General features: G+C 48.0%; 2 protein-coding genes across 2 annotated transcripts; one reads left to right on the top strand and one right to left on the bottom strand.

Moving 5' to 3' along the window:
• Window positions 1–43,398: 43,398 nt before the first annotated feature.
• LOC132388811 (uncharacterized) lies at window positions 43,399–106,406 on the top strand. The gene is made up of 9 exons (XM_059961233.1): window positions 43,399–43,444; window positions 45,436–45,615; window positions 48,605–48,673; window positions 52,470–52,589; window positions 57,944–58,063; window positions 93,888–94,007; window positions 99,951–100,067; window positions 101,366–101,615; window positions 106,220–106,406. The coding sequence occupies exons 1-9, from the start codon at window positions 43,399–43,401 to the stop codon at window positions 106,404–106,406; spliced, it is 1,209 nt and encodes a 402-aa protein (XP_059817216.1).
• A 12,651-nt stretch (window positions 106,407–119,057) lies between these two features.
• On the bottom strand, window positions 119,058–119,972 carry LOC132388814 (epidermal differentiation-specific protein-like). Its single transcript, XM_059961235.1, has one exon. It carries the CDS (start codon window positions 119,653–119,655, stop codon window positions 119,122–119,124), a length of 534 nt encoding a protein of 177 aa, XP_059817218.1. The 5' UTR covers window positions 119,656–119,972; the 3' UTR covers window positions 119,058–119,121.
• Window positions 119,973–144,179: the final 24,207 nt, after the last annotated feature.

Raw genomic sequence — 144,179 nt, 5'->3', positions numbered from 1 at the left:
CTCTCCATTCTCACCAATCACCAGCACTTCATCGTTCTTGTACTCTCCAACAGTGTGACTGCCTCAGAGAAAATAAGTGTGTGTGAGTCCAGAGGCAGAACTGAGGAGGGAGTGGAAGGAGAGAGAGGGCTGTGGAGGGGTGTTCAGTTTGCAGTCAGGGGAGGACGAGGTAATAAACCACACGACGGGCCTTTGCTCACAGAGACGTAGAGAAGCTGACAACCAGGAGATCGATATCCGGTGCAAATGAGAAGAAATAACACCAAAGGTGAGCAGGGAGATTCACCATGTGTCTGACCCCGGGAGTGTGTGACGTGACGGTGTGTAGGGAGATTCATTCTGTGTCTGACCACGGGACTGTGTGACGAGACTGTGTGGAGGGAGATTCACTCTGTGTCTGACCCCCGGAGTGTGAGATGGGATCGTGTGGATGGAGATTCACTCTCTTCTGACCCCGGGAGTGTGTGATGGGGACAGTGTGGAGGGCGCTTCACTCTGTGACTAACCCCGGTAGTGAGTGATGGGACGGTGTGGAGGGAGATTCACTCTGTGACTGATGCCGGGAGTGAGTGATGTGTCGGGTTGGAGGGAGATTCACTCTGTGTCTCAGCCCAACAGAATGTGATAGGACGGTGTGGACGTAGCTTCTGCATGTCTCTGACCCCCGATATCTGAAATGGGATGGAGTGCAGGGTGCATCACTCTGGTGTGGATGTATCATACATCACTCTTGCTCTTTTGAATTTATTTCAAGAAGCTTTGAAACAGAGTTAGAAAATTGTTGTTTCGCCCCGTCCTTTCACACCGGTCCATCTCAAATTCATGGCACTATTGTAAAGGGAAGATCCCTCCGCAGCGTCTGATCACACAGACTCGGCGGATTAGAGACAGAGTGAAGCTCCATCTTCACTCTCCCATCAAATAGTCCTGTTGGCAGACATTCAGAGAACTCCAACACATTCTCCCGAAAACACTTTCCCGGGATCAGACACAGAGTCAATATATCAAAGTACATTCCCAGCTCATACTGATTTGGCTGGACTCTCTCTCTCTCTCTCTCTCTCTCTCTCTCTCTCTCTCTCTCTCTCTCTCTCTCTCTCTCTCTCTCTCTCTCTCTCTCTCTCTCTCGCCCAGACACAGATACAGCCGCGACTGCACATCTCCTCCATCACAACCACCCCTTTATCCACCAGAGTCACCCCCATTTCCAAGTGAATGGGAAGAGAGAAGGTGGGGTAGAGCGGGTGGGGGACAGAAAAAGGATTAGTGAGGAGGGCAGTGAGTTAGAAAAACCAGAGAGCGAGTACAGTAAAAAGGAGAGAGCATGTGAGAGGAACGAAATTGAAGCAGGTTAGAGGCACTCATAGGTTTCAAATAGGGAGATAGTGAGGGGAAAGTGAGGGATGCAGAGAGAAAAATTGATAGACAAAAGGTGAAGGAGGGATTGTGAGGGTGCTCCTGAACTCCGTTTGTTGAACGCCGTTTATTTTTTCCTGTCTGTATGCCGGTCCAGTCAGTGTAGCCGCACGCTTTCAATATTTCTCGGAAATACTGCAAAGCCCCCAGCTTATGTTCCAATAGGCGAAGAGAGTCTAACTTCAAACACCGCGCAGCGTGTGTTGGTTTCCTGTAAATTTCAATATCTAAATATATGCATTCTTTGGTAAGTTCTACACGGTTTGAAAAGGACAATCTGTTGCTCGTCTCTGTAGCTCGGTTACTTCGGTGGGTGTTTCTGGTTTGTCCCGGGGCCGTGGTTTCTAGAGCACCGAGGGCCTGAATAAACAGGATGTTGCGGTGGGGGAATGGGGTGTTGGTTGTAAACCACTCGGACAGTAAATGTAACATATCCGCCCGAGAGAGAGAATAGAAGAAAAAAAGAGAGAGCTCGAGAGAGAAGCCAAATTGATTCCCAACAACAATCCACCCTCTCCATTTCTACCCCTCTCTCTACATTCTCTTACAATTCTTGCACTGCCCTTCTTTCAGTGATACCCCTTTCTGACCCCTGTCACTCATGATTCTCTCTCCGCCAAACCCTAACATTCCACTCACTCTTCCTCCCACTGATTCTCCCCACTCTAACTACTTCCCCCCGCCTCTCTTAAACCTCCAGACGACCCTCCTCTCACACCCCCAATCTCCCTCTCCCTTAGCAATTCATCCCCCGGCTCGCGGCTCCTCTCTTTTACAGCTGTTTGATAGAACGGTGTGGAGTGATTTTCACACTGTGTCTGTTCCCGGGAGTGTGGGATGGAACGGTGTGGAGTGATTTTCACACTGTGTCTGTTCCCGGGAGTGTGGGATGGAACGGTGTGGAGTGATTTTCACACTGTGTCTGTTCCCGGGAGTGTGGGATGGAACGGTATGGAGTGATTTTCACACTGTGTCTGTTCCCGGGAGTGTGGGATGGGACGGTGTGGAGTCATTTTCACACTGTGTCTGTTCCCGGGAGTGTGGGATGGACGGTGTGGAGGGAGATTTACACTGAGTCTGACACCGGGAGTATGAGATGGGACAGTTCGGAAGGTGATTCACTGTGTGTCTGAACCACTGAGTGTGTGATGGGACTGTTTGGACTGCGATTCACTCTGTGCCTGACCACGTGAGCGTTTGATGGGATGGTGTGGAGGGAGATTCAATCTGTGTCTGACCCCGGGGTTTGTGATGGAACTGTGCGGAGGGTGATTCACTGTGTGTCTGAATGAGTCAGTGTGTGATGGGACGGTGTGGAGGGAGATTCACTCTGTGTCTGACCCCCGGAGTGTGTGATGGGACGGTGTGGAGGGAGATTCACTCTGTGTCTGACTCCGGGAGTGTGTGATGGGACGGTGTGGAGGGAGATTCACTCTGTGTCTGACCCCGGGAGTGTGTGATGGGACGGCGTGGAGGGAGATTCACTCTGTGTCTGACCCCGGGAGTGTGTGATGGGACAGTGTGGAGGGAGATTCAATCTGTGTCTGACACCGGGAGTGTGTGATGGGACGGTGTGGAGGGAGATTCACTCTGTGTCTGACCCCGGGACTGTGTGAAGGGACGTTGTGGATGGACATTCACTCTGTGTCTGAACCCGGAATTATGGAATGGTATGGGGTGTATGCTTCTTCTGTTTGGCTGTCACATACCTCTTCTCTTTCGAATGTATTTCAAGACGCTTGGAAACAGAGTTGCAACAGGGATGCCTCGTCGAATTGTCTTTTCTGGAAAAGAGATGCAATTTACAGTGAACCTCTCTCCAAACCCACCATTACATTCGCCGTTAGTCAGACAGATAATGGATATCCTTTCACAATGGGCCATCACATATTCCCGGCGTCATCTATAAAGAGATGACCCCACCGATCCACCCAATCGCAAAGACTCGCAGGTTTAGAGACAGAGTGATGCTCCCTCTGCACTCCCATCCAATCGTCCTGTTGACATGCATAAAGAGAACTTCCCGAAACACTCTCCTAAAACACATTGCCGGGATCAGACAGGGAGACAAGTTCGCAAAGCACAGTCCCAGCACATACAAACAGCGCTGGGCACAGAGTTGTTTCCTCACCGTCCGATCTCAAAATCCCGCGGTCAGACTCCGAGTGTAGCTCCTTCTACACCGCCACATCACATAATCCCCGGTCCGAGCCCGGAGGGAAGCTCTCTCCGCACAGTCCCATCACACACTCCCGGGAACAGACACAGAGTGAATCTCCTTCCACACCGTCCCATCACTCCCTCCCAGGGTCAGACACAAACAGAATCTGCCGGCTCACAGTCCGCTAACACCGTTCCTTATTCAGAAAGAGAGAGAATCCCCCCCGCACCTCGCTCTCTCTCCTCACCAATCACCAGCACTTCAGAGTTCCTGTAGACTCCAACACTGTGTCTGTCTCAGAGATAATAAGTGTGTGTGAGACCAGAGGTCGAACTCAGGGGGAGGAGAGAAAGACTGCGCACAGGACGGGCCTTTGCTCACAGAGACGTAGAGAAGCTGACAACTGAGAGATCGATATCCGGTGCAAATGAGAAGAAATAACACCAAAGGTGTGGAAGGAGATTCACCATGTGTCTCACCCCGGAGGTGTGGGAAATTGGGACTATGATAGGGAGCGTGTAATGGAACGGTGTGGAGGGAAACTCATTCTTGGTCTGATCCCGGGAGTTTGTGATTTGACGTGGAGGAGGGGGCTTCACCATGTGACTGAATCTGGGAGTCCTTGATGGGGCATTTTAAAGGGTGCATCACTCTGTTTCTGTCCAAGGGAGTTTGTTGTGTGACGGTGTGGAGGAAGATTCATTCTGCGTCTCATCCCGCGAGTGTGTGATGGGACGTTGTGGAGGGAGACTCGCTCTGGGTTTGACCCCGGGAGTGTGTAATGGGATAGTATGGAGGGAGATTCACTCTGTGTCCGACCCCGGGATTGTGAGATGGGACAGTGTGGATGGAAATTCACTCTGTGTCTGAACCCCGGGAGTGTGCGTTTGGACGATATGGAGGGAAATTCACTCTGTGCCTGACCCCGGGAGTGTGTGATGGGACGGTGTGGAGGGCGATTCACTCTGTGTCTGACCCCGGGAGTGTAAGATTGGATGGTGTGGATCGAGACTCTCTCTGTTTCTGACCCCGGGAGTGTGAGATGGTATGGTGCGGATGGAGATTCACTCTGTGTCTGACCACGGGAGTGTGTGATGGAGATGGTGTGGATGGAGATTCACTCTCTGTCTGACCCCGGGAGTGAGTGATGGGACGGTGTGGAGGGAGATTCACTCTGTGTCTGACCCCGGGATTGTGTGATGGGACGGTGTGGAGGGAGATTCACTCTGTGTCTGACCCCGGGAGTGTGTGATGGGACGGTGTGGAGGGAGATTCACTCTGTGTCTGACCCCGGGAGTGAGTGATGGGACGGTGTGGATGGAGATTCACTCTGTGTCTGACCCCGGGAGTGTGTGATGGGAAGGGTTGGAGGGAACTTCGGTCTGGAGTGTCTGTTTCATCATTGTGGCTCACACATACCTCTTACTCTTTTGAATGTATTTAATGACGCATGGAAGGAGAGTTAGAACAGTGATGACTTGTCATATCCTCTTTTTTGGAAAATAGGGCCAATTTACAGTGAATCTCTTTCCAAACCGTACATTACATTAGCCGATAGTCAAACACAGAAATGGCGATCCTTGCAGACCGGCCCATCACCATTCCAGGCGTCAGCTGTAAAGAGAAGATCCCTCCGAACAGCCGGATCACAGAGACTGAGTTTAGAGACAGAGTGATGCTCCCTCTGCACTCCCCATCAAATCATCCTGTTGACATACTTAAAGAGAAATTCCCGAAACACTCTCCTAAACCACATTCCCGGGATCAGACATGGAGTCAAGTTCGCAAAGCACAGTCCCAGCGCCCACAAACAGCGTTAGGCACAGAGTAAAGTTGCGTCCTCACCTTCAGAACTCAGTGTGCAGCTCCCTGTATCCCGTCCCATCACACAATCCCGGTGTCAGACACAGAGTGAATCTCCCTCCACACCGTCCCATCAGACACTCCCGGGGTCAGACACAGAGTGATTCTCCCTCCACACCGTCCCATCACACAATCCCGGGGTCAGACACTGAGTGAATCTCCCTCCACACCGTCCCATCACACACTCCCGGAGTCAGACACAGAGTGAATCTCCCTCCTCACCGTCCCATCACACAATCCCGGGGTCAGACACAGAGTGATTATTCCTCTACACGTCTCCATCAAACACTCCCGGGGTCAGACACAGAGTGAATCTCCCTCCACACCGTCCCATCACACACTCCCGGTCTCAGACACAGAGTGAATCTCCCTCCACACCGTCCCATCACACAATCCCGGTGTCAGACACAGAGTAAATCTCCCTCCGCTCCGTCCAATCACACACACCCGGGGTCAGACACAGAGTGTATCTCCCTCCACACCGTCCCATCACACAATCCCGGGGCCAGACACAGAGTGAATCTCCCTCCACACCGTCCCATCACACACTCCCGGGGTTAGACACAGAGAGAATCTCCCTCCACACTGTCCCATCACACACTCCCTGGGTCAGACCCAGAGTGCAGATACCTCCACACCGTCCCATCACACATTCCCTGGGTCAGGCACAGAGTGAATCTCCCTCCACACCGTCCCATCACACAATCCCGGGGCCAGACACAGAGTGAATCTCCTTCCACACCGTCCCATCACACACTCCCGGGGTCAGAAACAGAGTGAATCTCCCTCCACCCCGTCCCATCACACACTCCCGGGGTCAGCCACAGAGTGAATCTCCCTCCACACCGTCCCATCACACACCCCCGGGGTCAGACACAGAGTGAATCACCCACCACACCGTCCCATCACACACTCCCGGGGTCAGACACAGAGTGAATCTCCCTCCGCCCCGTCCCATCACACACTCCCGGGGTCAGACACAGAGTGAATCTCCCTCCACACTGTCCCATCACACACTCCCGGGGTCAGACCCAGAGTGAATCTCCCTCCACACCGTCCCATCACACACTCCCGGGGTCAGACCCAGAGTGCAGATACCTCCACACCGTCCCATCACACATTCCCTGGGTCAGGCACAGAGTGAATCTCCCTCCACACCGTCCCATCACACAATCCCGGGGCCAGACACAGAGTGAATCTCCCTCCACACCGTCCCATCACACACTCCCGGGGTCAGAAACAGAGTGAATCTCCCTCCACCCCGTCCCATCACACACCCCCGGGGTCAGACACAGAGTGAATCTCCCTCCACACCGTTCCATCACACACTCCCGGGGTCAGACAAAGAGTGAATCTCCCTCCGCACCGTCCCATCACACACTCCCGGGGTCAGACACAGAGTGAATCTCCCTCCACACCGTCCCATCGCACACTCCCTTGGTCAGACACAGAGTGAATCTCCCTCCACACCGTCCCATCACACACTCCCTTGGTCAGACACAGAGTGAATCTCCCTCCACACTGTCCCATCACACACCCCCGGGGTCAGACCCAGAGTGAATCTCCCTCCACACCGTCCCATCACACACTCCCGGGGTCAGACCCAGAGTGCAGATACCTCCACACCGTCCCATCACATATTCCCTGGGTCAGGCACAGAGTGAATCTCCCTCCACACCGTCCCATCACACAATCCCGGGGCCAGTCACAGAGTGAATCTCCCTCCACACCGTCCCATCACACTCCCGGGGTCAGAAACAGAGTGAATCTCCCTCCACCCCGTCCCATCACACACTCCCGGGGTCAGGCACAGAGTGAATCTCCCTCCACACCGTCCCATCACACACCCCCGGGGTCAGACACAGAGTGAATCTCCCTCCACACCGTCCCATCACACACTCCCGGGGTCAGACACAGAGTGAATCTCCCTCCGCACCGTCCCATCACACACTCCCGGGGTCAGACACAGAGTGAATCTCCTTCCACACCGTCCCATCACACACTCCCTTGGTCAGACACAGAGTGAATCTCCCTCCACACTGTCCCATCACACACCCCTGGGGTCAGACACAGAGTGAATCTCCCTCCACACCGTCCCATCAAACACTCCCGGGGTCAGGCACAGAGTGAATCTCCCTCCACCCCGTCCCATCACACACTCCCGGGGTCAGGCACGGAGTGAATCTCCCTCCACTCCGTCCCATCACTCCCTCCCAGGGTCAGACACAAACAGAATCTGCCGGCTCACAGTCCGCTAACACCGTTACTTATTCAGAAAGAGAGAGAATCCCCCCCCCCCCCCCACTCTCTCCTCACCAATCACCAGCACTTCAGAGTTCCTGTAGACTCCAACACTGTGTCTGTCTCAGAGATAATAAGTGTGTGTGAGACCAGAGGTCGAACTCAGGGGGAGGAGAGAAAGACTGCGCACAGGACGGGCCTTTGCTCACAGAGACGTAGAGAAGCTGACAACTCAGAGATCGATATCCGGTGCAAATGAGAAGAAATAACACCAAAGGTGTGGAAGGAGATTGACCATGTGTCTCACCCCGGAGGTGTGGGAAATTGGGACTATGATAGGGAGCGTGTAATGGAACGGTGTGGAGGGAAACTCATTCTTTGTCTGATCCCGGGAGTTTGTGATTTGACGAGGAGGAGGGGGCTTCACCATGTGACTGAATCTGGGAGTGTGACCCCGGGAGTGTGTAATGGGATAGTATGGAGGGAGATTCACTCTGTGTCCGACCCCGGGATTGTGAGATGGGACGATGTGGAGGGAGATTCACTCTGTGTCTGACCCCGGGAGTGTGAGATTGGATGGTGTGGATGGAGACTCTCTCTGTTTCTGACCCAGGGAGTGTGAGATGGTATGGTGTGGATGGAGATTCACTCTGTGTCTGACCACGGGAGTGTGTGATGGGACGGTGTGGAGGGAGATACACTCTGTGTCAGACCCCGGGAGTGTGTGAAGTGGACGGAGTGGAGGGAGATTCACTCTGTGTCTGACTACGGGAGTGAGTGATGGGACGGTGTGGAGGGAGATTCACTCTGTGTCTGACCCCGGGAGTGCGAGTGATGGGACGGAGTGGAGGGAGATTCACTCTGTGTCTGACCCCGGGAGTGTGTGATGGGACGGTGTGGAGGGAGATTCACTCTGTGTCTGACCCCGGGAGTGTGTGATGGGACCGTGCAGAGGAATAATCACTCTGTGTCTGACCCCGGGAGTGTGTGATGGGACGGTGTGGAGGGAGATTCACTCTGTGTCTGACCCCGGGAGTCTGTGATGGGACGGTGTGGAGGGAGATTCACTCTGTGTCTGACCCCGGGAGTGTGTGATGGGACGGTGTGGAGGGAGATTCACTCTGTGTCTGACCCCGGGAGTGTGTGATGGGACGGTGTGGAGGGAGTTTCACTCTGTGTCTGACCCCGGGAGTGTGTGATGGGACGGTGTGGAGGGAGATTCACTCTGTGTCTGACCCCGGGAGTGTGTGATGGGACCGTGTAGAGGAATAATCACTCTGTGTCTGACCCCGGGAGTGTGTGATGGGAAGGGTTGGAGGGAACTTCGGTCTGGAGTGTCTGTTTCATCATTGTGGCTCACACATACCTCTTACTCTTTTGAATGTATTTAATGACGCATGGAAGGAGAGTTAGAACAGTGATGACTTGTCATATCCTCTTTTTTGGAAAATAGGGCCAATTTACAGTGAATCTCTTTCCAAACCGTACATTACATTAGCCGATAGTCAAACACAGAAATGGCGATCCTTGCAGACCGGCCCATCACCATTCCAGGCGTCAGCTGTAAAGAGAAGATCCCTCCGAACAGCCGGATCACAGAGACTCAGTTTAGAGACAGAGTGATGCTCCCTCTGCACTCCCCATCAAATCGTCCTGTTGACATACTTAAAGAGAAATTCCCGAAACACTCTCCTAAACCACATTCCCGGGATCAGACATGGAGTCAAGTTCGCAAAGCACAGTCCCAGCGCCCACAAACAGCGTTAGGCACAGAGTAAAGTTGCGTCCTCACCTTCAGAACTCAGTGTGCAGCTCCCTGTATCCCGTCCCATCACACAATCCCGGTGTCAGACACAGAGTGAATCTCCCTCCACACCGTCCCATCACACAATCCCGGTGTCAGACACAGAGTGAATCTCCCTCCACACCGTCACATCTCACTCTCTCGGGACAGACACAGAGTGAATCTCCATCCAAACCGTCCCATCACACAGTCCCGTGGCCAGACTCATGTTGAAGCATTCTCCTCACCGTAACTTCACGCACTATCAGAGCCAGATACGCATGGAGTCAAGATCGCCAAGCACAGTCTCAGCACATACAAAGAGCGTTAGGCACAGAGTCAAGTTGCTTCCTCACTGTTCGATCGCAAAATCCCGATGTCAAACGTCAGTCTCAGAGTGTAGCTCCCTCTATACCGTCCCATCACAGAATCCCCGGTCGGTGCTAGGATTGAAGCTCTCTCCGCACAGTCCCATCACACACCCCCGGAATCAGACACAGAGAAGCGTCCTACACACCGGCCCGTCACTCACTCCCGAGGTCAGACACATTGTGAGCTCCCTGCACACTGCTCGATCACACACTTGCGAAGTCAGTAACGACGTGAAGCTCCCCTGCGCATATCCTACATATGAATGCTGTTTTTCTATGTTATATATATTATGGGTGCTTTGTGCCGTGTGAGACAGTTGCATATTGTGTTTTGCAGCTTCGTCCTGGCTGTATTCATGGGTATTGATGTGTGAAGAAATTATAATTAAACCTAAAGTGAATTGAATTGAAATGATAGGAAACCGTCTGGTCTGTAGAAGTCGCACCTTCTGAGGAAGAGAGCCCAGTGATTCACATAACTGAAAATCTTGTCCCAACCCTAAGATTTTAGTCACATATTAAACTGAATGTTCCTTCTAATTTTTGCCACACCTGCACAAAGATAAGTTTGGTGAACCGGCTCCCTTTTCATACCTGTATACTGGCGACGCTAAGGACCGCATACCATCGAGGAATCTCGTACTCAGTAGCTATTTGACGACCCCCTAACAAAGACAACCCTATCGATAAAGCTCGCTCCATTTCACCCTTTTCCCTTCTGAGCCACAGAACCATACTCACTTCCAGAGACCTGACCGGTGAGACTTTCCCCTGCTTGGTCATTCTCACCTCTCTCTTCCCATCCAGAAATATCCAAAGTGGTCTACCTGTTATTGAGCGGTTTGGCCACAAGGGGTCTCTGCACTGGTTCCGGCCGTTTTGACCCTATAAACTTCCTGTCTGTCACCCAGTTTCCTGTATCCTGCACCTGTAAGTATAGAGATATGCCCTCCCTATCTCCTCCTCAGCTTCCCGACTAATCCCGAGTTCATCCATTTCCAGGTACAACTCCGTAACGCAGAGTGTTAGAAGTTGCAGCTGGATGTCCCTCTTACAGGTGCAGTTGTCAGGAATTCTTGAGGTCTCCCCGCCTTTCCACGTCCTGCAAGAGGAGCATTCAACTCTCATTCCAGACATTGCTACAGCTTTGTGTGATTATAAACAAAGAAACAATAACTAAACTGAAAATAAATCAACCAACAGTTTTGTGTTTCTCTCTGACCCGAGACTCTCCTCTTTGAAGATTAAAAAATGCTCTAAATGTACCCTCTGCCTTCCACTGAAGTCCACTGAAATTCCTGCGAATCTTTCCCTCTACTCTGGCTTATCTCTCTCTCACACACACACACACACACACACACACACACACACACACACACACACACACACACACACACACACACACACACACACACACACACACACACTCACACACACACACACTCTCTCTCTCTCTCACACACACACACACACTCACAAACACACAAACAAACACAAACACACTCACACATACATTCAAACACAAGTCTCTCCACAACGTCCCATCCAACCCACCTGTTTATAGACTCAGAGACTCCCATGTTCTGAAGATCTTCTCCCTCACCATTCCCCAGAACTCCGCCGTTCCTGAAGTCTTGGTTTGTGAGTCCGGCTCGGAGAACGTGTGTGTTTCTGTTCAGAGGGTGTGTAAGGAACAAGAGAGAATTTGAAGAGTGGGTGATTTTGGTGGGAACACGGTGAGATATCAGTCACTGGGATGAAGTGTTGTCGAACCAAACGATCGGCCTGTTTACACAGAACAGTGCAGAGGCTCAGATCCGAGAGACCGACATCCGGTGGAAGGGGGCTGGGTGGGTTAACAACAGAAGTCACCTCTCCCCCTTTCTACCCATAATTCTATATAAACACAGAGAGAGGGAGACGTGCAGAGGGGGGAGTGGGTTATTGGAACCGTGGAAGATCTGTAGGGGATGGAGCAGGTCAGGGAGACGGAGAGATGAGCTGGGGAACGAGCAGATAACGGAGACGGCGCGGAGTGTAGGGGACGGAGGGGTGATGGAGGCGTGGTGTGTGGAAGAAGATGGTGGCGGCGGAAACGGGGAGGGCTGTAGGGAAATCGTGCATGATGGAGACGAGGATGGTCGTCTGGGAAGGAGGGTTGACGACGAACAGGAGACTGAAAACTCAATGAACCAGGAACACCTTCTTCCCCTCCGCCAGCATATTCTTGAACACAACAGCACCACCTCCACTTTTTGCGGCATTTATTAGCTTTATGCATTTGACATTAATTTTACACATTTGCGCCCTACTGATTCTTCAGTCGAACAAATCTCAGGCCGTCTAAGTCACAGATAATAAAACAGACCATGAATCCGGTAGAAAAGATGCGATACAGGTGGACAGGACATTTGACACGCTGGCCTTCATCCGTCAGGACACTGAGTCCGGGAGTCGGAGGTCACGTTGCAGTTGCAGATGACGTCGGCCAGGCCGCACTTGGAGTATGGAGTTCAGTTCTGCTTGCCTTGCTCTAAGAGAAATCTCAACGAACTGGAATGATTGCACTGGGAGATTTCCGAGGATGCTACCGGGAGAGGAGGGACTGAGATATGGAGCGAGGTTGGGAATTCTGTGACTTTTTTCGGTGACCTTACAGAGGTGTACAAAGTCACGGGGGACACAGATACGGCGAATGCGCGCTCTCTATTTCCCTCGCACTGGGGTATCGAGAACATTAACGCACATGATTGAGGCGAGAGTAGCTAAAGATAGAAGCGTGGAGCGAGTTTGGGTAGACAAAAGAGACACAATGGGAATGGGGAGATGGGTACAGACGGAGGAGAGAATCTAGGGAGAGACCGGGAACGGAAGCGGGAATTGGGGGAGAGGGAGGCAAGAAACCAGGGTGAAGAAAACGGGGATGAAACAGAGGAAGCGGGAGTGGAGAAGGCTGAGGGGGAGTCTTTAGACGGACGAGGATACAGAGAGGGTAAGATGGTGACTAAGATTGTGATAGAAGGAAAGAGCAGGATATGGTAAGTGTGAGGGGCAGCGGCGCGGAAAGGGTAGTGAGAGTGGTTAAGAGAAATGGAGGAGAAAGAGGGTTTTATCATTATATTTAATTCGGTCCCACTGGTTGGTGACAGAGACCCTGGATCTTTTCAGAAATATCCGGGCACAAAGGTGCAGACTTCTCACAGATGAAGCGGGTACGAACCTGATCGCAAGGTTTATTCTCACTGTACGGTGTACATTTACCGTATTCAAAATCTCCACCGTTAATCCGGCCCAAGGCATTCGAAGCCACTTCTCTGTCAAAGAGGGGTAAACAATTTCAACGCACCTCCAGCAGTCAGTCCCCAAAACCACAGATACCCTCCCTCGCCTTTGACCTGTAGCACCACAACATCTCCCACAACCCCACTTTCCAAACACAGCCCTGTGTCAGTCTGCAGAATACTCCCACTGACCCACTCTCTCCCTGCACCCCTGTGTCAGTCACCAAAGTAATCCCTTGCCCCACTCTCTACCTATAGATCGGTGTCAGAGACCAGAATAATAAGAGTACCAAACCTGCTTCTCACATGCCCGTGTCAATCCACAAAATATTCCCACAGCGCCAGTCCCCCCAAGGCCCCATGTCAGTCCTCGAAATGCTTTCACTGCTTTACTATCTCCCCATAGGCCTATCTTTTGAGCCTAAGTACTCCCATCCCACAGATCAGTGTCAGTCCAAACTATACTCACAGCCTGACTCTCTCCCAACTCTCCCGTGCCTGTCCCCGAAATAATCCCACTCCTCAACCCTCTTCTTAGAGACCTGTGTCAGTCAACAAAACATCTCCTGCTTCCCATGCTCTCCGGACGGACGTCTCTCTGTACCCATAGTGCTCCCACGGAAACATTTTCTCCCCGCAGATCTGTGTCTGTTCCCAAAGTACACCCATCCCTCAATCTCTCCCCACAGACATGTGCCAGGCCCCAAAGTGCTTCCATTACCTCTCTCTCTCCGACAACCTGGGTCAGATCCCAAAAGAGCTCCATAGCTGTTCCCTCACCTCAAGGCCCCGTGCGAGTCCCCACAATATTCCCAATGCCTAGCCTTCTCCCTAAAGATATGTGCCAACCACCTAAAGACTCGCACTTCTCACTCTCGTCCCTCAGACCATGTCAGATTCCACATTTGGAGATGGAATTCTGAGTATCAGAGCGGGTGTGCGGCGGGAGCCATTTTGATTTTTTCTGCTTCTGATCGCGGTTAAGAGAGGCAGGATTGCTCAGACGTGTGACGTTGGGCATTGAAGCGACCGATATTTAAATAGAAAACAGCCTTATGCAGCGGGCAGCGTCGTTTTGCTGGCAGCGGAGTGAGCCGGGAGCAGAGTGAAAGCGAAAGGGCTTTGGCTCAAAGGGCTCAGGTGGATTCTGGCGAGGGAAGGTAGAATTAGCTTTTAATTGTTACTGTTATTTGAGGAAAAGGTTGATTCCGAGTGTGAGGGCAGATTATTGTTCTCGGTGTCGGATGTGCGAGGTCTTGGAGACTCCTTGTCTCCGGGACGTGTACATCTGCTCCAGGTGCGCAGAGCAGCAGATCCTAAGCGACTGTGATAGGGAACTGGATCTGTAGATTCATGACCTTCGTCTGGTCAGTGAGAGGGAGGAGATGATAGAGATGTGTTACAGGCAGGTGGTCACACCAGGGCCACGGGAGGCAGACAGGTGGGTCACGGTTTGGAGAGGCAAGGGGAGGAGTCAAGTACTAGAGAGTACACCAGTGGCTGTACCCCTTGACAATAAGTATTCCTGATTTAGTACTGTTGGGGGGGGGTCAACCTACCTGGGGGTAACGACAGTGGCCGTGCCACCGGCACAGAGTCCGGCCCTGTAGCTCAGAAGCCTAGGGAAAGGAAGAGGAAGGCAGCAGTAATCGGGGACTCGATAGTTAAGTGGACAGATGGGCGATTCTGTGGACGCAGTCAGGAGACCCGGATGGTAGTTTGCCTCCCTGATGCCAGGGTCGGGGATGTTTCGGATCGCGTCCATGATATCCAGATTTGGGAGTGTGAGGAGCCAGAGTTCGTGGTACATATAGGTAACAATGACATAGATAGGACAAGGGAAGAGTTCCTGCACGGAGAATATAGGGAGCTAGGAAGGGAGTGCCTGTGCCACGTGACAGTGAGAGAAGGAATGGAATGAGGTGGAGAATAAATTCCTGGTTGAAGGATTGGAGCAGTGGTCAAGAGTTCAACTTTCTGAATCACTGGGACCGCTTTTAGGGCAGGTGCGACCTGTACAAAAAGGATGGGTTACATTTGAATCCAGGGGGACAAATATCCTGGCCGGGAGATTTGCTAAGGCTACTGGGGAGATTTTAAACTAGAATGGTTGGAGGGTGGGAATCAATTTGCAGAGACTAGGAGAGAGGAGATTAGGTCACAAATAAAGAAAGCTTGTAGACACTGTGTGAGGGAGGATAGGTAGGTGACAGAGAAGGGGAGCACTCAGACCGAAGATGTAGGGGAGAAGGAAGAAAATGATAACACAGTTGTTTGAGACGTTAAGGATAAACAGAGAGGAAGAGGTTTTTTAAAAGGAGAGTTTTTTAAATGCATCTATTTTAATGCTCGGAGCATTGTATGAAAGGTGGATGAGCTTAGAGCATGGATGGATACCTGGAAATATGATGTTGTAGCAATTAGTGAAACATTGTTTCAGGAGGGGTGTGATTGGCAACTAAATATTCGTGGATTTCGCTGCTTCAGGTGTGATTGAATCGGAGGTGTTGCATTGCTTGTCAGAGAAAATATTACAGCTGTGGTTAAGCAGGATAGATTAGAGGCCTCGTCTAGGGAGGCTATCTGGGTGGATTTGAGGAATGGGAAAGGTGTAGTAACAATTCTATACCACCTAACGGGGACCGAGAATTGGAGGAGCAAATTGGTTAGGAGATAGCAGATACTTGTAGTAAGCACCCAGGATGTGATTGTGGGAGATTTTAATTTTCCACACATAGAAAGGGAAACACATTCTGAAAAAGGGCTGGATGGTTTGGAGTTGTATAATGTGTGCAGTATAGCTTTTTTTGCAGTAATACATAGAGGTACCAACCAGAGAAGGGGCAGTGTCGGATCTGCTGTTCGGGAATGAGATATATCAGGTGACGGAGGTATGATTTGGAGATCACTTCGGGTCCAAAAGTCACAATACCATTATTTTAAATTTAGTTATGGAGAAGGATAGGACTGGACCCAGAGCTGAGATTTTTGATTGGAGATAGGCTAACTTTGAGGAGATGCGAAAGGATTTAGGAGTGGATTGGGACAATAACAGGGCCTCTGACGGTAATATTTGAAATGTCATTAGGAACGGGGATGCTGCCAGAGGATTGGTGTATTACTCATGTGGTTCCGCTGTTTAAAACGAGTTATAAGAGGAAACCTGGCTAGTATTGGCCTGTCGGTTTGACGTCAGTGGTGGGTAAAATAATGGAAAGTATTCTTGGACATGGTATATATAATTATCTGGATAGACGGTGTCTGATTAGGTGCAGTCAACATGGATTCGTGCGTGGAACGTCATGTTTACTATTTGTTGTTGAGTTTTCTAGGAAGCTGACGATGGTAAAGCAGTTGATTTTGTCTATATGGACTTCAGTAAGGCCTTTGACAAGGTTCCGCACGGAAGGATAGTTAGGAAGGTTAAATAGTTAAGTATTTATATTGAAATAGTAAAATGGATTCAATAGTGGTTGGTTGGGAGATGCCAGAGAGCAGCGGTGGATAACTGTTTGTCAGGTTGGAGGCCGGTGACTAGTGGTGTCCCTCAGGGACCTGTGCTGGATCCAATGCTGTTCTTCATATCTATTAACGATCCGGATGGTGGGGTAGTAAATTGGATTAGTAAATATGCAGATGTTGCTAAGATAGGTGTGGTTATGGATAATGAAGTATGTTTTCAAAGCTTTCAGAGTGATTTAGGCCAGCTGGAAGATGGCAAATGGAGTTTAATGCTGATAAGCGTGAGGTGCTACTTTTCGATAGGACTCATCAAAATAGGACATACATGGTAAATGGTAGGGCACTCAAGAATGCTGTAGAACCGAGTGATCTAGGAATAATGGTGCACAGTTCCCTGAAGGTGGAATCTCATGTGGATAGGATAGTGAAGAAAACTTTTGGTATGCTGGCCTTTATAAATCATGCAATGGGTATCAGAGTTGGGATGTAATGTTAAAATTGTACAAGGCATTGGTGAGGGCAAATTTGGAGTTCTGTGTACTGCTCTGTCAGAGAATTATGGGAAAGATGTCAAAAAATAAATAGAGTACCGACGAGATTTCTGGAACGTAACCAATGTTTCAGCACGTATTTTACCGGGAAAGGTTGAACAAGTTAGCTCTTTATTCTTTGGAGAGTAGAAGGTTGAGGGGGGAATTGACAGAGGGATTTAAGATTACAAGGGGAATAGGTATATTTAACGCAGATAGGCTTTTACTACTGAGAGTAAGGGAGATTCAAACAAAACGACATGAGTTGAGAGTTAATAGGCAAAAGTTTAGGGGCAACACAAGGGGGAAGTTCTTTACTCAGAGAGTGGTAGCTGTGTGGAACAAGTTTCCAGTAGATTGCAGAGGCAGGTTTGATTTTGTCTTAAAAAAAAATAAAATGCCCCGATTCCCCATTTTCTCCCCACAGACCTTGTCAGTCTCCAAACTCATGCCAATGCACATTCCCTTTAGCCAACCATGTCTGACCACAAACTAATCCCACTGCACACAAAATTCCCGCAGCCTGTGCCAGTCCCCAAAATAAATCCACTGCCCACTCGCCTCTCGCAACCTGTATCAATCCGACGGCCCACTTTCTTCTCAGAAACTTGCAAGATCCCATATCTCACCCGTCTTTGCATTTTCCAATCCAATATGAAATGCCTTGGTCGTGGACAGCTTTGCTAATAAAAATCTGTGAAATTAAATTGCTATCATTAATGATTGAATTCGAGCAAAATTTAAGGAGAGTACCTTTATGTCCGACTCCAGGAGAGTGTGAAGAGATGGTGTTAAAGGAGCTTAATTCTGTGTCTCACAACAGGAGAAAATCATGGCACGGTGTGGAGGGAGCCTCACTCTGTGTCTGACGCCCGGGAGTGTGTGATGAGACGGTATGGAGGGAGCGCTCTGTGTCCTACCACGGGAGTGTGTAATGTGACGGTGTGGAGGGAGCTTCATTCTGTGTCTGATCCCGGAAATGTGTGATAGGATAGTGTGGAGGAGATTCTCTCCATTTCTGGCACTGGAAGTGTGTGCTGGGACTAGAAGGGGGGAGCTTCACCTTGTGCCTGACCCTGGAAGTGTGTGATCAAACGGTGTGGAGGGAGCTTCACTCTGGTGTGGATAAATCTTCCGTCGATCATGACACGTACCTCTTCTTCCGCTGAATTTATTTCAAGAAGTTTAGAATCAGTGCTCAAACAATACTCTTTCGCCTCTTTGTAGTAATATTTAAACGTGGATATAAAATAACACCCGTCTTCATTTCTGATCCATTCCTGGGAAAACGTTTGCTCTGAAAGTTAGGAACAAGGAGCAGTGAATCTCCCTGCATACTGTCCATTACATCCGCTGCGTGTCAGACACAGAAAGAGGATCCCTCCTCACCGGCCCATCACACACAACTGGTCAAATACAGAATGAAATACCATCCTCAAAAGTCCCTTGAAAATTCCGAACAAGTAAAAGTCAATCGCCTACATCCACCGGAAGACAGACATAGAATACAATCTCTGCACACCGTCCCGTCACACTCTCGGGGTCAGGTACAAAGTGAAACTTCCTCCACATCGTCCCATCACACAATCCTGGGCTTGGACACAGTGTTAATCTCCCACCAGACTTTCTCAACACACAATCCAGTTATCAGAAACAGAGTGAATCTCCCTCCAAACCATCCAATCACACACTTCCGGAGTTAGACACAGAGTGAATCTCCCTCCACGTCATCCAATCACACACTCCCAGGATCAGACAGAGACAATCTCCCTTCACACCGTCCCATCCAAAACTTCTGGGATCATACTCGCAATGAAAGTACACAAATTTTTGTTCCGCACAGAATGTCCCGTCACACACTCTCGGGGACAGACGAAGAATGAAGCTCTTGTCTCATGGTCTTATACTCTCCCGGTGTCAGACACAGCGATGCTTCTTCCCAACTGTTCCAACACACACGACCGGGGTCAGACACAGAATGAAGCTTTCTCTCCACCACACTATCACGCACTCCTTGGGTCAAACATGGAGTGAAGCTCCCTGCACCCTGTCCCATCACACAATGCTGCGGAAAAAACACAGAGTTAGCCTCCATCAACACTTCCCCAACACACCTCTCGTGATCAAATTCGAAATGAAACACTCTCTGCACCATCCCGCCGCATACTCCATTGGTCAGACACAGTAACACAGATGCTCCTTCTGCACGGTAGCATCAAATCGGACAGGGGTCAGAAAACGAGAAAAGACACCCCCCACACCGTCCAATCACACAGTCCCGGGGTCAGACACAGTGACGCTGGATCCATACTGTCCCATCAGACATTCCCGGAGTGAGACATCGAGTGAAGCTGTAATGTTACGTCTCACAATCTCGTGTTCAGACACAGAGTAAATCCACCTCCACAACGTCCCATCACACTCTCCTGGATTCAGTGACAGTGTGAAACTTCCTCCACGCAGCCCCATCACACACTTACGGGGTCAAACACAGAGTGAATCACCCACCAATCCATCACCATACACTCCCGATGTCAAGCACAGAGTGACGCCTCCTCTCTCCATGCCTGCCCTGTGATGAGGAGCGGGTGAAATTTTGCTGGTCAAAAATTCACAGATTTGAGCTTTGGTCTCATTGACAGATCTGTACTTCGTTTCCATCTCAGTGAACTGGTTACGGAGAGTGGACCGATTACAGTTGAGTGCGGAGAGCATGGATTGAAGGGTTGATTTTAACTCATGGTAGTCTCGGTCAGAAGTGACCTTAGATTGATGAATCTGTGACACTGAGAGAGATGGTGAGGGATGTTTAGTGTTTACTGTGATACGTGACTCAGCGTCACGGTACCATATAACCATATAACTATATAACAATCACAGCACGGAAACAGGCCATCTCGGCCCTCCTAGTCCGTGCCGAACTATTAATCTCACCACTACTACTACTACCGCCTCTACTACTTCTACAAGAAGCTCATTCCGCACAGCTATCACTCTCTGAGTAAATAAATATCCCCTCGTGTTTCCCTTAAACTTCTGCCCCCTAACTCTCAAATCATGTCCTCTCGTTTTAATCTCCCCTACTCTCAGTGGAAACAGCCTATTCATGTCAACTCCATCTATCCCTCTCAAAATTTTAAATACATCAATCAAATCCCCCCTCAACCTTCTGCGCTCCAATTAATAGAGGCCTAACTTGTTCAACCTTTCTCTGTAACTTAAGTGCTGAAACACAGGTAACATCCTAGTAAATCGTCTCTGCGCTCTCTCTAATTTATTGATATCTTTCCTATAATTCGGTGACCATAACTGCACACAATAATCTAAATTTGGCCTTACCAAAGCCTTGTACAATTTTAACATTACATCCCAACGTCTGTACTCAATGCTCTGATCTATAAAGGCCAGCGTTCCAAAAGCCTTCTTCACCACCCTATCTACATGAGACTCCACCTTCAGGGAACTATGCACTGTTATTCCTAGATCTCTCTGTTCCACTGCATTCCTCAATGCCCTACCATTTACCCTGTATGTTCTATTTGGATTATTCCTGCCAAAATGTAGAACCTCACACTTCTCAGCATTGAAATCCATCTGCCAACGTTCAGCCCATTCTTCCAACCGGCATAAATCTCCCTGCAAGCTTTGAAAACCAACTTCATTATCCACAACACCTCCTACCTTAGTATCATCGGCATATTTACTAAACCAATTTACTACCCCATCATCCAGATCATTTATGTATATTACAAACATCATTGGGCCCAAAACGGATCCCTGAGGCACCCCGTTAGTCACCGGCCTCCATCCCGATAAACACTTATCCACCACTATCTCTGGCATCTCCCATCTAGCCACTGTTGAATCCATTTTATTACTCCAGCATTAATACCTAAAGACTGAACCATCTTAACTAACCATCCATGTGGAACTTTGTCAAAGGCTTTGCTGAAGTCCATACATACTACACCCACTGCCTTACCCTCGTCAACCTTCCACGTAACTTCTTCAAAAAATTCAATAAGATTTGTCAAACATGACCTTCCACGCACAAATCCATGCTGGCTACTCCTAATCAGATCCTTTCTATCCATATAATTATTAATACTATCTCTAAGAATACTTGCCATTAATTTACCCACCACTGATGTCAAACTGACAGGTCTATAATTGCGAGACTTACTTCTAGAACCCTTTTTAAACAATGGAACCACATGAGCAATACACCAATCCTCCGGCACAATCCCCGTTTCTAATGACATCTTAAAGATCTCCGTCAGAGCTCCTGCTATTTCTACACAAACTTCCCTCAAGGTCCTGGGGAATATCCTGTAAGGACCCGGAGATGTATCCACTTTTAAATTTCTTAAATGCGCCAGTATTCCACCTCTTTAATTGTCATAGGATCTATAACTTCATTACTTGTTTCCCACACCTTACACAATTCAATATCCTTCTCCTGAGTGAAAACCGAAGAGAAGAAATCGTTCCAAATCTCTCCCATCTCCCTCGGCTCCACACATAGCTGACCAATTTGATTCTCTAAGGGGCCAATTTTATCCCTCACTATCCTCTTGCTTTTTAATATAACTGCAGAATCCTTTCGGATTTACTTTCAGCTTATTTGCCAAACCAACCTCGTATCTTTTTTTAGCTTTTCTAATCTCTTTCTTAAGATTCCTTTTACATTCTTTATATTCCTCGAGCAATTCCTTTACTCCATGCTGCCTATATCTATTGTAGACATCCCTCTTTTTCCGAACCAAATTTCTAATATCCCTTGAAAGCCATGGTGCTTACAAACCTTTAGCCTTTCCTTTCAACCTAAAAGGAACATAAAGATTCTGTACCCTCATAATTTCACCCTTAAATGATCTCCATTTCTCCATTGCACCCTTCCCAAAAAACAACTTGACCCAATCCACTCTCTCTAAATCTCTTCGCATCTCCTCAAAGTTAGCCTTTCTCCAATCAAAAATCTCAACTCTAGGTCCTGTCGTGTCCTTCTCCATAATTATATTGAAGCTAATGCTATTCTGATCACTGGACCCGAATTGCTCCCCAACACATACATCTGTCAGCTTACCTATCGCAATCCCTAACAGGAGATCCAACACTGGCCCATCTCTAGTCGGTACTTATATGCATTGTTGCAAAAAAACTATCCTGCACACATTTCACTAACTCAAAACCATCCAGGCCTTTTACAGAATGAGCTTCCCAGTCTACGTGTGGAAAATTAAAATCTCCCTCAATCACCAACTTGTGTTTGGTACAAATATCTGCTATCTCCTTACGCATTTGCTCTTCCAACTCATGCTCCCCATTAGGTGGCCTATAATACACTCCTATCAGTGCTACTACACCCAATTCCTCAATTCTTCCCAAATAGCCTCGCTAGAGGAGCTCTCTAATCTATCCTTCCAAAGCACCGCCATAAGATTTTCTCGGACAAGCAAAGTAACACCTCCTCATCTGGCCCCTCCTACTCTATCACACCTGAAGCAACTAAATCCAGGAATATTTAGTTGCCAATCACACCCTTCCTGCAACCATGTTTCACTAATAGCTACAACATCATAATTCCAGGTATCAATCCACGCATTAAACTCATCCACCTTTCTTACAATGCTCCTAGCATTAAAATAGATACATTTAAGCCACTCTCCACCCTCTCCTCTCTTTTCATCCCTAACAATGCATTCAAATTTATTATCCATTTCTTTCTTCTCCCCTACAGCTTCGGGCTGAGCGCATCCCTTCTCGATCGCCTGCCTTTCCTCCCTCACACAATGTCTATTTACTTGCTCTACTGGTGAACTAATCTCCTCTCTCATGGTTTCCTCAAATTGATTCCCGCCCCCCCCCATCTGCCCTGTAGCCCTGGCAACCTCCCCGCTAGGATATTGGTCCCCCCAGGATTCAAGTGTAATCCGTACTTCTTGAACAGATCATGCCTGCCCCAGAAGAGGTCCCAATGAACCAGAAACTTGAGTCCTTGCCCCCTGCTCCAATCCCACAGCCACGCATTCATCCTCCACCTAATTCTATTCCCACTCTCACTGTCGCGTGGCACAGGCAGTATTCCCGAGATTACTACCTTTGCGGACCATTTTCTTAACGGCCTTCCTAACTCCCTATACTCTCGTTCCAGGATCTCTTCCCCTTTCCTACCTATGTCATTGGTACCTACATGTACCACGACCTCTGGCTCCTCACCCTCCCACTTCAGGATATCTTGGACGCGATCAGAAACGTCCCGAACCCTGGCACCAGGTAGGCAAATTACCATCCGGGACTCCCGTTCACCTCCACAGAACCGCCTGTCTGAACCCCTGACTATCGAGTCCCCTATTACTATGGTCCACTTTCTTCTATCACTACCCTTCTGAGCTACAGGGCCGTCCTCTGTGCCGGAGACCCGGCCGCTGTCATTTCCAACAGGAAGGCTGCCCCCCCCCCCCCAACAGAACTCAAACATGAGTCCTTATTGTCAAGGGGTACAGCCACTGGGGTACTCTCTAGTACCTGCCTCTTCCCCTTCCTGACCGTGACCCACCTATCTGCCTCCCGTGGCCCCGGACTGACCACTTGCCTGTAACTCCTCTCAATCACCTCCTCACTCTCCCTGACCAGGCGATGTCATCGAGCTGCAGCTCCAGTTCCCTAACTCGGCCCTTCAGGAGCTGCAGTTCGGTGTAACTGGCGCAGATGTGGACGTCCGGGCGGCTCGGAGACTCCAGGACCTCGATATCCGACACCGAGAACAACAAGCTGCCCTCACACTCATACTTCCCAAATAACTGAAAAATAACAAGAACTAAAAGATAAGCCTACTCTGCCCTCATCAGCCTATGCCCCCTGAGCCCAAGCCCTACACTCTGCTCCCGGCACACTCCGCTGCCAGCAAACGAAGCTGCCCGCTTCTTAAGGCTGCGTTCTTTTTATATCTTCCCTCCTTCCCATGCCTCCTCACGCGCCTGCGCAGTCCCGCCTCTCAGAACTCCGATCGCAGACGCAGTTGGACAATTTGAAAATGGCCGCCGCCGCATTTCCTCTCAAAGCCTCGCTGTCCTCTTCCAAAAGAGAACTACCTCACTAAGTCTCTCCTTTTTTATATCTTCCCTCTTTCCCAGGCCTCCTCACGCGCCTGCGCAGTCCCGCCTCTCAGAACTCCTATCTGAGACGCTATTGGACAATTTAAAAATGGCCGCCGCCGCACTGCCTCTCAAAGCCTCGTTGTCCTCTTCCAAAAGATTACCATTTAATACCGAACGGTTAACAGAGAGTGTTGCGTCACTGTCACGGTGAAGGGTGTCACAGTGATGGATGTGCTTGTGGCACAGTGAGAGGCGTTGGCGCCACCTTGTGGGGCGAGTCTGAGTCACGCTGAGGGGTATATCAATGCCCCGCTAAAGGTTTTGTTGTTGTTACTATCGGGGTCTGCGTTACTATCGAGCGGGGCATGTCCGAGTTGCTCTGAGTGGCGTGTCGATGTCGCTGTGATAGGAGTTTCTGTGACCCGGCGGGAGGTGACCAGGTCACAGTGAAGTGTATCTCGATGTCAAGGCGAAGTAAATGTCAGCATGAGGGACCTTGTGGTGTCACGGTGGGTGAAGTATCTGTGTGGGGCGCGCTGTGCTCTCAGAGCGGTGTATGTCTGCGTCACCGTGAGAGACATGTCATGACCACGGTGTGTGTGAGAGGGTCACGCTGAGGTGTGTGTCGCTGTCACCGACCGTACTAAGTCAGTATCATTCTTTGCCTGTGTTCGGGTGAGGTGAGGGTAATTGCCTCAGTGAGCGGTGCATCGGTGTTATGTTAAGGGGTGATACTGTCTCGGTAAGGGGTATTACAGTGACGTGTGAGTCTTTGTCACGATGCGGTGCAGAGCGGATCACGCTGAAGAGCGTGAAGGTGTCTCGGTGTACGGTACCTCAGTGTCACGGTAAAGAGCGTGTCGGTGTCATGTGAGGTGTGTTTCGGTGTCGTCTTGAGGAGTTTATCAGTGACACGGGCAGGGGCTTGCCGATATTACAGTGAGGGGTGCGTTGCTGTCAGTGTGACAGCCACGTGTGTCTCACAGCGATGGTTGTGTCAGTGTCGCGGTCAGGACTGTATCTCTGTCTCGTTGAAGGTCGTGACCGTGCTACGGCAACAACATTGTTGATGTTATGGTGAATGTTATGGTGGTCAGGACGAGTCTTGATTATGTTACGGTAAAGGCCGTGTTTTTATTACGGTTCGAGTGTGTCCATGTTTTGGTGATGGGTTTTAAACTGTGTTACAGTGAGGGGCGTGTGGATGTCAATATTTAGGGTCTGACTCCACCGGGAGACCGTTCCACTCACCATGGATCGAGAGACCAGTCACTCTCACGATGTGATAGTCTCGCTGTGACTAGGCAGAGTAGGCAGATCAGACGGTGCGGTCTATTTCCGATCTTCATTTTCGACTGTTGTTCATGCGCAGCTGTAGAGAGAGAAGACGACCATACAACCATAAGATATAGTGGCAGAAGTAGGCCATTCGGGCCATCGAATCTGGTCCGCCATTCAATCGTGGCCTGATCTAATACTAGTCATCCCCACTCCTCTGCCTTCTTCCTATACCCTTTGAAACGCCGCCTCGTCAAGAACCTACCTCTCTCTGCCTTAAATGCACCCAGTGACTTGGCTTCCGCAGCTGCTCGTGGTAACAAATTCCACAGATTTACCTCCCTCTGACTAAAGTAATTTCTCTGCCTCTCATTTTTAAACGTACGACCTTCAATCCTGAAGTTGTGTCCTCTTGTCCTGGAATCCCTTACCACAGAAAGTAACAGTTCCATATCTAGTGTGTGCAGGAATTTTAACATTTAGGATTTTATATGAGATCCTCGCTCATTCTCCTGAACTCCAGGGAACACAGCACAAGAGCTGCCAGACATTCTTCATGCGGTAACCCTTTCGTTCCTGGAATTATTCTCGTTAATCTTCTCTGAACCCTCGCTAATGGAAATAAGGAGAAATCATGCTTGAATAATCTTCGGCTATTTTTTGAGGATGTAATTATGAAAATGGTCAAGTGAGAGCCGGTGGATGTAGTGTACCTGCACTTTCAGAAAGCCTTTGATAAGGCCCCACATAGGAGATTAGGGGGCAAAATTAGAGCGCATGGTATTGGGGGTAGGGTACTAACATGGATATAACATTGGTTGGCAGACAGGAAACGAAGAGTACTGATAAACGAGTGCTTTTGAGAATGGCAGGTAGTGACTCAAGGGGTACCGAAAGGCTCGGTGCTTGGAGAGCAACTTTTTACAATATGCATTAATGATTTAGATGAAGGGATTAAACGTACCATCAGCGAATTAGCAGACACAAAGCTGGTGGCGGTGTGAAAGATGGGGAGGATGATAGGAGATTGCAGAGTGACTTGGTCAGGTTGGCTGAGCGGGCAGACGCATGGCAAATACAGTTTCATGTGCATAAATGTGAGGTTATCCACTTTGGTGGCAAGAATAGGAAGGGAGATTAATATCTGAATGGTGTCAAGTTAGGAAAAGGGGAAGTACAACGAGATTTGGGTGTTTTTGTACATAAATCACTGAAAGTAAACATGCAGGTACACCAGGCAGTGAAGGAAGCTTATGGCACGTTAACCTTCATATCAAGGAGAGTAGAGTATCGGAGCAAAGAGATCCTTCTGCAGTTATACAGGGCCCTGGTGAGTCCACAGCTGGAGCATTGTGTTCAGTTTTGGTCTCCAAATTTGAGGAAGGACATTTTTGATATTCAGGGAGTGCAGCGTACGTTCATGAAGTAAATACCCGGGGTGGCGGGACTGTCATATGTTGAAAGATTGGAGCGACAGGGCTTGTATACACTGGAATTTAGAAGAATGAGAGGGGATATGATTGAGGCTTATAAGATTATTAAGGGATTGGACAGGTTAGAGGCAGGAAACATGTTCCCGATCTTTGGGGAGCCCAGAACCTGAGGCCACAGTTTAAGAATAAGGGGTAAACCATTTTGAACGGAGTTGAGGAAAAACACTTTCACCCAGCGAGCTGAGGATATATGGAATGCTCTCCCTCGGAAGCAGTGGAGGCCAATCCTCTGGATCCATTCAAGAAAGAGTTAGATAGAGCTCTTAAAGATAGCGGAGTCAAGGGATTTGGGGAGAAAGCAGGAGCGGGGTACTGATTGCGAATGATCAAACATGATCACATTGAATGGTGGTTCTGGCTCCAGTGGCCGAATGACCTACTCCTGCATCTATTGGCTATTGACTGTAATATCAGTATAAATATGGAGATTAAAACGGCAAAAAAAATCTATGTGTGGTCTAATGAGTGCATTATGGTGCCTCATAAACACATCCCTGCTCTTATATTCTGTACATCTAGAACTGAATGTCAACATTTCATTCGCTTTCTTCACCACCAACCGAACCTGGAGATTAACCTTCAGGGTACCTTGCACAAATTCTCCCAAGTACCTTTGCATCTCTGCATTTAGAATTTTCTCTACATCTAAATAATAGTCCATTGAATTATTTCATCCACCAAAGTGCATGATCATACACTTTCTAAGATTGTATTTCATTCGCCACTTCTTTGTCCATTTTACTGAACTACCGAAGTCTCTCTATTTCCTCAACACTACTCGCTCCTCCACATATCTGTGTATCATCGGCTGCAGAAAAGGTGGACGCTATGGTGGGATTGTCTAATGAGTCTCTGTTTGTGGAGGTTAGGAAATGGAAGGGGTCAATAAATTTACAGTTTTATTTTATAGGCCGCCCAAGTGTAACAGGGATATTGAGGAGCAGATATGGAAACAGATCCTGGAAATGTTTCATAACAAAATTGACGCGATGGGAGATTTTACTTTCCTAAGTATCGATTGGCATCTCCCTACAACAAGGGGTTTAGATGAGGTGGAGTTTGTTAGCACTGTTCAGGAAGATAGATAAATCTACAAGAGAAGAGGCTGTACTTGATTTGGCATTGGGGAATCAACGTGGCCATGTGTCAGAAATCTCAGTTGGAGAGCATATTTCAGAGAGTGATCATAATTCTATCACCTATACAACGGCACTGAAGAGAGATAGGAGCAGACAAGTTAGAAAAACGTTTAATTGGAGTAGGGGAGTTATGAGGCTATCAGGCAGGAAATTGGAAGCTTAAATAAGAAACAGATGATATCAGTAAAAAGTACGGATGAAATCTGCAAATGATTAGAGGATATTTGTGTGGAGTTCTGCATAGGTACATTCCAATGAGACTGAGAAGATATGGTAAGTTACAGGAACAGTGGTGTACAAAGGCTGTAATAAATCTAGTCAAGAAGAAAAGAAACAGCTTGCAAAAGGGTCCGAGAGCCAGACAATGTTAGAGATCTAGAGGATTGTACGTCTAACAAGAAAGAACTTAAAAGGGAATTTCGGAGAGCCAGAAGGGACCATGTAAAACCTTGGCGGGTAAGATTAAGGAGCTCCCCAAGGGATTGTACAAGTATGAAAAGAGTAAGAGGATAAGCCGTGAAAGAATAGGACCTATCAAATAAGATAGTGGGGAAACTGTGGGTGGAAGCGGAGGTAATAGCGAAGGTACTTCTTGACCACTTCGCTTCAGTATTCACTATGGAAAATAATCTTCTTGACAGTAGCAGCAGACTGAAAAGCTTGAGCACTTAGATATTAAGAATCCGGATGTGCTGGTGATTTTGGAAAGGATCAAGTTGAATAAGTCGCCGGGACCGGATGGCATGTACCTCAAATTACTGTGGAAGGCGATGGAGGAGATTGCTGAGCCTCTGCTGATGATCTTTGTATGATCAATGGGGACGGGAGAGGTTCCGGAGGATTGGAGGGTTGAGGATGTTGTTAAATTATACTCAAGTGAGTCGTACCGCAGTAGTTGTTAAGTTGATGGAGAGAATCCCGAGAGGCAGGACTTTTGAACATTTGGAGAGCTATAACATGATTAGGAGTAGTCAGCATGGCTTTGTCAAGAGGGGGTTGTGCGATACCAGCCTGATTTAATTTTATGAGGATGTGTCTAAACATATTGATGAAGGAAAAGCAGTAGATGTACTGTGTATGGTTTCCAGCAAGGCACTTGATAAGGTACCCCATGCAAGGCCTGTTGAGAAAGTAAAGAAGCTTGGGATCCAATGGGACGTTGCTTTGTGGATCGAGAACCGGCTTGCGCACAGAAGGCGAAGTGTGGATGTAGACGAGTCATATTTTGCATGGAGGCCGGTCACCAGTGTTGTGACTCAGGAATCTGTTCTGGGATCCTTACTCATCGTGATTTTTATAAATGACCTGGATGAGGAAGTGGAGAAATTGGTTAGTATATTTGCAGATTACACAAAGGTTGAAGGTTTGGTGGATAGTTCGGAGGGCTGTCAGTGGTTACAGTGGGACATTGATGCGATGCACATCTGGGCTGAGAAGTGGCAGATGGAGTTCAACCGAGATAGGTTTGCGGTGGTTCATTTTACTAGGTCAAATATGTTGGCAGAATATAATATTCATTGTAAGACACTTGGCAGTGTGGAAGATTAGAGGGATCTTGGGGTCCGAGTCCCTAGGACGCTCAAAGCATCTGCACAGGTTGTCTCTGCGGTTAAGATGGCCTTCATCAATCGTGGAAGTTAATTTAGGAACCAAGATGTAATGTTGCAGCTCTACAGGACATTGCTAAGTCCCATCTGGAGTTCTATGCTCAGCTCTGGTGGCCTTACTATAGAAAGGATGGGAAAACCGTAGAAACGGTGCAGAGGAAAGTTATAAGGATTTTGCCTGGTTTTCTCCTTGGAGCGAAGGAGTATGAGTTAGAGCTGACAGAAGTATAAAAGATGATGAGAGGCATTGATCGTTTGGATAGTAAGAGGCTTTCCCCCAGGGCTGAAATGGTTCCTAAAGAGGACACAGTTTTAAGGTGCTGGGGAGTAGTTGCAGAGGAGATGTCAGTGGTAAGTTTTTTTACTCAGAGAGTGGAGGGTGCGTGGAGTGGACTGCTGGCAACGGTGGTGGTGGTGAATACGATAGGGTGTTTTAAGAGGCTTTTAGAGTGATACATGGAGCATAGTAAAATAGAAGGCTTTAGGTAGGGCTAGTAATTTCTAAGGTGGGTACATATTCGGCATAACCTAGTGTGCCAAAGGGCCTGTATAGTGCAGTAGATTTTCTATGTTTCTTCGTTTACCCAGATGGTATACCATCTATGGAACGAGCTGCCAGAGGAAGTGGTCTATTCGGGTACATTAGGAACGTGGAGACTTGGGGGCATGACTTGTGAGACTCTCCAGAATGACGTCAATACAGCGACCACTGACCTATCTGTGCAGTGATTGGCTGCTCGCCGGGCCGCGAGGCGTTGCGGTGATCCTCAGACTCAGCAATGAGGGTATCGTCTTTCGAAAAGTTCAGCTCTGCGTAGGTGGAGGTCAGACCGTCTGGGGAGGAGAGACGGAGAATATGAGTGTGTGTGTGTGTGAGTGTGTGTGTGTGAGTGTGTGTGTGTGTGTGTGTGTGTGTGTGAGAGAGAGCGAGAGAGAGAGAGTGAAGTAATGGATGGCAGACGATGAGTGAAGGAACATTGACAGGGGTGAGAGAGAGAGAAAAAGTGGGGAGAGGTAGAAAAGAGGACAAGGTGGACGGGTGAAGAGACAAAGAGTGCGAGAGGGAGAGTGAGAGAGGGGAAAACAGAAGGATAAGAGAAACCGAAGAGAGCGCGAAGCAGAAAGAGGGGAGTGGTGGATAGAGAAAAATAACGTGTGTGGAGTGGGAATGAGTGGAAAATTGGGGAGGGAGCGAGAGGGGATGGACCTGGAGATAGATTGAGAGAAATAACAGGGAGCGAGAGGATGCGGGAAGAGGAAGAGCGGGAGAGGGCGGTGTGATAGAGGGGCGGTAGAGCGTTTGAAAAGTGAGAGAGAATGAAGTGGCGAGTCGGTAGAAAGAGTGAGATGAGGGAAAGGGTGGGGAGAGTAGGGGTTGAAAGATGGTGAAAGGCAGAAGGGCGTAAGGTGAAAGTCGAGACAGAAGGGGAATAGAGGAAGAGAGGTGTGAGAAATCGTGGAGAGAGAGGATGAACGAGGTACGGGCGATAACGGGGGAAAAGAGGGAGAGGGTTAGTGAGGTAGTAGGAGAAAGAGGGCAGGGAGGAGATGGAGAGAGGGAATAGAGACTGGGGTAAGAAAGAGTAGAGTGAGGTTTTAATTTTATATAGCGCCCCTCCCACTGTCCTCTATCCTCATCAGTCCTCCCTCGGTGCTTCCTGCTCTTTGCCATCCCCACAGTTCTCCTTTCTTAATGTCTCCTGCTCAGCACCCCTCCCGCTGTACAACCACCATACCGCACTTCCGATGACATTCGCTCTTTACTGACCCCTCCCACAACACTCTCTCTTCATCCTATTCCATAGGGCTCCCTCTATACTGCCCCTCCCCAGTTCTGTCTTCAATCCCCTACCCCGAGTGCAGGCTCTGCGCCAATCCTCCAACAGATCACCCTCCTCATCGCCTATCCCACCTTTCAGCTGGGGACAGAACAGTGAGCGTGATGGGTTCGTGGGTTCCCTCTGATTAATCGTTAGGGTCAATTGTGCGCCTTCCCTGAGATCTCCCGACAGGAATGAACACATCACCTCAATACAGTCAAACTGACAGAGATGAAACTGACCTCCACCTGTCCGGAACCGGGGAACAGAGATGGTCCTGAGATTAAGTTCCACGTACGATACCTCAGGTTCAGCTGGGGACAGAACAGTGAGAGTCAGTGAGGCTCCCTCCACCCGTCAGATCACACACACCCGGAATCAAACACAGAATTGAGGTCTCTCTACCCCCGTTTTTATCTGACCCACTCACCGTTGGAAGGAGACTGTGCATCCGTTTCTCCGAACTTCACATTTACGTAGGTCTTGCCCTCGTCCATCTTGTACAGGACTCTCTGCGTCTCTGAGCTGAAAACGACCGTTGTCGGAGGAAACCCGTGATGAGAAGGCGGTCAAACCGACACCAGCAAACAGCAGGTGGACAGCTGATAAAGAGAGGAAACGAGAGCAGGGAGAGGAATTGCGGAGAGGACAGAGAATGCGGAAATGGGAGTGCGTTGCTGAGACAGATTAGAGTGGCGGGTGCTGGGAGAATATCGAGAGTGGGGAGAAAGAGAGCAAGGGGTCAGAGGGGAAGATGAGAGATCAGCGGAGAAGCGGTGAGCGGGAGTGTACAGAAAGTCGAGGGGGTGAGAGAAGGGGGAGAGTGTGGAGAGTGATGGAAGCTAAGCGTGACGGAAGTGGGGAAACAGGGGTACGGAGGAGGGATGCAGAGAATAAAGGATAAAGAGATTCGGATAAAGATTGGGAAAGAGGGAGAAAAGAGGCGGTGAAACGGGAGAAAGAGAGGGAGAGCCAGAAAGACAGGAGGCAGAGTGGAGGAGAGAGAAGGGCAGAGAGAGCGCTTCAGTGAGTGAAAAGAGAACCGTGGGGAGGGATGGAGGAGAGGAATATAGGCAAAGGACGAAGAGAGGAAGATAAATAGGAGGAGAAAGAGAATGTCGGAATGATTTCTGTCACTCATACAGAGCCTGTATTTCCCGGGAGATATGCATCCACCGGTGGTTCCTGGTTTGGGCGTTGGTCTGTTCCTGCTCATCGCCGGGGCTCCAGGCCTTCAGTCCGCGAGAAGCCACGACCCCAGGTCAAAGCCCGAACACACACCGGAGTAAGCCCACACCGCCCTCCGAGTGAAGTAAACTTCTCCCCTCGAAATAGTGGAGCACTCTCTCTCTCTCTCTCTCTCTCTCTCTCTCTCTCTCTCTCTCTCTCTCTCTCTCTCTCTCTCTCTCTCTCTCTCTCTCTCTCTCTCTCTCTCTCTCTCTCTCTCTCTCTCTCTCTCTCTCTCTCTCTCTCTCTCTCTCTCTCTCTCTCTCTCTATCTATCTCGTTCTCCATATTTTCAGCACTCCTCTTTTCCCACCATTCCTCTCTCTCCCTTTCTTTTCTACCTTCCTCCCTTTCTCAACCCTCGCATTAAGAAAAACTTGAGGCATCGTCCATTCGTTCTCGTTTCAGCTCCCAGAAGAACAGCTTCCCTGCTTCTATCTTATCTCTTTTTTAGCTGTTTCTCTAAGATCTCCTCCCTTTCTTTGGATTCCAGTGAGTAGAGCGCCAGGCGACTCAATATTTCTTCATATTCTCCCACTCGCCATCCCCGAAGTGAACCTACTGAGCCTCTTCTGCACCTCCTCCAAGTCCAGTATATCCTTCCTCAAGTAAGGAGACCAGAACTGCCCGCAGCATTCCAGTTGTGGCAACACCAGGACCCTGTACAGTTCCACCATAACCTCCCTGCGCTTTAGCTCAGCCCCTCTCGTAATGAAGGACAACATTTCATTTGCCTTCCTGACAGCCTGCTGCACCTGCAAACCAAACCTTTGTGATTCATGTACAGGTGCTTGTCCGTCCCTCCGCACAGCAGCATGCTGCAATATTTTACCACTTAAGTAATGATCTGCTCTTCTGTATTTTTTCCTGCCAAAGTGGATGACATCCCGTTTCCCAACATTGTATTCCGTCTGCCAGTTCCTCGGCCACACAAACTATCTATATCTCTATGTAGACTCTCAGTATCTTCTGCACAATTTGCTTTTCCAGTCAATTTAATATCATCAGCAAACTTAGGTACACGACACTCTATCCTCTCTTCCAGACCGTTAATGAATATCGTGAACAGTTGTGTAACTTCAGCCATTTTCGGGACACTATACTCGGACCTCTCTTGCAGATCGTAAATATATATCGTGAGCAGTTGTGGGACCAGAACCGACGCCTGCGGCACACCACTCACCACTGATTGCCAAACAGAGTCACGCCCATGTATCCCAGCACTCTGCTTTCTTCCAGTGAGCCACTCCTCCGTTCATGCGAATCTCTCCCGCAACCATCATTCAGTGAGCCACTCCTCCACCCATGCGAAACTCTCCCGCATACATCATTCAGTGAACAACTCCTCCACCAATGCGAATCTCTCCCGCATCAATCATTCAGTGATGCCTGCAAAATCACACCTGCCAATCTGCATCTGCGCTGCGAGTTCATCTTCTTATTCCGTGTACCGTGTGCATTCAAATATAACACCTCCAGTCCTGCATCCATCCTCCCCGATTCTGTTCTTCTACATTGCAACTCATCCCACTGACTACAAATTTGCCCTGTCAATAGCCTCTTCTCTCTACACATTTCCTCTGTTTGTAAACTAAACTCATCTTCAATACAATTATCCGCCTTCCCTCCGACCCTTCATTCATTGAAATATATGGGTGTTAGATTATCTAAATTGGGCCCAACGCTGGAATTGCTTCACATTGTCTCTCTCCGGAATAGGAGCACGGCGGTTGAAATCTCACTTGCTCTACTCTGGAACTTGGACCATCTGGACAAAAGCAATATTTACGCCAGGCTACGGTTTATTGACAACAGCTAAGTGTTCAGTTCTAATCAACAAGCTCCAAACCCAGAGGGAGGTATCTTCCTCTGCAACGGAGTGTTTAACGTCCTCTTCGGGAAACCCCAGTCAGTGTAGATCGTTGATAGCATTTCAGATCTACAGGTGGTTTTGAAGACAGATACGGGAACTGGACAAAGCAGTTGCTGATGGATTACAGTGAGGTGAAGTGTATTGTCATGTACAAGAAATAAAAGCATTGACGATTCTCTAAATTGGGAGAAATATTAAATAGCGGCGGCGCAAAAGGATTTGGGAACCTCGTGCGCTATTCCCTGATGGTTAATTTACAGGTGGAGTGGTGGTGATGGAGGGAAATAGAAGGTTAGGATTCATTTCCAGAGGATGAAAGTATAAGTTCGCATGAACGAGAGCAGATATTTTTAAGGTGTTTGGATGTAGGTACAGAGTCGATGACGGGTAAGTCGTTTTATGCAGTAGTGGTGAGAGCGTGGAGTGGGCTACAAGCCACGGGGGTGGAGGCAGAATCGATTAGGGACTTTTCCGAGACTCCTGGAAAGGTACATAAACCTTGGAAAAATAGGCTATGGGTAACAATGGGTAATTTCTAAGGTATGTACATGTTCGGCACAACTTAGTGGGGCAAAGACCATTATCGTGCATTTGGTTCTCTATGTTTTATTTTTCTTTCCTTCTTTTTGAATCATTTTATTAAATTTCAAATAGGTAAACATTACAATCATAAGAATGATATCAAGAGATCGGGATTGCATTAATAACGGTCAACATGTACAACAACTGTTTCAAAGTAACAATGTAGTTTAGACTCCCAATCTCTTAGTAACTAATCATGAAATAGATATTTTATAAAGAAAGAAAAAAAGAACCCTAAACTATATAAAAAAAATCTAAAAGGAAACAAAGTAAAAATGTTTGGGCTGCCTTATTTCATCGCCTAAAATTATGATTTTTCGTTAACTCCGCTCCACGAGACCTGAGAAAGAAATTACTAAAAAAGGATTCAAGAAGTGTCAACGTATATCATAAGAAAATATTCAATAAGTGGCATCTAAGTCTCTTCAAATTTAACGGAAGGTTCGATAGTAACACTCCTATTTTTTTTTCCAAGATTTAACTGGCGATCGTTTGGGAAAGCCATTGAAATGTGGTAGGAGTATTGGAATCTTTCCATTTAAGTAAAATGGATCTACTGCCTAATAATGTAACAAATGCAATTGAACGACAAGAGCTGATGAGGATAAATGACTGGAGTCTATTACTGGTAGTACAAGATTTTGCTGTAGTAGGATGAGATTGTAAAGCAACACTCAGAACTGCTGAAATGATATCAACAATATATTTCCAACATTTTACAATGATAGAGCAAGACCGGAACATATGTGACAGTGGAGCTACTTCAGAATTACAGCTATCACAAACAAGATTTATATGGAAGATAAAACGAGCTAACTTATCCTTGGATATATGAGCCCAAGGAAATGCATTAAATTGTATCAATACTTCTGGCACAAATTGAAGAAGTATTAACTCGTTGAATTGTCTCCCATTTATTTGTAGATAAAGATATTTGGAATTCTCTTTATCACACAATCTATATTTTATCGGAAGTACCTAAGGGTATTTTTATAATTAAAACATAAATAAATGCTATTAATCCCTTCTGATATGGATTTAAACTTTTTTGTTTTCTTCTGTAATTTCAATTTGATGCCATATGGGAAAGGTAACTAAAGTAGCGTTCAGAAAGTTTCTAATCTGTAAATATCTCAAAGTGCTACCAAGGCAACATATTTGTTAGTCAACTTTTCAAAGAACATAAAACAATCATCCATGAATAAATCAAGGAAACATAAGGAAACATTCTTTGCTTTCTATAAAAGGACAAAAGCTTGATCAATTCTTAATGGTTGAAAGAAAACAATGGATATAATATAACTTGACAGGATAAATTTACTCAATCCAAAAAGTTTCTAAATTGAAATCATATTAGTACTGTGTTTTTATTTATTCGATTTATCATTGTCTGCTCCTGTGTCCAAAACGTTACATATCGAATATTTGTTGCACAATTGTAAACTCCAAGTTTCGGCAAAGCCAAACCGCCTTCCTTTTTTGATTTCTGTAAATACTATTTCTATTCTGTCATATATACGTAGAAATGTTCGAATCAGTAATATCAAAAAACACAGATTTAGGAAAGAAATGTGATACCGCCTGAAACATATGCAGATATTTAGGTAAAAAAATCATCTTAATAGAATTAATTCGACCAATCAAAGATAAGTACAATTGGGACCATTGAATAAACCGCTGTTGGACATGGTTAATTAAATGTAAAATAATTAAATTTATTTGGTCTTTATGCTTCTTAGTATTTTACCACCCAAATAAATAAAGTAATCAGCAAGTAATGTAAAAGGTGATTGTCTATAAATTTTAACTTGCATATTTAATGGAAAAGCACACTCTGATTAAAATTCAATTTATAAACAGAAAAAAAACTACTAGACTAATGAAGTAGAGTTATTACTGCTGTAATGGAGTTCACTGGGTTATAGGTATATAGCAACAGGTCACCTGCATACAGTGATAATTCATGCGTCCAATTCCCATGAATAACACCAAATATATTGGGTGAATCATGAAGAGCGTAACCAGGGCAAATCAAGTAGTAAAGGGCTTAAAGAACAGCCCTGTCTAGTACCTCGAAAAAGCCTAAATAAATGTATCTTTCATAATAGGTAAATACAGCAGCCAAAGGTGTATGATATATCAATTGAATCCAAGATATAAATTTGGGGCTAAAATTAAATTATTCAAGTATATAAATAAATATTCCCATTCCAGTCTGTCAAAAGCCTTCGGGCGTCAGGCGAAATAACACATGCTGGTGTAATAGATGAAGTAGCGATTACAATTTTCATTAACCTCTAATATTAAAATGTGAATAACGATTTTTAATAAATCCTATCTGTTCCTAGAGACAATTTGTCTTGTACTGTTGCTTGTAACTTTATCTTTCGATTTCATCACTGTTGCCCTGTTTATTTCAAGTTTGAGTCGGAGTGTGTTCGAGAATTTAGTCGCCGCTTGTTTTCATCACCATCTATGGCTCTCTAGTAACAGAAGGAATTACAACGTTAGGGGTTTGAGTCGATGATGAATCTCATTTATAAACCATAGAAACATAGAACATTACTGCACAGAAACAGGCCTTTTCGCCCTTCTTGGCTGTGCCGAACCATTTTCTGCCTAGTCCCACCGACCGACACCTGGAACATATTCTTCCATGCAACTTTCATCAATGTACCTGTCGAAGATCTTTCTTTAATGTTAAATGTGAGCCTACATTTGTCACGTCATCTGGCAGCTCATTCCACACTTGCACCCCTCTCTGTGTGAAAAAGCCCCACTAAAGTTCCCTTTAAACTTTTCACCCTTCACCCTTAACTCATGACCTCTGATTTTTTGTCCCCTCGCCTCAGGGGAAAAAGCCTGCTTGCATTCATTCTATCTTTACCCATCATAATTTTATTCACCTCTATCATGACTCCCCTCATTCTTCTACGTTCCGGTGAGTAAAGTCCAAAACTATTCAACCTTTCTCTGTAACTCAGTTTCTCAAGTCCCGGCAACATCTTTGTAAACCTTCTCTGCACTCTTTCAACCTTATTAATATCCGTTTTGCAATTTGGTGACTAAAACTGCACACAATACTCCAAATATTCCAAGCCTTAGAAATGTCAATGTACCAAAAGCTCTCTTTACTACCGGATCTATCTGTGAAGCTACTTTTATGGAATTATATATCTGTATTCTAAGATCTCTATTTTCCACTGCAGACCTCGTTGCCTTACCATTAGCTTTGTATGTTCTACCTTTTTCTTCTCCTTCCAAAGTGCAATACCTAACACAGTAGTCCATCTGCCATTACTTTGCCATCTCTAAGTCCATCTGTAGCCTGTCTACTTCCTCAAAACTGCCTGCCACTACACTTATCCTCATATGGTCTGCAAAATGTGTAGCCACGTTCAGGGATCTATGAACAAGGCCCCTCTGCTCATCGAAACAATTTTGTCTTTAATAGCGTGCTATATGTTAGTATTTGTCCGTGATGAACTCCACTGTCAATTCTCCAACCATATCTGCAAGGGATGTCAGCAGAGCGGCAATGGCTTGAATTTCTGGGTGAAAAAAATGAGGAAGGTGCAGGACATGTTTTTTCCTAAAAATGGAGGAGTACTCAATTTTGAAGAAGTATTCAATTGCTACCGAAAAGGGAATTCAAGGCTGTTGTAAAAGCTAAAGGATGTACAGATACTTATTTATCCCGGTATCAAAGAAAAATAAAGGCACAGGCATCGGTGCACGGTTAACCCTTGAATTCGTGATCACGTTGCCTTACGACTCCGCCAAAGTCAGGTTATTTCTTAAATTTATACAGTGAATTTTGGGCGATAGCCAACAACCAAATATACACACTGAGCGATTTCAGGAAGCACTTGTTGGATATTAGCCAATCTACAAAGGGTTTCGTGCGGTGCACAAAATTAGAACTGCACATCTGCTGTCAGTTCCTCCATTACCAATGCAGTTTCGCAGAAACGTTAACATTAGCTCATTCTTCGTATAAAATGTGGTTAGCTTTTGTCAGCTGGCACAAGCATCTGGCAGCGTCTGCATCTTATCCCGTGGCCTCAGTCTTCCACTAGTCAAGCTCAGCAACAACATTTCGTTTTTGCACAATAAAACAAAGTAACTTATCATGTGAACGTAGGATTTAGAATCAGAATTAGTCTATTTGTCTCATTTAGTCTGCTGCACCATTTCATAGTGTCTGATGCGATTTACTACTCACCCTCAATCCCCTCCCTTCTTCCAGTATTCCTTCAAGCCCTGGCCAATCAAGAACCTCTGCTATAAACATAAAAAAGTACGTTTTGGCCTCCACGGCCGCCTGTGCCAAATACATCCACAGCTTCACCACTCTCTGGCTAAATAAATTTCTCTTCGTCTCTGTTCTAAAAGGTGGCGCCATTCTTCCAAGTCTTTGTCCACTGGTCTTCGACTCCCCAACCACAGAATCTATCCTCTCCACGACCACTCGGTCAAGGAATTTAAATAAAGAGATTTCAATGTGGTCAGATTCTTCCTTCGAAATTCAAGTGAGTACAAGCCTAGAGATATCAAGTACTTCTCATATGAGACCCTTCAAACTTGTAAGCATTTTTGTGAACCTCGTTTGAACCCTCTCCACTTTGAGCAACATATTTCTAAGATAAGAGGCCCAAAACTGTTCACAATACTCCACGTGAGGCCTCACCAGTGCTTTATAAAGTCTCAGCATCACACCTTTCCTTTTATATTCGAGTTGAAATGCTGATATGCATTTGCCCTGATCAAAAACAGACTCAAGCTGAGAAAGTTACATCATCGGCACAACATTGTGGGCTGAGGGGCCGAGAATGTGCTGTAAATTTCTGTTCAACCTGCAAAATAACCTTTAGGGATTCTCCACAAGGACTTTAGTCCCCTTGAATCAATGATTTTTGTGTTTTCTCTCCATTTAGAAAAGTCAACCCTTTCATTTTCTCCCAAAGTGCATGACAAATACATGTTTCAACACAGCAGTACATCTGCCATTACTTTGCCCTGTCTAAGCTCTTCTGCAACCTGTCTACATCCTCAAAACTACCTTCCCCTCTACTTATCCTCACATCGTCTGCAAACTGCGGAGCCACGTTTATGGAGCTGCATACACGGACCGTAAGATCCATCTGCTCATCGAACCTGTCTTATCTTTAATAGTGTGCTATATCTTTCTATTTGTCCGGGCTGAACCCATCTGCCATTTCTCCAACCATTTCTGGAAGGGATTTTTGCAGAGCAGCATTTGCTTTCCTTTCCAGGAAAAAAATGAGGAAGGTGCAGGACATGTGTATTCCAAAAATGAAGAAGTTCTCAGTACTCAAGAAGTATTCGATTTAGGCCGAAAAGGGAACTCAAGGTTCTTGTAAAAGCTAAAGTAAGGGCTTACAAGAAAATAAAAAAATGAGGGGAATGCAATCATCGGTGAGACTCGCGGCTTCATCCGGGTGATGGTAGTCCCCGGCCCGATAAACTTACGAATTCTCCTTTAGGTGGATGTTGTACGATGTTTAAAAACAGTACACAATATGAGGGCAAACGACTGAGCTTTAAATTTGCATTTTGACTATATGGTTAGTAAAGCAACATAACAAATATGAAAGGGGAACATTGTCCTGAAACAGTCTAATATTCCAACGGCGGAGCTCACAGTGTCGTCCATTTGTTCCCGTCGACCTCTCCCGATCGTAGGTGGCCCTCGGATCCACTCTCCTCAGACCGCTCCGTCCAGCGGTCATAGAAATATAGAAACACAGAATGCATAGATCACAATAGAGATCCTTCGGCCGACAAACTGTGCGAACATGTCCTTACCTCCGAATCATCCAGACTTTTTACAGAATGGAGTTCCAAATTACCTGGGTTTACCAATAGCTCTCTATTCTCCTGAGCTACATGTACCTGTCCAGGAGACTGTTAAAAGTGGCTGTCCTGTCGGGCTCCACTACCATGTCCGGCAGCGCATTGCGCGCTCTCACCTCTCTCTCCGTTCAAAACAAAAATACCCTGACATCCCCTCTGTACCTACTTCTAAGCAGCTTAAAACTGTTCCCTCTAGTGCTATCCATTTCACTCCTGGGGGGGGGGGCAGGCCTCTGACTATCCAAACGATCAATGCCTTTCAGCATCTTAGACACCTTATCAGGTCGTCTGTCATTCTCCGTCGCTACAAGGAAATATAGCCGAGTTGACAACCTATTCTCATAAGGCAGGCTCTCCAATCCAGGCAACGTCCCTGTAAATCTCCTCTTCATCCTTTCTATCGTTTCCACATCCTTCCTCTAGTGAGGCGACTAGAACTGAGCACAGTATTCCAAGTGGGATCTGATCATTTGTATTATTACCTCTCTGCTCCTAAACTCAGCTCCTAAAATAAACTAAACTCCTAAAATAGAAGACCAATGCAACGGATGCTTTCTTAAGGACGGAGACAACCTGGGCAGCAGTGTTGAGGGTCCTGTGGACTCGAACTCCCAGATGTCTCCAAGCCACCAAACTGCCAAGAATCGTTCCAACATATTGGACGTACAAAAGAGGACTACCTCTCACTTATCCTGGTTGAACACCATCTGCCTCTTCTCAGCCCAGTTTTGCATCCTAGGACTGTCCCGCTGTAAGCTCATTATTGGGGGCATTTCAACAACCCCAAACATGTATAGTCCGCAAATCTACGAAGCCACACCTCCACATCTTCATCCAGGTAATTTATAAAATCACGAAGAGTAAGGGTCCCAGAACAGATCCCTGAGGAACTCCACTGTTCACCGGCCTCCCTGCAGAATATGACCCATTTAAATCCTTGTGGGCAAGCCAGTTCTGCATCCAGAAAGCAAAGTCCCCTTCTGTCCCATCCACCCTTACTTTCCCAATAAAACTTCCATGGGTACGTTATCAAATTATCGTTGAAATCACTCGTTGAAACCTAGATATACTGCGCTACCTACATCGATATGTTCAGTCACACCATCAAAAAAAATCAGTCCGGCTATTAATGCACGACCTACCTTTGAATATCCATGCTGACTATTATTAATTATATCACGCCTCTCCGAATGTTCACTAATCCTGCCTCTCAGGATCTTCTCCTTCAACGTAGCAACCACTGAAGTAAGACTCATTGATCTATAATTTCCTGGGCTAGCTCTACTCCCTTTCGTGAATAAAGGAACAACATCCGCGACCCTCTAATCCCCCGGAACCTTACCCATCCCTATTGATGATACAATCATCATCGCTACTAGTTCAACAATCTGCTCGCTCGGCTCGCACAGTAGCCTGATCCTCCATTCCCTGTGACTTTTGCAACTTTTGCAACTCCTGCATTTTGCCTTTATTAATGTGTAATTACTCAAGGTTTTCAGTCCGCTCTAAGTCACCCGTACAAACGCCAGAATCCTTTGCCCTGGTGAATTCTGAAGCAAAGTATTCATTATATTCCTCTGCTGTCTCCTCCGGTTCCATCCACCCTTTTCCACTGTCATACTTGATTCGTCCCAATCCCTCACGTCTTATCCACTTGTTCTTCACATACTTATCGAGTGCGCTGCAGTGCAGCTGAATCCTAACCTCCAAAGGCTTCTTATGGCCACTTCTGGCTCCTAATTTCTTTCTGAAGCTCCTTCCGGCTAGCATTATAATCTTCCAGATCTCCGTCATCTGCTTAACTTTTAAACTTTTCATAAGGCCTTCTTTTATTATTGACATAATTTCCAACAGCCTTTGTTGACCACGGTTTCTGTACCGTACCATAATTTCCCCTTCTCATTGGAACATGCCTATGCATAACTCCAACCAAATATCCCGTAAACATGTATCATAACTCTTTCTTACAGTTCTGAGAACACCTGATCCCAATTTATGCTTCCCAATTCCTGCCTGTTAGCCCCGGATTTTGGCTTAATTCAATTAAACGCTTTGCTAACTGATCTGAACCTATCCCTCTCCAATGTTATGATAAAGGAAGGGGAGTGTGATCACTGTCTCCTTTGAATTCTGATCTGGTGGCCATTACAGATACTTCGATGCCTCAGGGACAGGAATGGTTACTTTCGGGGTCGAGTTTTGAAGTTACAGAAAGACATGGAGGGAGGCAAAAGAGGTGGGGTAGTGGCACTGTTGAACAGAGATAGTGACACAGCTGCAGAAAAGGTGTACGCCATGCCGGAATTCTCTACGGAGTCTCTGAGGACGAAGATTAGTAACAGTAAGGGTTCAATAACTTTAATGGGTGTTTTTATAGGCCGCCCAATAATAGCAGAGATATCGAGTAGCAGACAGGAAACCTGAGCCTGGAAAGACGCGATAATGACAGAGTAGTCGCGATGGCAGAGTTTAATTTCTCAAATTTTGATTGCTATCTCCCTAGAGCAAGGGGTTTAGATGGAGTGGAGTCTGTTACGTGGTTTGCAGTAATGTTTCGTGACACAACATGTAGATAAGCCTACAAGAGGAGAGGTTGTACTTGATTTGGTACTGGGAAATCAAACTGGTCAGGTTTCATATCTCTCAGTGGAAAAGCATTCTGGAGATAGTGTTCATAATTACATTTCCATTAAAGCTGCATTGGAGAGATAGACAGAGACAATTAGAAAAACACTTAATTGGAGTAAGGCCATTTATGAAGTTATCAGGCAGGAAAATGGAAGCTTAATTTGAAAACATATGTTCTCATGGAAAAGTACGGAAGACATTTGGCAAATGTTCAGGGGATGATTCACAGTGAGCGATTTCAAGAAGCACTTGTTAGATATCAGCCAGTCAACGAATGCTTCCGAGCGGTGCGCAAATTTAGAACTGCACGTCTGCAGTCAGTTCCTCCATTACCACGACAGTGTCGGAGAAAAGTTAACATTACCTCATTCTTGGAATGAATCTTTGCAAACTTTTGTTAGCTCGCACAATCAGAGCAGCTTCTGCATCTTATCCTGTGTTCTTCGGGGCCTCGGTCCTCAGCTAGTCAAGCTCAGCAACAGCATTTAATTTTTCCACAATAAAACAAAAGAAACATATCATAGCAACGTAAGATGCAGGAGCCAAAAGGCCCTTCTTGACTGTGCTGAACCATTTATCTTCCTAGTCCCACCGTCCTGCACCTGGCCCGTATCCCTCCATAAACCTCTCTTCCATATACCTGTCCAAGTTTTCAATGTTAAAAGTGAGCCCGCATTTACCACATCATCTGTCCACTCTTCCCACATTTTCACCACTCTCTGCGTGAAGAAGCCCCCTCACAATGTCCCCTTTAAACTTTTCCACTTTCACCCTTAGCACATGGCCTCAGTTTTTTTTTCCTCTCCTGGCCTCAGTGGAAAAAGGCTGCTTGCATTCACTCTCTCGATATCCATCATAATTTTATACAACTCTATCAAATCAACCCTCATTCACCTACGCTCCAGGGAATAATGCCATAACCTGTTCAACCTTACACTGTAACTTAGTTTCTCAAGTCCCGGTCACATCCTTTTAAACCTTCTCTGCACTCTTTCAAACTTATTAATATCCTTCCTGTAATTAGGTGACCAAAACTGCACACATTACTGCAAATTCGATCTGTCCAATACCTTATGCAAACTCATCATAACATTCCAGCTCTTAAACTCAATACTTTGATTTAAAAAGGCCAATCTGTATCCCCAGATCCCTCTATTCTACAGCACTCCTCAGTGCCCTACCTTTACCTTGTATGTTCCACCTTGATTTTGCCATCCAAAATGCAGCACCTCACACTCGTCTGTATTAAACTCCATCTGCCATTTTCCACTCCGCTTCGCCTGCTGGTCCAAATCCCTCTGCAAGCTTAGAAAACCTACCTCACTGTCCACTACACCTCCAATCTTTGTATCATCAGCAAATTTGCTGATCCAATTTACCTCATTATCATCCACAACAATGATATAGATGACAAATAACAATGGTCCCAGCACTGATCCCAGTGGCACACCATTAGTCATAGGCCTCCACTCAGGGAAGAAATCATCCACTACCACTCTCTGGTTTCTCCCATTGAGCAAATGTCAAATCCAGTTTACTACTTTATCATCGATACCTCGCAACTGAATCTTCTTAACTAACCTCCTATGTGGGACCTTGTCAAAGGCTTTACTGAAGTCCATCTCTGCGGCCATTCTCTCGCACTCTCATTCCCTCTCCACGGTTCCTCTCCCACCCCCAGCTCTCGGTTCCTCTCTTTTTCAGCTGTTCAGCTTGTATTTCTTGGTGTCGGTCTGACTCACTTGTCAAAACGGGCTTACTCTGACAACTGTTACTTCTCCTTCCTGATCTCAGATACGCAGAGGATCCTCGACAGGATGGACGACAGCGAGACTTACATGAATATGAAACGCACATATACTGGCTCAGGGGCACCTTCCCGAGGTGAGTGGGGTTGAAAGACGGAGGGAGGGCGTTTCAATTTGAGTCTGGCTCCGAGGTCGTGTGTTGGAGAGTGTGGATGGAAACCCCCGCTGCTTTTGTCCCTGGGGTTTGGTGACGGCACAGTGGGGAGCGAGCGTCACTCTGTGTCTAAGCCCAGGACTTGTGAGAAGCTGCACAGGGAGATTCAGGGAACCTCAGCCAATTTCTGAAACTGATTTACCATAGGTGGAGACGAAAGCCTAAACCCTCTCTGTGCCCCAGGTCCGTAGAATTGGAAGCCAGCTTCATCGTTGTTGCCTTGACTGTGTTCATGTAATTTGCCCATTCCTGTCGAGAAACCTCAGGGCAAACTGACAGCGGACCCTAATGATTCGCTGTTTGAGAATATGTCAGAGGGAACGCGCAGGACAGGCGACTAGGAGGGAGCAATGTGAGGGGGTGGGGGCGTCAGTGACGCTGGTGTGCTTTGTGAAGGGTGGTGTGGAGCGACTAGCATCTGAGGATATTATCGAGGCAGCATTGTGGAGTGGGGTGTAGAGAGTGTGATGTGTGAGGACGGAATGTCATGGGGACAGTGTTGTGTAGTGGGGTGTAGAGAGTGTGATGTGGGAGGACGGAATGTCATGGGGGCAGTGTAGTGGAAGTCTCGTGTTCGGGGCGGTGGGGTGGGAGGGTGACTGAGGGGGGAGCGCTTAGACGGCGGAGGGAGGGAGCGTTGTGGGATGGCAGGTGAATCAGCAGCACCGTGGGAAGAGTGGTGTTTAGAGAGGGCAATGAGAGATGCAGTGATGAGGGAGACCTCGAAAATATAATTTTAATCCACTCTCGTATTTTCCATCTACCCCCCCCCCTCACTCTGCACAAACCTTACCTCTCTCTCACACTCATTCTTCTGTTTCCCTTCTCTTCTCCCCTCTGTCCCCCTTTTCCCATCTCGTCCACTCTCCCCTCTCTGGGCCTCACTCTGCCCCTTGTCCCTCATCACCCCCTGTCTTTACGGTCTAACTATTCTCCCCTTGCTGCTCTCTCTCACTCGCTCCTCTCTAACGCCCCCTCCCCTCTCTATCCCTCCTTAAACCTCTCTCTCTTCCGTACTCACTCTCTCCCTGACCTCTTTCACGCTATCTGTCCCACTATTCCCTCTCTCACATATTCTCCCTTTCCATATAACCATATAACAATCACAGCACGGAAACAGGCCATCTCGGCCCTTCTAGCCCGTGCCGAATTCTTAATCTCACCCAGTCCCACCTCTCCGCACTCAGCCCATAACCCTCCACTGCTTTCGTCCATATACCTATTCAATTTTACCTTTAAATGCCACAACTGAACTGGCCTCTACTACTTCTACAGGAAGCTAATTCTACACAGCTATCACTCTCTGAGTAAAGAAATACCCCCTCGTGTTTCCCTTAAACTTTTCCCCTTTAACTCACAAATCATGTCCTCTCGTTTGAATCTCCCCTACTCTCAATGGAAACAGCCTATTCACGTCAACTCTATCTGTCCCTCTCAAAATTTTAAATACCTTGATCAAATCCCCCCTCAACCTTCTACGCTCCAATGAATAGAGACCTAACTTGTTCAACCTTTCTCTGCAACTTAAGTGCTGAAACCCAGGTAACATCCTAGTAAATCGTCTCTGCACTCTCTCTAATTTATTGACATCTTTCCTATAATTCGGTGACCAGAACTGCACACAATATTCCAAATTTGGCCTTACCAATGTCTTGTACAATTTTAACATTACATCCCAAATTCTGTACTCAATGGCTCTGATTTATAAAGGCCAGCGTTCCAAAAGCCTTCTTCACCACCCTATCTACATGAGACTCCACCTTCAGGAAACTATGCACTGTTATTCTTAGATCTCTCTGTTCCACTGCATTACTCAATGCCCTACCATTTACCCTGTATGTTCTATTTGGATTATTCCTGCCAAAATGTAGAACCTCACACTTCTCAGCATTAAACTACATCTGCCAACGTTCAGCCCATTCTTCTAACCGGCATAAATCTCCCTGCAAGCTTTGAAAACCCACCTCATTATCCACAACACCTCCTACCTTAGTATCATTGGCATACTTACTAAACCAATTTACTACCCCATCATCCAGATGATATATGTATATTACAAACAACATTGGACCCAAAACAGATCCCTGAGGCACCCCGCTAGTCACCGGCCTCCATCCCGATAAACAATTATCCTCCACTACTCTCTGGCATCTCCCATCTAGACTGTGTTGAATCCACTGTATTACTCCAGCATTAATACCTAACGACTGAACCTTCTTAACTAACCTTCCATGTGGAACATTGTCAAAGGCCTTGCTGAAGTCCATATAGACTGCATCCACTGCCTCCCCCCCCTCTTTCTCTCCACTTTTGTCTCCGTCTCGCGTGATTATTCTGTCCGCTCTCTAACTATCTCCCAGCATCTCTCTACCCGTTTATATCCATTAACTCTCCCCTCTCACATTGCTCACTAACTTAATCTTCTCCCCTCTGTCACCGTGCCCCGGACTTCAACTTTGGATCTGTTTCTGCAATCTTTCCCCCTCTCACTCTCTCCTTTTGACTCTTCCATCCTCTCTTCCACACATTTCACTACCCTTCACTTTACACTCTCTCAACAGTCTGCCTCGCCTCTTAATCCTACACTCCGCACTGACTACCTCTCTCCCCTCACCTCACTTTACCCTCTCTCTCTCCTATTGCTCCTCGTTCTCTTTCCCCAATTCTGCTCCATTTTCCCACCCATCGCCACTCTTCAGTCACCCCCTCTCAACAACTCAATTAATCCTTTTCACTCGCTCTGTCGTTGTACTCCCTGTCTCGCTTCTCTCTGTTGCCTCTCCCTTCATTCCTTTCGCTGTCCCCAACCATCTCCCCCCATCGTGTCTGTACTCTCTTCCCTTCCCTCTGCACCTCACTGTCCCCGATTCTCTATCGCGCTATCTCACACTTGTCTATCACTCTCTCGCAGACGATCTGACCTGCACCGACACCGATCTGAACATTCGGAAAGTCGAACGCCTCACCAATAGACAAGCAGGTCAGTGATGCAACAACGACGTCATTCTGGAGGGTTCACATGTCACTGCCAAATGGCCAAGTGTGTAATGTATTCTTCTCCACCAATTCCCTGGCAGCTCGTTCCACAGACTGGCCACCATCTGGGTAACAAACGGTAATCAATCGGCTCACCAGCTGAATCTATTTCCCCTGTCTCCTTATACCTGTGCGCTCCTGTCCTCCATTTTCGAAATCTAGGGGTAATAATTGCGCTCATTCACTCTGTCTGTGTTCCTCGTGGCTTCATATACCCCTCAAAGGTCATCCCTGCTCTACAACGAATAAAGTCGCAATCAACCCAACCTCTTTCCCTAACTCTGTCCCTGGAGTCCCGGTAACGTCGTCATAAATCTCCCCGAGCACTCATTCCAGCTCTGTGGCATCTTTCCGAGAACATGCTGAACAACACTGAATACCGTACTCCAAGCGCGGCCTCATCGAAGTCCTGTACAAATGCAACATGACCGCCTTACTCCTGTACGCAATAGACAATAGACAATAAATACAGGAGTAGGCAATTCAGCCCATCGAGCCAGCATCGCCATTCATTGTGATCATGGCTGATTATCCACAAACAGTGCTCAGTTCCTTCCTATTTCCCATAACCCTTGACTCCGCTATCTTTAAAACTCTATCCAACTCTTTCTTGAAAGCATCCAGAGAAATGGCCTCCACTGCCTTCTGAGGCAGAGCATTCCATAGATCCACAACTCTATGGGTGAAGAAGCTTTTCCTCAAGTCAGTTCTAAATCACCTACCCCTTAGTCTTAAAATATGACCTCTGGTTCTGGACTCCACCAACATCGGGAGCATGTTTACTGCCTCCAGCGTGTCCAATCCCTTAACAATCTTATATGTCTCAATCAGATCCCCTCTCATCCTTCTAAATTCCAGTGTACACAAGCCCAGTTGCTCCAATCTTTCAACATATGACAGTCCCGCCATCCCCCGAATTAACCTCGTGAACCTACGCTGCACTCCCTCAATAGCAAGAATTTCCTTCCTCCAATTTGGAGACCAAAACTGAACACCATACTCCAGGTGTGGTCTCACCAGGACCTCTTTGTTCCTATACTCAACTCCCCTTGTTATGAAGGCAAACATGCCATTAGCTTTCTGCACTGTCTGCTGTACGTGCATGCGTGCGCTCAGTGACTGATGTACAAGAACACCTAGATTTCGTTGTATTTCCGCTTTTCCTAATTTTACACCATTCAGTTAGTAATCTGCCTTCCTGCACTTGCCACAAAGTGGATATTCTCACATTTATCCACATTAAACTGCATCTGCCATGTATCTGCCCACTCACCCAACCTGTCTAAGTCAGCCTGCATTCTCTTAACATCCTCCTCATATTTCACGCTGCCACCCTGCTTTCTGTCATCTGCAAATTTGCTAATACTACTTTTAATCCCTTCATCTAAATTATTAATGTATATAGTAAATAGGTGCGATACTAGCACCGAGCCTTGCGGTACCCTTCTAGTCACTGCCTGCCATTCTGAAAAGGACCCGTTAATCCCTACTCTTTGTTTCCTGTCTGCCAACCAATTTTATATCCATGTTAGTCCCCTACTCCCAATACTATGTGCTTTAATTTTGCCCACTATTCACCTATGTGGGACCTCATGAAAGACTTTCTGAAAGCACAGATGCACAACATCTGTTGGCTCTCCATTGTCCATTTTCATAGTTACATCCTCAACAAATTCCAGAAATTCGTCAAGCATGCTTCCCCCTTCGTAAATCCATGATGAATCGACCGATCCTGTTACTGCTATCCACATGTGCCGCTATTTCATCTTTTATAGTTGACTCCAGCACTTCCCCACCACTGATGTCAGGCTAATTTCTTGTATTCTCTCTCCCTCCTTTCTTAAAATGTGGGATAACATTAGCTATCCTCCAATCCTCAGGATCTGATCCTGAATCAATAGAACATTGGAAAATTGTTACGAATGTGTCCACGATTTCTAGACCCACCACTTTAAGTACTCTGGCATGCAGACCATCTGGCCCTCGGGATTTATCAGCCTTCAGTCCCATCAGTCTAACCAACAACATTTTCTGACTAATGTGGATTTCCGTTAGTTACTCCGTTGCCCTAGGTCCTCTGACCGCATCTGGGAAATTGTCTGTGTTTTCCCTAGTGAAGACAGTTCCAAAGTATCTGTTCAACTCGTCTGCCATTTCCTTGTTCCCTATAATAAATTCACCCGTTTCTGCCTTCAGGGGCCCAACTTTGGCCTTAAATGTTTTTTTTTCCTCTTCACAAACAAAGAAGCTTTTACTATTCTCTTCGGTATTCTTGGCTAGCTTACCTTCGTCCCTCATATTTTCTCCTCCTATTGTATTTTTTGTTATCTTCTGTTGCTCCTTAAATGTTTCCCAATCATCTGGCTTGCCGGTCATCGTTGCTATGTTATACTTCTCTTTTATTTTTATACTGTCCTTGACTTCCCTTATTAGCCACGGACGCCCCCTAATCCCCTTAGAGTCCTTCTTCCTGTTCCAGTGTCACCCCTGCTAGGGTATCTTTTCAGTCAACTTTGTCTAGGTCCTTCCTCATGGCTCCATAGTTCCCTTTTTTCAACTGTAAAACTGACACATCCCATTTTCCCTACTCCCTCTCAAATTGTAGATTAAAACATCATATTCTGGTCACTATCTCCTAATGGCTCCTTTACCTCGAGTTCCCTTCTCAAATCCGTCCATTACACAACACTAGATCCACAATTGCCTTCTGCCTTCTAGGCTCCAGTACAATCTGCTCTAAGGATCCATCTCGGACGCACTACACAAACTCCATTTCTTGGGGTACTGTCTCAAACTGAATTTCCCAGTCTACCTGCATGTTGCATTACCTTTGCGACATGCTAATTTTAACTCTTGATTCAACTTGCACCCTATATCCCGGCTACTATAGGGGGCCTGTTGACAACTCACATTAGAGCATTTTTGCCCTTCCAATTTCTCAGTTCTATCCATACTGACTCTACATCTCCTGATTATATGTCTCCCCTCGCAAGGGACTGAATTTTATTCCTCACCAGTAGAGTCTCCCCAGCCCCTCTGTCCACCTGCTGTCCTTTCGATTGGACGTAGACGCTTGAATATTCATGTCCCAGCCCTGGTCCTCTTGCAGCCATGTCTATGTTATTCCTATAGCATCCTATAATTTCCATCTGAGCGTCAAGCTCATCCACTTTATTTCTTATACTTCGTGCATTCATATATAATACTTTTCATTCATCACTCCCCTCGCTTCTCACACGGACTGCTTTTGCACTTGGCCATACTCTCTGATCCCTTCCTGAGCTTTCTACCCCTTTAATTCTGTTGTCATGGTTAAGTTTTCTGTTTCACTCTTTCCCTTTAACTGTGTCCTTATATTTCGAGTTCGTACTCACCTGTCCCCCCACTTACTAGTTTAAACGCACCGTGTTGCAGTGGCAAACTGCCTGACAGAACGCAGGTCCCCCGCTTGTTAAGGTGCAAACCGTCCCTTTCCTTCTTCTCCGTCCACACTGCCTGTTGAATTCCTCTCCTCGTTCTGTCTCCCCATTCTCTCCAATTTTCCCGTCCATCGGCTTTATCTCTCAAACGATTTCCCTTCTCTGTCCATCCATCTGCTGCTCAGTCTCCACTTCTTTCTCTGCTCACTTCCTCATCTTCCTCAAATTTTCTTCCGGTCTCCCACTCCGCCTCACCATTCTCTACCCGTCTCTTGCCCTTCTATTTGTCTCTCTCTCAGATTCTCTTCCATTCTGTTCCAGATGATCTGGACCCCACCTACTCTCAGCTGAACTTTCACCAAAATGAAATTCCCATCGCTAAGGAAGAAAATCCTCCTATGGCGCCGAGACCAGGAGAAATGCCAACGACTGCTCAGGCAGGTCAGAGTTCACGTTTTGAAGGGGTCACGTGCTATACGTTATATATAGTGATAATTCATCTGCATCGACCAATGCCCTGGCAGCTGGTTCCACAGACTGACCACCATCTGAGTAACAAATGGTTGTCAATCGTCTCACCAGTTGAATCTTTTTTCCCCTTTCTCCTTATACCTGTGCGCTCTGGTCCTCGACTGTCCAGATCCAGGGGAAATAATTGCGCCCATTCACTCTGTCTGTCCTCCTTGTGGTTTTATAAACCCCTGAACGGTCACGCCTGCCCTACAAGGAATAAAGTTAAAATCAACCCAACCTCTTTCCCGAACTCAGTCCCTGGAGTCCCGGCAACGTCGCCCAAAATCTCCCCGAGCACTCATTTCCAGTTCTATGGCATGTCTCTGGGAACCGGACGTCCAACACTGAGCACCGTACTCCACGTGCGACCTCACCGACTTTCGGTACAACTGCAACGTGGTCGCCCGACTCCTGTACTCAGTGACATTCTGATGAAGGCCTGCGTTCAGACGCATTCTTCACCGTCCTGTCTACCTGTCACTTCACTTTCTGGGAACCGTGTCCCTGTACCGCGGGTCCTTCTGTTCTCTAACACTCCTCAGTGTTCTTCCGAATCGTTGTGAAAATCCAACACTGGGCTGTCTTACTGAAACACGATTACTCACACATATCCGATTTAAATAGCATTTCCTTCAGCTCGTGACGGGCGCCTCGTCTGAGAAAAGAACTGCAACATTAAACCTTTGCTCCGGACACAGAGCCATTTCTATATCCAGTCAGCCATCCGGCCCTGCGTCGCGCCCATATTCCAGAGCATATACCATCTGGGACCCTGTTAAAATATGGGTACAGTACGTCTTCCACCCCGACTTGACCAGTCCACCGCAATCCAGTTAATCAGATATATCTCCTCGATTCCACATCATCCTCCAGATAACCATCTGAACAATTGTTAATAGCCATGTTAAGTACGATACATACACTACTAGTGCTTGACCTGTCACTCCCGGTTAAATCAGCCCGACCATTCACCTCGGGTCTCATATAATCTAGCATCGCCCTCTCTCTTCTATCTTCCACCGTCCCAAGCTTCCCTTCTACCTCCCTCTGTCACTGCTCCTTTCCTTCTCCGTCTCTGCCTTCCATCTTCCTGAGCAATCTACCAACTGGGACCTCGTGTTTGGACTTGTTAAATTCAGCGTCCATTATGCCTACAAATCCGCACAAACCAGTCGGTCAAATCTCTCTGGGTCCCACACCAATCTACAGATTAGCCAACGTGGAAACATTAAACGCCTTATTGAGTCCCCTACACATCACGTCTACCACCCTGCTGTCATGAACCGTCCGGGTTCCTGAATCCTCATATAGAATCTGCTCCGCCCGTGAGCGAAAGAAACTGCAGAACACTGTGGACACAGCTGAACACATCTCAGGAACCAGAGACTGCAGAACACTGTGGACACAGCTGAACACTCCTCGGCAAAATGCCTCCCCTCCAGGAACTCTGCCTATACTGCCTGCTGTCATCGTGATCAAAGAACCAAACCCACTACCCGGTCATGCTGTCTTCTGCCCCCACCCCATGGGAAAAGATGTCTCACTAGAACATAGAAGTCTACAGCACATTTAGGCCCACAATGTAATGCCAGTCATGTAAACTATTCTATAAACTGCCTGGAATTTCTATGGCGCAGAGCCCTCTACTTTTCTAAGCTCCATGTGCCTATTTAAGAGGCTCTTTATTGACCCTATTGCACTCTCCTCCACCACCGTCGGCGGCCGTGCTTTCCACGCACTCACCACTTTCTGTGTGAAAGTCTTACCCCGTCACACCCTCGGCACCTATTTCCAAGCACTATAAAGCTCTGTTCCCTGGTGTTAGCCATTACACCTCTGGGAAACAGCGTCTGGCTATCTACGTGATCAATGCCTCTTATGATCTTAAACTCTCTCAGGCCAATTATTATCCGCCGTCTCTCTGAGGAGAAAGTTCCAAGGTCACTCAGCTTATTCTCATAAGGTACGCTACCCAATCCAGGCAACAACCTTGTAAATCTACTCTGTACTGTCTCTATAGCATTCCCACAGTGAACACAGTGCTCCAAATAGGATCTATCCATGGTTTTATATAGCTGTAACTAGGCGCAAGGACAGATTCTATTCAACTGCTATCAGAATATTGAACGGTCCCGTATTGGGATATCAGGTACGCCTAACCTCACAATCGTCACCTCGTGGCCCTTCAACATTATTGTGTGCCTCCGTGCACTTCCTCTGTAACTGTGACGTTTTACTCTGTCACTTCCTGTGACTGGTGTACCGCGTTATATTCCAGCGAAGTTAGCTGAATCTATGGATGTTGCTGAGACCTGTCCTGTTGCTGATGAAAATAAATGATGTCGTTGAAAATGTAGATGGAGGGTTGGTAAGTCTGCAGGAAATACGAAGTTGAGTGGTGTTACTGACCGTGTAGAAGATCTGCAATGAATGCAGTAGGATATGGATCAGTTTCAGATATGGGTTGGAGAAATGGCAGATTGAGCTTAACACAGAAAAACGCACAATTTACACTTTGCTAGGTAAAATGTTAACCGGTAACAAACTATTAAAGACAAGAACCAAAATGGTGTTGATTATCAGAGGGATCTTGTGGTGCAATGTCATTGCTCGTGGCCATGCTTACTGACAGGGATTGATGAAGCCATATAGGATACTTGTCTTTATTAGGCTGCATCAGGCATATTATATGAGGATTGGGAAGCTTTTAAAAACTTGCAGAAGGAAACTAAGAAGGTCATTAGGAAGGTAAAGATGAATTATGAAAGGAAGCTGGTGACTAATATCAAAGAAAATACTAATTTTTTTGTTTCTGTACATAAAAGGTGAAAGAGAGTCAAGGGTAGTTATTGGACCAATAGAAAAGGATGCTGGGGTTATGGTAATGAGAGACGCAGAGATGGCAGAGGAACTGAATGTAAATGTTGCGTCCGACTTCAGAGTTGAAGAAGTCTGCAGTATGCGGATATTCAAAAACGTTTGTGCAATGAAAATTATGAATGAGAAAGTGCTCAGAATGCTTAATGGTCTGAGAGTGGAAAATCTACTGGGCCCGATGTAATGCACCCTCGGGTTCTGAAGAAAATAGCTGGCGAGATTGCGAAGGCACTTACAATGATCTTTCAAGAAACGATAGATTCTGGCATTGTACTAGATGACTGGAAAATTCAAGATGCTACTCTGCTATTTAGGAAGGGTGGGATGCAGCAGAAAGGAATCTACAGATGAGTTTACGGAATACCTGCAGGCATATGATAAGGTAGGCCGAAACCGGCATATTTTCCTGGAAGGAACATCCTGCCTGATTAACCTACTGCATTTTTCTGAGGAAACTACTAGCAGGGTAGTCTAAGGGCATGCAGTAGACATGGTGAACTTGGAATTTCAGAAGGCCTTTGGCAAGGTGCCGCACATGAGGCTGCTTGGGAAGATAAGAGACCATAAAAGGAAAGGGCCCAAAGAAGAGTGTGTGGACCATTGACTGATCAGCAGCAAAGTGAGACTGGGAATAAATAGATCCTATTCCGTCTGGCTGGCGGTTAACAGTGGAGTTCCACAGGGTTCGGTGCTGGAATCTTTGCTTTTTGCGATGCATGTCAATGATTTCCCGCTGACACAAATATAGTTCGAGGAGCGAGAAGTGTTGAGTAAACAGAGATCCTGCTGAAGGTCGTAGATAGTTTATAGGAATGGGAAACGAAGTGGCAAATGAAATACAATGTTGGAAAGAGTACGTTCATGTAGTTTGTTGGAAGAAATAAACGGGCAGACTATTATTTAGATGGGGAGAGAATTCAAAATGCAGAAATGCAATGGGACTTGGGAGTCTTTCTGGAGGATACTCTAAAATTTAACCTCCAGTTTGAGTCAATGGTGAAGAAGGCCAATGCAATGCAGGTATAGATTTCTACAGGTATAGAATATAAGAGCAGGGATGTGATGTTGAGGCTGTATAAGGCACTGGTGAGACCACACTTGGAGTATTGTTAGCAGTTTTGGGCTCCTTATTTTAGAAAATGTGTTCCGTCATTGGAAGGTTTCAGAGAAGATTCACGAGAATGATTCCAGGAATGAAGGGGTACCGTATGAGGAACGTCCGGAAACTCACGGGCTGTATACCCTGGAATTCAGGAGGAGGAGGGGGATTTCATAGAAAAATTCCGAATGCTAAGAGTACTGAGCGGATTACATACAGCAAAGTTATTTCCCATGGTACGGAAGTCGAGAAAAAGAGGCCAGGAATCAGGATTGATGGACCTCTTTTTTGAACTGATATTAGGGAAAACTTACTTTAGTCAGAGGTTGGAAAATCAGCGGTTTTTGATGCGACAAACGGCTGTGGAGGACAAGTCATTGGATGAATCTAAGGCAGAGATAGATAGGTTCTAGTTTAGCCAAGATACCAAATGATATGGCGAGAAGGAATGGGAGTGGGGAATTCCTGGAGGATTGAATCACCCCGTTATTGAATGGCGGAGCAGACTCAATGAGTCAAATGCCCCCCTTCTGCTCCTATATCTTCTGGCGATAGGGTCTACTGATTTTAGCAGCCAATCATCTCCATTTTAATTCAGATCAGTCATTGACATCACAAAAAACAAACAGCCACTTGTATATGTAAATGATAATCAACCTTGTGAATCTTTTTTTTGAAATATATATTGAGATTTGTTTAACTCGGGTCTCTGGTACTGTGAGCAACCACGTTACCTACCGCTCGTCCTCTTGCAATCAGACAGGAAAGAAAGGAAAGCCCCATTGCATTGTAATCCCCAAAAGACCATCATATTTCCAATGTGTGACAAAACAAGTTGCAAACCACAGTACAACCACGACCAAAATAATAAAACCTTAACCCTCTCTCTTTCCCCTCTATCACCCATTGTCTCTCTCTCCTTCTGTCCCTCTCGCAACCTCTGCCATTTTTCTCCCCTCACTCTGCCCGTCTCTCCCTGACTCTTTCGATAACGCTCTTACTCTTCACACTGCCGCTTCACTCATAACCTCGTTCCATCTTCTCCATTCCCACAGATTGTCGAATTCCTCTCCTCGTTCAGCCTCCCCGTTCTCTCCCATTTTCCCGTTCATCACCTTCATCTGTCACCCTATTTCCCGTCTCCATCCGTCCCTCCATCTACTGCTCAGTGTCCACGTCACTCTCCACTCACTTCACCTTCTCCCTCATATTTTCTACCTGTCTCTCACTCCGTCCCCACCAGTGTCTACCTGTCCCTTACCCTTCTATTTGCCTCTCTGACACATTCTCTTGCATTCTGTCCTAGATGATCTGGACCCCACCTACTCGCGGCTGAACCTTCTCCAAAATGAACTTCCCATCGCTAACGAAGAAGATCCTCCTGTTGCGTCTGGACCAGGAGAAATGTCAGTGACTGCGCAGGCAGGTCAGAGTTCACATTGATGATGCTATTCTGAGGGGGCACAGTCACAGTGCAAGTGTTAATGCATCTGCATCGACCCTTTCTTCTGGCAGTTCCTTCCACAGACGGAGCACCGTCTGATTAAAAAAAAATGTCTCTCTGGTCCGCAGTTAAATCTCTTTCTGCTATCGCCTCAGAACTTTGCGTTCTGTCCTCGATTCTAGAAGTATACAGAAAATGACTCTGCGCATTCATATTGTCTGTGCCCCACATGGTTTTATAAACCTCTGTAAGGTCACCCATGAACTCCAAGGTATAAAATCCTAAACTGCCTGAATTATCTCCGTAACTCAGTCCATCGAGTCTCGGCAACATACGCGTCAAGCTCCCTCTGCAATCGCTGCTGCTCAGTGGCATTACTCCTGGAGCAGGTGGACAACGACTATCTATCCTTGACCACAATTTCTGGGAACTGTTTTCCCGTAGTCTTGGGTCCATCTATTCTATAACACACCCTATGGTTCCTCCTTTGCCTGTGAATGTGCCATCCGGGCTTGTCTTCCTCAAATACTACATCTCTCTCACCTCTCCTTTCTTTCTCCATCTCTTCCTCCCTTTCTCTCTTCAATCTCCCAAACCGATCTACCATCTGGGATCTTGTGACTGTATTTGTTAAAGCCATTGTAGATTTATCTGGCAATCAGGACAAACAGGTCATCGGCAATCAAATCGGTCCGTCTAATCTCCCTGGGCTCCACCCCATTATACAGAGCAGCCAAACAAATGCCTGATTGAAGACCCTATACGTCATTGTCTACTACACTTCCCTAATCGTCCGTCTCGCTACCTCTCTCCAAATATGGACATCTAACAAGTTCCTTCCGTGGCCGCTGGCCCACATTCCCTGCTGCCTCGGTGCAGCAGCCAGATTAATCATAGACCCCCGCCCAACCCAGACTCACTCCCATTGGGGGGGGGAGTATCGGATTATCGAACGTCCCCCTAGGGCGATCAGACGGACTCCTCACCTCACGATCTGTCTCGTCGTGCCCCCTTGCACCTTATCGTCTGCCCGCCCTGCCCTCTCTCTGTAACTGTGACACTTTATTCTGCATTCTGTGATTGCAAATTGAGCTACAGACTCCCTCACCGCCCTATCTAACCTTGACCTCAATTTCTGGGAAACGTTTTCCCGTAATCTGGGTCCATCTATCCTTTAGCTCTTCCCAAGGTTCATCCTCTTCACTGTGAGTGTCCCATCCTGGCTCGTCTTCCTGAAATACCTAACCGTAGGCTTATACAGAAAGTCAGAAGCCACGGAATCCAGGGAAGATTCAGAATTGGCTTGCCTGCAGAAGGCAGAGGGTCGTTGTGGACGGAGTCCATTCTGATTGGAGGATTGTGGCTAGAGGTGCCCCACAAGGATCTGTTCTGGTCCCTTACTTTTTGTGATTTTTATTAACGAACTGGATGTGGGGGTAGAAGAGTGGTTTAGCAAGATTGCAGACGACACAAATGTTGGTGGTGTTGCAGATAGTGTTGCGGTTTGTTGAAGATTGCAGAGAGACATTGAAAGGATACAGAAGTGGGCTGAGAATTGGAAGATGGAGCTCAAGCCGGAGAAGTGTGAGGTGGTACATTTTGGAAGGACAAACCCCAAGGCAGAGTACAAAGTATATGGCAGCATACTTGGTAGCGTGGAGGAGAAGAGATATCTGGAAATATATGTCCATAGATTCCTGAAAGTTGACTCACAGGTATTTAGGTTAGTTAAGAAAGATTACGGAGTGTTTCATAAGACGAGGGATAGAATTTAAGAGTCGCGGGCAATGATGCAGCTCTAGAACTGTTAGGACACACTTGGAGTATTGTGTCCAGTTCTGGTCGCCTCAGTATAGGAAGTATGTGGATTCATTGGAAAGGGTAAAGAGGATATTTACCAGGATGCTGCCTGGTTTATAGAATATGCATAATGAACAGAGATTAAGAGGGCTATGCTTTATTTTCTCTCTCTGGAGAGAAAGAGGATGAGAGAAGACATGTTAAGTTATACAAAATATTAAGAGGAATAGATAGAGTGGACAGCCAGCGCCACTTCTCCAGGTCAACACTGCTCAATACAAGGTGACAGGGCTTTAAGGTAAGAGGGTGGAAAGTTTAAGGGCGATATCAGAGAAAGGTTTTTAAATCAGAGAGTGGTTGGTACGGAGAATGCACTGCCTGAGTCAGTGGTAGAGGCAGATACACTAGTGAAATTTAAGAGATTACTATACATCTATATGGAGGAATTTCAGGTGGAGGGTTACATGAGAAGAAGGGTTTAAAAGTGGCCCGAAGTGCCTGTACTGTGTGTACTATTCTATGTTCTATGTTGTAACATTGTCATGCATTTCTTGCTCGTCATTTCCACCCATAAAGCCTCACTTAGACGAATTATCTTGCCTGTCCTGATTGTTCACTACGGTAACATATTCTAAGCCTAGTAATGTCACCCCTCCTCCTTTAATTCCTTCTGCCTTCTCACATCGAAATATGGTGCTCTCCTGCTTGCTCTTTCTGCACACAATTCTCAGTAATGGCTACAATCTTATAACTCACTGTATTGATTCATTCCCTGATCTAAACCGCATTTCCTTAAAGCTTCCTGCATTGAGATATGCCCCAATCCCGTCTGGGATATTGCCTGTGTCTACCCCAGTGAAGACAGATCCAACTGTTCATCTCATCTGACATTCCCTTGTTCCCCATAATAAATTCAACTGTTTCTGTCTTCAAGGGCCCAAATTTGGTCTTAACTAATATATTTTATCATGAATACCAAATGAAGCTTTTATCCTCATCTATATTCTTTGCTAGCTTACCTTCGTACCTCAAAATTTCTTCCCTTATTGCCTTTTTTGTTATATTCTGTTGCTCTGAAAGTTTCCCAGTCCTCTGGCTTCCCGCTCATCTTTGCTATGTTAGACTTCTTCTCTTTTATTGTTATACTGTCCTTGACTTCTCTTGTTAGCCACGGTCGCCAATAGGTATCACGACCTCTGGCTGTTCTGCTTCCTTCTACAGGATATCATGGACGCGATCAGAAACATCCTGAACCCAGGCAACAGGGAGGGAAGCAACCACCCGTGTATCTTTCCAGCGTCCTCAGAATCGCCTGTCTGACCCCTTAACTATAGAGGCCCGATTTACTGCTTGTGTTCTCTACCCTACTGAGCAACAGGGACAGACCCTGTGCCAGGAGCGCGTCAGTGGTTGCATCACATAGGTATCCAGTCCCCCTCCAACAGTACTCAAACAGGAGCACTTATAGTTTAAAGGGACAGCCACACGGGTACCCTCAATTATCTGACTTCTGCGTTTCCTCTCCTGACTGTTACCCATTTATCTGTCTCCCGGGGACCCGGTGTGACTGCTTACCTGTAAATCCCGTCTATCATCTCCTCACTCTCCCTGACCAGACGTTTCCCTCTCCTGACTGTTACACATTTATCTGTCTCCCCAGGACCCGGTGTGACCTTTTGCCTGTAAATCCCCTCTATCATCTCCGCACTCTCCCTGACCAGACGTTTCCCTCTCCTGACTGTTACCCATTTATCTGTCTCCCGGGGACCCGGTGTGACTGCTTGCCTGTAAATCCCGTCTATCATCTCCGCACTCTCCCTGACCAGACGTTTCCCTCTCCTGACTGTTACCCATTTATCTGTCTCCCCAGGACCCGGTATGACTGCTTGCCTGTAAATCCCCTCTATCACCTCCGCACTCTCGCTGACCAGACGTTTCCCTCTCCTGACTGTTACCCATTTATCTCTCTCCCCAGGACCCGGTGTGAATGCTTGCCTGTAAATCGCCTCTATCATCTCCGCACTCTCCCTGACCAGAAGTTTCCCTCTCATGACTGTTACCCATATATCTGTCTCCCCAGGACCCGGTGTGACTGCTTGCCTGTAAATCCCCTCTATCATCTCCGCACTCTGCCTGACCAGACGTTTCCCTCTCCTGACTGTTACCCATTTATCTGTCTCCCCTGGACCCGCTGTGACTGCTTGCCTGTAAATCCCGTCTATCATCTCCGCACTCTCCCTGACCAGACGTTTCCCTCTCCTGACTGTTACCCATTTATCTGTCTCCCCAGGACCCGGAGTGACTGCATGCCTGTAAATCCCCTCTATCATCTCCGCACTCTCCCTGACCAGACGTTTCCCTCTCCTGACTGTTACCCATTTATCTGTCTCCCCAGGACCCGGAGTGACTGCATGCCTGTAAATCCCCTCTATCATCTCCGCACTCTCCCTGACCAGACGTTTCCCTCTCCTGACTGTTACCCATTTATCTGTCTCCCGGGGACCCGGTGTGACTGCTTGCCTGTAAATCCCGTCTATCATCTCCGCACTCTCCCTGACCAGACGTTTCCCTCTCCTGACTGTTACCCATTTATCTGTCTCCCGGGGACCCGGTGTGACTCCTTGCCTGTTAATCCCCTCTATCATCTTCGCACTATCCCTGACCAGACGTTTCCCTCTCCTGACTGTTACCCATTTATCTGTCTCCCCAGGACCCGGAGTGACTGCATGCCTGTAAATCCCCTCCATCATCTCCGCACTCTCCCTGACCAGAAGTTTCCCTCTCCTGACTGTTACACATTTATCTGTCTCCCGAGGGCCCGCTGTGACTGCTTGACTGTAAATCCCCTCTATCATCTCCTCACTCACCCTGACCAGCCGTTTCCCTCTCCTGACTGTTACCCATTTATCTGTCACCACAGGACCCGGTGTGACTGCTTGCCTGTAAATCCCGTCTATCATCTCCGCACTCTCCCTGACCAGACGTTTCCCTCTCCTGACTGTTACCCATTTATCTGTCTCCCGGGGACCCGGAATGACTGCATGCCTGTAAATCCCATCTATCATCTCCTCACTCTCCCTGACCAGACGTTTCCCTCTCCTGACTGTTACCCATTTATCTCTCTCCCCAGGACCCGGTGTGACTGCTTGCCTGTAAATCCCCTCTATCATCTCCGCACTCTCCCTGACCAGACGTTTCCCTCTCCTGACTGTTACCCATTTATCTGTCTCCCGGGGACCCGGTGTGAATGCTTGCCTGTAAATCGCCTGTATCATCTCCGCACTCTCCCTGACCAGAAGTTTCCCTCTCATGACTGTTACCCATATATCTGTCTCCCCAGGACCCGGTGTGACTGCTTGCCTGTAAATCCCGTCTATCATCTCCGCACTCTCCCTGACCAGACGTTTCCCTCTCCTGACTGTTACACATTTATCTGTCTCCCGAGGACCCGCTGTGACTGCTTGCCTGTAAATCCCCTCTATCATCTCCGCACTCTGCCTGACCAGACGTTTCCCTCTCCTGACTGTTACCCATTTATCTGTCTCCCCTGGACCCGCTGTGACTGCTTGCCTGTAAATCCCGTCTATCATCTCCGCACTCTCCCTGACCAGACGTTTCCCTCTCCTGACTGTTACCCATTTATCTGTCCCCCGGGGACCCGGTGTGACTCCTTGCCTGTTAATCCCCTCTATCATCTTCGCACTCTCCCTGACCAGACGTTTCCCTCTCCTGACTGTTACCCATTTATCTGTCTCCCCAGGACCCGGAGTGACTGCATGCCTGTAAATACCCTCCATCATCTCCGCACTCTCCCTGACCAGAAGTTTCCCTCTCCTGACTGTTACACATTTATCTGTCTCCCGATGGCCCGCTGTGACTGCTTGCCTGTTAATCCCCTCTATCATCTCCTCACTCACCCTGACCGGACGTTTCCCTCTCCTGACTGTTACCCATTTATCTGTCACCACAGGACCCGGTGTGACTGCTTGCCTGTAAATCCCGTCTATCATCTCCGCACTCTCCCTGACCAGACGTTTCCCTCTCCTGACTGTTACCCATTTATCTGTCTCCCCAGGACCCGGAGTGACTGCATGCTTGTAAATCCCCTCTATCATCTCCGCACTCTCCCTGACCAGACGTTTCCCTCTCCTGACTGTTACCCATTTATCTGTCTCCCCAGGACCCGGAGTGACTGCATGCCTGTAAATCCCCTCTATCATCTCCGCACTCTCCCTGACCAGACGTTTCCCTCTCCTGACTGTTACCCATTTATCTGTCTCCCGGGGACCCGGTGTGACTGCTTGCCTGTAAATCCCGTCTATCATCTCCGCACTCTCCCTGACCAGACGTTTCCCTCTCCTGACTGTTACCCATTTATCTGTCTCCCGGGGACCCGGTGTGACTCCTTGCCTGTTAATCCCCTCTATCATCTTCGCACTCTCCCTGACCAGACGTTTCCCTCTCCTGACTGTTACCCATTTATCTGTCTCCCCAGGACCCGGAGTGACTGCATGCCTGTAAATCCCCTCCATCATCTCCGCACTCTCCCTGACCAGAAGTTTCCCTCTCCTGACTGTTACACATTTATCTGTCTCCCGAGGGCCCGCTGTGACTGCTTGACTGTAAATCCCCTCTATCATCTCCTCACTCACCCTGACCAGCCGTTTCCCTCTCCTGACTGTTACCCATTTATCTGTCACCTCAGGACCCGGTGTGACTGCTTGCCTGTAAATCCCGTCTATCATCTCCGCACTCTCCCTGACCAGACGTTTCCCTCTCCTGACTGTTACACATTTATCTGTCTCCCGAGGACCCGCTGTGACTGCTTGCCTGTAAATCCCCTCTATCATCTCCGCACTCTGCCTGACCAGACGTTTCCCTCTCCTGACTGTTACCCATTTATCTGTCTCCCCTGGACCCGCTGTGACTGCTTGCCTGTAAATCCCGTCTATCATCTCCGCACTCTCCCTGACCAGACGTTTCCCTCTCCTGAATGTTACCCATTTATCTGTCCCCCGGGGACCCGGTGTGACTCCTTGCCTGTTAATCCCCTCTATCATCTTCGCACTCTCCCTGACCAGACGTTTCCCTCTCCTGACTGTTACCCATTTATCTGTCTCCCCAGGACCCGGAGTGACTGCATGCCTGTAAATACCCTCCATCATCTCCGCACTCTCCCTGACCAGAAGTTTCCCTCTCCTGACTGTTACACATTTATCTGTCTCCCGAGGACCCGGTGTGACTCCTTGCCTGTTAATCCCCTCTATCATCTTCGCACTCTCCCTGACCAGACGTTTCCCTCTCCTGACTGTTACCCATTTATCTGTCTCCCCAGGACCCGGAGTGACTGCATGCCTGTAAATCCCCTCCATCATCTCCGCACTCTCCCTGACCAGAAGTTTCCCTCTCCTGACTGTTACACATTTATCTGTCTCCAGAGGGCCCGCTGTGACTGCTTGACTGTAAATCCCCTCTATCATCTCCTCACTCACCCTGACCAGCCGTTTCCCTCTCCTGACTGTTACCCATTTATCTGTCACCACAGGACCCGGTGTGACTGCTTGCCTGTAAATCCCGTCTATCATCTCCGCACTCTCCCTGACCAGACGTTTCCCTCTCCTGACTGTTACCCATTTATCTGTCTCCCCAAGACCCGGTGTGACTGCTTGCCTGTAAATCCCGTCTATCATCTCCGCACTCTCCCTGACCAGACGTTTCCCTCTCCTGACTGTTACCCATTTATCTGTCTCCCGGGGACCCGGTGTGAATGCTTGCCTGTAAATCGCCTGTATCATCTCCGCACTCTCCCTGACCAGAAGTTTCCCTCTCATGACTGTTACCCATATATCTGTCTCCCCAGGACCCGGTGTGACTGCTTGCCTGTAAATCCCGTCTATCATCTCCGCACTCTCCCTGACCAGACGTTTCCCTCTCCTGACTGTTACACATTTATCTGTCTCCCGAGGACCCGCTGTGACTGCTTGCCTGTAAATCCCCTCTATCATCTCCGCACTCTGCCTGACCAGACGTTTCCCTCTCCTGACTGTTACCCATTTATCTGTCTCCCCTGGACCCGCTGTGACTGCTTGCCTGTAAATCCCGTCTATCATCTCCGCACTCTCCCTGACCAGACGTTTCCCTCTCCTGACTGTTACCCATTTATCTGTCCCCCGGGGACCCGGTGTGACTCCTTGCCTGTTAATCCCCTCTATCATCTTCGCACTCTCCCTGACCAGACGTTTCCCTCTCCTGACTGTTACCCATTTATCTGTCTCCCCAGGACCCGGAGTGACTGCATGCCTGTAAATCCCCTCCATCATCTCCGCACTCTCCCTGACCAGAAGTTTCCCTCTCCTGACTGTTACACATTTATCTGTCTCCCGAGGGCCCGCTGTGACTGCTTGACTGTAAATCCCCTCTATCATCTCCTCACTCACCCTGACCGGACGTTTCCCTCTCCTGACTGTTACCCATTTATCTGTCACCACAGGACCCGGTGTGACTGCTTGCCTGTAAATCCCGTCTATCATCTCCGCACTCTCCCTGACCAGACGTTTCCCTCTCCTGACTGTTACCCATTTACCTGTCTCCCCAAGACCCGGTGTGACTGCTTGCCTGTAAATCCCGTCTATCATCTCCTCACTCTCCCTGACCAGACGTTTCCCTCTCCTGACTGTTACCCATTTATCTGTCTCCACAAGACCCGGTGTGACTGCTTGCCTGTAAATCCCGTCTATCATCTCCGCACTCTCCCTGACCAGACGTTTCCCTCTCCTGACTGTTACCCATTTATCTCTCTCCCCAGGACCCGGTGTGACTGCTTGCATGTAAATCCCCTCTATCATCTCCGCACTCTCCCTGACCAGACGTTTCCCTCTCCTGACTGTTACCCATTTATCTGTCTCCCGGGGACCCGGTGTGACTGCTTGCCTGTAAATCCCGTCTATCATCTCCGCACTCTCCCTGACCAGAAGTTTCCCTCTCATGACTGTTACCCATATATCTGTCTCCCCAGGACCCGGTGTGACTGCTTGCCTGTAAATCCCGTCTATCATCTCCGCACTCTCCCTGACCAGACGTTTCCCTCTCCTGACTGTTACACATTTATCTGTCTCCCGAGGACCCGCTGTGACTGCTTGCCTGTAAATCCCCTCTATCATCTCCGCACTCTGCCTGACCAGACGTTTCCCTCTCCTGACTGTTACCCATTTATCTGTCTCCCCTGGACCCGCTGGGACTGCTTGCCTGTAAATCCCGTCTATCATCTCCGCACTCTCCCTGACCAGACGTTTCCCTCTCCTGACTGTTACCCATTTATCTGTCTCCCCAGGACCCGGAGTGACTGCATGCCTGTAAATCCCCTCTATCATCTCCGCACTCTCCCTGACCAGACGTTTCTCTCTCCTGACTGTTACCCATTTATCTGTCTCCCCAGGACCCGGAGTGACTGCATGCCTGTATATCCCCTCTATCATCTCCGCACTCTCCCTGACCAGACGTTTCCCTCTCCTGACTGTTACCCATTTATCTGTCTCCCGGGGACCCGGTGTGACTGCTTGCCTGTAAATCCCGTCTATCATCTCCGCACTCTCCCTGACCAGACGTTTCCCTCTCCTGACTGTTACCCATTTATCTGTCCCCCGGGGACCCGGTGTGAATGCTTGCGTGTAAATCGCCTCTATCATCTCCGCACTCTCCCTGACCAGAGGTTTCCCTCTCCTGACTGTTACCCATTTATCTCTCTCCCCAGGACCCGGTGTGAATGCTTGCCTGTTAATCCCGTCTATCATCTCCGCACTCTCCCTGACCAGACGTTTCCCTCTCCTGACTGTTACACATTTATCTGTCTCCCGAGGACCCGCTGTGACTGCTTGCCTGTAAATCCCCTCTATCATCTCCGCACTCTGCCTGACCAGACGTTTCCCTCTCCTGACTGTTACCCATTTATCTGTCTCCCCTGGACCCGCTGTGACTGCTTGCCTGTAAATCCCGTCTATCATCTCCGCACTCTCCCTGACCAGACGTTTCCCTCTCCTGACTGTTACCCATTTATCTGTCTCCCCAGGACCCGGTGTGACTGCATGCCTGTAAATCCCCTCTATCATCTCCGCACTCTCCCTGACCAGACGTTTCTCTCTCCTGACTGTTACCCATTTATCTGTCTCCCCAGGACCCGGAGTGACTGCATGCCTGTAAATCCCCTCTATCATCTCCGCACTCTCCCTGACCAGACGTTTCCCTCTCCTGACTGTTACCCATTTATCTGTCTCCCGGGGACCCGGTGTGACTGCTTGCCTGTAAATCCCGTCTATCATCTCCGCACTCTCCCTGACCAGACGTTTCCCTCTCCTGACTGTTACCCATTTTTCTGTCCCCCGGGGACCCGGTGTGACTCCTTGCCTGTTAATCCCCTCTATCATCTTCGCACTCTCCCTGACCAGACGTTTCCCTCTCCTGACTGTTACCCATTTATCTGTCTCCCCAGGACCCGGAGTGACTGCATGCCTGTAAATCCCCTCCATCATCTCCGCACTCTCCCTGACCAGAAGTTTCCCTCTCCTGACTGTTACACATTTATCTGTCTCCCGGGGGCCCGCTGTGACTGCTTGACTGTAAATCCCGTCTATCATCTCCTCACTCACCCTGACCAGCCGTTTCCCTCTCCTGACTGTTACCCATTTATCTGTCACCACAGGACCCGGTGTGACTGCTTGCCTGTAAATCCCGTCTATCATCTCCGCACTCTCCCTGACCAGACGTTTCCCTCTCCTGACTGTTACCCATTTATCTGTCTACCCAAGACCCGGTGTGACTTCTTGCCTGTAAATCCCGTCTATCATCTCCTCACTCTCCCTGACCAGACGTTTCCCTCTCCTGACTGTTACCCATTTATCTGTCTCCCCAAGACCCGGTGTGACTGCTTGCCTGTAAATCCCGTCTATCATCTCCGCACTCTCCCTGACCAGACGTTTCCCTCTCCTGACTGTTACCCATTTATCTGTCTCTCGGGGACCCGGAATGACTGCATGCCTGTAAATCCCATCTATCATCTCCTCACTCTCCCTGACCAGACGTTACCCTCTCCTGACTGTTACCCATTTATCTCTCTCCCCAGGACCCGGTGTGACTGCTTGCCTGTAAATCCCCTCTATCATCTCCGCACTCTCCCTGACCAGACGTTTCCCTCTCCTGACTGTTACACATTTATCTGTCTCCCGAGGACCCGCTGTGACTGCTTGCCTGTAAATCCCCTCTATCATCTCCGCACTCTGCCTGACCAGACGTTTCCCTCTCCTGACTGTTAACCATTTATCTGTCTCCCCTGGACCCGCTGAGACTGCTTGCCTGTAAATCCCGTCTATCATCTCCGCACTCTCCCTGACCAGACGTTTCCCTCTCCTGACTGTTACCCATTTATCTGTCTCCCCAGGACCCGGAGTGACTGCATGCCTGTAAATCCCCTCTATCATCTCCGCACTCTCCCTGAGCAGACGTTTCCCTCTCCTGACTGTTACCCATTTATCTGTCTCCCGGGGACCCGGTGTGACTGCTTGCCTATAAATCCCGTCTATCATCTCCGCACTCTCCCTGACCAGACGTTTCCCTCTCCTGACTGTTACCCATTTATCTGTCCCCCGGGTACCCGGTGTGACTCCTTGCCTGTTAATCCCCTCTATCATCTTCGCACTCTCCCTGACCAGACGTTTCCCTCTCCTGACTGTTACCGATTTATCTGTCTCCCCAGGACCCGGAGTGACTGCATGCCTGTAAATCCCCTCCATCATCTCCGCTCTCTCCCTGACCAGAAGTTTCCCACTCCCGACTGTTACACATTTATCTGTCTCCCGAGGGCCCGCTGTGACGGCTTGACTGTAAATCCCCTCTATCATCTCCTCACTCACCCTGAGCAGACGTTTCCCTCTCCTGACTGTTACCCATTTATCTGTCACCACAGGACCCGGTGTGACTGCTTGCCTGTAAATCCCGTCTATCATCTCCGCACTCACCCTGACCAGACGTTTCCCTCTCCTGACTGTTACCCATTTATCTGTCTCCCCAAGACCCGGTGTGACTGCTTGCCTGTAAATCCCGTCTATCATCTCCTCACTCTCCCTGACCAGACGTTTCCCTCTCCTGACTGTTACCCATTTATCTGTCTCCCCAAGACCCGGTGTGACTGCTTGCCTGTAAATCCCGTCTATCATCTCCGCACTCTCCCTGACCAGACGTTTCCCTCTCCTGACTGTTACCCATTTATCTCTCTCCCCAGGACCCGGTGTGACTGCTTGCCTGTAAATCCCCTCTATCATCTCCGCACTCTCCCTGACCAGACGTTTCCCTCTCCTGACTGTTACCCATTTATCTGTCTCCCGGGGACCCGGTGTGAATGCTTGCCTGTAAATCGCCTCTATCATCTCCGCACTCTCCCTGACCAGAAGTTTCCCTCTCATGACTGTTACCCATATATCTGTCTCCCCAGGACCCGGTGTGACTGCTTGACTGTAAATCCCGTCTATCATCTCCGCACTCTCCCTGACCAGACGTTTCCCTCTCCTGACTGTTACACATTTATCTGTCCCCCGAGGACCCGCTGTGACTGCTTGCCTGTAAATCCCCTCTATCATCTCCGCACTCTGCCTGACCAGACGTTTCCCTCTCCTGACTGTTACCCATTTATCTGTCTCCCCAGGACCCGGAGTGACTGCATGCCTGTAAATCCCCTCCATCATCTCCGCTCTCTCCCTGACCAGAAGTTTCCCTCTCCTGACTGTTACACATTTATCTGTCTCCCCAGGACCCGCTGTGACTGCTTGACTGTAAATCCCCTCTATCATCTCCTCACTCACCCTGAGCAGACGTTTCCCTCTCCTGACTGTTACCCATTTATCTGTCTCCCCAAGACCCGGTGTGACTGCTTGCCTGTAAATCCCGTCTATCATCTCCTCACTCTCCCTGACCAGACTTTTCCCTCTCCTGACTGTTACCCATTTATCTGTCTCCCCAAGACCCGGTGTGACTGCTTGCCTGTAAATGCCGTCTATCATCTCCGCACTCTCCCTGACCAGACGTTTCCCTCTCCTGACTGTTACCCATTTATCTCTCTCCCCAGGACCCGGTGTGACTGCTTGCCTGTAAATCCCCTCTATCATCTCCGCACTCTCCCTGACCAGACGTTTCCCTCTCCTGACTGTTACCCATTTATCTGTCTCCCGGGGACCCGGTGTGAATGCTTGCCTGTAAATCGCCTCTATCATCTCCGCACTCTCCCTGACCAGAAGTTTCCCTCTCATGACTGTTACCCATATATCTGTCTCCCCAGGACCCGGTGTGACTGCTTGACTGTAAATCCCGTCTATCATCTCCGCACTCTCCCTGACCAGACGTTTCCCTCTCCTGACTGTTACACATTTATCTGTCCCCCGAGGACCCGCTGTGACTGCTTGCCTGTAAATCCCCTCTATCATCTCCGCACTCTGCCTGACCAGACGTTTCCCTCTCCTGACTGTTACCCATTTATCTGTCTCCCCAGGACCCGGAGTGACTGCATGCCTGTAAATCCCCTCTATCATCTCCGCACTCTCCCTGACCAGACGTTTCCCTCTCCTGACTGTTACCCATTTATCTGTCTCCCGGGGACCCGGTGTGACTGCTTGCCTGTAAATCCCGTCTATCATCTCCGCACTCTCCCTGACCAGACGTTTCCCTCTCCTGACTGTTACACATTTACCTGTCTCCCGGGGACCCGGTGTGATTCCTTGCCTGTAAAGCCCTCTATCATCTTCGCACTCTCCCTGACCAGACGTTTCCCTCTCCTGACTGTTACCCATTTATCTGTCTCCCCAGGACCCGGAGTGACTGCATGCCTGTAAATCCCCTCTATCATCTCCGCACTCTCCCTGAGCAGACGTTTCCCTCTCCTGACTGTTACCCATTTATCTGTCACCACAGGACCCGGTGTGACTGCTTGCCTGTAAATCCCGTCTATCATCTCCGCACACTCCCTGACCAGACGTTTCCCTCTCCTGACTGTTACCCATTTATCTGTCTCCCCAAGACCCGGTGTGACTGCTTGCCTGTAAATCCCGTCTATCATCTCCTCACTCTCCCTGACCAGACGTTTCCCTCTCCTGACTGTTACCCATTTATCTGTCTCCCCAAGACCCGGTGTGACTGCTTGCCTGTAAATCCCGTCTATCATCTCCGCACTCTCCCTGACCAGACGTTTCCCTCTCCTGACTGTTACCCATTTATCTCTCTCCCCAGGACCCGGTGTGACTGCTTGCCTGTAAATCCCCTCTATCATCTCCGCACTCTCCCTGACCAGACGTTTCCCTCTCCTGACTGTTACCCATTTATCTGTCTACATGGGACCCGGTGTGAATGCTTGCCTGTAAATCGCCTCTATCATCTCCGCACTCTCCCTGACCAGAAGTTTCCCTCTCATGACTGTTACCCATATATCTGTCTCCCCAGGACCCGGTGTGACTGCTTGACTGTAAATCCCGTCTATCATCTCCGCACTCTCCCTGACCAGACGTTTCCCTCTCCTGACTGTTACACATTTATCTGTCCCCCGAGGACCCGATGAGACTGCTTGCCTGTAAATCCCCTCTATCATCTCCGCACTCTCCCTGACCAGAAGTTTCCCTCTCATGACTGTTACCCATATATCTGTCTCCCCAGGACCCGGTGTGACTGCTTGACTGTAAATCCCGTCTATCATCTCCGCACTCTCCCTGACCAGACGTTTCCCTCTCCTGACTGTTACACATTTATCTGTCCCCCGAGGACCCGCTGTGACTGCTTGCCTGTAAATCCCCTCTATCATCTCCGCACTCTGCCTGACCAGACGTTTCCCTCTCCTGACTGTTACCCATTTATCTGTCTCCCAAGGACCCGGAGTGACTGCATGCCTGTAAATCCCCTCTATCATCTCCGCACTCTCCCTGACCAGACGTTTCCCTCTCCTGACTGTTACCCATTTATCTGTCTCCCGGGGACCCGGTGTGACTGCTTGCCTGTAAATCCCGTCTATCATCTCCGCACTCTCCCTGACCAGACGTTTCCCTCTCCTGACTGTTACCCATTTACCTGTCTCCCGGGGACCCGGTGTGATTCCTTGCCTGTAAAGCCCTCTATCATCTTCGCACTCTCCCTGACCAGACGTTTCCCTCTCCTGACTGTTACCCATTTATCTGTCTCCCCAGGACCCGGAGTGACTGCATGCCTGTAAATCCCCTCTATCATCTCCGCACTCTCCCTGAGCAGACGTTTCCCTCTCCTGACTGTTACCCATTTATCTGTCACCACAGGACCCGGTGTGACTGCTTGCCTGTAAATCCCGTCTATCATCTCCGCACTCTCCCTGACCAGACGTTTCCCTCTCCTGACTGTTACCCATTTATCTGTCTCCCCAAGACCCGGTGTGACTGCTTGCCTGTAAATCCCGTCTATCATCTCCTCACTCTCCCTGACCAGACGTTTCCCTCTCCTGACTGTTACCCATTTATCTGTCTCCCCAAGACCCGGTGTGACTGCTTGCCTGTAAATCCCGTCTATCATCTCCGCACTCTCCCTGACCAGACGTTTCCCTCTCCTGACTGTTACCCATTTATCTCTCTCCCCAGGACCCGGTGTGACTGCTTGCCTGTAAATCCCCTCTATCATCTCCGCACTCTCCCTGACCAGACGTTTCCCTCTCCTGACTGTTACCCATTTATCTGTCTACATGGGACCCGGTGTGAATGCTTGCCTGTAAATCGCCTCTATCATCTCCGCACTCTCCCTGACCAGAAGTTTCCCTCTCATGACTGTTACCCATATATCTGTCTCCCCAGGACCCGGTGTGACTGCTTGACTGTAAATCCCGTCTATCATCTCCGCACTCTCCCTGACCAGACGTTTCCCTCTCCTGACTGTTACACATTTATCTGTCCCCCGAGGACCCGATGTGACTGCTTGCCTGTAAATCCCCTCTATCATCTCCGCACTCTGCCTGACCAGACGTTTCCCTCTCCTGACTGTTACCCATTTATCTGTCTCTCGGGGACCCGGAATGACTGCATGCCTGTAAATCCCATCTATCATCTCCTCACTCTCCCTGACCAGACGTTACCCTCTCCTGACTGTTACCCATTTATCTCTCTCCCCAGGACCCGGTGTGACTGCTTGCCTGTAAATCCCCTCTATCATCTCCGCACTCTCCCTGACCAGACGTTTCCCTCTCCTGACTGTTACACATTTATCTGTCACCACAGGACCCGCTGTGACTGCTTGCCTGTAAATCCCCTCTATCATCTCCGCACTCTGCCTGACCAGACGTTTCCCTCTCCTGACTGTTAACCATTTATCTGTCTCCCCTGGACCCGCTGAGACTGCTTGCCTGTAAATCCCGTCTATCATCTCCGCACTCTCCCTGACCAGACGTTTCCCTCTCCTGACTGTTACCCATTTATCTGTCTCCCCAGGACCCGGAGTGACTGCATGCCTGTAAATCCCCTCTATCATCTCCGCACTCTCCCTGAGCAGACGTTTCCCTCTCCTGACTGTTACCCATTTATCTGTCTCCCGGGGACCCGGTGTGACTGCTTGCCTGTAAATCCCGTCTATCATCTCCGCACTCTCCCTGACCAGACGTTTCCCTCTCCTGACTGTTACCCATTTATCTGTCTCCCGGGGACCCGGAGTGACTCCTTGCCTGTTAATCCCCTCTATCATCTTCGCACTCTCCCTGACCAGACGTTACCCTCTCCTGACTGTTACCCATTTATCTGTCTCCCCAGGACCCGGAGTGACTGCATGCCTGTAAATCCCCTCCATCATCTCCGCTCTCTCCCTGACCAGAAGTTTCCCTCTCCTGACTGTTACACATTTATCTGTCTCCCGAGGGCCCGCTGTGACTGCTTGACTGTAAATCCCCTCTATCATCTCCTCACTCACCCGGAGCAGACGTTTCCCTCTCCTGACTGTTACCCATTTATCTGTCACCACAGGACCCGGTGTGACTGCTTGCCTGTAAATCCCGTCTATCATCTCCGCACTCTCCCTGACCAGACGTTTCCCTCTCCTGACTGTTACCCATTTATCTGTCTCCCCAAGACCCGGTGTGACTGCTTGCCTGTAAATCCCGTATATCATCTCCTCACTCTCCCTGACCAGACGTTTCCCTCTCCTGACTGTTACCCATTTATCTGTCTCCCCAAGACCCGGTGTGACTGCTTGCCTGTAAATCCCGTCTATCATCTCCGCACTCTCCCTGACCAGACGTTTCCCTCTCCTGACTGTTACCCATTTATCTCTCTCCCCAGGACCCGGTGTGACTGCTTGCCTGTAAATCCCCTCTATCATCTCCGCACTCTCCCTGACCAGACGTTTCCCTCTCCTGACTGTTACCCATTTATCTGTCTCCCGGGGACCCGGTGTGAAGGCTTGCCTGTAAATCGCCTCTATCATCTCCGCACACTCCCTGACCAGAAGTTTCCCTCTCATGACTGTTACCCATATATCTGTCTCCCCAGGACCCGGTGTGACTGCTTGACTGTAAATCCCGTCTATCATCTCCGCACTCTCCCTGACCAGACGTTTCCCTCTCCTGACTGTTACACATTTATCTGTCCCCCGAGGACCCGCTGTGACTGCTTGCCTGTAAATCCCCTCTATCATCTCCGCACTCTGCCTGACCAGACTTTTCCCTCTCCTGACTGTTACCCATTTATCTGTCTCCCCAGGACCCGGAGTGACTGCATGCCTGTAAATCCCCTCCATCATCTCCGCTCTCTCCCTGACCAGAAGTTTCCCTCTCCTGACTGTTACACATTTATCTGTCTCCCGAGGGCCCTCTGTGACTGCTTGACTGTAAATCCCCTCTATCATCTCCTCACTCACCCTGAGCAGACGTTTCCCTCTCCTGACTGTTACCCATTTATCTGTCTCCCCAAGACCCGGTGTGACTGCTTGCCTGTAAATCCCGTCTATCATCTCCTCACTCTCCCTGACCAGACTTTTCCCTCTCCTGACTGTTACCCATTTATCTGTCTCCCCAAGACCCGGTGTGACTGCTTGCCTGTAAATGCCGTCTATCATCTCCGCACTCTCCCTGACTAGACGTTTCCCTCTCCTGACTGTTACCCATTTATCTCTCTCCCCAGGACCCGGTGTGACTGCTTGCATGTAAATCCCCTCTATCATCTCCGCACTCTCCCTGACCAGACGTTTCCCTCTCCTGACTGTTACCCATTTATCTGTCTCCCGGGGACCCGGTGTGAATGCTTGCCTGTAAATCGCCTCTATCATCTCCGCACTCTCCCTGACCAGAAGTTTCCCTCTCATGACTGTTACCCATATATCTGTCTCCCCAGGACCCGGTGTGACTGCTTGACTGTAAATCCCGTCTATCATCTCCGCACTCTCCCTGACCAGACGTTTCCCTCTCCTGACTGTTACACATTTATCTGTCCCCCGAGGACCCGCTGTGACTGCTTGCCTGTAAATCCCCTCTATCATCTCCGCACTCTGCCTGACCAGACGTTTCCCTCTCCTGACTGTTACCCATTTATCTGTCTCCCCAGGACCCGGAGTGACTGCATGCCTGTAAATCCCCTCTATCATCTCCGCACTCTCCCTGACCAGACGTTTCCCTCTCCTGACTGTTACCCATTTATCTGTCTCCCGGGGACCCGGTGTGACTGCTTGCCTGTAAATCCCGTCTATCATCTCCGCACTCTCCCTGACCAGACGTTTCCCTCTCCTGACTGTTACCCATTTACCTGTCTCCCGGGGACCCGGTGTGATTCCTTGCCTGTAAACCCCTCTATCATCTTCGCACTCTCCCTGACCAGACGTTTCCCTCTCCTGACTGTTACCCATTTATCTGTCTCCCCAGGACCCGGAGTGACTGCATGCCTGTAAATCCCCTCTATCATCTCCGCACTCTCCCTGAGCAGACGTTTCCCTCTCCTGACTGTTACCCATTTATCTGTCACCACAGGACCCGGTGTGACTGCTTGCCTGTAAATCCCGTCTATCATCTCCGCACTCTCCCTGACCAGACGTTTCCCTCTCCTGACTGTTACCCATTTATCTGTCTCCCCAAGACCCGGTGTGACTGCTTGCCTGTAAATCCCGTCTATCATCTCCTCACTCTCCCTGACCAGACGTTTCCCTCTCCTGACTGTTACCCATTTATCTGTCTCCCCAAGACCCGGTGTGACTGCTTGCCTGTAAATCCCGTCTATCATCTCCGCACTCTCCCTGACCAGACGTTTCCCTCTCCTGACTGTTACCCATTTATCTCTCTCCCCAGGACCCGGTGTGACTGCTTGCCTGTAAATCCCCTCTATCATCTCCGCACTCTCCCTGACCAGACGTTTCCCTCTCCTGACTGTTACCCATTTATCTGTCTCCCGGGGACCCGGTGTGAATGCTTGCCTGTAAATCGCCTCTATCATCTCCGCACTCTCCCTGACCAGAAGTTTCCCTCCCATGACTGTTACCCATATATCTGTCTCCCCAGGACCCGGTGTGACTGCTTGACTGTAAATCCCGTCTATCATCTCCGCACTCTCCCTGACCAGACGTTTCCCTCTCCTGACTGTTACACATTTATCTGTCCCCCGAGGACCCGCTGTGACTGCTTGCCTGTAAATCCCCTCTATCATCTCCGCACTCTGCCTGACCAGACGTTTCCCTCTCCTGACTGTTACCCATTTATCTGTCTCCCCAGGACCCGGAGTGACTGCATGCCTGTAAATCCCCTCTATCATCTCCGCACTCTCCCTGACCAGACGTTTCCCTCTCCTGACTGTTACCCATTTATCTGTCTCCCGGGGACCCGGTGTGACTGCTTGCCTGTAAATCCCGTCTATCATCTCCGCACTCTCCCTGACCAGACGTTTCCCTCTCCTGACTGTTACCCATTTACCTGTCTCCCGGGGACCCGGTGTGACTCCTTGCCTGTAAACCCCTCTATCATCTTCGCACTCTCCCTGACCAGACGTTTCCCTCTCCTGACTGTTACCCATTTATCTGTCTCCCCAGGACCCGGAGTGACTGCATGCCTGTAAATCCCCTCTATCATCTCCGCACTCTCCCTGACCAGACGTTTCTCTCTCCTGACTGTTACCCATTTATCTGTCTCCCCAGGACCCGGAGTGACTGCATGCCTCTAAATCCCCTCTATCATCTCCGCACTCTCCATGACCAGACGTTTCCCTCTCCTGACTGTTACCCATTTATCTGTCTCCCGGGGACCCGGTGTGACTGCTTGCCTGTAAATCCCGTCTATCATCTCCGCACTCTCCCTGACCAGACGTTTCCCTCTCCTGACTGTTACCCATTTATCTGTCCCCCGGGGACACGGTGTGAATGCTTGCCTGTAAATCGCCTCTATCATCTCCGCACTCTCCCTGACCAGAAGTTTCCCTCTCCTGACTGTTACCCATTTATCTCTCTCCCCAGGACCCGGTGTGAATGCTTGCCTGTAAATCCCGTCTATCATCTCCGCACTCTCCCTGACCAGACGTTTCCCTCTCCTGACTGTTACACATTTATCTGTCTCCCGAGGACCCGCTGTGACTGCTTGCCTGTAAATCCCCTCTATCATCTTCGCACTCTCCCTGACCAGACGTTTCCCTCTCCTGACTGTTACCCATTTATCTCTCTCCCCAGGACCCGGAGTGACTGCTTGCCTGTAAATCCCGTCTATCATCTCACTCTCCCTGACCAGACTTTTCCCTCTCCTGACTGTTACCCATTTATCTGTCTCCCCAAGACCCGGTGTGACTGCTTGCCTGTAAATGCCGTCTATCATCTCCGCACTCTCCCTGACTAGACGTTTCCCTCTCCTGACTGTTACCCATTTATCTCTCTCCCCAGGACCCGGTGTGACTGCTTGCATGTAAATCCCCTCTATCATCTCCGCACTCTCCCTGACCAGACGTTTCCCTCTCCTGACTGTTACCCATTTATCTGTCTCCCGGGGACCCGGTGTGAATGCTTGCCTGTAAATCGCCTCTATCATCTCCGCACTCTCCCTGACCAGAAGTTTCCCTCTCATGACTGTTACCCATATATCTGTCTCCCCAGGACCCGGTGTGACTGCTTGACTGTAAATCCCGTCTATCATCTCCGCACTCTCCCTGACCAGACGTTTCCCTCTCCTGACTGTTACACATTTATCTGTCCCCCGAGGACCCGCTGTGACTGCTTGCCTGTAAATCCCCTCTATCATCTCCGCACTCTGCCTGACCAGACGTTTCCCTCTCCTGACTGTTACCCATTTATCTGTCTCCCCAGGACCCGGAGTGACTGCATGCCTGTAAATCCCCTCTATCATCTCCGCACTCTCCCTGACCAGACGTTTCCCTCTCCTGACTGTTACCCATTTATCTGTCTCCCGGGGACCCGGTGTGACTGCTTGCCTGTAAATCCCGTCTATCATCTCCGCACTCTCCCTGACCAGACGTTTCCCTCTCCTGACTGTTACCCATTTACCTGTCTCCCGGGGACCCGGTGTGATTCCTTGCATGTAAACCCCTCTATCATCTTCGCACTCTCCCTGACCAGACGTTTCCCTCTCCTGACTGTTACCCATTTATCTGTCTCCCCAGGACCCGGAGTGACTGCATGCCTGTAAATCCCCTCTATCATCTCCGCACTCTCCCTGAGCAGACGTTTCCCTCTCCTGACTGTTACCCATTTATCTGTCACCACAGGACCCGGTGTGACTGCTTGCCTGTAAATCCCGTCTATCATCTCCGCACTCTCCCTGACCAGACGTTTCCCTCTCCTGACTGTTACCCATTTATCTGTCTCCCCAAGACCCGGTGTGACTGCTTGCCTGTAAATCCCGTCTATCATCTCCTCACTCTCCCTGACCAGACGTTTCCCTCTCCTGACTGTTACCCATTTATCTGTCTCCCCAAGACCCGGTGTGACTGCTTGCCTGTAAATCCCGTCTATCATCTCCGCACTCTCCCTGACCAGACGTTTCCCTCTCCTGACTGTTACCCATTTATCTCTCTCCCCAGGACCCGGTGTGACTGCTTGCCTGTAAATCCCCTCTATCATCTCCGCACTCTCCCTGACCAGACGTTTCCCTCTCCTGACTGTTACCCATTTATCTGTCTCCCGGGGACCCGGTGTGAATGCTTGCCTGTAAATCGCCTCTATCATCTCCGCACTCTCCCTGACCAGAAGTTTCCCTCCCATGACTGTTACCCATATATCTGTCTCCCCAGGACACGGTGTGACTGCTTGACTGTAAATCCCGTCTATCATCTCCGCACTCTCCCTGACCAGACGTTTCCCTCTCCTGACTGTTACACATTTATCTGTCCCCCGAGGACCCGCTGTGACTGCTTGCCTGTAAATCCCCTCTATCATCTCCGCACTCTGCCTGACCAGACGTTTCCCTCTCCTGACTGTTACCCATTTATCTGTCTCCCCAGGACCCGGAGTGACTGCATGCCTGTAAATCCCCTCTATCATCTCCGCACTCTCCCTGACCAGACGTTTCCCTCTCCTGACTGTTACCCATTTATCTGTCTCCCGGGGACCCGGTGTGACTGCTTGCCTGTAAATCCCGTCTATCATCTCCGCACTCTCCCTGACCAGACGTTTCCCTCTCCTGACTGTTACCCATTTACCTGTCTCCCGGGGACCCGGTGTGACTCCTTGCCTGTAAACCCCTCTATCATCTTCGCTCTCTCCCTGACCAGACGTTTCCCTCTCCTGACTGTTACCCATTTATCTGTCTCCCCAGGACCCGGAGTGACTGCATGCCTGTAAATCCCCTCTATCATCTCCGCACTCTCCCTGACCAGACGTTTCTCTCTCCTGACTGTTACCCATTTATCTGTCTCCCCAGGACCCGGAGTGACTGCATGCCTCTAAATCCCCTCTATCATCTCCGCACTCTCCATGACCAGACGTTTCCCTCTCCTGACTGTTACCCATTTATCTGTCTCCCGGGGACCCGGTGTGACTGCTTGCCTGTAAATCCCGTCTATCATCTCCGCACTCTCCCTGACCAGACGTTTCCCTCTCCTGACTGTTACCCATTTATCTGTCCCCCGGGGACACGGTGTGAATGCTTGCCTGTAAATCGCCTCTATCATCTCCGCACTCTCCCTGACCAGAAGTTTCCCTCTCCTGACTGTTACCCATTTATCTCTCTCCCCAGGACCCGGTGTGAATGCTTGCCTGTAAATCCCGTCTATCATCTCCGCACTCTCCCTGACCAGACGTTTCCCTCTCCTGACTGTTACACATTTATCTGTCTCCCGAGGACCCGCTGTGACTGCTTGCCTGTAAATCCCCTCTATCATCTCCGCACTCTGCCTGACCAGACGTTTCCCTCTCCTGACTGTTACCCATTTATCTGTCTCCCCAGGACCCGGAGTGACTGCTTGCCTGTAAATCCCGTCTATCATCTCCGCACTCTCCCTGACCAGACGTTTCCCTCTCCTGACTGTTACCCATTTATCTGTCTCCCGGGGACCCGGTTTGACTGCTTGCCTGTAAATCCCGTTTATCATCTCCGCACTCTCCCTGACCAGACGTTTCCCTCTCCTGACTGTTACCCATTTATCTGTCCCCCGGGGACCCGGTGTGACTCCTTGCCTGTTAATCCCCTCTATCATTTTCGCACTCTCCCTGACCAGACGTTTCCCTCTCCTGACTGTTACCCATTTATCTCTCTCCCCAGGACCCGGTGTGACTGCTTGCCAGTAAATCCCCTCTATCATCTCCGCACTCTCCCTGACCAGACGTTTCCCTCTCCTGACTGTTACACATTTATCTGTCTCCCGAGGACCCGCTGTGACTGCTTGCCTGTAAATCCCCTCTATCATCTCCGCACTCTGCCTGACCAGACGTTTCGCTCTCCTGACTGTTACCCATTTATCTGTCTCCCCTGGACCCGCTGTGACTGCTTGCCTGTAAATCCCGTCTATCATCTCCGCACTCTCCCTGACCAGACGTTTCCCTCTCCTGACTGTTACCCATTTATCTGTCTCCCCAGGACCCGGAGTGACTGCATGCCTGTAAATCCCCTCTATCATCTCCGCACTCTCCCTGACCAGACGTTTCCCTCTCCTGACTGTTACCCATTTATCTGTCTCCCGGGGACCCGGTGTGTCTGCTTGCCTGTAAATCCCGTCTATCATCTCCGCACTCTCCCTGACCAGACGTTTCCCTCTCCTGACTGTTACCCATTTATCTGTCCCCCGGGTACCCGGTGTGACTCCTTGCCTGTTAATCCCCTCTATCATCTTCGCACTCTCCATGACCAGACGTTTCCCTCTCCTGACTGTTACCCATTTATCTGTCACCCCAGGACCCGGAGTGACTGCATGCCTGTAAATCCCCTCCATCATCTCCGCACTCTCCCTGACCAGAAGTTTCCCTCTCCTGACTGTTACTCATTTATCTGTCTCCCGAGGGCCCGCTGTGACTGCTTGACTGTAAATCCCCTCTATCATCTCCTCACTCACCCTGAGCAGACGTTTCCCTCTCCTGACTGTTACCCATTTATCTGTCACCACAGGACCCGGTGTGACTGCTTGCCTGTAAATCCCGTCTATCATCTCCGCACTCTCCCTGACCAGACGTTTCCCTCTCCTGACTGTTACCCATTTATCTGTCTCCCCAAGACCCGGTGTGACTGCTTGCCTGTAAATCCCGTCTATCATCTCCGCACTCTCCCTGACCAGACGTTTCCCTCTCCTGACTGTTACCCATTTATCTCTCTCCCCAGGACCCGGTGTGACTGCTTGCCTGTAAATCCCCTCTATCATCTCTGCACTCTCCCTGACCAGACGTTTCCCTCTCCTGACTGTTACCCATTTATAGGTCTCCCGGGGACCCGGTGTGAATGCTTGCCTGTAAATCGCCTCTATCATCTCCGCACTCTCCCTGACCAGAAGTTTCCCTCTCATGACTGTTACCCATATATCTGTCTCCCCAGGACCCGGTGTGACTGCTTGACTGTAAATCCCGTCTATCATCTCCGCACTCTCCCTGACCAGACGTTTCCCTCTCCTGACTGTTACACATTTATCTCTCCCCCGAGGACCCGCTGTGACTGCTTGCCTGTAAATCCCCTCTATCATCTCCGCACTCTGCCTGACCAGACGTTTCGCTCTCCTGACTGTTACCCATTTATCTGTCTCCCCTGGACCCGCTGTGACTGCTTGCCTGTAAATCCCGTCTATCATCTCCGCACTCTCCCTGACCAGACGTTTCCCTCTCCTGACTGTTACCCATTTATCTGTCTCCCCAGGACCCGGAGTGACTGCATGCCTGTAAATCCCCTCTATCATCTCCGCACTCTCCCTGACCAGACGTTTCCCTCTCCTGACTGTTACCCATTTATCTGTCTCCCGGGGACCCGGTGTGTCTGCTTGCCTGTAAATCCCGTCTATCATCTCCGCACTCTCCCTGACCAGACGTTTCCCTCTCCTGACTGTTACCCATTTATCTGTCCCCCGGGTACCCGGTGTGACTCCTTGCCTGTTAATCCCCTCTATCATCTTCGCACTCTCCATGACCAGACGTTTCCCTCTCCTGACTGTTACCCATTTATCTGTCACCCCAGGACCCGGAGTGACTGCATGCCTGTAAATCCCCTCCATCATCTCCGCACTCTCCCTGACCAGAAGTTTCCCTCTCCTGACTGTTACTCATTTATCTGTCTCCCGAGGGCCCGCTGTGACTGCTTGACTGTAAATCCCCTCTATCATCTCCTCACTCACCCTGAGCAGACGTTTCCCTCTCCTGACTGTTACCCATTTATCTGTCACCACAGGACCCGGTGTGACTGCTTGCCTGTAAATCCCGTCTATCATCTCCGCACTCTCCCTGACCAGACGTTTCCCTCTCCTGACTGTTACCCATTTATCTGTCTCCCCAAGACCCGGTGTGACTGCTTGCCTGTAAATCCCGTCTATCATCTCCGCACTCTCCCTGACCAGACGTTTCCCTCTCCTGACTGTTACCCATTTATCTCTCTCCCCAGGACCCGGTGTGACTGCTTGCCTGTAAATCCCCTCTATCATCTCTGCACTCTCCCTGACCAGACGTTTCCCTCTCCTGACTGTTACCCATTTATAGGTCTCCCGGGGACCCGGTGTGAATGCTTGCCTGTAAATCGCCACTATCATCTCCGCACTCTCCCTGACCAGAAGTTTCCCTCTCATGACTGTTACCCATATATCTGTCTCCCCAGGACCCGGTGTGACTGCTTGACTGTAAATCCCGTCTATCATCTCCGCACTCTCCCTGACCAGACGTTTCCCTCTCCTGACTGTTACACATTTATCTCTCCCCCGAGGACCCGCTGTGACTGCTTGCCTGTAAATCCCCTCTATCATCTCCGCCCTCTGCCTGACCAGACGTTTCCCTCTCCTGACTGTTACCCATTTATCTGTCTCCCCAGGACCCGGAGTGACTGCATGCCTGTAAATCCCCTCTATCATCTCCGCACTCTCCCTGACCAGACGTTTCCCTCTCCTGACTGTTACCCATTTATCTGTCTCCCGGGGACCCGGTGTGACTGCTTGCCTGTAAATCCCGTCTATCATCTCCGCACTCTCCCTGACCAGACGTTTCCCTCTCCTGACTGTTACCCATTTACCTGTCTCCCGGGGACCCGGTGTGACTCCTTGCCTGTAAACCCCTCTATCATCTTCGCACTCTCCCTGACCAGACGTTTCCCTCTCCTGACTGTTACCCATTTATCTGTCTCCCCAGGACCCAGAGTGACTGCATGCCTGTAAATCCGCTCCATCATCTCCGCACTCTCCATGACCAGATGTTTCCCTCTCCTGACTGTTACACATTTATCTGTCTCCCGAGGGCCCGGTGTGACTGCTTGACTGTAAATGCCCTCTATCATCTCCTCACTCACCCTGACAAGACGTTTCCCTCTCCTGACTGTTACCCATTTATCTGTCACCCCAGGACCCGATGTGACTGCTTGCCTGTAAATCCCGTCTATCATCTCCGCACTCTCCCTGACCAGACGTTTCCATCTCCTGACTGTTACCCATTTATCTGTCTCCCCAGAACCCGGTGTGACTGCTTGCCTGTAAATCCCCTCTATCATCTCCTCAATCTCCCTGACCAGACGTTTCCCTCTGCTGACTGTTACCCACTTATTTGTCTCCCCAGGACCCGGTGTGACTGCTTGCCTGTAAATCCCGTCTATCATCTCCGCACTCTCGCTGACCAGACGTTTCCCTCTCCTGACTGTTACCCATTTATCTGTCTCCCCAGGACCCGCTGTGACAGCTTGACTGTAAATCCCGTATATCATCTCCGCACTCTCCCTGACCAGACGTTTCCCTCTCCTGACTGTTACCCATTTATCTGTCTCCCCAGGACCCGGAGTGACTGCATGCCTGTAAATCCCCTCTATCATCTCCGCACTCTCCCTGACCAGACGTTTCCCTCTCCTGACTGTTACCCATTTATCTCTCTCCCCAGGACCCGGTGTGACTGCTTGCCTGTAAATCCCGTCTATCATCTCCTCACTCTCCCTGACCAGACGTTTCCCTCTCCTGACTGTTACCCATTTATCTGTCTCCCCAGGACACGGTGTGACTGCTTGCCTGTAAATCCCGTCTATCATCTCCGCACTCTCCCTGACCAGACGTTTCCCTCTCCTGACTGTTACCCATTTATCTTTCTCCCGGTGACCCGGTGTGACTGCATGCCTGTAAATCTCCTCTATCATCTCCTCACTCTCCCTGACCAGACGTTTCCCTCCCCTGACTGTTACCCATTTATCTGTCTCCCCAGGACCCGGTGTGACTGCTTGCCTGTAAATCTCCTCTATCATCTCCGCACTCTCCCTGACCAGACGTTTCCCTCTCCCTGACCAGACGTTTCCCTCCCCTGACTGTTACCCATTTATCTGTCTCCCCAGGACCCGGTGTGACTGCTTGCCTGTAAAACTCCTCTATCATCTCCGCACTCTCCCTGACCAGACGTTTCCCTCTCCTGACTGTTACACATTTATCTGTCCCCCGAGGACCCGCTGTGACTGCTTGCCTGTAAATCCCCTCTATCATCTCCGCACTCTCCCTGACCAGACGTTTCCCTCTCCTGACTGTTACCCATTTATCTGTCTCCCCAGGACCCGGAGTGACTGCATGCCTGTAAATCCCCTCTATCATCTCCGCACTCTCCCTGACCAGACGTTTCCCTCTCCTGACTGTTACCCATTTATCTGTCTCCCGGGGACCCGGTGTGTCTGCTTGCCTGTAAATCCCGTCTATCATCTCCGCACTCTCCCTGACCAGACGTTTCCCTCTCCTGACTGTTACCCATTTATCTGTCCCCCGGGTACCCGGTGTGACTCCTTGCCTGTTAATCCCCTCTATCATCTCCTCACTCACCCTGAGCAGACGTTTCCCTCTCCTGACTGTTACCCATTTATCTGTCACCACAGGACCCGGTGTGACTGCTTGCCTGTAAATCCCGTCTATCATCTCCGCACTCTCCCTGACCAGACGTTTCCCTCTCCTGACTGTTACCCATTTATCTGTCTCCCCAAGACCCGGTGTGACTGCTTGCCTGTAAATCCCGTCTATCATCTCCGCACTCTCCCTGACCAGACGTTTCCCTCTCCTGACTGTTACCCATTTATCTGTCTCCCCAAGACCCGGTGTGACTGCTTGCCTGTAAATCCCGTCTATCATCTCCGCACTCTCCCTGACCAGACGTTTCCCTCTCCTGACTGTTACACATTTATCTGTCCCCCGAGGACCCGCTGTGACTGCTTGCCTGTAAATCCCCTCTATCATCTCCGCCCTCTGCCTGACCAGACGTTTCCCTCTCCTGACTGTTACCCATTTATCTGTCTCCCCAGGACCCGGAGTGACTGCATGCCTGTAAATCCCTCTATCATCTCCGCACTCTCCCTGACCAGACGTTTCCCTCTCCTGACTGTTACCCATTTATCTGTCTCCCGGGGACCCGGTGTGACTGCTTGCCTGTAAATCCCGTCTATCATCTCCGCACTCTCCCTGACCAGACGTTTCCATCTCCTGACTGTTACCCATTTATCTGTCTCCCCAGAACCCGGTGTGACTGCTTGCCTGTAAATCCCCTCTATCATCTCCTCAATCTCCCTGACCAGACGTTTCCCTCTGCTGACTGTTACCCACTTATTTGTCTCCCCAGGACCCGGTGTGACTGCTTGCCTGTAAATCCCGTCTATCATCTCCGCACTCTCGCTGACCAGACGTTTCCCTCTCCTGACTGTTACCCATTTATCTGTCTCCCCAGGACCCGCTGTGACAGCTTGCCTGTAAATCCCGTATATCATCTCCGCACTCTCCCTGACCAGACGTTTCCCTCTCCTGACTGTTACCCATTTATCTGTCTCCCCAGGACCCGGAGTGACTGCATGCCTGTAAATCCCCTCTATCATCTCCGCACTCTCCCTGACCAGACGTTTCCCTCTCCTGACTGTTACCCATTTATCTCTCTCCCCAGGACCCGGTGTGACTGCTTGCCTGTAAATCCCGTCTATCATCTCCTCACTCTCCCTGACCAGACGTTTCCCTCTCCTGACTGTTACCCATTTATCTGTCTCCCCAGGACACGGTGTGACTGCTTGCCTGTAAATCCCGTCTATCATCTCCGCACTCTTCCTGACCAGACGTTTCCCTCTCCTGACTGTTACCCATTTATCTTTCTCCCGGGGACCCGGTGTGACTGCATGCCTGTAAATCTCCTCTATCATCTCCTCACTCTCCCTGACCAGACGTTTCCCTCCCCTGACTGTTACCCATTTATCTGTCTCCCCAGGACCCGGTGTGACTGCTTGCCTGTAAATCTCCTCTATCATCTCCGCACTCTCCCTGACCAGACGTTTCCCTCTCCTGACTGTAACACATTTATCTGTCCCCCGAGGACCCGCTGTGACTGCTTGCCTGTAAATCCCCTCTATCATCTCCGCACTCTGCCTGACCAGACGTTTCCCTCTCCTGACTGTTACCCATTTATCTGTCTCCCCAGGACCCGGAGTGACTGCATGCCTGTAAATCCCCTCTATCATCTCCGCACTCTCCCTGACCAGACGTTTCCCTCTCCTGACTGTTACCCATTTATCTGTCTCCCGGGGACCCGGTGTGACTGCTTGCCTGTAAATCCCGTCTATCATCTCCGCACTCTCCCTGACCAGACGTTTCCCTCTCCTGACTGTTACCCATTTACCTGTCTCCCGGGGACCCGGTGTGACTCCTTGCCTGTAAACCCCTCTATCATCTTCGCACTCTCCCTGACCAGACGTTTCCCTCTCCTGACTGTTACCCATTTATCTGTCTCCCCAGGACCCAGAGTGACTGCATGCCTGTAAATCCGCTCCATCATCTCCGCACTCTCCATGACCAGATGTTTCCCTCTCCTGACTGTTACACATTTATCTGTCTCCCGAGGGCCCGGTGTGACTGCTTGCCTGTAAATCCCCTCTATCATCTCCGCACTCTCCCTGACCAGACGTTTCCCTCTCCTGACTGTTACCCATTTATCTGTCTCCCCAGGACCCGGAGTGACTGCATGCCTGTAAATCCCCTCCATCATCTCCACACTCTCCCTGACCAGATGTTTCCCTCTCCTGACTGTTACACATTTATCTGTCTCCCGAGGGCCCGGTGTGACTGCTTGACTGTAAATGCCCTCTATCATCTCCTCACTCACCCTGACAAGACGTTTCCCTCTCCTGACTGTTACTCATTTATCTGTCTCCCGAGGGCCCGCTGTGACTGCTTGACTGTAAATCCCCTCTATCATCTCCTCACTCACCCTGAGCAGACGTTTCCCTCTCCTGACTGTTACCCATTTATCTGTCACCACAGGACCCGGTGTGACTGCTTGCCTGTAAATCCCGTCTATCATCTCCGCACTCTCCCTGACCAGACGTTTCCCTCTCCTGACTGTTACCCATTTATCTGTCTCCCCAAGACCCGGTGTGACTGCTTGCCTGTAAATCCCGTCTATCATCTCCGCACTCTCCCTGACCAGACGTTTCCCTCTCCTGACTGTTACCCATTTATCTGTCTCCCCAAGACCCGGTGTGACTGCTTGCCTGTAAATCCCGTCTATCATCTCCGCACTCTCCCTGACCAGACGTTTCCCTCTCCTGACTGTTACACATTTATCTGTCCCCCGAGGACCCGCTGTGACTGCTTGCCTGTAAATCCCCTCTATCATCTCCGCCCTCTGCCTGACCAGACGTTTCCCTCTCCTGACTGTTACCCATTTATCTGTCTCCCCAGGACCCGGAGTGACTGCATGCCTGTAAATCCCCTCTATCATCTCCGCACTCTCCCTGACCAGACGTTTCCCTCTCCTGACTGTTACCCATTTATCTGTCTCCCGGGGACCCGGTGTGACTGCTTGCCTGTAAATCCCGTCTATCATCTCCGCACTCTCCCTGACCAGACGTTTCCCTCTCCTGACTGTTACCCATTTACCTGTCTCCCGGGGACCCGGTGTGACTCCTTGCCTGTAAACCCCTCTATCATCTTCGCACTCTCCCTGACCAGACGTTTCCCTCTCCTGACTGTTACCCATTTATCTGTCTCCCCAGGACCCAGAGTGACTGCATGCCTGTAAATCCGCTCCATCATCTCCGCACTCTCCATGACCAGATGTTTCCCTCTCCTGACTGTTACACATTTATCTGTCTCCCGAGGGCCCGGTGTGACTGCTTGCCTGTAAATCCCCTCTATCATCTCCGCACTCTCCCTGACCAGACGTTTCCCTCTCCTGACTGTTACCCATTTATCTGTCTCCCCAGGACCCGGAGTGACTGCATGCCTGTAAATCCCCTCCATCATCTCCACACTCTCCCTGACCAGATGTTTCCCTCTCCTGACTGTTACACATTTATCTGTCTCCCGAGGGCCCGGTGTGACTGCTTGACTGTAAATGCCCTCTATCATCTCCTCACTCACCCTGACAAGACGTTTCCCTCTCCTGACTGTTACCCATTTATCTGTCACCCCAGGACCCGGTGTGACTGCTTGCCTGTAAATCCCGTCTATCATCTCCGCACTCTCCCTGACCAGACGTTTCCATCTCCTGACTGTTACCCATTTATCTGTCTCCCCAGAACCCGGTGTGACTGCTTGCCTGTAAATCCCCTCTATCATCTCCTCAATCTCCCTGACCAGACGTTTCCCTCTGCTGACTGTTACCCACTTATTTGTCTCCCCAGGACCCGGTGTGACTGCTTGCCTGTAAATCCCGTCTATCATCTCCGCACTCTCGCTGACCAGACGTTTCCCTCTCCTGACTGTTACCCATTTATCTGTCTCCCCAGGACCCGCTGTGACAGCTTGCCTGTAAATCCCGTATATCATCTCCGCACTCTCCCTGACCAGACGTTTCCCTCTCCTGACTGTTACCCATTTATCTGTCTCCCCAGGACCCGGAGTGACTGCATGCCTGTAAATCCCCTCTATCATCTCCGCACTCTCCCTGACCAGACGTTTCCCTCTCCTGACTGTTACCCATTTATCTCTCTCCCCAGGACCCGGTGTGACTGCTTGCCTGTAAATCCCGTCTATCATCTCCTCACTCTCCCTGACCAGACGTTTCCCTCTCCTGACTGTTACCCATTTATCTGTCTCCCCAGGACACGGTGTGACTGCTTGCCTGTAAATCTCCTCTATCATCTCCGCACTCTCCCTGACCAGACGTTTCCCTCTCCTGACTGTTACACATTTATCTGTCCCCCGAGGACCCGCTGTGACTGCTTGCCTGTAAATCCCCTCTATCATCTCCGCACTCTGCCTGACCAGACGTTTCCCTCTCCTGACTGTTACCCATTTATCTGTCTCCCCAGGACCCGGAGTGACTGCATGCCTGTAAATCCCCTCTATCATCTCCGCACTCTCCCTGACCAGACGTTTCCCTCTCCTGACTGTTACCCATTTATCTGTCTCCCGGGGACCCGGTGTGACTGCTTGCCTGTAAATCCCGGCTATCATCTCCGCACTCTCCCTGACCAGACGTTTCCCTCTCCTGACTGTTACCCATTTACCTGTCTCCCGGGGACCCGGTGTGACTCCTTGCCTGTAAACCCCTCTATCATCTTCGCACTCTCCCTGACCAGACGTTTCCCTCTCCTGACTGTTACCCATTTATCTGTCTCCCCAGGACCCGGTGTGACTGCTTGCCTGTAAATCCCGTCTATCATCTCCGCACTCTCCCTGACCAGACGTTTCCCTCTCCTGACTGTTACCCATTTATCTGTCTCCACAGGACCCGGAGTGACTGCATGCCTGTAAATCCCCTCTATCATCTCCTCACGTTCCCTGACCAGACGTTTCCCTCTCCTGACTGTTACCCATTTATCTGTTTCCCCAGGGCCCGGTGTGACTGCTTGCCTGTAAATCCCCTCTATCATCTCCTCTCTCTCCCTGACCAGACGTTTCGCTCTCCTGTCTGTTACCCATTTATCTGTCTCCCCAGGACCCGGTGTGACTGCTTGCCTGTAAATCCCGTCTATCATCTTCGCACTCTCCCTGACCAGACGTTTCCCTCTCCTGACTGTTACCCATTTATCTGTCTCCCCAGGACCCGGTGTGACTGCTTGCCTGTAAATCCCGTTTATCATCTCCGCACTCTCCCTGACCAGACGTTTCCCTCTCCTGACTGTGACACATTTATCTGTCTCCCGAGGACCCGCTGTGACTGCTTGCCTGTAAGTACCGTCTATCATCTCCGCACTCTCCCTGACCAGACGTTTCCCATTTATCTGTCTCCCGAGGGCCCGGAGTGACTGCATGCCTGTAAATCCCGTCTATCATCTCCTCACTCTCCCTGACCAGACGTTTCCCTCTCCTGACTGTGACCCATTTATCTGTCTCCCGGGGACCCGCTGTGACTGCTTGCCTGTAAATCCCCTCTATCATCTCCGCACTCTCCCTGACCAGACGTTTCCCTCTCCTGACTGTTACCCATTTATCTGTCTCCCCAGAACCCGGTGTGACTGCTTGCCTGTAAATCCCCTCTATCATCCGCACTCTCCCTGACCAGACGTTTCCCTCTCCTGACTGTTACACATTTATCTGTCTCCCCAGGACCCGCTCTGACTGCTTGCATGTAAATCCCCTCTATCATCTCCTCACTCTCCCTGACCAGACGTTTCCCACTCCTGACTGTTACCCATTTATTTGTCTCCCCAGGATCCGGTGTGACTGCTTGCCTTTAAATCCCGTCTATCATCTCCTCACTCTCCCTGACCAAACGTTTCCCTCTCCTGACTGTTACCCATTTATCTTTCTCCCCAGGACCCGGTGTGACAGCTTGCCTGTAAATCCCGTCTATCATCTCCTCACTCTCCCTGACCAGACGTTTCCCTCTCCTGACTGTTACCCATTTATCTGTCTCCCCAGGACCCGGTGTGACTGCATGCCTGTAAATCCCGTCTATCATCTCCTCACTCTCCCTGACCAGACGTTTCCCTCTCCTGACTGTTACCCATTTATCTGACACCCCAGGACCCGCTGTGACTGCTTGCCTGTAAATCCCGTCTTTCATCTCCTCACTCTCCCTGACCAGACGTTTCCCTCTCCTGACTGTTACCCATTTATCTTTCTCCCGGGGACCCGGTGTGACTGCATGCCTGTAAATCTCCTCTATCATCTCCTCACTCTCCCTGACCAGACATTTCCCTCCCCTGACTGTTACCCATTTATCTGTCTCCCCAGGACCCGGTGTGACTGCTTGCCTGTAAATCTCCTCTATCATCTCCTTACTCTCCCTGACCAGACGTTTCCCTCTCCTGACTGTTACCCATTTATCTGTCTCCCCAGGACCCGGTGTGACTGCATGCCTGTAAATCCCCTCTATCATCTCCGCACTCTCGCTGACCAGACGTTTCCCTCTCCTGACTGTTACCCATTTATCTGTCTCCCGAGGGCCCGGAGTGACTGCTTGCCTGTAAATCTCCTCTATCATCTCCTCACTCACCCTGACCAGACGTTTCCCTCTCCTGACTGTTACCCATTTATCTGTCTCCCGAGGGCCCGGAGTGACTGCATGCCTGTAAATCCCGTCTATCATCTCCGCACTCTCCCTGACCAGACGTTTCCCTCTCCTGACTGTTACCCATTTATCTGTCTCCCGAGGACCCGGAGTGACTGCATGCCTGCAAATCCCCTCTATCATCTCCTCACTCTCCCTGACCAGACGTTTCCCTCTCCTGACTGTTACCCATTTATCTGTCTCCCCAGGACCCGCTGTGACTGCATGCCTGTAAATCCCGTCTATCAGCTCCTCACTCTCCCTGACCAGACGTTTCCCTCTCCTGACTGTTACCCATTTATCTGTCTCCCGGGGACCCGGCGTGACTGCTTGCCTCTAAATCCCGTCTATCATCTCCTCACTCTCCCTGAGCAGACGTTTCCCTCTCCTGACTGTTACCCATTTATCTGTCTCCCCAGGACCCGCTGTGACTGCTTGCCTGTAAATCCCCTCTATCATCTTCGCACTCTCCCTGACCAGACGAAGGTCATTGAGCTGCGTCTCTATTTCCCTATAGCGGTCCCTAAGGAGCTGTAGCTCGACGTAGCTGGTGCGGAAGTTTCCATCCGGGAAGCTGAGATTCTCCCGGACTTCCCACATCTAACACGCAGTATATAACACTGGCCTCACAGACACTCTTCCTGTTCTGTTCCTCACAGCTAGCTCACCTCGCCTCGACCCGTTATCGCCGAAGCCCGTATGTATCAAAGCCCTACCGCTCTGCCTGAGGTCACTCCTTTGATAACCGCTCCTTTGGTAAACGCTCCATGGGCCAGTAGCTCCCTGAACCTACCCTGCTATCCAACTGCCGATTGGACATCCGGTTAGAGCCAGTGACAGCCCACGTTCAATGGACTAACGCTCTCGAAACCACCTTTTTAAATAGCCGCCGCAGACCTACGAGAAAACGTCTGTCGACGCCTCTCCTTTTACTTCTCTCTTTCTCTCTCTCACCTCTCAGACGGTCTGAACTCGACCTACTCAGTGCTCAAACTTCCTAATGACGAACATATCACCGAAGAGTATGAAAATCCTCCCATTGCCCCGGGACCTGCGGAAATGTCAGTGGTTGCACAGACAGGTCAGAGTTCACAATAACGACATCACTCTTAAGGGGTCACGTGTGTTATGCACAAGTGTTCAAGTTTTAATGAATCTGCTTCGACCACTTCCTTTGGCCGCTCGTTCCACAGACGGACCACTGTCGGGGTAAACAAGATGTTGTCATTCTTGTCCCCAGTTGCATCATCTACTGCTTTCTCTTTATCCCTGAGCATTTTGGTCCTCGATTATCCAAGCCTACAGAAAAATGACCCTGTCCTAACTCCCTACCCCTCCATTCATCTCAGTCCGAATTCCTCTGAATCTCCTACCTCTCAGTCCCTACTATTCTCTCTGTCCTCCCTCTCAGTCCAAATCTCTCTCTCCTCCCTCTCAGGCCCTACTCCTCTTTCTCACTCTGTCCCTACTACTCTCTCTCTCTCTCTCTCTCTCTCTCTCTCTCTCTCTCTCTCTCTCTCTCTCTCTCTCTCTCTCTCTCTCTCTCTCTCTCTCTCTCTCTCTCTCTTCCCTCTCGGTCACTACCCCCTATGCCCCGTCTTTCTCGGTCCCTACCACTCTCTCTCTGCCTTCCTTCTCGTTCTATACTCCCTTCCCTTTCTCCTCCCCCTCGTTCTCAAACCCTCTGTGCCCCCTTCCTCTCGGTCTCGACCACTCTGTCCCTCTCAGTCCCTATCCCTCTCTCTCCCCTCCTTCTTGTTCTCAAACTCTCCCTCACCTCACCTCGGTCACTACTCTGCTCTCCCTCCTCCCTTTGGGTCCCTACTCACTCCCCCCTCTCTCTCGTGCCTACACTGGCTCACACCTCCTGGTCCCGACCCTGATCTCTCCTCTCGCTTGGTCGCTACTTTTTCTCTCTCCCCTTATCAGTTCCTAATGTTGTCTCCCTCCTCCCTCTCAGTCCCTACCCCTCTCTCTCCCCTCCTTCTTGTTCTCAAACTCTCCCTCACCTCACCTCGGTCACTACTCTGCTCTCCCTCCTCCCTTTGGGTCCCTACTCACTCTCCCCTCTCTCTCGTCCCTGCACTGGCTCACACCTCCTGGTCCCGACCCTGATCTCTCCTCTCGCTTGGTCGCTACTTTTTCTCTCTCTCCTTATCGGTTCCTAATGTTGTCTCCCTCCTCCCTCTCAATCCCTACCCTTTCTCTCTCCTCCGTCTTGGACCCTACACTCTCTTTGCCCCCTCTCAGTCACTACCCCCTCTCCCTTCCCTCTCAGTCCCTACCCCTCTCTCTCTCTTCAATTCCAACCTGACCTCCCTACTCCTGTACTTATTGCCCTGACTGCTTTCTTCACCGCCCTGTCCAACTGTGACTCCACTTTCAGAGAACCGTGAACCTATACCCCGGGTCCCTCTGCTCGACAACGCTCTTCACCACCTTGTCTACCTGTGACTCCACCTTCAGAGAACCGTGTACCTATACCCCGGGTCCCTCAGCTCGACAAGGCTCTTCACCACCTTGTCTACCTGTGACTCCACTTTCAGAGAACCGTGTACCTATACCCCGGGTCCCTCTGCTCGACAACGCTCTTCACCACCTTGTCTACCTGTGACTCCACCTTCAGAGAACCGTGTACCATTATGCCCTTGGGTCACTCTCTTCTACAATACTCTCCACGGTTCTGTCTACCTGTGACTCCACTTTCAGGGAACAGCGTACCTCTCGCCGTACGTTCTATAAACTCTCCCTAGTTTCCTCCCGTTCACCGTGCAAGTCCTACCCTGTTGCTTGTCTTCCTGAAATACGAAAGTTCAAACTAAGTTGCATCTGCTTCTGCTCGGCCGACTTCCCCGGCGAATCGAGATCCCACTGTAAGTGAAATCTGTCTTCACTGTATAAAACGACATCAACGTTAATGTCGTCTGCAAGCACACATACTGTGTACTGTGCAATCTGCCATAAATTGTCGATATAATTGACAGAGATCGATCGGCCCACCACCGACCACCCGTGAACAGTGCTAGTGACGGGCTTCCGGTTTGGGAAACGGACTGCGACACTAAAACGTGTCTCCTATCTCTGAGTCAATTGTATACTGGATCAGCCATCCCCCCCCCCCCCCCACCGCGTCGCACACCATCTCCCAGAGCGGTACACCCTCTGGGGCCTTGTTAAAATCTGTGTACATTACATCCAGCAGCTCGACCTGATCAGTCCTCTTTAATCAAATCGGTCAGAGAGATCTCCTTGGGTTCCACAGCATCTTCCCATCTGAGCCCTTGTTAATAGCCTTGTACAAGCTTCTGTATGGAACATTTACTACCAATTACAGGTCTGTTCTCCCCAGTTAAATCCGCCGGCATATCTACCTGGGTCTCACGCCACCTGCCAACTCCTTCCCCCTTCTCTCTTCTACTCTCCCTATCTTTCCCTCTCCCGCCCAGTCTCACCGCTCCTTTCCTTCTTGGATCTCTCTCTCAATTCCTCTCTCCCATCTTGCAGAGTGATCTACCATCTGGGAACTTGATACGGGACTTGTCAAGCGTTTATTATGCCTATCAATCCGGAGATATCATTCGGTCAAATTCCCCTGGGTCCCACACCATTACACAGATTAGTCTACCAAGTAAAAAAAAAGTCTTATTTTGTTCCTTGTTCACAATGTCCACTACCCTGTTCTCATAAAACGTCCTGGTTCCTCACTAAAAATATAAACACTCCACCGCCCATGACCGCAGGGAACTGCAGAGCGTTGTGGAAATAGCTGAGCCCAGCTCCGAAACCATCCTCCCCTCCATGATCTCTCTCAGCACATACTGCTGCTCAGATAAAGCACCCAGCGTCATCAAAGGTCCCCGGACATTCTGTCTTCTACACCCTCCCATCGGAGGGAAAATGCGAAAGCATGTATCCGGAGGCTCAAGGATAGCTTCTACACAATAGCAATCAGAATATTGAACGGACACCAAATACGATAAGATGTGCTCTTGACATCAAATCTTCCTCTTCACGGCTCTTGAAACCTGTAGTCCGCCTGCACTACAATTTATCTGAAATTTTGATACTTTATTCTGCATTCTGTGATAGAGTAACCTTGTTCTACTCCAATGAAGTGACCTGTATCTGTGGGTGTGGGTGCGATCTCTCCTGTTTCTGATGTATATCTAGATTACATCTAATTATCTGGATAGACAGGGTCTGATTAGCAACAGTCAACATGGATTTGTGAGTGGAAGTTCATGTTTGACAGATCGCATTGAACTTTTTTGGAAAGGTTACTAGGAAAGTTGACGATAGTGAAGCAGTGGATGTTATCTGTATCGACTTCAGTAAGTAATTGACAAGTTTCCACACGGAAGCTTAGTTAGGAAGTTTCAACTGTTAGGTATTAATATTGAAGTAGTAAAATTTATTCAACAGTCGCTGGATGGGAGATGCCAGAGAGTAGTGGTGGATAACTGTTTGTCAGTTTGGAGGCCGGTGACTAGTGGTGTGCCGCAGGGAACTGTACTGGGTCCAGTGTTGTTTATCATATACATTAATGATCTGGATGATGAGGTGTTAAATTGGATTAGTAAGTTTGCAAACGATACTTAGATAGGTGGCGTTGTGGATAGGGAAGCAAGAAATCAAAGCTTGAAGGGAGATTTGGGTCAGTTAGAAATGTGGGCTGGAAGATGGCAGATGGAATTTAATACTGATAGGTTTGAGGTGTTAAATTTTGTTAGGCCTAATCAAAATAGGACATACATGGTACATGTCAGGGCATTGAGAAATCCAGTAGAACAGAGTGATCGAGGAATAAAGGCGCACAGTTCCCTGAATGTAGAATCTCATGTGGATAGGTAGGTGAAGAAAGCTTTTTGTATGCTGGCCTTTATGAATCAGAGCACTGAGTATAGGAGTTGGGATGTAAAGTTAAAATTGTACAAGGTATTGCTGAGGACCAATTTCTAGCATTGTGCACAGTTCTGGACACCGAGCTATAGGAAATATGTCAATAAAATAGAGGGCGTAGAGGGGAGATTTACGAGAATGTTACTTGGGTTTCAGCACCTAAGTTACAAAGAAAGTTTGAACAAGTTAGGCCTTTATTCTTTGCATCGTTAGAAGCCTGAGGGGGGACTTGAAAGAGGTATTGAAAAATTATGAGGGGGATTGATCAAGTTGAAATGGATAGGTTTATTTTTTCATTGAGAGCGGGGAACATTCAAAGAATAGGACATGAGTTGAGAGTTAAGGAGCAAAAGTTTAAAGAGGACATTTTTGCACAAAGAGTGGTAGATGTGTGGAACGAGCTTCCAGTGGAAGTGGTGGAAGCAGGTTCGATATTGTTATTTAAAAATGGATAGGTATATGAATAGGAAAGGAATGGAAGGATATAGGATGAGTGCGGGTCGGTGGGACTAGGTGAGAGTAAGCGTTCGTCACGGACTAGAAGGTCCGAGATGTGATTGTTATATTGTTTTATATAAATGAACGATCTGGGTGAGAATGCAGATGGGTGGTTTGGTAAGTTTGTAGATGATAGGCTGATGGGTGTTGTGCATCGCTTAGATGGCCTGCATTCAATTCCGTGGGACTTGGATCAGTGTCTGATATGGGATGGAGGAATGGCAGATGGTGTTTAACCCGGGCAAACGTAAAATGTTGCACCTTGGTAGGCGAAATGCTCAGAGATAGCACAAGATCATAAGAGTTACAAAGGGCATCATTCCCAAATGTGAAATGTCTGACACCAGAGGGAATGCATCCCGGACAGCATTGCCGGCCGAAGGGCCTGTTCCTCTGCTGTACTGGCTGGTCTACGATGCAGGATGTTGGAAACACACAAAGCCTTGTTAAATCTCCAGGTTCTCACAGGTTTTGGCCACAGACAATAGAGGTCCCGTGGGTAACACCACCAGTCACGGACGGTCGCCGGCCTCTGGGTTCTGTGGACAAGCCAGTACGGCGACTTAATTCCCAATTCACTGTGAATCCCGGCCATCACAATCTTGTGAATGGATCTCCCATGAGAGAGACTTTGTCTGCAGTCAAATCTTTATCACTCCATTGAACCGCGTGATCAACCCGAGATCCCTTTCCCTGTCGACAGTTAAGGGTTCTGTCGTTAACTGTCTCCTATCCCTTCACATTTTGTGTCGCCTGAGATTTTACAGCCTTTCAGCACTACATTCTTCCCGGACAGTCACACCCACCACAAACACCGGATGGTCCGGTTGTATATGTAGACCATTTCCCACCATGCTTTATCATTTCTTCCTCAAAATTTATTTTGTTTTTTTTTACTATAGAATAACAGTTCCGAATCGGCTCTTCCGGCCATTCAGGCCGCGTTGCCCAACAATACTCCGAACTATTCCTTTTTAATGACAGTTAAATTTACAATAAACAATTAACCGAAAAACCGATATGTCTTTGTACTACGGAAGGATCCCAGATCGCCCGGAGGAAATCCACTGGCTCATGGGGAGTATTGGAAACTCCTTGCAAGCAGTGACGGGAACTGAACCCGGGTCGCTGGTACTGTAAAGCGCTGCGCTAGCCATCACGTGACGGTGCTGCCCTTCTCCTTGTCAGCAGCTGCAAAACAAAGAAACACAATGGAGTCTACGAAATCACCGCAACAGCTTCATCCCCAGAAGACAGTCATTTATCTCATGCGTGAAAAATGAACAAAGCGGTCAAACAGTGATACAGATAGGAAAAATAATAAACCCGTGAAACACTCTCTTTCCACTCTTTCCCACCCCTCTCTCTCGCTCCATTGTCTCTTCCCTCCTCTCTCCCACTTTTCTCTCTCGTCATTTCGCCTCTGTTCCCCACTTTTTCTCTGTCTCTCTCGCACATCCCACTCCCCATTCTCACCGAAAATCGCTTCCTCTTCTCACGCGGCCACTTCCTAGGTCCTCTCTCTTCTCGTTTTCTCTCCCCCATTGTTTCACATTTTCCGGCCCATCGGTCCTCTCACACCATCTCCTGAATTCTCCTTCTGTTTCTCTGAATCGTCTCTCTACAGGTCCGCATAAAGAGCAGACGAACGAGAACATCGGAAATAGACCGGACCGTAAGTTCTGCCTACTCTGCCTGGTTACGTTCGTCCTCTTCGCGACGGTGGTCGGGCTCTCGATCCATGGTGAGTCGAACGGACTCCGGTTGGAGTCAGACCGTAAGTTGGGAGTGTGGAATAAAACATGACTGTAAAACTCTGAATCCAGACAGCCAATTCCCCGTGCATCCCATGCATCCCCTGAGGGCTCATTCAAACACCCACAGTTCCAATTTAATCGATCACATTCGGAAGACGTGACTAAGTTTCTGGAATCAGATAGACGCTGGTCAGCCCTGGGGATTCAAGCTATTTGGAATCTCAGCGATGAGGCTCAATGTAACTGAGATTGAGAGAGGGAGGGGTGTTGGTGGTGGAAGGAGAGACCGCGGCCGGTGGGTGGAAGAGAGTCCTAGTGGGCGACACGGCTGCATTCACCAACACACTGAAAGAGAGCATGGGGAATAGATCGCACCGTAGGATCTGCCAACTCTGCCTAGTTACTTCCGCCATTACCGTGATTGTTGACGGGCTCTCGACCCAAGGTGAGCCGAACGGGCTCCAAATGTAAATAAATTGTTATTGTACAGCACCACAGTGACATCGACACGCCCTGAACAGTGACACTGAGACACCAGTCTCTGTGACACCAACACGCATCTCAACCTGACCCGACCAGCTCCGCACCGTGACAAAGACTCACACGTCACTGGAACACCCCTCACCGAGACGATTGCGCCCCTCAACATAACACAGATGCACCGCTCACTGACGCAATTACCTTCACCTCACCCTGACACAGGCAGACAACTGATCGTCATACCGGCTCCGAAATTCACAGCGAAATCTCAGTCACATCGACGCACACCTTGGCGTGACACTGCCACACCTTCCGTAGCCATGACATGCCGCTCACCGTGACACAGACACACCCCTCTCTGTGCGACCAGTGCACCGCAAACCATGTCACAGGTACTCTAACCACAGTTACACCCCAAGCCCCTCACTCTGCGATTTCCCTGGCAGTGACATCGAGAAACACTTCATTATGAACCGCCTCAACTCTCGACAGTGCCCCTAAACACCTATCACAGTGACACCGACACTTTCATCAGAGCAACTCGGACATGTCCCCCATGATACTGACGCAGACCCCCATTGGAAAATCAACAAAATCTTCACCGGGACATTGATATACCCCTCAGCGTGCCACAGACACGACCCTCAAAATGGTGCCGACTCCTCTCACTGTGCCACCAGCACATTCTTCACTGTGACACCCTTCATCGTGACACTGACACGACACTCTCGGTGACTCGTTCGGTGGCGTGACGCTGACTCACGTGTCACTGAAAAGGCTAAACATCCTTCACCATCTCTCGCAGTGTCACAGATTCGTCAGTCTCAGATCACACCCGACAGAAATTACTATGAGTTAAACTCAACCCTTCAATCCAAGATATCCGAGAATACCCACCTTAATTTCTCCCGGAGAACCTGTCTGAAAAATCTCTCTGGGCTCAACTCTAATCTATCCGATCTTAACCGAATGCACAGCGATCTCCGTCACAAGTTCACGGAGATGGAAACGAAGTACAGATCTGCCAACGAAATCAAGGCTCGAATCTGTGAATTGTTGACCAGCAGAAGAGGTGAGGCATCATCCCCCACTTTCATCCGCTCCTCATCACAGGGCAAGCATGGAGAGAGGAAGCGTCACTCTGTGCTTGACATCGGGAGTGTGTGAAGAGATGGTATGGAGGGTGATTCCCTCTGTGTTTGACCCGGTGAGTGTGTTACGTGTCTGTCTGGAAGAAGTTGTATTCTGTCACTGAACCCAGGAGAGTGTGGCGGGATGTTGTAGAGGTGGATTCACTCTGGGTCTGACCTCGGGATTGTGAGACGTAACCTTAAAATTTTATTCTATGTCTGACTCCGTGAATCTCTGATGTGACCGTATGGATCCAGCTTCACTCTGTGTCTGACAGAGGGATTGTATGTTGGGACAGTGCTCAGAGAGATTCACCCCATGTCTAACCTCTGAAGTGTGTTATAGCACCGTGGAGAGAGAGTTTCACTCTGAATCTGGGAGAGTGTGACGAGACGGTGCAGCGAGGGCTTCACTCTGTGTCTGAATCCGGGAGTGAGTTATGGGACGTTGTAGAAGGGGTTTCACTCAGTTTTTGATCCCGGGAGTGTGTGCTGAGACGTTGTGGAAGGTGCTTGGATAAAAAAAAATGACTTAAAAGAAGAAAGCAGAGTGTAGTTGTGAAAGGGAAGTATTCTTCCTGGAGGTCGGTTACTAGTGGAGTGCCGCAGGAATCTGTCCTTGGACACCTGCTGTTCGTGAATATAATAAATAAATGACCTGGAGGTACAGGTGGAAAGAAGGGTGAGTAACTTTGTGGAGGACACGAAGATTGGAGGAGTTGTGGATGGAACTGCAGGTTGTCGAGGGTTACAAGAGGATACAGACAGGCTGCAGAGTTGTACATAAAAATGGCAGATGGAGTTCAATCCGGACAAGTGTGAGGTGATGCATTTTGGAAGGACAAACCAGAAGACAGAGTACAGATTTAATGGTCGGTTACTTAAGAGTGTGGGTGAACAAAGGGACCTTGGCTTTGAAATCCATATATCACTCAAGCTCGCGGCGCAGGTTGATACGGTAATTAAGCCGATGGGATGCTAGGCTTCATTAACAGGGGGATTGAGTTCAAGAGTAGAGAGGTCATGTTGCAACTCTACAAATCCCTGGTGAGACTACACTTAGAGTATATAGTGTTCAATTCTGGGCACCTCATTATAGGAAGGATATGGAAGCTATGGACAGGGTGCAGAGGAAATTTACTAGGATGTTGCCTGGATTGGGGGACAAGTCACATGAAGCAAGGTTAGCAGAGCTGGGACTTTTCTCTTTGGAGCGTAGAAGAATGAGAGCGGACTTGATAGAGGTCTATAAGATTATAAGAGGCATAGATAGGCTGGTTAGTCTGGACCTGTTTCCCAGGGCACCAGCAGAAAAAAACACCAGAGGCATAGGTACAAAATTAAGGGAGGGATGTTTTGGGGAGACATCAGGGGTAAGTTTTTTTACACAGGGTTGTGATTGCCTGCAATGACTTGCCATGGATGGTGGTGGTGGCTAAAACGTTAGGGGTATTTAAGAGCCTATTGGACAGGCGCATGGATGATGAGGAGCTACTGCGGGAAGGAGGGAGGGCGGGTGAATGCCTTTGGTGGATGTGAGGGGGGTTATGTGTTTGTCTGACACAGGGAACGCGGGCCTGGATGGTATTCCGCTCTGTGTCAGATATCTCTGTGATAGGACGGTGCGGAGTGAACTTCTCTCGTTTACTGACCCCTGTGATGTCTCCGGGTGGAAGGAGCATCGTACTATGGTTGACCACGGGAGTGCGCGGCGGGATGAAGCAGAGAGTGTTTCATTTCATATCTGACCACGGGAGGTTGTATTGGGGTAGTGTGGAGGAAGGGTCACTCGCTGTTTGACCCAAGGAGTGTGTCAGAGTGTGAATTAGGGTTAGAGTCGTGTGTGATGGGCCAGTGTGGAAGGAGCATTACCCTGTGTCTGACTCCGGGAGATGATGATGCAACCGTGATACAAGAGCTTCATTCTTCGTCTGTCCACGAGAGTGTGTGACGGTGGATTGTGTGCGGAACCTAAATTTGTGTCTGAGCAGTCAGGAAGTGTGTGTTTGAATGGCCCGCAGGGACTTTCACTCTATAACTGATGGGACGGTGCCGAGGTAGTTTCATTGCATGTCTGATCCCTGGAATCTGTGATGGGGCGGTGTGGAGGGAAATTCACTCTGTGTCTGACCCCGGGAGTGTGTGATGGGACGGTGTGGAGGGAGATTCACTCTGTGTCTGATCCCGGGAGTGTGTGATGGGACGTTGTGGAGGGAGATTCACTCTGTGTCTGACCCGAGGAGTGTGTGATGGGTCGGAGTGGAGGGAGATTCCCTCTATGTCTGGCCGGAGGAGTGTGTGATGGGTCGGAGTGGAGGGAGATTCCCTCTATGTCTGGCCGGAGGAGTGTGTGATGGGTCGGAGTGGAGGGAGATTCCCTCTATGTCTGGCCGGAGGAGTGTGTGATGGGTCGGAGAGAAAGCAGCGACACCTGCTGTCTGAATCGGTGATGGGACGTTGACCGTTTCTGATCCCATTCGGTGCAATGGGAGTAATGGAGGGAGATTCATTTTTGTTTGTTCCTCATTTGCAGTGCCAGCGTGTCCTCAGAACTGGAAAGGAAACGAAGATGGATGTTATTTCCTATCCATCTTGAAGAAATCTTATGATGGATCGAGGGAACATTGTTCAAACTTTGATGCAAGGCTCCTCGAAATAGATTCAAACCAGGAAGAGGTAAGTGTTTTCCGGGGTCTAACATAGTTTGAATCTTTCCGCACCGTCCCATCACACACTCCCGCGATAGACAGAGAGTGAAACTCCCTCCAGAAGCAGAATCAGAATCAGGTTTATTAACACCGGCTTTTGACGTGAAATTTGTTAACTTAGCATCAGCAATTCAATGCCAGACATAACCTGGCAGAGAGAGAGAAAATAACAATAAGTGAAATAAAACATAATAAAAATAAACAAGTAAATCAAACACGAACATTGAATAGATTATTTAAAATGTAAAAAGAACAGAAATGGTCTACATTATAAGAACTGAGGTAGTGTACAAAGTTTCCAGTCCGTTCCGGAATCGGATGGCAGAGGGGAAGAAGCTGTTCCTGAATCACTTAGTGTGTGCCTTCAGGCTTCTGTATCTCCTACCTGATCGGAACAGTGAGTAAAGGGCAAGCCATTGGTGTTGGAGGACTTCAATAATGGTCGCTGTCTTTCCGAGACTCCGCTCCCTGAAGATGTCCTTTTGTAGGCAAGCGCCCAATATGGAGCTGGCTAGATTTACAACCTTCCGGAGCTTCTTTCGGTCCTGTGCAGCAGCCAGACCCCCCCCCCCCCCCCAAACATACCAAACAGTTATGCAGCCTGTCAGAATGCTCTGCACGGTGCAATTATGGAAGTTTTTGATTGTGACAGAATGAAGTCCCTCCACGCCGTCCCGTCAGACACTCCCTGGATCAGGCACAGAGTGAAACTCCCACAAACCTGTCCCATCACCCATTCCTGGGATCTGACACTGGGGGATTCCATCCCTGTGCCGTCTCTTCACATTTTCCCGTGGTCAGGCATGGAGAGAGGCTAAATGTAACCGTTAGGTTCTACCAGCATGCTTTGCCTGGTGTTTGAGGGCGATACCTCCTTCGGCCAGGCCAAACCGAGAAAAGCTTGTTTGTGTGGCTGTGTTGCCCGGTTACAAATCAATCGCACGAAATAACGAGCAGTACACCATTTGCAATTAAACAATTGAACTTTATGATTCTTCATTTAACTACAGGGTTAGTCTGGAAAACAATTTTACCATTTTAACGGAACAGTCTAATGCGCTCCTTGGAGCTCATTGTTTTCCCGTCCGTCCGTTCTCCATCGATTTCCCCTGGGCGTGGTCGACTCCCGACCCCATTCCAAGTCCGCTCAGGCCTGCAGTCTACGATTACCCCGTTCTGGCATCTTCTCTCTCCATCTTCTGCCGAACAAAAGGCCGCGAATCCCTCGCTCTTGGTCTCACAGGAAAGAAAATCCCTCCCATCAGGGAACGTCACCCATTCCGAAGCCCCCGTTATCTCTCGTCATAACTCAAACACACTGCTGCTACAGAGAAACCATTACATTAGTAGTGAAACATTTCCCAGGGCGTTGCTTGCATATTAATGGAAAGGATTTAATTTTACAGGAATTTGTTTCCACCTCTATCGGCAAAGTATACCAAACTTACTGGATTGGAAAATGCAGATACGGGTGAGATTTGAACTGTTACAGGTCGGTGGTGTGAGTGTGACAGGGGCCCGTGTGGAGAGTATGGGACATTGGGATTAGTTTGGAGTCTGACACGAGGCCGTGTGGAGAGAGCAGGTCAGTGGGATTAGTCTGTTGACTGACCCAGGGTTGTCGGGAGCGGGTGGTGCAGAGGGATTGATTTGGGATTTGACTCGGGATTGTCGGGGAGAGCGGTATAGTGGGATTCGTCCGGCCATGGATCCGGGGCTGGGGGGCGAGCGCAGATCAGTCGATTAGTTGTTTTCGACGATCTCCGGTCGCCTGATGGATCTGTTTTGACTCTGTTGACATTGTCTAACCCTCTTTCATAGGAATGTGGACTCTAATCTCCTGCACAAGTCCTTATGCCGGTCCAGCTGCAGTAAATGCAACGCGTACCGGGGCTACAATCCTTGCAAAAGTAAACGCAGATTCATCTGCGAGAAGTCGGCACATTTATACCCGGATATTCCTGCAGAGATCCGAGGTCTCTGTCAACACCCCGCGGGAAAGACTTAAATCAAATGAAGGCATTCCACTTCTCCCCATTCAATCTACCCCACTCTCAAACTCCCATCTTTTTACTCTTTCCCACCCTCTCTTCCCCTCCTTCCTACCCCAGTCTCCTCCTCTACTCGCATCCCCATTCTCCCGCACCTCTCCCTCTCTCCATCTTGACCACTTTTCACCCTTCCCGCCCCGCTCTCCCTCGATCCCCCCTTTTAATCCCCCTTTCTACTCCTCTCTTTGCCCTTCTCCCCAGCTCATTCCGCTTCTGCCCTTGCTCTCTCCCCCTCGGACCCCATTCTTTGCCTCTCCGCTCTCCGTTCTCACCACACACTCTCACCTCAATTCTGTGAACTCTGGCTCTCAATTCCCCAACCCAGGGGAATAGACTGTGCACATTTACCCTCTCTGTGCCCCTCCTGGCTTCATACCCATGCCCCAAGAAATGTAAACTCATCCTTCCTGCTTGCCTTCTATCCGTAACAGACCCTCGAGACCCGGCAACATCCTCGTAAATCTCCCTCTGCACTCTTCCCAGCTCAGTGGCATCTTTCCTACAGGCGGGGGACCAGAAGTGAACACCGCCCTCCAAGCGCGGCCTCAACGATGCCTTGTACAACTTCAACGTGACCCCGGTACGGTGCAAAGATGTAAAATTAACGTAAATTGGGAGAATTAATAAATACTGCAATGAAGGTGAATACCGAGGGAGTGTTTAACGGCTTGTAAATTGTTGAGTTTACAGGCGTCTGTACCCCCTCCCCGATGGTACCGATGAGCCAGGGCATTTCCCGACGGGAGGGGGTCCTCGCTGATGGATACGGTCTTCCCGAGGCATTCCTTCTTGAACATGTCCTCGATAGAGGGGAGGGAGGGTTGTTGACGGGCAACAATTGGCACTTTGAGCCTTAAAGGGAAGGTGACCGCTCACCACACTCCGGGGAACGGACGTGCCGAAACCTGGAAGCCTGTCTCTGTTCAGTCGGGAACTTGGCACCTTCTTCGTGTTTGCGTGAATGTGCAATCTCCACCCAGATGGATTCCACATTCTGCTCCATTGATCCCATATCGTCCCCCACTATCGCCCTGACCTCAGCCTCAATCAAGAGCGCTACCCCACCTCCTTGACATTCCTGCTCATCCTTTCGTATTCCCTGATATCCTGGGATATTGAATTTCCTGTCCTCTCCACTTTGCAACCACGTCTCTATAACGACCACTAAATCATTCCCCTTTGTACTGATTTGGGCCACAAGTACACTGACCTTATTTGGAAAACTAAGGGCATTCAGATAACGTGATTTTACACTCATTGTGCTTTTAAAATCATGTCATCTTTCTCTCTTTACACTTGAATTTTCTTCGTTTCCCTTCACTACTCTCTAACTTTTCTCTTTTTTATCTTTTGATTTTACTGGATCTTTATCCACACTTCTCACTTTTACTTTATCCTTACTCCGCCAGTCTGCTGAACAGAAACCGTCGTTCTGCGTCTCGCTGTGATCCAGGTCCCATCCCGGTCCAGATGCATCTCGTCCCATTTGAAATGTTCCCTCCTGTTGCCGATTCCAATGAATTCAAACCCAGTTCTCCCACACCAATCCTTGACCCACGCATTTAACTCTCTAATCTTCTTTACCTTAAGCCAATTTCACATGGCTGAGGCTGTAATCATGAGATTTCCTCCTTTTCGTTTTAGCTTTTTTTTTAGTCCGCAGCTGCTGAATTCCCTCAGCAGTAGCGTTTACCTCGATCTACCGATGTGTTGCATATACATACTGACTTGGTTTCCACCGCCGCCTGCCGCAAGGAATTCCTCCAATCAACTCTCATGGCAGAAGAAATCCCTCCGAACATACGTTCTAAATTCTCATCCCTGCATGCTGAGATTGTCCCCGCAGGCCTTAACACGGATTTGTGCGTGGAAGGTCACATTTGACAAATCTTATTGAAGAGGTTACAGGGAAAGTAGACAAGGGTAAAACAGTGGATGTTATCTATATGGACTTCAGTATGGCCCTGGACAAGGTTCCACACGGAAGGTTAGTTAGGAATGTTCAATCTTTAGGTATTATCATTGATGAAGTAAAATGGATTCAACAGTGTCTGGAAGGGAAATGCCAGAGTGTAGTGGTGGATAACTGTTAGTCGGGTTGGAGGCTGGTGACTAGTGGTGTGCCTCATGGATCTGTACTGGGTCCACTGTTGTTTGTCATATACATGAATGATCTGGATGTTGGGGTGGTAAATTGGATTAGTAAGTATGCAGATGATACTAGGTTAGGTGGCGTTATGGATAGTGGAGACGGTTTTCAAAGCTTGCAGAGAGATTTAGGCCAGTTAGAAGTGTTGGGCTGAAGATGGCAGATGGAGTTTAAGGCTGATAAGTGTGAGGTGCTACACTTTGATAGGAATAATCCAAATAGGACATACATGGTAAATGGTAACGCATTGAGGAATGCAGTAGAACAGAGTGATCTAGGTATAATGGTGCATGGTTCCCTGAAGGTAGAAAATCATGTGGATAGGTTGGTGAAGAAAGATTTTGGTATGCTGGCCTTTATAAATCAGAGCACTGAGTATAGGAGTTGGGATGTAATGTTAAAATTGTACAAGGCATTGGTGAGCCCAAATTTGGAGAATTGTGTACAGTTCTCGTCAAAGAATTATAGGAAAGATGTCAACAAAATAGAGAAAGTAGAGAGATTATTTACTACAATGTTACCTGGGTAATTTACAGGGAAAGTTTGAACAAGCTAGGTCTTTATACTTCAGAGCGTAGTCGGTTGAGGGGGTCTTGATAGAGGTATTTAAAATTATGAGGGTATAGATAGACGACGTGGCTAGGCTTTTACCATTGAGAGTAGTGGAGATTCATACAAGAGGATATGCGAAGAGATTTAGGACGCAAAAGTTTAAGGGTAACACGAAGGGAAATTTCTTTACTCAGAGAGTGGTAGCTGTGTGGAACGAGCTTCCAGAAGAAGTGGTAGAGACAGGTTCCATATTGTCATTAAAAAATAAAATTTGATAGGTGTATGGACCGGAAAGGAATGGAGGGTTATGGGTTGAGTGCAGGTCGGTGGGACTGGATGAGAGTAAGCATTCTGCACGGACGAGAACAGCCGTTATGGCCTGTTTCCGTGCTGCAATTGTTATATATGACTGACCACTTTTCACATGTAGTCTATGTTGGGACCAGAACTTCTTACCTTGTCTGTCAATCATATGGAAGTTGGAACTCATAGCGCTTTTTGCGAAGATTGCAGACGAAATGAAGACAGGCGGAGGGGGCAGGCGATTTTGGGGAAGTAGTCAGGATGTAGGCTATATTCTAAATGATGTGAACATAAAACAACTAAGGCTGAATGGGATCACTTAAAGGTCAATTTACACGCTGTGGAAGGTAAATGCCAAGGTGGCATGTATTTCAAGGGGGTGAGAGTATAACACAAGGATGTAATATTGTGACTTTACAAAGTAATGGTGAGGCCTCCGGTGGAGCATTGTGAACAATTGCGGCCCCTACTCTTGCAGAGGGTGTGGAGAAGCTGAAGAGCTTTCAAAGGAGCTTCACAGAAATGATTCCATCAAGAGCGTTTGATGACCCTGTGGTTGATGCACAGGAGTTTAATAAAAAAAAAGGTGACTTCATCGAAACCTCTCGAGTGGTAAAAAGGCTTTGCTCAAGAGGAGATGGGAAGGATTTTCCTGCCGGTTGGAGAGTGAACGACCAGAAGATACATCTCAGAATAGAGAGGGTGCCCTTTATGCACCCGTTATTCTCTGAATTCCAGTGAGTACAGGACCAGAGCCGTGAAAGTTTCTCCGCATGACAGGACTTTCAATCCTCGAATAATTCTTGTCAAACTCCTGTTAAACCTCTCTGATGGAAGCTCATCCTTTCCTCGATCAGGGTTCCGAAACTCCACAACACCTCGAGTTAGGCCTCACCAGTGCCTTGTAGAGTCTTAAAATTACATCCTTGTTTACATATTCCAGCCCTCCGAAATGAAATTATCATCACATTCACCAAAAGATGTGCACAAAATAATAAAATCGCTAAAATTAATTGCTAAGTTTTAGATTTATTCACAGCAAAACCTATTTCTAGCTCTAAGCTTCTTGAATTCCTGTTTCGTTTCTACAACTCGGTTTTTGGTTAATACTTCTGGCAAGAGTAGGCTGACTTTTTTTATTATTATCACTGGGGTGCGATGTGCCACTTGTAATCATCCCATGCGCCCCTTCTGGCACAAGCGCCATAGGTTGGCCATCCCTGGCACAGGTCGATAAAGGGAGGAGGTCCTGAATATAAGGAGTTAGGTAGAAAGCTGCGAAGCAGCACCTCCAGGGTAGTCACCTCCGGGTTGCTGCCTGTGCCAGATGCCAGTGACGGTACAAAGAGGATGATTTGGAAGATGAATGCGTGTCTGAAGAACTAGTGCGTGGTAGAGGATCAGATTTCTAGATCATGGGGGTCTTTTCAGGGGAAGAGATGACATGTAAAAAGAGGACAGGTTACACCTGAACCTGAGGGGGACCAACCCTCGGTGCGGTCTGAACATGGAAATTGATCACAAACGAATCCTTCACACCCTGGATATTTTAGTTTCCTCTTCACTTCGAAAATAGTCGGCGCTTCAATTTTTTTCTACCAAAGTGTATGACCATACACTCTCCGACACTGTAATCTACCTGCTGAACCTTTGTCCATTTGCCGAATCTGTTTAAGACCTTCTGTAGACTCTCTGCTACCGCAACACTACCTGTAGATCGGTAATGTTATTATTGGTCTACACCAGGGGTGTCAAACACAGTTTAGGTCACGGGCCGGATTGAGCAAAATGCAGCTTCATGCGGGCCGGATCAGCCGGACGCGTGCGGTCGCAGCTTTCGTTGCCTCCGTTTTCTCAGCCTGCTCTCTTATAGTCTCTGTTATAACTACAAAGTGTTTCACTTTACAAACTCCGTTTCTTATGAAGAAGACTGCCGAGCAAGACTGCCGAATAAACACTAAAAACCCTGAAAACCTGGTACCTGAATAAACTCAGCATTAGCCATATCATACGCCATAGGCGCTTCGATTACTGGGGCCAGCTTTAATAGTTTTTAGATATTATCTCGCGGGCCAAAGATAATTCCACCGCGGGCCGGATTTGGCCCGTGGGCCTTGAGTTTGACATGTATGGTCTACACTGACTGTGATTCCCCGATGACGAAGACAAATAGTCCGCTGCAGAGGGAGATGCCCTGTCCCGGGGTTTGGAGCTTGTGGATTACAATCACCTCAACACCACCTGTAGATCGGTAATGTTATTACTGGTTCACACTGACTGTGACTCCCCGATGACGCAGACAAATAGTCCGCTGCAGAGGGTGATGCCCTGTCCCGGGGTTTGGAGATTGTGAATTACAATCACCTCAACACCACCTGTAGATCGGTAATGTTATTACTGGTTCACACTGACTGTGATTCCCCGATGACGCAGACAAATAGTCCGCTGCAGAGGGAGATGCCCTGTCCCGGGATTTGGCCCGTGGGCCTTGAGTTTGACATGTATGGTCTACACTGACTGTGATTCCCCGATGACGCAGACAAATAGTCCGCTGCAGAGGGAGATACCCTATCCAGGGATTTGGCCCGTGGGCCTTGAGTTTGACAAATATGGTCTACACTGACTGTGATTCCCCGATGACGAAGACAAATAGTCCGCTGCAGAGGGAGATACCCTGTCCCGGGATTTGGCCCGTGGGCCTTGAGTTTGACATATATGGTCTACACTGACTGTGATTCCCCGATGACGAAGACAAATAGTCCGCTGCAGAGGGAGATGCCCTGACCCATGATTTGGAGCTTGTGGATGACAACTGAGGAAATGATTTTGCTTTTGCCAGTGAACCGCAGCGTGATGCAACTATTGCAGTCGTCCAGATGGTCCAAGGCCCAGTGGAGAGTAAAAGAGATTGCACCCGTTGTGGACCTATCGTGGAGCGAAACAAAGAGCAGCGGATCAACGTTCTGGGCCCTGTGTAGATCCTCTGAGATGCTAACATCCGGGATATTCAAATAATTCGACAGACTTGCCGGGTGATAGATATGACTTATAGAGAGGCAGTTAAACGCAAGGTGGAGGACACAGGAAAGTGGGTGACAGCCAGGAAGGGGAAAGCGGTTAAAGAACCAGTGCAGTGTACCCCTGCTGTCATCCTCATTAGTAGCAGGTATAACACTTCAGATACAGTCGTGTAAACGAACTAATAGAGAGAGGTCCCAGGGCTCGGCTGTTTGCAATGGGTTTAGAGTGACTCGAAAGGGAAGGGGAAAGAAGAGACACACTGTGGTGATAATGGATTCGTTAGTCATGGGAACAGACAGGAAGTTCGCTGTGCCAGAATGAGATTCCGGATGGTATGTTGTCTCCCGCGTGCCAGGGTCCGGGATACCTCAAACCACGTCCTCAGCATTCGTAAGTGTAAGTTTGCAAGTCTGCTCACTGAAGAGGTATGATTCAATTCATTCTGCAATTGGTGAAGGAGAAGCACAAGTCACATGTATCATTTCCGCAATGGAATTATGGAATTTTCAGAGGCATCAGAGAGGAGCTTGCCCGGGTAGAATGGATGGTGATAACGGCTGGGATGCAGGCAGAGCAGAGATGGCTGTAATTTCTGCTGATTGTGCACAATGAGCAGGATAGATTTGTCCCACAGAAGGAGTTCTAAAATGATAAGTGAAGTCATCCGTGGCAGGCAAAGGAAAGTTAGGGGCTGCAGGTGAGCCAACGGAAGGTCATATACGGTGACAAAAGTGAGTGGGAAATGGATGATTTGAAAGCTTTTAAAGCCAAACAGAAGGCAAATAAAAAAGCGCTGAAATGGAAAAAAAAGTGGAATATGATGACAAAATAACCAGTAATATAAAGCAGGATACTCGAGATTTATTCTTCAGTTATACAAATGTTAATAAGATGAGAATGGATTTTCGGTAATTGGGAAAAAAAATTGCTGTCGAGGTAGTAAACACAATGGCAGCTGAACGTTTCATTTATCTTCACAGTGGACGAAAGTAGCTGTGCGCCAGAGATCCATGCGTGTCAGGGAGCAGGAGTGAGTGCCATTGCGATTACAAAATTGATGGGCACCCTTTCACAAAAGAAGAAGGGATGAATTATATATATATATTAGCCAAAATCCCTTGTATTTTCTCTCCATGTAGAAAACAGTCTACACTTTTATTTCTTCTAACAAACTGCATGGCCACGCACCTCCAGACACGGTAACCACCCGCCATTCATTTGCCCTCTTTCCTTATGCGTATTCACGTGTTCACTATTTTCATCGCAATTCACTAAAGAGAAGGTTATTGAATTTTGTAAGGGAAACAAGTTGGGCAGTTATGGAAACTATGATGATTAAAGAGGAGGAAGTACTAGAGCTTTTAAAGAATATAAAAGTCTCGGGGTCCTGACAGGATATTTCCCAGCATGTTGAGGGAAGTTAGTGTAGAAATAGCAGAGGCTCTGACAGAAAAACACTTCAAATGTCATTAGAACCGGGGATGATGCCGGAGGATTAGCGCATTGCTCATCTGGTTATATTTTTTTGAAAAGGGTTCTCAGAATAAATCTAATAATTATAGGCCTCACATTTTTACGTTAGTTGTGGGTATATTAAAGGAAAGTATTCTCAGAGATGGTATTCCTTCCTGCCATAAGGAATTCCTCCTAGGCAGAACTTCCTCCAAAACTGCGTTCTAAATTCTCATCCTTGCATGCTGAGGCTGTCCCCTCAGGTCTCAGTCTCCCCCGCCATCTCTCTCCCGATTCACTCCATCGAGAACCTTCAACATTTGATAGTTCTCAATGACGTCATCACTCATTCATCTGAATCCCAGTGAGTACCGGCCCAGGTTCATCAAACACTCCTCAAGTGGTAAGCGTTTCAATCCCGGAAACAACTCCCATTGCACCATTTACCATGTCAACACACCCTTTCCTACATAAGGGTCCAAAAACAGCTCATAATGCCGCAGGGTAGGCCTCCGAATAACGCCTTAAAATTAATATATTAGCCCTCTGGAAAGCAACGCGACCGTTGTATTTGCCTTCCTCATCACCGACACCACAAATTAATTAACCTAGAGGAAAACCTGTACACGGACTCTCAAATCCCTTTAGGCCCTAGATAGTTGATTTTTCTCTCCATTTCGAAAATAGTCTGCACTTACATTTATTCGACCGAATTGCAAGTCCATACCCTTCCCGGCACTGTATTCCGTCAGCCATAGCTTTGCCCATTTCCGCATTCTGTCTCAGCCCTTTTGTAGCCCCTCTGCTAATTGAACCCGACTCGTAGATGAGCAAAGCTCATTATTATTCTTTGAATTGCATCCCTGCTTTTACATTTTAGTGCTCTCGAAATGACTGAGTGGAGGGGAGCTGTAAATAATGTCTGAACAGCGAGTATGTAATGGGACAGGGAAGAAGTTTCACTCTTTGTCCGTACCAAGGGGAGTGTGATGAGACGCTGTGGAGGGAGATTCACTCTGTGTCTGACCCCGGGAGTGTGTGATGGAACAGTGTGGAGGGAGATTCACCCTGAGTCTGAGGCCGGGAGTGTGTGATGGGATGGTGTGCAGGGAGATTCACTCGGTGTCTGACCCCGGGAGTGTGTGATGGGACGGTGTGGAGGGAGCTTCACTCTGTGTCTGACCCCGGGAGTGTGTGATGGGACGGTGTGGAGGGAGATTCACTCTGTGTCTGACCCTGGGAGTGTGTGATGGGACGGTGTGGAGGGAGATTCACTCTGTGTCTGACCCCGGGAGTGTGTGATGGGACGGTGTGGAGGGAGATTCACACTGTGTCTGACCCCGGGAGTGTGTGATGGGACGGTGTGGAGGGAGATTCACTCTGTGTCTGACCCCGGGAGTGTGTGATGGGACGGTGTGGAGGGAGATTCACACTGTGTCTGACCCCGGGAGTGTGTGATGGGACGGTGGGGCCGGAGAATTATTTGACAAGAGTTCCGGTCAGATGGATAAAATTGACTTTCAGAAAGCCTTTGAAAAGGTGCCACACATGTTTCTGTTTATTAAGTTGAGAACCTATGGTATTACAGGAAAGTTACCAACATGGTTAGAGTTTTGTCTGATTGGTGGGAGGCATCGAGTGGAATAAAAAGGAACCTTTTTTGTTTGGCTGACAGCGACTGGTGATGTTCTGAAGGATCGGTGTTTTTATGCTGAATATAAATTATTTAAATGACGGAATGATGGCATTGTGTCCAATTCTGCAGGATGAGACCAAGTTTGTTTGTGGGGCAGGCAGCGTTCAGGAAAAAGGCAAGATGCAGAAGACCTTAGACATATTAGTAGAATGTTCATTGGCAAATGGAATACAATGTTGGAAAATGCTTGGTCGTGCACATTGGCTACAGAAACGAATGTGCGGAGTATTTTCTAAACGGGGAGAAAATCAAGAACAAAGTGATGCAATGGGTTATCTTCTTCCACTGCGCAATCGCACCTCTGAACGCACGAAAACTGACTCCGCATTTTTCCGGTATTTATTAATATCTGTAACTTACATTAATTTTACATCTTCGTGCCGTAATGATGCTGAAAATAAAACTCCAGGCTGTGGGAGTCTCAGATAATAAATCAAATAGCGATTCCGTTGCAAAACATCCGATCCGAGTGGACAGGACACTTGGCCCGCTGGTCTTCACTGGTCAGGACACTGAGTACAGGTAACATTCTAGCAAATCTCCTCTGTACGCTCTCTATTTTGTTGAGGTGTTACGGGGTGCATATCATGGTGGCTGGGAAATCCCCAATATCAGTAAGGTTGAGATCCCCAGTGTCAATAGAGTTGCTGATAACAGTTGGGAAACAATGGCCGCTGTTCACAGACCTGGAGATCCTGCCCTTTAATTTCGCGCTTAACTCCTGAACTCCCTTTGCAATGCGTCATCACTCGCCCTACCCATGTAATTGTTATCTACATAGAGCATGAACTTTGCTGTTGACACTGCAATATAAATACTGAGGACTCAATCCACGTTATCCCAGATCCTGACTCTCAGGAGGTCACGTACCATCCGGGAATCTCGTTCTCACCAAAAGAATCTCCCGTCTACTCCGCTAACAACTCGTTTATTAACACTGCACTCCTCTGTACCCCCTTCCCTCCTGAGTCTCACTGCCGGACTCAATAACAGAGACCCCGTCGCTGAGGCTTCTCCCTCCCCTTGTCATTTTACAAAAGTCATCCCTTGTGATCTGCCCCAGCCTGATTTCTCCAATCTACATGAATATTGATGAACCCCTCTTACTGGTCGTCTGTGTTAGCGGCTCATTTGCCCCTCACTATAGCCACTGGTCTCCGAGGAGAATGACCCACCTTTCACTGGCTTCATGTGTCTAAGGTGTACACGACTGTGGTCCCACCAAGTCAGAGAGATTGGGAACTCTCGCCCACCCTAACTCTGGTTTGTGTGAATGTTGTGTGATTTATAGTAATGCAGATACTGCTTCTACAGAAAGACACATTACATGAAATGCCCTAAAATATCAGCAGTAAACCTTTAACCCGGGCTTTACATTGAAAAATAAAAACACAATAGTCATAATATTGGCCTTTTCTGAGTGACGTTTCCACCTTCAGTTGTCACTTCTTGTTCTGTTGAAGTTTGCTGCTCATCGGAGTCTTTTTACCATTCCGGTTTCTGAACTCGACCCACAAGGACTCCCCCTGTTCCCATCCCATGCCACATCTCTTGAGTGATTTCAGTTATGTCTTTAACAATAGGGACACCCGGAATGCTCTGTCTACCTGCCCGTGCTTTTGAGCTAAATTCCCAACTACGAAATTCCTCCAGCCCCAACTCTGCGTTGCCCTGAATGTCATACTTGCAAAACTCGAAATGCGCGACCAGGTCCTCTGTCTTAGTCAGTATACTGCGCGCATTCGGGTATAACACCTTCAGTCCTGTGGTTACCATCTTTTCCATTTTGCCTCCATGTGGAATCCTTTCTAAGCAATTGTTATCGAATGGACTGGGGTTATCGATTTCTTTACTGACAGTCACCCAGTTACCCGTTTCCTGAAAGATAGGGGTGTCTACCTCCCTGCCCATCCTATCGATATCGTTCCCCGTTCTCCCGTGTGAGCCGCAGCTGATCTATCTGTAACTCCAGTTCCATTATATGGCATGCATGGTGATGCAGTCCGATGCATCTCACGCAGATGCAGTTATTATGCGAACTGGAGGTCTCCAGTTTATGACGGACACACCGCTGACCCCGGGACCATTTTCACTGCAGGGCACTAAGACACAATGAAAGAAAATGACCTTGGGCTTTCAAACTGAGACCTCAAATTCCACTGCTGGAACAAATCTCAAGACATCTATATCAGTGATAATGCATCTGATTCCGATTCTGTATTAGTTTGGCACAACGTCCCGGGCCCGATCCTACACACATCGGTGTTCTACCTGCGCTGTCGGCGGCAGGAACACGGACAGTCAATGTTCTTCAAGTCGCATACCAGCCTGACGTCATCATCAGAGGGTCATTGATTTCAATCGTCAGCAGCTTCGGTAGCAGGCCCACCGTGGAAGCAATGACTCGCTTCCCCTACAAGGGGCACGGAGATGTGGGCAATACTTTTCAATTACTCTAAGACTCAGGAAGTGAATCAGTAAAGGGATTCCTGAGTGAAGGGAGATAACAGTCTCGGATGAAATGGGTCGTGGGGGCAGCAGATACAGCATTGCCCGACAACGATGGGGACGGCAGGGTAGCTTAGCAGTCAGTGTAACACTGCTTCATGGCCAGCGCCCCCGGTTCAATTCCCGCCGATGTCTCTAAGTTTCCCCGGTGACCATCTGGATTTCTACCTGACGCTCCGGTTTCTTCCTTAATGGCAAAGACCTATGGGGTTAATAGGTTAATTGGTCATCAGTCTGCAATATGACGGCGCGGGCTATTTGGATCTTTTGCCCCGATGTATTTCTCAAAGCACATTATTTATATAATTGTTAATATTCATTTAAAGAAATTTTATAAACATCGTAATTATGCCCCCCACTGACTTCAGCTTTCCCCATTTCTCCCACCTCCCCCACATTCTAGAAACTCACCGACCTCACCCACCCTTGACCAGTGCCTTTGAAAAGCAGAAATGCTCGGATACAGGAAATCTGAAAATAAGCAGCGGATTTGGGTTTGGGTATTTGATCCTCCACAATATTCCGCGTGGGAATATGAACTGGAGGTGGCAGCGTTTTATTTTATACGAGCTCGACATCAACCCGGCACGGATGGAGAGCACCCTCGGGAGCGGTCTGAGACTGGATCGAACTCGGGAACCTCCGTTCTCGAGCCCGCCGCCGATCTCACTGCGTCACCGGCCGACCTGGGTCGACCTGGTTTGGCCACACTTGTGAAGCGATGGTCTCTGATCATCAGCGCCACGGACTGACAACCTTTCCGGCGCTCCAAGACACCACCCTCGCTTACACACGCACCGCGTTCCCCAATGACATGTCGACAGTTTAAATGAAGAAAGAATTGGACAATGAGACCCACAGAAGGTTATTAGCATTTAGAGAAGATTTTATTTCTTTACTTCTGCACCAGCAAAGCGATGGCCCAGACCCATCCAAGCAGACTCTGGGGTTTGGAGCTCCGGCTGAAAGCGGGACACCAGTACGGGACTCCTCAAACCTTGCTGTCGCAGTTCTGCAAGGCCTGGACTGAAGACAGCTTGTCATTCCAGCCGAAAGCGCAATAGTTGGGCCATTCGTCACCCTGGAAGGTGATGAGTCGCGTCCCGCTCAGGTTGAGACCCTGGTACAGAATCCACACGCCTTGTTTCACCTTATGGGAAGAGACGAGGTTGTCGAAGCCGGCACTCGACAGATTATCCGTCGTTTTCAGAATGCTGCGGCTCATGCCCCCATAGTCGACGTTTTGGTACAGAACGATCTCCGGGTTGAGCAAATTTTCCTTCACCAGGCGCAAAGAGCTAATCGCACGATCCAGGTCGTCCAGGTTTCCGAAGCCTCCTGGACCAAACACATTGAAAGGCCCATGGTAGTTTGTGCCGGCGTACGCCACCCAGTGTCGGCCAATCACTCTGATCGAGCGGGCAGTATTCGTGAAGTTCTCAACAGCAAGATCGGGAACATCTTTCACAAATACCTTCTCCTGCCCTAGAAATTCGGGCTTTTCGTACAGAATGATTTTACTCATCTTGTTAGAGCGCCGAGATCCGTCCAGGAGCTGACAGAGGAACAGTTGCAGCGAGAGCTTATTCTCGGGTTTATATCTCCCCAGTGTTCGGTCAAACAACCAATGGCAGCCAGCAGCTAATCACGCTCTGGAGGAGCGGCCCTCTTTGGGAGGGGCCATAGCAGAGAATCAAGTTTGTTGTTTCGAAGGGTTGGTGAAGCGTGGGTGGTGTCCGATTCGAGTAGTTGCGATGTCAGGGCGGTGCGAGATGAAGGAATATGGGCAGACAGCTGGAGGTGGGACTGATCCTTGAGATGATGCGGACTGCTCAGAGCATCAGCCCCCAGAGTATTAACGAGGTGCTGGGGTCTCACCTGAGATGCAGGCAGGCAGATTTGTTTACTATGTACTGTAGCAGTAGTTATGGTCGAAATGACAATAAACGTGAATTGACTTGCGGTGCCCTGACTTGACTATACATCAGCAGACCTGGCACTGATCGCTGCAGTTCACCACTCGTCAGAGCGACAGCCGTCTGCTACCACTCTCTGGCTTCCCGCACCAAGCAAAGGTGGATGTTTTCTTCCACAGGACCACAGGACATTGCAGCACAGAAACAGGCCGTTTGGCCCTTCTTGGTGTTGCCGAACCATTTTTCTGCCTGGTCCCACTGACCTGCACCTGGCCCATATCTCTCCCTATACCTCTCACCCTGGCACCTGCCCACGTTTTCCTTAAATGTTAAAAGTGAGCCCACATTTGCCGTTTCATCTGGCAACTCATTTCACACTCCCACCACTCTCTGTGTGAAGAAGCCCCGCCCAGCGAATGTTCCCTTAATTTTTTTCCGTTTCATCATTATCCCACGTCCTCTGTTTCATTTTCTCCCCCGAGCCTCAGTGGAAAAAGCCTGCTTGTATTCACTCTATCAAACCCATCATGATTTTATACACCACTATCAAATCACCCCTCATTCTGCTACGCTCCAGGGAATAAAGTCCTAACTTATTCAATCTTTCTGTGTAACTCAGTTTCTCAAGTCCCAGCAACATCATTGTAAACGTTCTCTGCACTCTTTCAACCTTATTAATATCATTCCTGTAATTCGGTGCCAAAACTGCACACAATACTCCAAATTCGGCCTCACCAATGCCTTATACAACCTCACCATTACATTCCAACCCTTATAATCAGTACTTTGATTTATAAAGGCCAATGTACCAAAGTCTCTCTTTACTACCTTATCTACCTATGACGCCACTTTTAGGGAATTATGTATCTGTATTCCCAGATCCCTCTGTTCTACTACACTCCTCAGTGCGCTACCATCACAAAGCGTAGCGGTCCCAGAACATATCACTTAGGCCTCCATTCAGATTATTACCCTTCTACAACCACTGTTTGCCTTCTGTGGGCAAGCCAGTTCTGATCCACAAAGAAATGTCTCCTTGATTCTCATGCCTCCTTCCTTTCTCCATAAGCCTTGTATGGGGTTACCTTATCAAAAGCCTTGCAGAAATGCATTTGCTCTCCATCTGCGGCTATACGTTCATCAATATGTTCAGTCCCATCCAAACTTTGAATCAGACTCGTACGGCACAACCTGCCTTTGACAAAACCATGCTGACTATTCCTATTCATATGATGCCTCTCCAAGTGTTCATAAGTCCTGCCTCTCAGAATTTTCTCTATCAACTTACCATCCACTGAAGTAAGACACACTGCCTTATAATTTACTGGGCTCGCCCTGCTCCCTTTCTTGCAGAAGTGAACAACATCGGCAACCCTCCAAACCTCCAGACCCTCTCCTGTCCTCATTGATGATGATGATAAGAAATGATCTGGCATGTGTGGACGAGGACCGGCTATTTACTTGGCAAAGCTCTTCTTGGTAGCAATGAGGCTTTCAGCTATGAACTTCTTTTCACAGGACACAACTTTTCTTGCCTGACAGAAGCAAAGATATCAAGTTGTAATTACCCTTTCTTTTCAAGAAACATGCATGATCTGGTTCAGACATATAAGGAGATGATCAACAGGGCCAGACAGGTAGGAGCAAATGAGTTACTTATGGAGTATAGGGAATGCAAGAAAACACTTAAGAAAAGAATCATGACGGATAAAAGCGAGCATAAGTTTCCTCGATCAGACAAAGTGAAGTAATCTCCTTCAAGATTCTACGGATATGGTAAGAGCAAAAGCATTGTGAGTGACAAAGTTGTTCCTTTGAAGATCAGAATACTGATGCATTTGGGGAATCAAAGTATATGGTAAAAGACGCTAAATATTTGTTTTCCTCTGTATCTACTGAAGAGATAGGTCCGTTATCTAAGGTCCCTTTTTTTTGATGTGACAGAGAATGCGGAATGAAAGGAGGAAGTGTAGCATTGCTAATCAGTGATATTATGAGGGCAGAGCTCCATCAGGACAGACAGAAGAGTTCATCTAGTGTGGTGAAATGGGTACAACTGAGAAAAAAGTAAGGGGTAACCATACTAATGGGGCTAACTTAGTGAACATCCAAATGTGCAAGAGAATTAGAAGAACAAATTCGGCAGGAGGTCACAGAATTTCACGTATATCGCTGTTATATTAGTGGTTTCAACTTTCCATATATTCACCGGGAGTCCCGTACCGAAAAACGACCTGATGGGTTAGTGTTTACCAAAGGTTTACTTCACCTCAATGCGGAAGTCCCGATGAGAGTGCAGATTTGCTATTAGGGAATGAGACGGGAACAGTGACTGAAGTTGGTGTAAGGGAACACTTTTCATCCAGCACCCACATTGTCATTCATTTCAAAGCACTCATGCAAAAAGATCGATGAGAAACCTGCCGACGCGGAAAATCTATGGTGAATGCCAAAGGAGGCAATTACCACATCTCCAGAAATCAAAGATGAAATGGAACCATGAGAACAACGATCCCTCGAACTTCCGACAATTCTTTAAGGAGAAGCACTGCGGACGATTCGGGCCGAGACCCTTGCGTCAGGGTGTGTACTATTCCACGAGCATTGTGTGTGCGTTGTTTGAATTTCCAGCATCTGCAGATTTCCACGTGTTTGTTCCGATCATTCTTTCCATTTTACAATTACCATTTCCCACTCTCATCCCATCTGTGACACTGTCCATCGCATACGCCTGGGGCTTTACCCACTTCCCCTTATTCCATGTTCTTCAACCCTCTCCTATCAGATACCACCTTCTGCCGCACTTTATCACTTACATCTATCATCTTCCAACTCTTTAATGCTCCTTTCCCCATGTCCCGTTTTTACCTATCACCCACCACTTTATACATCTTCCTCCGCTCTCTCATTGTCTTGCAGTAACTTTTCTTCTTTTTTTTCCACTCACGACGACGGATCTTGGCCCGAAACCTCAGCTGCTTCCTACGTTGCATAGATCCTGTTTGGGCTTGCTGAGATGTGCCATCATTTTATGCAAAAAATAGGTCTGGTCCATGGGTTGAGATTCTATGTTGGAGAAAGGCCAATTTTAATCTTATAGAAACATAAAACTCAGGCCAATGCAGAACCAAAAATATCCCTACATTCGAACTACCTAGGCATTTCACAGAGCATTCTATTTTTCTAAGCTCCATGGACCTATCCAGGATTTCCTTAAAAAAAATCCCTATCACATCTGCATCCGGCACCATTGCAGGCAACACATTCCATACACTCACCACTCTCGGAGTAAATAAAACTTGCCCCTGACCACCCCTCCGTACCTATTCCCCAGTACAATAAAACTGTGTCCTTAAACTGATCGATCCTTTCTTCTTCCAGCCACTGTATTGCGGGCGTTACGAAGCATGAACAACTCTGATGGGCAGAAGGGTACAGAGTTGCCCATATTCCCACCGCAAGGGAGAATCACAAACCGTTACTGTTGCCATGCTGCTAATGAGAGAGAAAGAGATGGAACAAAAACATGCCAGAACATCTGCTCCTGATAACAGAGGGGAGAGAGATTTGTTGTTCCACCATATTATGACTCCTGAAAGACTTATGGCTCCGGAGCGGACTGTTTACTTGGTACTATTCTGTTCATTAAAATTCCTCAGTGGACAGCCGGAGTGGGTTTGATGGGCTAAGCCATTCAAAACTGATTGACACCAGAGACCCCGTGAGTGGGGATAAAATTGAGTTCTGGGGAGACACCCGTCAGACTTACCAGGGGACACGCCAGTGGACACTGATTGAGTGCCGGAACCCACATGAAAGTTGGGGGCTGAAGACCAACCAGGAGGTCGGTCATTAAGGCAATCAGTGTTAACGCAGGGCCGGTGGGGACTTATGTGTGTGTCCACTCATGCCTGGGTGACGAGTCTACCACAGAAGAACGGTCTGGTTCTGAAGGACAGAGGGGTCATATCGGAATAGCCACAACACAGTAAAGGAAGGTTTGACTGACTGCAGCCTTCACTGTCCGTCTCTCTCTCTCTCTCTCTCTCTCTCTCTCTCTCTCTCTCTCTCTCTCTCTCTCTCTCTCTCTCTCTCTCTCTCTCTCTCTCTCTCTCTCTCTCTCTCTCTCTCTCTCTCTCTCTCTCTCTCTCTCTCTCTGTGTTTCTCTCTCTCCAAAGATAACAATACAACTATAACTACATCAGCACTCATGAACTGAACTGAACTTTATACTTTTCAATGACAATTTATTTACCCCTAGACATCGAGAGAGCTTGTTTGTTCTTGTTTATTATTATAACCACACTTTTTAGGTTTAGTAATGCTAACGTGTATTATCTACATATTTGCATTGTTGAGATGCATATTTTTATTAATAAACACTGTTTGAATATAGTACCACCAGACTCCAACGAATTCTTCTTTCTCTGCTGGTTAGACACCCAGTTACGGGGTACGTAACAGGGATTCTTCAACAACTATCGTTCTCAACAGCATTTAGATGAGATGAAAAGCCTCATTCTGTTTTTTTATGACTCTAAAGCTGTGCATCAGATGAGTGATGAGTTTCTGTAAAAGGGCCTCAGGGAGTCAGATGCTAAAGAGCAGGACCAACAGGTTTGTGATCCAGGGAATCCTAGTTGTGCCCCGAGGTAATGAGTGCAGAGTTAGGAAGATTATTCATTTTCAAAGTGGCTGAGCAGTTAGTGTGGGATGAGGGAACGTACCCCGTAACTGGGAGTCTGACCAGCAGAGAAAGAAGAATCCGTTGGAGTCTGGTGGTACTATTTTCAAAACAGTGTTTATGAATAAAATAAGCAAATCAATATAAATATTGCAAATATATAGATAACACAAGTTAGCAATAATAAACCTAAAAGTGTGGGAATAATAATAAGCAATAATAAACAAGCTCTATCGATGTCTAGGGGATAATAAATTGCCACAGAATATAAAGTTCAGTTCATTTTATGAGGGCCGAGGTAGATATGGTTGTTGAGTTGTAATCGTTAGAGAGAGAGAGAGAGAGAGAGAGAGAGAGAGAGAGAGCAAGAAGTAACAACCACAGCAGTCAAACCTTCCTTTGCGTTCTTGATCAGTCGTGTCGTTGTGGCCATTCAGGTATGACCCCTCTGTCATTCAGCTAGACCGTTCTTCTGTGGTGGACTCGTCACTCTGGCACACACACAAGTCCCCACAGGCCCTGGTACAACACTGTGAGTTCAACTGACCGATCTCCTTGTTCGGTCACTGATGCCCCACACCTTCCCGTGGGTTCCAACACTCAATCAGTGTCCAATAATATGTCTCCTGGTGTGTCTGAAGGGTGTCTCTCAGACCTGAATTTGATCCCTACTCACGGGGTCTCAGCTATCAAACATTTTGTAATAAAGGTGTCCATCAAACCAGCCCACTGCGGCTGTCCACTGAGGATTGTTAATGATTGAATTGCATCAGATAAATAACCCTCGCAGAAGTCATAATACGGTAAATCTCTCTCCCCTCTCTGATCTGAGCAGAAGTTCTTGCATGTTTTATTTTCATATCTCTCTCTCATGAGGGGCATAGCAACAGTAAGGTATTGTGATTCTCCTGGGAGGGGGGAGGGAATATGGGGAATTCTGCTCCCCATTGTCCATCAGAACTGTTCAACCTTCATAACACCCCCATCCTTCTTGGAATTTTCACCAAGGTGAAAATTAACTAATACAGCACCTTACCGAATTACAGAGTTTAACAATTTACAGAAGTTGTCTTAACTACAAAAATAATAGATACACATTCAAATTAACATCTATAAACAATCAACAATTACATTGTCACTCCCCTTAATATGTTGGATTATAATATCAAATTCCTGTAGCAACAGACTACAACTTGGTAAACTCCTATTTTTATATTTCATGTTAGCCAAAAATACAAAGTGGTTGTGATCATTATAAACAATTAATGGTCTCTGTGGTGAAGAAATGCAGACCTCAAAACGCTGTATCGGCAAGTTAAGTGCCAACAATTCTTTTCCCACAGGAGAGTAAATTCTCTGGTGCAAACTGAACTTTCGAGAGAAATACGCTACTAGTTGCTGCACTCCACCCCCTGCTTTTGTCAATAGGACTGCCCCTGCAGCCTCATCACTTGCATCAGTTGCCAGAGAGAAAGTTTTCAAAAGTTCAGGTGCTTTTAACATAGGGTGATGGCACAGTATGGTTTTCAACTTCTCAAAAGCTTCCTGACAAGAATTGCTCCACACAATCTTTTCATCCTTCCGTAGGAGTTTTGTAAGCCGGAGGGTAATATCCTAAAGCTCTTACAAAATTTTCGATAGTACCCCAGCATGCCCAAAAACCTTCTAAGTGCTCTCTTGTTTGTTGGGACAGAAACCTCGGAAATAGGCTGTACTTTAAACTGCACAAGAGCCAACTGCCCCTCTCCTAAAATATACCCCAAGTATGTGATTGTGGGATGACCAAGATCACTCTTTGCGAGGTTCACTGTAGGATGGGCTGCAAACATTCTTTTAAACAGGTTTTCTGTAGCCTGAATTTGCTCATCCCATGTGTCACTCCAAACTACCACATCGTCAATATAAGCCTTTGTGTTTGCTAACCATTTAATCACTATGTAAATCATCCTCTGAAATGTCCCTGGAGCAGTTTTCATTCCGAACGAAATAACATTGTATTCATAGAACCTGGATGGCGAGACGAAGGCTGAAATTTCCCTAGCACTGTCCGTTAAAGGAACGCAATAGTATCCCTTCAGCAGGTCAATCGTAGTGATGTATCTCGCTTTACCCACTTTATCGTCCACCCTCGGGATAGAGTAAGCATCTGTTTGTGTGACAGCATTCACATTTCTGTAACCTGTGCAGAATCTTATTGTACAGTCCGGCGTTGGTACGACCACGCATGGAGATGTCCATGCAGAAGCAGATTCACGAACAATACCAGCAGCTAGCATATGCTCAATTTCTTTTATCCACTAGCTTGCTCTTTTCCAAATTCATCCGATAAGGGGATTGTTTAATAGGCTGAGTTGAGGTAACAACAACATCATGCTCTGTTCCTTTACACCTCCTTGGAACATCTACATGCCGTTTAATTAGCTGCGTCAGCTGCACTCTTTTTTTCAGGCTCTAACTGACTGACTTTATCAGCAAGGTTGGCTAAAATAACAGAGTTCTCTAGTCTGCTGGGTACTATGCTTATCTTTTCAAAATGCTCAGGTTCCTCCTTAACAATCCTTTCTGGCTCATCGATTTTTCTGACCGCACCGTCCACCGCGGCTGTCGATTCCTGATAACATTTCAGCATGTTTACGTGAACCAACTGACGCGGCATTCGTCTATCAGTTGCTTCCATAACATAATTCAGCGAGTTCATTTTCTTAATCACTTTGTACTGTCCTTGAACCCCTGCCTGTCGGAGGTTGGTAACTACAGGGAACAGGACCAAAACTAATCGCCCACCCGAAATTCTGGCTCCCCGGTTCGTTTATCATACCATTATTGCATTTTATCGTTAACTTTTAACACTCCTCCTAACACAAACAACTGAGAATTCTCACTTTCCATTGGTCCAACGTTAACCCTTTCTTCACTGAACCAAGTCCATCAGACCCAAAAGAACTGCATTCCTTTTGAACTGAATCAGATACCTCAGACATATCCTGAGTTTCAATACAAGGTTCCGTACCCTGTGCATCCACATCCTTCTCACCCTGAACTCATGCAAACGGGACATCTACCTATTCCAGGCTTTCAATACCAGTCCCTTTTTCAAACTCTCTCTTCCCCTGATCCTCCCAGTTACCCTCTGGCGACTCCCATCTGGAGTAAACTCAACCCTGCGGGTTGAAACAACCTCGTCTGCTAACCCAGCAGACTCCCTCAAGGGATCTGCATCCTTTTCATCTAGGACAACCCTTACATCATTTCGGAAACACATTTAAAGTCTCCAACTCCAAACCGTTCTGTCAAGCAGAACAGATCATCAGTGTCCAACCCTGGACCTTCTAAATGCCATACCTGTTTCTCAGCTTTACTCTGTGTTTCTATAATTCCTCTCTTGGCTAAGGGTACATCTACCTTCTCTTCTTTACTCTCTTTTACCTCCCTATTCTCCGTTTTTCCCTCCCCTAACCCCTCGGTGCAGGGTCGGTAAAAACGTCTCAGCCAAATCAACACTGGACTCATTTAAACTGGCTCCTTTCCCAGCTGCCTTTCTCGACATGCTGCGAGTAATTGCGCATGCGGAGTAGAACTTGAAATCTATGGGCGGGTCCTCAGCACTCACTGCCTTGCTTGTTAATGTCACTGCTTCATACAAGTCACCACCTGCTAAATCGTTACCAAGAAGGACGTCCCTCGGTAGTTCCAACCGCACTCCTATTTCGACTGGTACAGATACCAGCTCACAATTTAAATTGATCCTGTGCAAAGGTACAGCTTCTGTCCCTTTCCCTACGCCGCTTAACACAATCTCTCCAGTCTCAGGACCGGATTCCAGCTCATTTCCTTAGGATCAATGTCTGATCAGCCCCAGTATCCCTCCAGATCCTTACTGGAAGAGGGGTATCTCCTTTTTTCAGAGTCACTTCCGAAATTTATTTCTCACGCCCCTCTTGGGCTCTGTCAAAGTCTGCCTTCCTCATCGATCTACTAACCGACTAAATGCACCTGTAGGGATTGCCGTTTTCCATTTTCTTGTCTCCTTCTTCCGAGCAAAGCACTTAGATGCAATATGACCGGCTATTGCACAATTATAGCAGGTAAATCTAGGAAAAGCTAGGAAGCGTTTGTGATTGTCCCGCGGGAGGGGGGTATATGGGCAACTCTGCTCCCCATTGTCCATCAGAACTATTCATTCTTCATAAGAACCTATTATATTGGGGATTCTCACAAAAGTGAAAATTAACTAATACAGCATTTAACAGAATTACAGAGTTTAACAAAATACAAAAGTGTTCGTAACTACAAAAATAATGCAGATAAACATTCAAATTGTCATTCAGATAAACAATCAGCAATTACAATGTCACTCCCCTTAATATGTTGTATTTTAATATTAAATCCGTGTAGCAACAGACTCCAATTTAGTAACCTCGTATTTTTATTTTTCATGTTAGCCAAAAATACCAGGAGTTTGTGATCAGTATAAAAATTAATCCTCTGCGCTGAACAAATGTAGACCTCAAAATGTTGTATCGCCAAGATAAGTGCCAACAATTATTTTCCCAAAGAATAGTAATTTCTCTGGTGCACTTTGAACATTTGAGAGAAATACGCTACTGGGTGTTCCACCCATCCCCTGCTTTTAGCAATAGGGCTACCCCTGCAGCCTCATCACTTGAATCAGTTGCCAGGGAGAAAGTGTTCAAAAGGTCAGGTGCTTTTAACACAGGGTGATGGCACAGTATGGTTTTCAACTTCTCAAATTCTTCCTGACAAGAGTTGCTTCACACAACCTTTGCATCCTTCCGTAGGAGTTTTGTAAGACGGAGGGCAATATCCTAAAGTTCAAAGTACTATTTTCGATAGTACCCCACCATGTACAAAAACCTTCTCAGTACTCTCTTATTTGTTGGGACAGGAGCCCCGGAAATTGCCTTTACTTTTGCCTGTAAAAGAGCCAACTGCCCCTGTCCTAACACATACCCCAAGTATGTGATCGTGGCATGACCAAATTCACTCATTACGAGGTTCACTGTGAGATGGGCTGCAGATATTCTTTCAAACAGGTTTTCTGCAGCTTCAATGTGCTCATTCCAGGTGTCACTTCAAAATATTACAGCGCCAAAATAAGCCTTTATGTTTGCTGACCCTTTAATCACGGCGTCAATCATCCTCTGAAAAGTCCCTGGAACATTATGCATTCCAAACGACAAAACATTGTATTCATAGAACCCGGATGTGGTGCCGAAGGCCCAAATTTCTCGAGCCCTGTCCGTTAAAGGAACGCACCCGAATCCCTTTAGCAGGTCAATCGTAGTGATGTATCTCGCTTTACCCACTTTATCAATACAATCGTCCACCCGAGGGATTCGGTAGTCATCTGTTTGTGTGACAGCATTCACCTTTCTGTAATCCGTACAGAATCTTATGGTACCGTCCGACGTTGGTACGACCAAGCATGGAGATGTCCATGTTGAAGCAGATTCACGAACAATACCATCTGCTGGCATATGCTCAATTTCTTTTTCCAGTAGTTTTCTCTTTTACAAATTCATCCGATAAGGGGATTGTTTAATAGGCTGGGTTGAGGTAACAACAACATCATGCTCTGTTCCTTTACACCTCCTTGGAACATCTGGGCATAAATCTACATGCCGTTTAATGAGCTGTGTCAGCTGCACTCTTTTTTTCATGCTCTGACTGATTGACTTCATCAGCAAGGTTGGCTAAAATAACAGAGTTCTCTAGTCTGCTGGGTACTATGCTTATCTTTTCAAAATGCTCAGGTCCCTCCTTAACAATCCTTTCTGCCTCATCGATTTTTGTGACCGCACCGTCCTCCGCGGGGGTCGATTCCCTATTATCTTTCAGCATGTTTACGTTTAACCAACTGACTCCGCTTTCGTCTCTCACGTGTTTCGGTCACATAATTCAGCGAGTCCATTTTCTTAATCTCTTTGTACTGTCCTTGAACCCCTGCCTGTAGGAGGTTGGTAACTACAGGGAACAGGACCAAACCTTATCGACTGGTATTTATTCTTGCTCTCGAGTTCGTTTATCATACCATTGTTGCATTTTATCGTTAACCTTTAACACACCTCGTAAAACAAACAACTGAGAATTCTCACTTTCCACTGGTACCAAAGTTAACCCTTTCTTCACTGAAGCAAGTCCATCAGACATAAAAGATCTGCATTCCTTTACAACTAAATCAGATACCTCCGACATATCCTGAGTTTCAATACTAGGTTCAGTACCCTGTGCATCCACATCCTTCTCACCCTGAACGCAGGCAAACAGGAGATCTACCTCTTCCTGGCTTTCAATACCCGTCCCTTTTTCAAACTCTCGCTTCCCCTGATCCTCCCAGTTACTCTCTGGCGACTCCCACCTGGAGTAAATTCAACCCTGCGGGTTAATGCAAACTCGTCTGCTAACCCAGCAGACTCCCTCAAGGAAGCAGCATCCTTTTCATCTAGGACAGCCCTTACATCATTATCGGGATCACATTTAAATTCTTCAACTGCAAACCGTTCTGTCAAGCCAGACAGATCATCCGTGTGCAACGCTGGACCTTCTAACTGCCATATCTGTTTCTCATCTTTACTCTGTGCCTCTATGATTACTTTCCTGGCTAAGGATAGATCTACCTCCTCTGTTTTACTCTCTTTCACCTCCCTATTCTCCGTTTTACCATCCCCTAACCTCTCTTGGTACAGGGTCGATAAAAACGACTCAGCCAAATCAACACTGGACTCATTTAAACTGGCTCCTTTCTCAGCCGCCTTTCTCGACATGAGCGAGTGATCGCGCATGCGGGATAAATCTGTGAATCTATTCGCTGGTCCTCAGCACTCACTGGCTTGATTGTTAATTTCACTGCTGGACACATGTCACCACCTGCTACATCGTTACCATGAACGCTGTACCTCGGTAGTTCGGACCGCACCCCTATTTCGACTGGTCCAGATACCAGGTCACATTTTAAATTGATCCCGTGCAAAGGTACAGCATCGGTCCCTTTTCCTAAGCCTCTTAACACAACCTCTCCAACTCAGGACCGAAATCCAGCTCATTTCCTTAGAATCAATGACTGATCAGACCCAGTATCCCTCCAGATCCTTACTGGAACTGGGGTATCTCCTTTTTTCAGAGACACTTCCGAAATTAAATTCTCACGCCCCTCTTGGGCTCTATCAACCTCTGCCTTCCTCAGCGATCTACTGACCGACTAAATGCACCCTGTAGGTATTGCCGTTTTCCCTTTAATTGTCTCCTTCTTTGGAGCAAAGAGCTTAGATGCAATATGACCGGCTTTTCCAAAATTATAACAGGAAATGCTAGGAAAGGTTAGGAAGGGTTTGTGATTCTCCCGCGGGAGGGGTGTATATGGGCAACTCTGCTCCCAATTGTCCATTAGAACTATTCATTCTTCATAATACCCCATCCTTTTGGGGATTTTCACCAAAGTGAAAATTAACTAATACAGCATTTAACAGAATTACAAAGTTTAACACAATACAAAAGTGTTCTTAACTACAAAAATAATACAGATAAACATTCAAATTAAAATCCAGATAAACAATCAGCAATTACATTGTCACTCCCCTTAATATATTGTATTTTAATATCAAATCCCTGTAGCAACAGACTCCAATTTAGTATCCTCATATTTATAGATTTCATGTTAGCCAAAAATACAAAGAGTTTGTGATCAGTATAAACAAATAATCCTCTGTGCTGAACAAATGTAGACCTCAAAATGCTTTATCACCAAGATAGCTGCCAACAATAATTTTCCCACAGTAGAGTAATTTCTCTGGTGCACATTGAAGTTCCGAGGGAAATACACTACTGCGTGTTCCACCCATCCCCTGCTTTTTGCAATAAGACTAACCCTGCATCCTCATCACTTGAATCAGTTGCCAGGGAGAAAGGTTTCAAAAGCTCAGGTGCTTTTAACACAGGGTGTAGGCACAGTATGATTGTCAACTTCTCAAATTCTTCCTGACAAGAGTTGCTTCACACCAACTTTTCATCCTTCCGTAGGAGTGTTGTAAGCCGGAGGGCAATATCCTAAAGCTCTTACAAAATTTTCGATAGTACCCCACCATGCCCAAAATTCTTCTCAGTACTCTCTTATTTGTTGGGACAGGATCCTCGGAAATTGTCTGTACTTTAGCCTGCACATGACCCAAGTATGTGACCAAATTCACTCATTACGAGGTTCACTGTAAGTTGGGCTGCAGACATTCTTTTAAACAGGTTTTCTGTAGCCTCAATGTGCTCATTCCAGTTGTCACTCCAAAATACTACAGCGCCAATATAAGCCTTCGTGTTTGTTAACCCTTTAATCACGGCTTCAATCATCCACTGAAAGGTCCCGGGAGCATTATCCATTCCAAACGGCAAAACATTGTATTCATAGAACCCGGATGTGGTGCCGAAGGCCCAAATTTCTCGAGCCTTGTGCGTTAAAGGAACGCACCAGTATCCCTTTAGCAGGTAGATATTAGTGATGTATCTCGCTTTACCCACTTTAGCATTACAATCGTCCACCCTAGGGATTCGGTAGTCATCTGTCTGTGTGACAGCATTCACCTTTCTGTCATCCGTACAGAATCTTATGGTACCGTCCGACGTTGGTACGACCAAGCATGGAGATGCCCATGCTGAAGCAGATTCACGAACAATACCAGCTGCTAGCATATGCTCAATTTCTTTTTCCAATAGTTTGCTCTTTTCCAAGTTCATCCGATAAGCGGATTGTTTAATAGGCTGGGTTGAGGTAACAACAGCATCATGCTCTGTTCCTTTCCACCTCCTTGGAACATCTGGTGATAAATCTACATGCCGTTTAATGAGCTGCGTCAGCTGCACTCTTTTTCAGGCTCTAACTGACTGACATTATCAGCAAGGTTGGCTAAAATAACAAGAGTTCTCTAGTCTACTGGGTGCTATGCTTATCTATTCAAAATGCTCATGTCCCTCCTTAACAATCCTTTCTGCCTCATCGATTTTTGTGACCGCACCGACCACCGCGGGGGTCGATTCATGATAACCTTTCAGCATGTTTACGTGATCCAGCTGACTCCGCTTTCGTCTCTCATGTGTTTCTATCACATAATTCAGCGAGTCCATTTTCTTAATCACTTTGTACTGTCCTTGAACCCCTGCCTGTAGGACGTTGGTAACTAAAGGGAACAGGACCAAAACCTAATCGCCCACGCGAAATTCTTGCTCTCGGGTTCGTTTATCATACCATTGTTTCATTTTATCGTTAACTTTTAACACTCCTCCTAACACAAACAACTGAGAATTCTCACTTTCCACTGGGACCAACGTTAACCCTTTCTTCACTGAACCAATTCCATCAGACGCAAAAGGACTGCATTCCTTTTGGACTAAATCCGATACCTCCGACATATCCTGAGTTTCAATCCCAGATTCAGTACCCTGTGCATCCACATCCTTCTCACCCAGAACACAGGCAAACGAGACATCTACCTGTTCCAGGCTTTCAATACCAGTCCGTCATTCAAACTCTCGCTTCCCCTGATCCTCCCAGTTACCCTCTGGCGACTCCCATCTGGAGTAAACTCAACCCTGCGGGTTGAAGCAACCTCGTCTGCTAACCCAGCAGACTCCCTCAAGGGATCTGCATCCTTTTCATCTAGGACAGCCCTTACATCATTTCGGAAACACATTTAAAGTCTCCAACTCCAAACCGTTCTGTCAAGCAGAACAGATCATCAGTGTCCAACCCTGGACCTTCTAAATGCCATACCTGTTTCTCAGCTTTACTCTGTGTTTCTATAATTCCTCTCTTGGCTAAGGGTACATCTACCTTCTCTTCTTTACTCTCTTTTACCTCCCTATTCTCCGTTTTTCCCTCCCCTAACCCCTCGGTGCAGGGTCGGTAAAAACGTCTCAGCCAAATCAACACTGGACTCATTTAAACTGGCTCCTTTCCCAGCTGCCTTTCTCGACATGCTGCGAGTAATTGCGCATGCGGAGTAGAACTTGAAATCTATGGGCGGGTCCTCAGCACTCACTGCCTTGCTTGTTAATGTCACTGCTTCATACAAGTCACCACCTGCTAAATCGTTACCAAGAAGGACGTCCCTCGGTAGTTCCAACCGCACTCCTATTTCGACTGGTACAGATACCAGCTCACAATTTAAATTGATCCTGTGCAAAGGTACAGCTTCTGTCCCTTTCCCTACGCCGCTTAACACAATCTCTCCAGTCTCAGGACCGGATTCCAGCTCATTTCCTTAGGATCAATGTCTGATCAGCCCCAGTATCCCTCCAGATCCTTACTGGAAGAGGGGTATCTCCTTTTTTCAGAGTCACTTCCGAAATTTATTTCTCACGCCCCTCTTGGGCTCTGTCAAAGTCTGCCTTCCTCATCGATCTACTAACCGACTAAATGCACCTGTAGGGATTGCCGTTTTCCATTTTCTTGTCTCCTTCTTCCGAGCAAAGCACTTAGATGCAATATGACCGGCTATTGCACAATTATAGCAGGTAAATCTAGGAAAAGCTAGGAAGCGTTTGTGATTGTCCCGCGGGAGGGGGGTATATGGGCAACTCTGCTCCCCATTGTCCATCAGAACTATTCATTCTTCATAAGAACCTATTAAATTGGGGATTCTCACAAAAGTGAAAATTAACTAATACAGCATTTAACAGAATTACAGAGTTTAACAAAATACAAAAGTGTTCATAACTACAAAAATAATGCAGATAAACATTCAAATTGTCATTCAGATAAACAATCAGCAATTACAATGTCACTCCCCTTAATATGTTGTATTTTAATATTAAATCCGTGTAGCAACAGACTCCAATTTAGTAACCTCGTATTTTTATTTTTCATGTTAGCCAAAAATACCAGGAGTTTGTGATCAGTATAAAAATTAATCCTCTGCGCTGAACAAATGTAGACCTCAAAATGTTGTATCGCCAAGATAAGTGCCAACAATTATTTTCCCAAAGAATAGTAATTTCTCTGGTGCACTTTGAACATTTGAGAGAAATACGCTACTGGGTGTTCCACCCATCCCCTGCTTTTAGCAATAGGGCTACCCCTGCAGCCTCATCACTTGAATCAGTTGCCAGGGAGAAAGTGTTCAAAAGGTCAGGTGCTTTTAACACAGGGTGATGGCACAGTATGGTTTTCAACTTCTCAAATTCTTCCTGACAAGAGTTGCTTCACACAACCTTTGCATCCTTCCGTAGGAGTTTTGTAAGACGGAGGGCAATATCCTAAAGTTCAAAGTACTATTTTCGATAGTACCCCACCATGTACAAAAACCTTCTCAGTACTCTCTTATTTGTTGGGACAGGAGCCCCGGAAATTGCCTTTACTTTTGCCTGTAAAAGAGCCAACTGCCCCTGTCCTAACACATACCCCAAGTATGTGATCGTGGCATGACCAAATTCACTCATTACGAGGTTCACTGTGAGATGGGCTGCAGATATTCTTTCAAACAGGTTTTCTGCAGCTTCAATGTGCTCATTCCAGGTGTCACTTCAAAATATTACAGCGCCAAAATAAGCCTTTATGTTTGCTGACCCTTTAATCACGGCGTCAATCATCCTCTGAAAAGTCCCTGGAACATTATGCATTCCAAACGACAAAACATTGTATTCATAGAACCCGGATGTGGTGCCGAAGGCCCAAATTTCTCGAGCCCTGTCCGTTAAAGGAACGCACCCGAATCCCTTTAGCAGGTCAATCGTAGTGATGTATCTCGCTTTACCCACTTTATCAATACAATCGTCCACCCGAGGGATTCGGTAGTCATCTGTTTGTGTGACAGCATTCACCTTTCTGTAATCCGTACAGAATCTTATGGTACCGTCCGACGTTGGTACGACCAAGCATGGAGATGTCCATGTTGAAGCAGATTCACGAACAATACCATCTGCTGGCATATGCTCAATTTCTTTTTCCAGTAGTTTTCTCTTTTACAAATTCATCCGATAAGGGGATTGTTTAATAGGCTGGGTTGAGGTAACAACAACATCATGCTCTGTTCCTTTACACCTCCTTGGAACATCTGGGCATAAATCTACATGCCGTTTAATGAGCTGTGTCAGCTGCACTCTTTTTTTCATGCTCTGACTGATTGACTTCATCAGCAAGGTTGGCTAAAATAACAGAGTTCTCTAGTCTGCTGGGTACTATGCTTATCTTTTCAAAATGCTCAGGTCCCTCCTTAACAATCCTTTCTGCCTCATCGATTTTTGTGACCGCACCGTCCTCCGCGGGGGTCGATTCCCTATTATCTTTCAGCATGTTTACGTTTAACCAACTGACTCCGCTTTCGTCTCTCACGTGTTTCGGTCACATAATTCAGCGAGTCCATTTTCTTAATCTCTTTGTACTGTCCTTGAACCCCTGCCTGTAGGAGGTTGGTAACTACAGGGAACAGGACCAAACCTTATCGACTGGTATTTATTCTTGCTCTCGGGTTCGTTTATCATACCATTGTTGCATTTTATCGTTAACCTTTAACACACCTCGTAAAACAAACAACTGAGAATTCTCACTTTCCACTGGTACCAAAGTTAACCCTTTCTTCACTGAAGCAAGTCCATCAGACATAAAAGATCTGCATTCCTTTACAACTAAATCAGATACCTCCGACATATCCTGAGTTTCAATACTAGGTTCAATACCCTGTGCATCCACATCATTCTCACCCTGAACGCAGGAAAACAGGAGATCTACCTCTTCCAGGCTTTCAATACCCGTCCCTTTTTCAAACTCTCGCTTCCCCTGATCCTCCCAGTTACTCTCTGGCGACTCCCATCTGGAGTAAACTCAACCCTGCGGGTTAATGCAAACTCGTCTGCTAACCCAGCAGACTCCCTCAAGGGAGCAGCATCCTTTTCATCTAGGACACCCCTTACATCATTATCGGGATCACATTTAAATTCTTCAACTGCAAACCGTTCTGTCAAGCCAGACAGATCATCCGTGTGCAACGCTGGACCTTCTAACTGCCATATCTGTTTCTCATCTTTACTCTGTGCCTCTATGATTACTTTCCTGGCTAAGGATAGATCTACCTCCTCTGTTTTACTCTCTTTCACCTCCCTATTCTCCGTTTTACCATCCCCTAACCCCTCTTGGTACAGGGTCGATAAAAACGACTCAGCCAAATCAACACTGGACTCATTTAAACTGGCTCCTTTCTCAGCCACCTTTCTCGACATGAGCGAGTGATCGCGCATGCGGGATAAATCTGTGAATCTATTCGCTGGTCCTCAGCACTCACTGGCTTGATTGTTAATTTCACTGCTGGACACATGTCACCACCTGCTACATCGTTACCATGAACGCTGTACCTCGGTAGTTCGGACCGCACCCCTATTTCGACTGGTCCAGATACCAGGTCATATTTTAAATTGATCCCGTGCAAAGGTACAGCTTCGGTCCCTTTTCCTAAGCCTCTTAACACAACCTCTCCAACTCAGGACCGAAATCCAGCTCATTTCCTTAGAATCAATGACTGAGCAGACCCAGTATCCCTCCAGATCCTTACTGGAACTGGGGTATCTCCTTTTTTTCAGAGACACTTCCGAAATTAAATTCTCACGCCCCTCTTGGGCTCTATCAACCTCTGCCTTCCTCAGCGATCTACTGACCGACTAAATGCACCCTGTAGGTATTGCCGTTTTCCCTTTAATTGTCTCCTTCTTTGGAGCAAAGCGCTTAGATGCAATATGACCGGCTTTTCCAAAATTATAACAGGAAATGCTAGGAAAGGTTAGGAAGGGTTTGTGATTCTCCCGCGGGAGGGGTGTATATGGGCAACTCTGCTCCCAATTGTCCATTAGAACTATTCATTCTTCATAATACCCCATCCTTTTGGGGATTTTCACCAAAGTGAAAATTAACTAATACAGCATTTAACAGAATTACAAAGTTTAACACAATACAAAAGTGTTCTTAACTACAAAAATAATACAGATAAACATTCAAATTAAAATCCAGATAAACAATCAGCAATTACATTGTCACTCCCCTTAATATGTTGTATTTTAATATCAAATCCCTAGAGCAACAGACTCCAAATTAGTATCCTCATATTTATAGATTTCAGGTTAGCCAAAAATACAAAGAGTTTGTGATCAGTATAAACAAATAATCCTCTGTGCTGAACAAATGTAGACCTCAAAATGCTTTATCACCAAGATAGCTGCCGACAATAATTTTCCCACAGTAGAGTAATTTCTCTGGTGCACATTGAAGTTCCGAGGGAAATACACTACTGCGTGTTCCACCCATCCCCTGCTTTTTGCAATAAGACTAACCCTGCAGCCTCATCACTTGAATCAGTTGCCAGGGAGAAAGGTTTCAAAAGCTCAGGTGCTTTTAACACAGGGTGTAGGCACAGTATGATTGTCAACTTCTCAAATTCTTCCTGACAAGAGTTGCTACACACCAACTTTTCATCCTTCCGTAGGAGTGTTGTAAGCCGGAGGGCAATATCCTAAAGCTCTTACAAAATTTTCGATAGTACCCCACCATGCCCAAAATTCTTCTCAGTACTCTCTTATTTGTTGGGACAGGATCCTCGGAAATTGTCTGTACTTTAGCCTGCACATGACCCAAGTATGTGACCAAATTCACTCATTACGAGGTTCACTGTAAGTTGGGCTGCAGACATTCTTTTAAACAGGTTTTCTGTAGCCTCAATGTGCTCATTCCAGTTGTCACTCCAAAATACTACAGCGCCAATATAAGCCTTCGTGTTTGTTAACCCTTTAATCACGGCTTCAATCATCCACTGAAAGGTCCCGGGAGCATTATCCATTCCAAACGGCAAAACATTGTATTCATAGAACCCGGATGTGGTGCCGAAGGCCCAAATTTCTCGAGCCTTGTGCGTTAAAGGAACGCACCAGTATCCCTTTAGCAGGTAGATATTAGTGATGTATCTCGCTTTACCCACTTTAGCAATACAATCGTCCACCCTAGGGATTCGGTAGTCATCTGTCTGTGTGACAGCATTCACCTTTCTGTCATCCGTACAGAATCTTATGGTACCGTCCGACGTTGGTACGACCAAGCATGGAGATGCCCATGCTGAAGCAGATTCACGAACAATACCAGCTGCTAGCATATGCTCAATTTCTTTTTCCAATAGTTTGCTCTTTTCCAAGTTCATCCGATAAGCGGATTGTTTAATAGGCTGGGTTGAGGTAACAACAGCATCATGCTCTGTTCCTTTCCACCTCCTTGGAACATCTGGTGATAAATCTACATGCCGTTTAATGAGCTGCGTCAGCTGCACTCTTTTTCAGGCTCTAACTGACTGACATTATCAGCAAGGTTGGCTAAAATAACAAGAGTTCTCTAGTCTACTGGGTGCTATGCTTATCTATTCAAAATGCTCATGTCCCTCCTTAACAATCCTTTCTGCCTCATCGATTTTTGTGACCGCACCGACCACCGCGGGGGTCGATTCATGATAACCTTTCAGCATGTTTACGTGATCCAGCTGACTCCGCTTTCGTCTCTCATGTGTTTCTATCACATAATTCAGCGAGTCCATTTTATAAATCACTTTGTACTGTCCTTGAACCCCTGCCTGTAGGAGGTTGGTATCTACAGGGAACAGGACCAAAACCTAATCGCCCACGCGAAATTCTTGCTCTCGGGTTCGTTTATCATACCATTGTTTCATTTTATCGTTAACTTTTAACACTCCTCCTAACAAAAACAACTGAGAATTCTCACTTTCCACTGGGACCAACGTTAACCCTTTCTTCACTGAACCAATTCCATCAGACGCAAAAGGACTGCATTCCTTTTGGACTAAATCCGATACCTCCGACATATCCTGAGTTTCAATCCCAGATTCAGTACCCTGTGCATCCACATCCTTCTCACCCAGAACACAGGCAAACAGGACATCTACCTGTTCCAGGATTTCAATATCAGTCCGTTATTCAAACTCTAACTTCCCCTGATCCTCCCTGTTACTCTCTGGCGTCTCCCATCTGGAGTAACCTCAACCCTGCGGGTTAAAACAACCTCGTCTGCTAACCTAGCAGACTCCCTCAAGGTAGCGGAATCCTTTTCAACTCGGACTGCCCTTACATCATTTCGGTAACACTTTTAAATTCTTCAACTACAAGCCGTTCTGTCAATCCAGACAGATCATCCGTGTCCAACCTTGGACCTTCTAAATGTCATTTCTGTTTCTCATCTTTACTCTGTGCCTTTATAATTTCTCTCCTGGCTAAGACCGCCTCTCCTTTACTTCCTTTCACCACACTATTCTCCGCATTACCATCCCCTAACCCCTCTTCGGTCAGGGTCGGTAGAACCCGGATGGCGAGACGAAGGCTGAAATTTCCCGAGCACTGTCCGTTAAAGGAACGCAATAGTGTCCCTTCAGCAGGTCAATCGTAGTGACGTATCTCGCTTTACCCACTTTATCAAAACAATCGTCCACCCTCGGGATAGAGTAAGCATCTGTTTGTGTGACAGCATTCACCTTTCTGTAACCTGTACAGAATCTTATGGTACCGTCCGACGTGGGTACGACCACGCATGGAGATGTCCATGCTGAAGCAGATTCACGAACAATACCATCTGCTGGCATATGCACAATTTCTTTTTCCAATAGTTTACTCTTTTCCAAATTCATCCGATAAGGGTATTGTTTAATAGGCTGGGTTGAGGTAACAACAACATCATGCTCTGTCCCTTTACACCTCCTTGGAACATCTGGTGATAAATCTACATGTCGTTTAATGAGCTGTGCCAGCTGCTGTCTTTGATCGGGATCTAACTGACTGACTGTATCAGCAAGGTTGGCTAAAATAACAGAGTTCTCTAGTCTGCTGGGTACTATGCTTATCTATTCAAAATGCGCAGGTTCCTCCTTAACAATCCTTTCTGCCTCATCGATTTTTGTGACCGCACCGACCACCGCAGGGGTCAATTCCTGATAACCTTTCAGCATGTTTACGTGAACCAACTGATTCCGCTTTCGTCTCTCATGTGTTTCGATCACATAATTCATCGAGTCCATTTTCTTAATCACTTTGTACTGTCCTTGAACCCCTGCCTGTAGGAGGTTGGTAACTACAGGGAACAGGACCAAACCTTATCGCCCACGTGAAATTCTTGCTCTCGGGTTCGTTTATCATACCATTGTTGCATTTTATCGTTAACCTTTAACACACCTCGTAAAACAAACAACTGAGAATTCTCACTTTCCAATGGTACCAAAGTTAACCCTTTCTTCACTGAAGCAAGTCCATCAGACACAAAAGGTCTGCATTCCTTTACAACTAAATCAGATTCCTCAGAATTTTCCTGAGTTTCAATACTAGGTTCAGTACCCTGTGCATCCACATCCTTCTCACCCTGAACGCAGGCAAACAGGAGATCTACCTCTTCCTGGCTTTCAATACCCGTCCCTTTTTCAAACTCTCGCTTCCCCTGATCCTCCCAGTTACTCTCTGGCGACTCCCACCTGGAGTAAATTCAAACCTGCGGGTTAATGCAAACTCGTCTGCTAACCCAGCAGACTCCCTCAAGGAAGCAGCATCCTTTTCATCTAGGACAGCCCTTACATCATTATCGGGATCACATTTAAATTCTTCAACTACAAACCGTTCTGTCAATCCAGACAGATCATTCCTGTCCAACGTTGGAAATTCTAACTGCCATATCTGTTTCTCATCTTTACTCTGTGCCTCTATGATTACTTTCCTGGCTAAGGATAGACCTACCTCCTCTGTCTTACTCTCTTTCACCTCCCTATTCTCCGTTTTACCATCCCCTAACCCCTCTTGGTACAGGGTCGATAAAAACGACTGAGCCAAATGAACACTGGACTCAGTTAAACTGGCTCCTTTCTCAGCCGCCTTTCTCGACATGAGCGAGTGATCGCGCATGCGGGATAAATCTGTGAATCTATTCGCTGGTCCTCAGCACTCACTGGCTTGATTGTTAATTTCACTGATGAACACATGTCACCACCTGCTAAATCGTTACCATGAACGCTGTCCATCGGTAGTTCGGACCGCACCCCTATTTCGACTGGTCCAGATACCAGGTCATATATTAAATTGATCCCGTGCAAAGGTACAGCTTCGGTCCCTTTTCCTAAGCCTCTTAACACAACCTCTCCAACTCAGGACCGAAAACCTGCTCATTTCCTTAGGATCAATGACTGATCAGACCCAGTATCCCTCCAGATCCTTACTGGAACTGGGGAATCTCCTTTTTTCAGAGACACTTCCGAAATTAATTTCTCGCGCCCCTCTTGGGCTCTATCAACCTCTGCCTTCCTCAGCGATCTACTGACCGACTAAATACACCCTTTAGGGATTGCCGTTTTCCCTTTAATTGTCTCCTTCTTCGGAGCAAAGCGCTTAGATGCAATATGACCGGCTTTTCCAGAATTATAGCAGGTAATGCTAGGAAAGGTTAGGAAGGGTTTGTGATTCTCCCGCGGGAGGGGTGTATATGGGCAACTCTGCTCCCCATTGTCCATCAGAACTATTCATTCTTCATAATACCACATCCTTTTGGGGATTTTCACCAAAGTGAAAATTAACTAATACAGCATTTAACAGAATTACAAAGTTTAACACAATACAAAAGTGTTCTTAACTACAAAAATAATACAGATAAACATTCAAATTAAAATCCAGATAATCAATCAGCAATTACATTGTCACTCCCCTTAATATGTTGTATTTTAATATCAAATCCCTGTAGCAACAGACTCCAATTTAGTATCCTCATATTTATAGATTTCAGGTTAGCCAAAAATACAAAGAGTTTGTGATCAGTATAAACAAATAATCCTCTGTGCTGAACAAATGTAGACCTCAAAATGCTTTATCACCAAGATAGCTGCCAACAATAATTTTCCCACAGTAGAGTAATTTCTCTGGTGCACATTGAAGGTCCGAGGGAAATACACTACTGCGTGTTCCACCCATCCACTGCTTTTTGCAATAGGACTAACCCTGCAGCCTCCTCACTTGAATCAGTTGCCATGGAGAAAGGTTTCAAAAGCTCAGGTGCTCTTAACACAGGGTGATGGCACAGTATGATTTTCAACTTCTCAAATTCTTCTTGACAAGAGTTGCTTCACACAAACTTTTCATCATTCCGTAGGAGTGTTGTAAGCCGGAGGGCAATATCCTAAAGCTCTTACAAAATTTTCGATAGTACCCCACCATGCCCAAAATTCTTCTCAGTACTCTCTTATTTGTTGGGACAGGATTCTCGGATATTGTCTGTACTTTAGCCTGCACAGGACCCAAGTATGTGTTAGAGGCATGACCAAATTCACTCATTACGAGGTTCACTGTACGTTGGGCTGCAGACATTCTTTTAAACAGGTTTTCTGTAGCCTCAATGTGCTCATTCCAGTTGTCACTCCAAAATACTACAGCGCCAATATAAGC

The sequence above is a fragment of the Hypanus sabinus genome, unplaced genomic scaffold (genome assembly GCF_030144855.1).
Source record: "Hypanus sabinus isolate sHypSab1 unplaced genomic scaffold, sHypSab1.hap1 scaffold_416, whole genome shotgun sequence".
In the NCBI taxonomy this organism is placed as follows: domain Eukaryota; kingdom Metazoa; phylum Chordata; class Chondrichthyes; order Myliobatiformes; family Dasyatidae; genus Hypanus; species Hypanus sabinus.
This window is presented reverse-complemented; position numbering and strand designations above follow the sequence as displayed.

Excerpts from the sequence above, each read along its gene's own strand:
- LOC132388811 (XM_059961233.1), top strand. The coding sequence starts at position 43,399 with ATGCCGGAATTCTCTACGGAGTCTCTGAGGACGAAGATTAGTAACA. Across the intron at positions 45,616-48,604 it reads CTCAGGGGCACCTTCCCGAG|ACGATCTGACCTGCACCGAC; the intron begins GTGAGTGGGGTT and ends ACTCTCTCGCAG. Across the intron at positions 58,064-93,887 it reads GTCAGTGACTGCGCAGGCAG|ACGGTCTGAACTCGACCTAC; the intron begins GTCAGAGTTCAC and ends CTCACCTCTCAG.
- LOC132388814 (XM_059961235.1), bottom strand. The coding sequence starts at position 119,655 with ATGAGTAAAATCATTCTGTACGAAAAGCCCGAATTTCTAGGGCAGGAG.